The sequence below is a fragment of the Strigops habroptila genome, chromosome W (genome assembly GCF_004027225.2).
Source record: "Strigops habroptila isolate Jane chromosome W, bStrHab1.2.pri, whole genome shotgun sequence".
NCBI classification, from domain to species: domain Eukaryota; kingdom Metazoa; phylum Chordata; class Aves; order Psittaciformes; family Psittacidae; genus Strigops; species Strigops habroptila.
This window is the reverse complement of record NC_044301.2, coordinates 9071966-9199706: the sequence shown is the minus strand read 5'-3', so window position 1 is coordinate 9199706 and position 127741 is coordinate 9071966. Positions and strand designations below refer to the sequence as shown.

General features: G+C 45.8%; 1 protein-coding gene across 1 annotated transcript; it reads left to right on the top strand.

Moving 5' to 3' along the window:
* Positions 1-7981: 7981 nt before the first annotated feature.
* On the top strand, positions 7982-127265 carry LOC115619103 (Wilms tumor protein 1-interacting protein homolog). The gene is made up of 8 exons (XM_030511146.1): positions 7982-9422; positions 63172-63273; positions 99226-99293; positions 114874-114936; positions 117358-117488; positions 118618-118669; positions 123735-123803; positions 126192-127265. The coding sequence occupies exons 1-8, from the start codon at positions 7982-7984 to the stop codon at positions 126342-126344; spliced, it is 2079 nt and encodes a 692-aa protein (XP_030367006.1). The 3' UTR covers positions 126345-127265.
* The last annotated feature ends 476 nt before the right edge of the window (positions 127266-127741 follow it).

Below are 127741 nucleotides of genomic sequence, written 5' to 3'. Positions count from 1 at the left end.
GTACCTCAAGGGGATTTGATTTTGGGGGAAAACAGCCAATGAACTCAATTGTACGCTGTTGCCTGCTCTATAACACTTTTATAGCCCACCAGCTAGATATCTTCAGGTCGCCAGCAACTGACCCTGACTTCCCTCCGATCATCACCTGAACAAAGAATGAATTTTGAGGAAACCAGACGAGCTCAGCAGTGACCAGACGAGTTTGGCGGTATCATCAGCAGGCAACAACCCAACACTACATACCGTCCCTCCTGCCCTGAAAGACTATTACAAGAGATGGAGCCTGACATCATGGACTGGATGAGTTCAGCAATTTTACAGGGATTGGTCCATGGACTAGGGAATGATATCTTTCTCTTTGTGTGTGGGTGTGGATGTATATATATGTGTATATATGGGACAGGGGTGATGGTGTGCTGAGAGATGTGGGATCTGAGCATGACATGAATGGTATGGAATAAGGGGTGGATACTGTCCTGGGTTCAGCTATAGCAGTCATTTTTCTCCTTCTTAGTAGCTGGTGCAGTGCTGTGTTTTTTAACTTTCAGCCTGGGAACAACGCTGATAACACTGATGTTTTTAGTTGTTGCTAAGTAATGTTTATTCCGACCAAGGACTTTCTCAGTCTCATGCTTTGCCAGGGAGGAGGGGAAGCCGGGAGGAAGCAGAGACAGGACACCTGACCCAAACTAGCCAAAGGGGTATTCCATCCCACAGCACGTCATGCCCAGTATATAAACCGGGGGGAGTTACCCGGAAGGCCCAGATCACTGCTCGGGTCGGGCTGGGTGTCGGTCGGCGGGTGGTGAGTAATTGTATCCTCTCCCCTTGTTATTTCACTAATCATTATTATCATTGGTGGTAGCAGTAGTGGTTTGTATTATACCTTAGTTGCGGGTCTGCTCTTATCTCAACCCGTGGGAGTTACATTCTTCCCATTCTCCTCCCCATCCCTCCGGGAGCAGGGGGAGGAAGGTGGGGAGTGAGCGAGCGGCTGTGTGGTTCTGAGTTACCGGCTGGGCTCAAACCACGACAGGTACTTTGCTGGGTCTTTATGCAAGTCCATGTGGGAGTTTGCATCTAACCAGTGATAACTGGAGGTAGCAGGAGAGTGCTGAGAAAAAGGATGGCCAAGAGACCAAATTAGGAGCTTAGGAAGCTGCTAGGAGCTGTGGATATTACAAAGGGGACAGAGAGAAGGTGGTATGTAGGTGGGCCTCGGAGAGAAATAAAGATGTTATAGAGGAGTTCCAGAGATAAAAGAACACTAACAAGTTTAGAGGTGTCAGTGAATATGGTGGAAGGAACCTGGAGGTACTGCTTATAGTGGCTGAGGACTAAAGTAAGTTTGTAGCAGTGGGAGAGCTCTGTGGGACAAAGGGTGCGACAGGACTGCAGCTTTACTGGGGATTTGGAGAGGAGGTTACAAGCTGGAGAATGCAAAGGATGTAGAATACAGACCTGTAGGAGACTAGCTTTCATTAGTTACATCGCTTATGGAACAGCTCTATACTTCTTACAAATGTGTTCATTATTTTCAGTTAACAAGTGTTATCTCTGTAATACCATTTTATATCGAAAATACCATGAAATATAAATGTAATTGGTGTTCTCCATAAACCAATGTCCTCTTTCTTCTGAAATGATCCTTATCATAGCCAAAGTGCATTGTATTGCCAGGTCAGGAGGTCAGTGCTCATAGCCTGCCTCATTTCTTGAATGGCTATGAAGAGATGCATACAGTTAGTCTAATGCTTTTCACCAGTAGAGAATAGGGGGCATGTGTATAGCAGTCTGACCCTCACACAGTGTTTTTGGTTTTTATTAAATGTACTAATGCTATCTGATTTCTTTGCCAGATGATGGTTTGCAGTATCATAATCAAAACTTTCTTATCACGTCAAGATAAATTTTAGCTCTGTAGAGTCCCAAGTTTGTCTTTATATTTCCAAATCTCTGAATTAAGAAGCTGTATAACCTGAGACCTCCTTAAAAGTACTAAGTGGGTGCAGTGCTAATTGAGCTGGCCAGCTAAATTATGTATTTATGCAAATGTAGTGGCTGCTATTAAGCTAACTGTGTTTGAATATACAGGGATTATGTCCTGTGATTGTAAGGAAGCATGACTAAGGCCATGTGCAGTTTCCAAAGTATAAGCCAATGAAGTGCTTTGGCCAGAAGTGTTATTATCTGAAATATGTAAAAGAAGTGGAAGATGAAACTATAAAAGAAATAAGATACATAAATGGTGCATTAATTGTAAGTGCATGGACATATGTTGTTTGTCTAACCTAGCATGTCCACAAAGCGCCTGCTGCAACTAGAATTTCACAGGGGCCTGTCCCAAGTTAAATTTGTGCAGTACAGTGAATAGTTGCATTTGCAATGAATAAGAAGAATGTAAAAAATGTTAAATAGTGTTTTATTGCAGATTGAGAAGTGACCTGTACACCTGCTGAGTAGTTAGTCAAAAATACTTTAAATAGTTGTGCCTTGCAAGGGCAGTCATTCAAATACAATGCGTTCTGCCTACCAGAAGATGGTGCCCTAAACCAGTCAATAATTTCAGTTTTTAAAAGCTGTGATCAACTGCAAATGAGTATTTTTAAAAACATGTCAGAACAAGGTGATTTACAAACAAATCACCTGAGTCCAAATACATATTAATATCCAAACTTTATATTACAAACAGCTTGCTTAGTCTTAAAGTTATTACAACACAAATTAACATACAGGACCCAAACAAGCAAAACAAAGCATTATAAAACATAAGATAGCTATCACTTAAAAGAAAATAAAAACTTCAGTCCCCCCATCCAAAATAAAACCATTCCTCAACATAATTTTTGTATGAATTTCACAAGGTTTTTGGTGTTTTGCCAAAACACCAAAAGGTTTTTTTAATTGGACTTAAAACAGACCAGAGAAAAAGAATAATCATTACATTCCTCACCAAGAAACAAATCAATTTTAAAAATAGAAATCAGAGCAGTAAATCCCTGAGTAATAATAAGTCTTATTTACCTTGTGGCCTGTCAAGGTATAATTTCACCATTTTCTTAATGTTGGAGACAAGGAAGGAAATTGCAAAAAATCAGGTAGCATCCAGTTCAGTAAGCAAATCTGTAGAGAAGCTTCAAATCATTAAATTGATGAAGCGAGACAAAGCACTTCTTCCTGCATTGTGTCAGTAGAACTACATCTGATATAACATACACTGCAACACAAGTCAGTGGGATTTTTGCCATTGTTTTCAATAGGGCTAGAATTTCACCGGTGGATTCTTACATGGATGTATTCTCTGCTTTGTTTGTAATAAACCACTTACAGCTCAGGGAAATAAAATCCCCAGTAGACCATCGGATCTCTCTACCTGCTGGCTTGGGCAGCATTTCTTCAAAAGCACTAGCAATTAGAAGAAACTGGAATGTACTACCTGTGCGGCCCAGCCAGCTGATATTCACAGATCAATAACTCCACCTGACTTTTTTTTTCTCCCTTTGAGTCTCAGGCAAAGGAGTTTATTTAACAGAAGCAGCTAGCTTTCCTTAATATCTGATTTACTGCTATAACTTAAAATCAGGTGTAAGGATTACCACACCAAATTAAGAAATTAAGTTCAGCTTTTATAATGCTGTTGTGGGTTAAGCCCAGCTGGTAACTCAGAACCATGCAGCCACTCACTTGGTGAGTCACTCCCTTTTCCCCCCACCCCTCCAGACAGGATGAGGAGGAGAATCTAAAGAATGTAAACCCCACAGATTGAGATAAGAACAGTCCAATAACTAAAGTATAATGTAAATCTATACTACTACTAATGATGATGATAAGGGAAGTAACAAGGGGAGAGAATATAAAACTAAAAGGGGGGGGGGAATAAACACAAGTGATGCACAATACAATTGCTCGCCACCCACCAACTGTACCTAGCCTGACCTGAGTACCAATCTGGCCTTCTGGGTAACTCCCCCCCATTTATATACTGGGCATGATGTGCTGTGGTATGGAATATCCCTTAGGCTACTTTGTGTCAGGTGTCCTGTCTCTGCTTTCTCCCAGCTTCCTGTGCCCCTCCTCACTGGCAGAGCATGAGACTGAGAAATTCATTGGGGTAAACATTACTTAGCAATAACTAAACCATCAGTGTGTTATCAGCATTGTTCTCAGACTAAAGCCAAAACACAGCACTGCACCAGCTACTAGGAAGGAGAAAAATAACTGTTCCAGCTGAACCCAGGACAAATGCTCTATGACAGCTCTTGTGCTCTTAGTTGTGGAAGTGAGTCTTTTTGCAATATATATATTTTACTGCTGGTTGTTAAAATTAAGCAAACTGTTGTGGTGTAAATTAAAGTGAGGAGAAAACCACATCAGGATTGTCGAGCTGTAACTGCCCAGTACTTTGCGTTTTCTATTATATAACAGTTAGGAGAATGATAGGGGTACTTTATATTTGCATAGCCCGGCACATATGGTCCTCTATGAGAAATGCAGCAGTGCTTGAGTGTGCTATGTACTACTGCAAATGTATTTATTTCACCTATGTGGCCTACATCTGTGGCTATAGTGTGGATAAATGTTATGTTCATTATGTGTATGACAGAAGTACGATTTACTGGTGAAGAGGGGGTCTATAGTATTGCCCCCGGAGCAGGGCTGAGATGGGAACACAGGGATGCTCTGGCCCAGGGCTGCAGCAGGCTCATCTGGGCCTGGCTTTGAGGATTTACTTATTGAGCATAAGCTTTCAACAGTAAAAGTAAGTGATTTTAATAATTTGATCCACATTGCTTACTAAAAAAGGTGTTTCCTTAGATTCTCTTGGTCTCCTGTATGTTTTTCCCGGGAGTTCATCCTCAATATGCTTTAATGACTTACATAGCAAGAGGCTTACCGTAGAAACTTGCTACCTGCTGGTGGCAGCAGCAGTATAGAACTGTGCTGCCTCAAAAGGTGGAAAAAGGGCAGATTTCTGGCTCAGGAGGATAGAGCTCCAGAAGGACAAGCAGCTCCTGCTGTAGCTTACACTTCTGACTTCATGCAGCATCAGCTCTGCAGTTCTTATTGTAAAGACAGCTGCTCAAAATGCTTCCATGCATGAGCACACTGGAGGGGCCTCCCAATATGTCCTACCCACTGCTAGATTAATAGTAAAGTTATCTAAAGTTGTAAAGTTTATTAAAACAAAACAAAAACTTAAATTAATTTTTCTTTACATGTGCTCTGATGGACCAAATTCCCAGGTTGTCCATGACCCTCTCCTAGTTTCTCAGGAAGACAACCTTATAAAAAATTGCAGTAGGTAATTCAAAGTCTGTAATGGGATAGAACATCTTAGTACAGGCCCCAGGAAGGATTGAAGAAGGAGCTCTGAAGCTCCTGCACCTGAAGGCAGCAGCCTGTGAGATACCCGCTGCCCCAAATGAACATTGTGAGGAGTCGCAGGTAGGGTAGATGGAGGGCTCAAGTTAATGGCAATTTCCATGTGCTCTGCAGAAGTGTAGGTAGTTAAGGTATGGCGGCCGGAAGATATCGCGATGTATGGAAAGAGAGAGCCCCTCCCTAGGTACTCTCACAAGCCCCATAGCATGAAGAGGGGAATTGTGGGGCTAGGCTGGACAATACCATAAAAGGTAAAAATTGTTAACCTGCCCTTCTGATTGGGTCAGCACAGGTACTTCCGTGTGGCCGAAAGGTATAAAACACCTGCTGTTGTTTAATAAAACGCTATTTGGTCATCCTCCATATTGGTGTCTGTGATCTTCTAGCCCTAAGCCAGGGGTTGGCTTAGTTCTGCAAGTCTTGGCTGAAGCAACGCAGCAACACAGAAGGAACCTCTCTTTGTTCTTGGTGGGTACGTGTCCATGCCATGTGGCTAACAGTACAGTTTGTGTCTTTGCTGACAGCTTTACCAGAAAGTCCAAGGCTTGAATGAGACAGGGACTTGAACTGCTGCTTTGATCCTGCTCTGTGCCATGGCACATTTGCTGGGAAGCTTTTGCTGCTGATCCACAGGCCTGTGCTGTGTTAGCTGGAGCAGTCATGGCATGTACCAGGACACACAGCTGCAAGAGGTGCTTTCAGGCATCACACACCTGCAGACTACAGGTGAAATGTAACTTGTTCCACTAGTCCTAAGCTGCAGAAGCACACAGTTAACAGCTTGTTTAGGAGATTGGCAAAAAGTGTAATGAAAGATGTGAACACATATTAGAAAAGAGCACTTGGCTCCCAAGACTGGTTGTATTTACACATGGATGTTCACATTCACTGTGACTACCTCTCCCATGTCTAATAGATTTGCTTTTCAGGTCTTGCTCTATGTACTTACATGGTTTGTTGGATTTTCTTTTCTCCTTGCCACCCCTCCACACACAGATTGCCAATCAATTGCCCTCCACAGCTGGGGACATTTTTGAGTACACAGTTGCTTTTAATATTTAATTAGGTATGATAACAAGATAAAATGTTCTTGGCATGGCAAAATGCCTACAGCTCAAACTTGCAATATATTTCTTTCCTCACAGGGTGCTCAGTACTTAGTAGTGTAAGGACATGGCTCAGGTACCCATTGTTAGGGCTTTGTCAGCATTTATGCCATCAACACAAATGATAGGGATTTCAGCTTAGTTGCAAAAAAATTAAGGTTGTGGTTTAATATGGGAGGTCTCAGTTCAGTAGCCATTTTGGGGGCATCATTTTCTGACAGCCTTTTTTGTGCACGTACAGATGTAAATGGCAAGTGGTGCTGGGTCTTGTTACTGGATCAACAGATAAAGCTCTTGCAAAGTTACACAGTAGCATGTTTGCTTAAACTCATGTCAATTTACTTTAGGCCACAATATGTTTATCATATGTCTTAGCGTGGCCTAAAAACCAAAAAAACCCACACAACCCAAAAAACTACCTAATTGCTAACAGTGATCAGCTGCGGTGCTGACCGCGGGTGCTGACAGCAAGTCACCTGCCCGGCTCTAGGGTTACACACACGTGTAGGTCATTGGTAGCACTAGGCTGACCGCAGCACCCGGTCCCGCAGGTATCATCCTGATGCCGGGGGAGGGGCACCCCTTTCCCGCGGCGAGACGAGGGCACGTCTCGCCGGAAAGTTCCAGTCAGGTGCGAGAGTGGCGGAGCTTCCTGGAAGGCGGGAACCCCAGCGCCTGCCTCCCTGACAGGCCCATCCGTGCGCGGCCGCCCTCGGAGTGCTCCGCCGAGCCCCCAGCTTCCTAGTGACAGTCCCATCCGACAGCCAGCCTCGGGCAGGGCTCTCGATGAGCGACCAGCCAAAGAGGAAAGTGGGCGGCGCGAAGAGTGGAGGGGAGGGGAAGGGAAGTCAAGCTAAGCTAAGCTAAGCCAAGCCAAGCCAAGCCGCCGCCGCCGCCGCTTTTTCCCTGACCAACTCGGTGAAAATCATTGTTTGGCTCTGGTATTAACTACATTCCAGCGGGACGCAGCGTCCAGTCTCCTTCCTCGCATTCCTGCCCTACGCAAAGGAGTCCCTATCTCTCCGTGCTCCGTTCGCCGGGCCGCAAAGCCTCTCTGGGCCGGCCGCCGCTTATCGCCCTCCGCCCAGGGGTGAGGGCTGGGCTGCGGCCCCTCCGCAGGGCGGCTGGCCGGGGACGGCGGGGGCAGGAAGCCACCGAGCGTAAGTTCCTCCGCGCAGCGCGCCGTTGGCTTATTTAAGGCTGGAAAGTAAAATTGAGTCGGGGATGTTGTTGAGGTGAGTGTTGTTTCATTTGGTCATCGTTGAGTAGTCCTCTGGCTAAGGAGCCGCATTCCGCCAGGCCCGCAGGAAGTGGTTTTTTTGTGTGGCTTTTTTTTTCTTTGTTTGCTTTCTTTGGGTGTTTTGTTGTTTTGTTTTTTTTTTTGGTTTTTTTTTTTTTTTAGCGTGCTTTTTTTATTTCTTTACTCTGGGCTGTGCTTTTGCAGAGAGTTCGCCGTCCCTGCCCCGCCCCGCGCTGCCGGGCTCCGGCCGAGTATGGAGAAGTGTGAGGAGGACGATGTGGTACTGAAGGCCACTAAGTTCATGGAGGATTTGTCCTTCTACGAGCCCTGCCCGGACGGTTTGTACGGCAGCGGCGGCCGCCGGAATCTGGCGCTGCACCCCGACCTGGAGGAGACCAAACGGGTTACCGCCGTCCACGTGACGACGGAACAGTGGGGTTGGAAGACGAACGGCACTGCCGTGCTGCCCTCCGCCGAAGTCTTCCCCGCCGCCGCTTCCTGCGCTAAAGCCTACCCGCCTGCGGCGCCGGCCGCCCCGCTCCGCGCCGCCAACGGCCGCGCCGCTGAGCCGCCGCCGTGCTGGGAGGAGGGGCTGTGCACCCGCTCCGAGGTGGCGCTGCCCTGCTACAGCGGTTTCGCCGACAAGGGTAAGCGCTACTCGGCCGAGGGTTACCGCTACGCCGCGGGCAGTGCCTATGAGAGCGGCTACGTGGTCAAGGGCAGCGGGCGGGCGCCCGGTGGCGGCCCGGACGGCAAGTATAGTGGAGCCAGCCCGAGGGCCAGCCTGGTCGCTTACTCGCCGGGCCCCGCCGCCGAGCATGGCAAGTTCTCCAGCCCGGGCGGCGCGGCGGCGCTGCCCTACGAGAAGTTCTCTAGCCCGCGCTCCAGCTTGGTGGTACCCAGACAGGAGAAGTATAGCAGCCCCCGTGCCAGCCTGATGCAGTACGACGGCGCCGCCCTCAGCCCCCGCTCCAGCTACACTAGCACGGCCAGCGACACCAGCAAGCACTCTAGCCCCCGCGCCAGCCTCACAAGTTACGATGGCGGTGGCAGCAGCAAGCCCAGCAGCAACCGTACCAGCGGCATCAGCATGGGCTACGACCAGCGCCGCTCCAGCACCGCTAGCCAGTACTCCTGCACCACCAGTCCTCGTTCCAGCTACTCGGACTCCAAGCACGGCCCGCCGGGCAGCAGCGCCGAGCCGGAGAGTGCGGGCGGCGCCGGGCTTGCCCTGGCCAGTCCCCGCTCTAGCCTCTGCGGCCCTGAGGGCCGCGGCGCGGCGGGCGCCGCCGTGGTGAGCCCCCGCTCCAGTATCTCTAGCCAAAGCTCGCGGAGCTCCCGCGGCTCCATGAGTGCCTACCCCGAGCTGCAGCTGTCCTCGCCTCGTTCCTCCCTGCTGGGGCCCGGCCTGCAGGAGGACGGCGCCGCGCCGGAGCTGGGGGACGTCTACTATAAGATCTATGCCCAGTCCCCGCCGCGGCACGACCAGCAGCACCTGGCCGCCGCCCTCGAGGCCGTGTCCCCCTATGCCTACTGCCCGACCAAAGGTTCCGCTTCGGCGCCCAAATTCAAGCTCCCCTACCAGGTGACGCCGTGCCGGGAGAGCGGCCCCAGCCAGGCGGAGAGGCGGCTGGAGGCGCTGACACTGGAGCTGGAGAAGGAACTGGAGATGCACATGAAGAAAGAGTACTTCGGTGAGTGAGCTGCTGGCGAGGGGCGCGGGAGGGGGCGAGCGGCTGAGGGGCGGCAGCGTGCGAGGTCGGGCCGGTTTGGCTGTGGAGAAGGCAAGCGTGTGCTGCCCGGGCTGCTCCGGGCCAGGTACCTGCTGAAGGTCCGTATCGCCGCAATTCTGACTGTCTAGCTGGTGTCGGAAGGACTTCCACCATAGCTCGTTCCTGGTGTGTGATCTATTTTCTGTCTAGTCTGTGCACAGTTTGCTAGGACGTCTGGTGCTTCCCCTTCCACGTGCGGACGGGAGGCTTGTCTGAGGTGTTACAGAAGCTGTTTGTGCTCTTGGGACTTGCAGTGACTCTCGTGTACTGAAGCTTCACCGATAAACTCCAGCACCCCTGACATTGTGGCGTTTGTCATTATTCTCAGCTATTCTGTGATTAAGTCTTAGAGACAACGAGTGTGGCTGGTGAAGCACTTGAAGTGCCTTGTTCAGTAAAATCCGTGTGATGGTCGGAGTACCAGTGGAAACGTGGCTTTGTTGATATCTGTGGGAGCTTGCAAAGCTGTCATGGGTTGGTGTCCTCCCTGGGATGGAAGTTTGGGGTGAGGAGAGGGCTCTGTCCTTGCTGAGGCTAAATCAGCTGTCCTGGGTTCAGCTGCAACAGTTATTTGTCTCCTTCTTAGTAGCTGGTGCAGTGCTCTGTTTTTGACTTTAGTCTGAGAACACTACTGATAACACACCAATGTTTTCAGTTGTAGCTAAGTAATGCTTACTCTGATCAAGGACTTGTAGTCTTGTGCTCTGCCAGTGAGGAGGGGCATGGGAAGGTGGGAGGAAGCAGAGACAGGACACCTGACCCAAACTAGCCAAAGGGGTATTCCATACCACAGCACGTCATGCCCAGTGTATAAACTGGGGGGAGTTACCCAGAAGGGCCAGATGGCTGCTTGGATTGGGCTGGGTATCGGTCGGTGGGTGGTGGGCAATTATATTGTGCATTACTTGAGTTTATTGGTTTGGTGTTTTTCCTTTGCCCTTTTAGTCTTATGTTCTCTTCCCTTGTTATTTCCCTTATCATCATCATCATTATTGGTGGTGGTAGTAGTAGCTTTGTGTTATACTTTAGTTACTGGACTGTTCTTAACTTGTGGGATTTAAATGCTTTCAATCCTCCTCCCCATCCCTCTGGGAGCAGGGGGGGAAAGAAGGGGGGAATGAGCGAGAGGTTGTGTGGTTCTGAGTTACTGGCCATGCTTAAACCATGACAGTTCTTTTTGGTGCCCAATGTGGGGCTCAAAGGGTTGATCATGAAACTGGTCTGGCGTGTGTTCTCGGCATGGTCATCACCTCTATGCTTGGGGAGACATAATGGGAATTTATAGTAATTACACATCTATGATGGAGATATTGCCTCACACCTTCCACTCCCCCACCAGGCTATTTACAGCAGCATTTGAGAATTCTAAAGGCTTTGGGTGGCCTTTAGATACCCTTGAAACCTGTCTGCTGCTTTTGCTGGGAATCAGCATGTTGCCACAAATATAGCATGTGTTTTACCCATGGCCATACCACCTTGAGAACACCCTATTTAATCTGATCTTGAAAGTTAAGCAGGGTTAGGCTTGGGTCTTGTCTAAGGTTAAATGATGATCTAAGAGGACCACCAAGAGACTTTCCCTGAGGCTGGACAGTCATGAGTGGCAGGGTGTGTGGGATAGTATGGGCAAGTATCTAGGCCAGTGGGCCCCTCCAATGCTTTGGAACTTCACCCCTGAACAAATGCAAAATACAGAAAAACTAGTAAAACACTTAGAAAAGGTGTGCTGTTGTCCTGGCAATACCAGAGAGGAACAACTTGGTGCAACATACTGGGGCTTGGCTTATGTCTACAGGTCCCTGCTCAACACTATCTAGCACCTTCAAGGGGAAAAAGATGTCTCTGGATCTAATGGCAAAGCAACACACAATGCAGCTACCCAACCTCCAAGCACAGCAGCTACACCAACCCTGATGACAGACACTGCAGCCATTCCAACCACAGTGATAGACGCTGCAGCTGAACCAAAGAACCAATCTGTGCCAATATTGGTTGCCCCTATAAGCAAGGGGCAAAGCAAATGAGAGCCACAAAGAGCAACTCGTGTAGTGAAGAAAGATGAAGACCCAATGTGCATACTACAGGGGATGGCATCTGAACAAGAGTTAGAAATACAGGAGTTGGGGAGAGGAATAAGAGGTAACTTGTTGATCCCGGACCTTGACCGAGCTGTGGAATACACGGAAAGATTTCGCCCATCTTCCAGAGGAGCACATCGTCATCTGGTTGTTCCGATGCTGGGACAATGGGGCCAATGGTCATGAACTGGAAGGTAGGGAAGCCAAGCAGCTGGGATCCCTTGCTAGGGAAGGAGGAAATAACAAAGCGCTTGCAATAGAAATGAGCCCTCAGCCTTTGGAGGCAGTTCTTGGCAGCTGTGAAGGAAAGGTTTCCCTACAAGGACAATGTTACGTGTCGCTCAGCCAACTGGACCACGATAGAGAGAGGCATCCAGTCCCTGAGTGAGTTGGCCATTCCAGGGATCATAGAATCATAGAATAGTTAGGGTTGGAAAGGACCTTAAGATCATCTAGTTCCAACCACCCTGCTGTGGGCAGGGACACTTCGCACTAAAGCATGTTGCCCAAGGCTCTATCCAACCTGGCCTTGAACACTGCCAGGGATGGAGCATTTGCCACTTCCTTGGGCAACCCATTCCAGTGCTTCACCACCCTCACAGTAAAGAACTTCTTCTTATACCCAACCTGAACTTCCCCGTTTTAGTGTAAACCCATTACCCCTTGTCCTATCGCTACAATCCCTGATTAAGAGCCCCTCCCCAGCATCCTTGTAGGTCCCCTTCAGATACTGGAAGGCTGCTATGAGGTCTCCACGCAGCCTTCTCTTCTCCAGGCTGAACAACCCTGACTTTCTCAGCCTGTCTTCATACAGGAGGTGCTCCAGCCCTCTTATCATCCTCGTGGCCCTCCTCTGGACTCGCTCCAACAGCTCCATGTCCTTTTTATGTTGAAGACACCAGAACTGTACACAATACTCCAAGTGAGGTCTCGTGGGAGCAGGGTAGAGGGTCAGGATCACCTCCTTAGACCTGCTGGTCATGCTTCTTTGGATGCAGCCCAGGATACGGTTGGCTTTCTGGGCTGCAAGCACGCACTGCCAGCTCATGTTAAGCTTCTCATCAACCAACACCCCCAAGTCCTTCTCTGCAGGGCTGCTCTGAATCTCTTCTCCGCCCAACCTGTAGCTGTGCCTGGGATTGCCCCGACCCAGGAGCAGGACCTTCCACTTGGCTTGGTTAAACTTCATGAGGTTGGCATTGGCCCACCTTTCAAGTGTGTCAAGGTCCCTCTGGATGGCATCCCTTCCCTCCAGCGTATCAACCGAACCACACAGCTTGGTGTCATCGGCAAACTTGCTGAGGGCGCACTCAATCCCACTGTCCATGTCACCAACAAAGATGTTGAATACGATCACTCCCAACACCAACCCTTGAGGAACACCACTCATTACTGGTCTCTAATTGGACACTGAGCTGTTGACCACAACTCTCTGGATGTGGCCATCGAGCCAGTTCTTTATCCACCGAGTGGTCCATCTATCAAATTGATGTCTCTCCAATTTAGAGACAAGGATGTTGTGCGGGACAGTGTCAAACGCTTTGCACAAGTCCAGGTAGATGACATCAACTGCTTTGCCCCTATCCATCCAGTTCTGTAGCCCCATTATAGAAGGCCACTAAATTGGTCAGGCAGGATTTCCCCTTAGTGAAGCCATGTTGGCTGTCACCAACCACCTCATCATTTTTCATGTGCCTTAGCATGCTTTCCAGGAGAATCTGCTCCAAGATTTTGCCAGGCACAGAGGTGAGATTGGCTGGTCTGTAGTTCCCTGGGTCTTCCACCTTCCCCTTCTTGAAAATGGGGGTTATATTACCCTTCTTCCAGTCATTGGGAACTTCACCTGACTGCCAGGATTTTTCAAATATGATGGACAGTAGCTTAGCAACTTGATTTGCTAGCTCCTTTAGGACCCGAGGATGGATTTCACCAGGTCCCATGGACTTGTGTACATTCAGGTTCTTAAGATGATCTCGAACCTGATCCTCTCCTACAGTGGGCCCAAGGTTTTCATTCTCACAGTCCCTGTATCAGCCTTCCAAGACTTGGGTGGTGTGGTGTCCTGGGTTCAGCTATAGCAGTCATTTTTTCTCCTCCTTAGTAGCTGGTGCAGTGCTGTGTTTTTTAACTTTCAGCCTGGGAACAATGCTGATAACACTGATGTTTTTAGTTGTTGCTAAGTAATGTTTATTCCAACCAAGGACTTTCTCAGTCTCATGCTTTGCCAGGGAGGAGGGGAAGCCGGGAGGAAGCAGAGACAGGACACCTGACCCAAACTAGCCAAAGGGGTATTCCATCCCACAGCAGGTCATGCCCAGTATATAAACCGGGGGGAGTTACCCGGAAGGCCCAGATCGCTGCTCGGGTTGGGCTGGGTATCGGTCGGTGGGTGGTGAGCAATTGTATCCTCTCCCCTTGTTGTTTCACTAATCATTGTTGTCGTTGGTGGTAGTGGTGGTGGTTTGTGTTGTACCTTAGTTGCGGGTCTGCTCTTATCTCAACCCGTGGGAGTTACATTCTTCCCATTCTCCTCCCCATCCCTCCGGGAGCGGGGGGAGGAAGGGGGGGAGTGAGCGAGCGGCTGTGTGGTTCTGAGTTACCGGCTGGGCTCAAACCACGACATGTGGTCAGAGCATTTGCCAGTGAAGACTGAGGCAAAGAAGTCATTAAGAACCTCAGCCTTTTCCAAATCCAGGGCAGCCAGTTTACGCGATAGCTTCTGGAGAGGGCCCGTGTCCATAGTCGGTCTTTTGTTTGCTACATACCTATAGAAGCCCTTGTTATCTTTCACATTCCTTGCTGGGTTTAATTCTACCTGGGCCTTAGCTTCCTGGATAATATCCCTGTATTCTTCCCAGGCTGTCTGTTCTCGCTTCCAACTTTTATAAGCTGCTGCTTTCACCTCTAAGTTTCCTCAGCAGTTCCTTATCCATCCATGTAGGTCTTCTGGCCCTCCTGCTGCATTTCCTTCTCATGATGTATCAGATGATCTATCAGAGATGATCTCTCATAGGCCAGATGCTGGGAATGCACCTGTAAATGCAGATCAAGTTGAATGTACATGACACATGTAGTGGAAACTTAAAGAGAGTGTGTCATCATCATATGCTCACTCATTGGCATCAGTGAGCTGGAGTGAGGCGGCACCAATAACAGTGGATGAAGTGACTCACCAACTCCGAGAGTTCCAAGGCTATCTCACCACTTCCATCATTTCAGCTGTGGAAAAACTGTCCCAGGAGTTAAAACAGTTGAGAGGTGATCTATCCAGCTCCCCGCGTGTACCAACTCGCATCTCGGCTATTAACAGAAGGCACCCTATTGCCCGCGAGAGAAGATAGAGGAGGTACATGCCATGGGCCATCCTATGGTTTTACCTGCGGGATCATGGAGAAGGCATGAGAAAGTGGGATGGAAAACCTACCTCAATTCTGGAGGGATGGGTGTGTGAATTGGAGAACAACGGTCAAGGATGATCCTCCTAAGTTGCTGCTCCAGTCTTTGGTGAGCAGCCTCCTAGATGGAGGAGAAGAGCTGATTATACTCCACCTCCTGTGATAAGGAATTCTAATCCCTTTCTACAAGACATAAGTGGAGAATCTTATGATGGCTATTAGAGGGTCCCTGCCTCCAGCCAGGTGGAGGAGAGGGACAATCAAGTTTACTGAAATCAACCTAACTGGGAAGGAGTAGCAAAAGCATCCTACTGTGACTGGTCCAGAGCCTCCATGCATCCTTGGCATAGATTATCTCAGGAGAGGGTACTTCAAAGACTCAAAAGGGTATCAATGGGCTTTTGGTATAGCTGCCTTGGAGATGGATGAGATTAAGCAGCTGTCCACCTTGCCTGGTCTCTCAGAGGATCCTTCTGTTGTGGGGTTGCTGAAGGTCAAAGAACAAGTGCCAGTTGTGACCACAACAGTGCACTGGAGGTGATATTGCACCAACCAAGACTCCCTGATTCCCATCCATAAGCTGATGCATCAACTGGAGAGACAAGGAGCGATCATCGGGACCCGCTCACTCCTTAATAGCCCCATATGGCCAGTGCAAAAGTCTAATGGAGAGTGGAGACTAACAGTAGACTATCATGGCCTGAACGAAGTCACACCACCATTGAGTGCTGCCGTACCGGACATGCTAGAACTTCGATATGAACTGGAGTCAAAGGCAGCCAAGTGGGATGCCACAAGTGATATTGCCAATGCATTTTTCTCAATCCCTTTGGCAGCAGAGTGCAGGCCACAGTTTGCTTTCACTTGGAGGGGCACCTAGTACACTTGGAATCAACCGCACTAGGGGTGGAAACACAGCTCTACCATCTGCCATGGATTGATCCAGACTGCACTGGAACAGGAGCAAGCTTCAGAACACCTGCAATACGTTGATGACATTATCGTGTGGGGCGATGCAGTGGAAGAAGTTTTTGAGAAAGGGAGGAAACCAATCCAAACCCTGCTGAAGTCCTGTTTTGCATTAAAACGGAGTAAGGTGAAGGACCTGGACAGGAGATTGAATGTTTGGGAATAAAATGGCAAGATTGACGTCGCCAGATCCCCACAGATGTGATCAACAAGATAACAGCAATGTCTCCACCAACTAACAAGAAACACAAGCTTTCTTAGGTGGTGTGGGGTTCTGGAGAATGCCCATCCCAAATTACAGTCTGATTGTAAGCCCTTTCTATCATATGACCTGAAAGAAGAATGATTTCAATTGGGCCCTGAGCAACAACAAGCCTTCGAACAAATATAAACAAGAGAGAGTTTATACAGTAGCCCTTGGACCAGTCCGGACTGGGCCAGATGTGAAAAATGTGCTTTACACTGCAGCTGGGGTGAATGGTCCTACCTGGAGCCTCTGGCAGAAAGCTCCAGGGGAGATTTGAGTTTGACCCCTCGGTCTTTGATGTTGGGGATACAGAGGATCTGGTCCCAGCTATACTCCAACTGGCAGCCTATGAAGGGGTTTGAGCTGCTTCAGAAGTGATTGGCTCTGAAGCACAGCTCCTCCTGTGGGCTTAAGTTTTAGACTACTGTGTGTGCCTTTAACATAGTAGAATAGACCAAACTTTTCTAACTTGCTGGTATGTAGAGAGAAAGGAATGTTCAGCTGGCAGGGGAAGGAACATCATGGGACCGATAACAACTAAGGAGACAATAAATAAGACCAAGGATGCTAGTCTTCAAGATAGCAGAGTGGCCCCCAATGTTGAATGAGACTGGAACAGAACAGAAGCAAGGACATACCAACTGCTAACTCAGCACTAGGACCTTGCAAGCATGTGCAAGCGCTGAGGTCATTCAATAAACACAGTGAGGAAGACTTTCGGCGACCATAGAGATCCCCACTCAGCAAGAAAGCACATGCTTAATTAGGATGCCAATATAATTAGCTCCCAGAAATATGAATATGTACATCATTTCCTGGAAAAGCTGTAAATGTGTATGAGTATGGTAAATATATAGCTGCTGCTGGCAAGTAAAGGGTGCGCTCACCTTTGCAAAATGATTCGCGTGCGCGCCCAGAGCTGCAATAAAGAATCGCAACTTTTGAAAACTCCAAATTGAGTCTTAGAGAGTTTCTCTGACCGACTTTAATGGTAATACTCCTGGCACCCCGGTTGCCTGTGCTAGGCTTGATGTTCAAAGGCAGGCTCTTCTCTATGCATTATGGAACGGATGCTATGTGCAGTAAGCACTAATTAAATGACAAGCTGGAATAGGAAATCCCAGTCATCCAGGAATTCTGGAAGTCATCATGGACTGGCCAGAGGGCAAAGATTTTGGGATGTCACCAGAAGAGGAGGTGATGCATGCTGAAGATGCCCCACCATATAATGAACTGTCAGAGAGTGAGAAGTAATATGCCTTGTTTACCGATGGGTCCTGCAGTATTGTGGGAAAGCTTCGGAGGTGGAAGGCAGCTGTGTGGAGTCCCCTGTGACAAGTTGCAGAAACTGCTGAAGGAGAGGGTGAATGGAGTCAGTTTGCAGAGGTGAAAGCCATCCAGCTGGCCTTGGACATTGCTGAACGAGAAAAATGGCCAGTCCTTTATACTGACTCATGGATGGTGGCAAATGCCCTGTGGGGGTGGTTGCAGCAATGGAAGCAGGTTTACCTCTGCGTTGCCAGTTGCTATATCTGGGCTGCTGCACTGTGGCAAGATATCGCTGCCCGGGTGCAGAACCTGGTGGTCAAAGTATGCCACGTAGATGCTCATGTACCCCAGAGTCTGGCCACTGAGGAACACCAGAAGAACCAACAGGTGGATAATGTTGCTAAGATGGAAGTGGCTCAGATGGACTTGGATTGGCAACATAAGGGTGAATTATTTTTAGCCCGGTGGGCCCATGACACCTCAGGCCATCAAGGCAGAGATGCAACATATAGATGGGCTCGTGATCGAGGGGTGGACTTAACAATGGACACTATTGCCCAGGTTATTCACGAATGTGAGATGTGCTGCAATTAAGCAAGCCAAGCAGTTCAAGCTTCTCTGGTATGGAGGACAATGGCTGAAGTACAAATATGGGGAGGCCTGGCAGATTGACTATATCACACTCCCACCGACCTGCCAAGGCAAGCGCCATGTGCTTACCATGGTGAAAGCAACCACTGGATGGCTGGAAACATACGCTGTGCCCCACGCCACTGTCCGGAACACTATCCTGGGCCTTGAGAAACAAGTCTTGTGGCCACACAGCACCCCAGAGAGAATTGAATCATACAGTGGGACTCATTTCTGGAACTAGCTTATAGACACTTGGGCCAAAGAGCATGGCATTGAGTGGGTATATCACATCCTCTACCATGCACCAGCCTCTGGGAAAATCGAATGGTACAATGGGCTGTTAAAAACTACACTGAGAGCAATGGGTGGTGGGACTTTCAAACACTGGGATACACATTTACCAAAAGCCACCTGGTTGGTCAACACTAGGGGATCTGCCAACAGGGCTGGCCCAGCCCAGTCAGAACTTTTACGTACTGTAGAGGGGGATAAAGTTCCTGTGGTGCACATAAAGAATTTGTTGGGGAAGACAGTCTGGGTTATTCCTGCTTCTAGTCAAGGCAAACCTGCTCATGGGACTGCTTTTGTTCAGGGTCCTGGATATACTTGGTGGGTAATGCGGGAAGATGGGGAAGTCTGATGTGTACTTCAAGGTGATTTGATTTTGGGGGAGAACAGCCAATGAACTCAATTGTATGCTGTTGCCTGCTCTATAACACTTTTATAGCCCGTCAGCTGGATGTCGCTCTGAACTACTCTGTGCTTTGAAAAGAAGATATGTGTTGTTAGGATCATCAGCAGGGAATAAAGTCATGGGAAAAGCCGGCAGCAGCAGCAGAACTGTCCTCAGGTTGCCATCGACTGACCCTGACTTCCCTTCCATCATCACCCCCACAAAGAATGAACTTTGATGACACCAGATGAGCTCAGTGGTCTCGTCAGCAGGCAACATTTGAACACTGCACACTGTCCCTCCTGCCCTGAAAGACTATTACAAGAGACGGAGCCTGACACCGTGGACTGGATGAGTTCAGCAATTTTATGGGGATTGGTCCATGGACTAAGGAATGATTTTTTTTTTTTTTTTGTGTGTGTGTGTATATATATGAGACAAAAAAAGCAATGGTATTTTGAAAAAAATATGGTATCTGAGCAAGGCTTGAATGGTATGGAATAAGGGGTGGATACTGTCCTGGGTTCAGTAGTAGCAGTCATTTTTCTTCTTCTTAGTAGCTGGTGCAGTGCTGTGTGTTTGATTTTAATCTGAGAACAATGCTGGTAACACACCAATGTTCTTAGTTGTTGCTAAGTAATGTTTACCCCGGTCAAAGAATTTCTCAGTCTCATGCTCTGCCAGGGAGGAGGGGCATGGGAAACTGGGAGGAAGCAGAGACAGGACACCTGACCCAAACTAGCCAAAGGGGTATTCCATACCACAGCACATTGCCCAGTATGTAAACTGGGGGGAGTTACCTGGAAGGCCCGGATTGCTGCTCAGGTCGGGCTGGGTATCGGTTGGCAGGTGGTGGGCAGTTGCATTGTGCATCACTTGTGTTTGGTTGTTTGTTTTTGGTTTTTTGTGGGTTTTTTTTTTTTGTTTATTCTTTTAGTTTTATATTCTCTCCCCTTGTTATTTCCCTTATCATTATTATTATTGGTGGTAGTGGTTTTGTATTATGCTTTAGTTACTGGACTGTTCTTATGTCAACCTGTGGGATTTACTTTCTTTTGATTCTCCTCCCTATCTCTCCAGCAGCAGGGTAGAAGGTGGTGAGAGTGAGTGAGTGACTGCATAGTTCTGAGTTACTGGCTGTGCTTTAAACCATGACATCAGCCCATTGGTCTTCTGAATTGTTGTTGCTTCTTTATATAAGAGAAGTAACTTCTTAAAATGAGTCAACATATTTTGTAGTCACAGTAGTTAGGATTAAGCTCTCTTGTCTGTCTTGCTTTGTACTGGGTGGAAAAGGCAGAAATGCCTTTCAAAGATGATCCTGGAGCATGCAAATGCTGCGCTAGGGGCTGCAGATGAACTGAGTGACTGTTGGACATGGGCAGCCCTTGGGAGCAGGTTGTCCCCCGCTTGAATGCAGGGTTCCTTGCAAGCATCTGTGAGATGCTTGTAGTGAGACAGACCTGGGCTTAGTAACTGGAGGTAGTTAAGATAGTAGTACCCATTCCTACTAGGGAAAAATCTTTCTGTGAACTGCAGTGGCATGATTTCTGCAAACTATTGTGCCCAAAGGAAGCTGAACACAGTGCTTCCTGCCTCCCTCTATCTCTTGTGGGGCTGGTAAGAAAGCTGATGGTCATCCACTGTGTCTTTTGCAGGGTTTGGAACCTGGCATGGTGCTTCTCACCAGCTGAGGATAACAACAGTTCACTTCTGTGTCTGTGCAGAAGCTGGGTGGGAGGGCTCGGTTAACATGCTTACTTGACTGCAGGAAACGCTACCTTCAAAATTTGTGGTACACAGTGAGAGATTGAGAAGTAAGATGTATTCAGAGTAAGAAACAAGCTTATAACTGTCCTGAGGCTCTGAGAGGGGTTTCTGGTGGTCAGGGAAAGCTGCATGTGTGATTGGGAACTCCAGGAGCAGCCCTGGGGAATCTGTTGTTGGTGGTTTTTTTTTCTAATTTATAAGAATTTGCCTGTTACAAGTGTCAGTACTTGCAGGTATATTCTGTAGCAATATGTTGCAGCATGCCCTGAATGTCAGCAGATGTGTCTTGTGTAGGATCAGCAGTAAGCCTGTGCCTTTATGCCTAGAGAGTGTACATACCAGCTACTCTGTGGATATTTGTTGTAGCAGCACAAAGAAGTGCTATTGTGACTTGTACCCTGGAAGCAGCTGAAACTCAGAAAACCGGGGTGCTTTAAAAGAGAAAGTGGATTTGTGTGAGTTGTTGAGGTTTTGATAAACTGTGGTGGGCTTGATCCTACATTTTTAGTTCAGATCACCCATGCAGGTGAATGCTGAGCTTCAGCTGAGCAAGCACATGAGAGTTGACAGGAACAACTGCAGGCTGATGGGTCAGAAACAAGGAAAGCGATAACAGGATAGGGAGAAGTCTGCTATTTAGTTCAACTTATCTGGGAGGGTCTTGCATAATGCTAATAAAAGGAAACAAAGAGAAATGCATTGATTGGTGTAGTGACTCGTACATGCTACAACTGAAGTCTTTGCTTATGTGTTCACCCCCTTGGTGCTGCTGTCTGGCATGCTCTGAAGGTAGTCATGGAGTGTTCTCTGATGCCCATGGAAAACAGAAGTGTTGAGCCTGTAGGCTAAACAAGGTAGAGGGAACAGAGGAGATTAGTTTAATACTCCTTAATTAGATGAGCTCAATTGTCCAGCAAGTAAATGCTTATATGAGGACACTGGTAACTTTAGTGTGTTCCGTCTCCCCCATTTCCTCTGTTGCCCCCTCTCACCCACCCTCAAAAAAAGGGGGAGGGGAGTTGAAAATTAATTGAAAATTTGAGCAGTGTGTATTTGAAACTGATGTCAAATGACTAACCAGTCCTGTTTGGAGGAGGAACAACTCTACCTTGTCTTCATTCTGTTTGTGGGTTAGTTTGAGTGTTCCCTAACCATGTTCATGCTGGCGATCCCTGGCTGCTCTTCCACACCTCACTGTTCTGCTTCAGGAAGAACCTGTAGTCTGGGGCAGATAAATAGGTGATGGAGGGAGGGCATGTACAGGGTCTGAGCATTGAAGAGGCTCTGGGGGGAGCCAAGTAGTGTGCAAGGCAGCAGGTCTAAGGGACTGACAGCTGTCTATGCCCATGCTGGTATGAACAGCTCTGAGCAGTGCTGTGCTGGGTGCTTTGCTTTGCCTCACCTTCTCCATCCTCCCCTTTCTTCCAGCAGGCTTCAGTGCATCTGTAGAGAGGAAGAAAATGCCCTTCTGCAGTTGGTTTAATCTGACTGAAGATTACAGTGCCGCAAAAGGAGCACTCTGAATCTGCCCTACCCTCAGTTGCACAGCTGTGAGGTAGCACCCTGCCACTTCCAAGTGATCTCACTAGCACATTGCAGCCACGTGGGCTCACTGGTCTTACAGAAAACAAAGCCTGCAGAGGAGGAAGGGGAGAGGAAGGGTTGTTCTGGGCTGGATTGGTGAGCTGATCCAATTCATCCCTGTTAATAAGGTGGCTGACCCGAGGCAGAGGGTGCAAAGGTCTCTGGGAGGCTGAGACTGTTCCTTTGGCAGCAGCCTGCAGCTGGATTGGGTAAAGCTGTGAGACTTTGTTCCCTTGTGGCTGCTTCCTGTGCAGCCCCTGCCTGAACTGGTTCATCCTTCATCCTCCGAGACCTCCTGCCTGTCCCCTGTCTAGGTACTGACAGCTTAGTAAATGTGCTTGGTGTAGTGGCAGATGCCGAGAGATAATAAATGAGTATTTTCACTTGCTTTCATAACTCTTCTCAGCTGAGCATTTGTATGTGATGAGGTGAATTGCCAAAGTTGTTTCAGGGATGCTTTAAATTGAATGTGTATCCTGAGGTGTCAGCAGGACATTTGTGGGTGTTAGTCGTCAGCTCAGGTGCTGTCTTGAATCACAGAATAGTTAGGGTGGGAAAGGACCTTAAGATCATCTAGTTCCAATCCCCCTGCCATGGACAGGGACATGTCACACTAAACCCTATTTACACTGCAGAATTCTTCAGTCTGTTTACATGTTGAAAAAGGCAGTTTAAGGAAAAAAAAAAAAAGGTTTTTGCATGACTATCCACATCAAGCAGTCCTTGTGGGACTGACTTTAAACCTACAGCTTGTCATCTGCTGGGCAGGGAAATGTCATCCTGTTGAACAGTCAGGCTGATTTGGCGGCTGTTTTTGAACAAGATCTCTGTATGTCCTGTGGCTGTGCTGGCGTGTTGTCAGAAATTGAAGGAGAGCTGATGAAGGGGCGCAGGCAGCAATCGCGTGCTCCTGGCAGCCCCTGCTGTGCTGTAACCATCGCCCAACAAGGGCTGTCTGTTTATCGTGGTCGGGGTGGGGGGATCCAGTGCAAGAAGTTACTGGATTGTCTTGAAGTAAAGACGAGAAGGAAAAAGCAGTGTGAGAATAGGGAGGCAGAGGGAGCGTGGTTTGTTTCCTGCCTGTGCAAAGTCTAGAGAGACAAGCAAGTTTGCAGTCTTGCTGGCATCCTTCAACACCTCTATGCAGTGCCCTTTGTGAAAGTGTTTTTCCCCACCTCTGCACATCAAGTGTCTTCAGCCCTACCTTGCTGTGTCACTTCACCCTCTTAGCTGTCACATCTGATATGCTGGTTGATATTCTAGGATTGCCTGCTCCAAGCTCAGGAGTGCTGTGTCCTGACTAGAAGGAAATGGGGTAGGAAGGCCAGGAGGCCTCCATGGATAGATAAGGAACTGCTGAGAAAACTTGGGGGGGGAAGAAGCTTATAAAAAGTGGAAGCAGGGACAGGCGGCCTGGGAAGAATACAGGGATATTGTCTGGGAAGCTAGGGGTCAGGTCAGGAAAGCTAAGGCCCAGGTAGAATTAAATCCGGCAAGAGATGTGAAAGATAACAGGAAGGGCTTCTATAGGTATGTAGCAAACAAAAGACAGACGAGGGATAATGTGGGCCCTGTCTAGAAGTAAACGGGAGAACTAGCTACCCTGGATTTGGAGAAGACTGAGGTTCTTCATGACGACTTTGCTTCAGTCTTCACCAGCAAGTGCTCTGACCACACTGACGAAGTCTTGGAAGGCAGATGCAGGGACTGTGAGAATGAAGACCTTAGGCCCACTGTAGGAGAGGATCAGGTTCGAGATCATCTTAAGAACCTGAATGTGCACAAGTCCATGGGACCTGGTGAAATCCATCCTCGGGTCCTGAAGGAGCTGGCGAATGAAGTTGCTAAACCACTGTCCATCATATTTGAAAAATCCTGGCAGTCAGGTGAAGTTCCCAATGACTGGAAGAAGGGTAATATAACCCCCATTTTCAAGAAGGGGAAGGTGGAAGACCCAGGGAACTACAGACCAGCCAGTCTCACCTCTGTGCCTGGCAAAATCTTGGAGCAGATTCTCCTGGAAAGCATGCTAAGGCACATGAAAAATGATGAGGTGGTTGGTGACAGCCAACATGGCTTCACTAAGGGGGAATCCTGCCTGACCAATTTAGTGGCCTTCTATGATGGGGCTACAGAACTGGATGGATAGGGGCAAAGCAGTTGATGTCATCTACCTGGACTTGTGCAAAGCGTTTGACACTGTCCCGCACAACATCCTTGTCTCTAAATTGGAGAGACATCAATTTGATAGATGGACCACTCGGTGGATAAAGAATTAGCTGGATGGCCACATCCAGAGAGTTGTGGTCAACAGCTCAGTGTCCAATTGGAGACCAGTAATGAGTGGTGTTCCTCAAGGGTTGGTGTTGGGAGTGATCGTATTCAACATCTTTGTTGGTGACATGGACAGTGGGATTGAGTGCGCCCTCAGCAAGTTTGCCGACAACACCAAGCTGTGTGGTTCGGTTGATACGCTGGAGGGAAGGGATGCCATCCAGAGGGACCTTGACACGCTTGAGAGGTGGGCCAATGCCAACCTCATGAAGTTTAACCAAGCCAAGTGCAAGGTCCTGCTCCTGGGTCGGGGCAATCCCAGGCACAGCTACAGGTTGGGCGGAGAAGAGATTCAGAGCAGCCCTGCAGAGAAGGACTTGGGGGTGTTGGTTGATGAGAAGCTTAACATGAGCTGGCAGTGTGTGCTTGCAGCCCAGAAAGCCAACCGTATCCTGGGCTGCATCCAAAGAAGCATGACCAGCAGGTCGAAGGAGGTGATCCTGCCCCTCTACTCTGCTCTTGTGAGACCTCACTTGGAGTATTGTGTACAGTTCTGGTGTCCTCAACATAAAAAGGACATGGAGCTGTTGGAGCAAGTCCAGAGGAGGGCCACGAGGACGATAAGAGGGCTGGAGCACCTCCCGTATGAAGACAGGCTGAGAAAGTTGGGGCTGTTCATCCTGGAGAAGAGAAGGCTGCGTGGAGACCTCATAGCAGCCTTCCAGTATCTGAGGGGGGCCTTACAAGGATGCTGGGGTGGGACTCTTCATCAGGGACTGTAGCAATAGGACAAGGGGGTAATGGGTTTAAACTAAAACAGGGGAAGTTCAGGTTACATCTAAGGAAGAAGTTCTTTGCTGTGAGGGTGGTGAGGCACCAGAACAGGTTGCCCAAAGAAGTGGTAAATGCTCCATCCCTTGCATTGTTCAAGGCCAAGTTGGACGGAGCCTTGGATGACATGGTCTAGTGTGAGGCGCCCCTGCCCATGGCAGGGGGGTTGGAACTAGATGATCTTAAGGTCCTTTCCAATCCTAACCATTCTATGAATCTATATACAGGATACAGCAAGTTCAAACCACATGTGGTACTTCGTGAGAAATGAGGTCCTTTTGCAGAGAGCCGTCACCTTTCTTGCCTTCCGCCTTTGACCCTTCTCCACCCTGAGGGAAACAGCCCCTTTCTCAGTGCCATGCCAGTGGTTTACCAAGTGAAGTTGGGGTCAAGTATGTCTTGGAATGAGATTCCAAGTCTGGATTCTGTTGATAACTCTAGTTGTTTGTCTAGCAGAAGTTTACTCTTACCCTAGCAAGTAGACTTGACTTTTGAGACCTCTTGGATGTTTCCAGAAGCCATCCAGTAGTGCCTGCACTGTTTGCTGTTGTTGTGTGGGTTTGGTGGTTTTTTTTTTTTGTTTTTTTGTTTTTTTGTTTTCTTTTTTTGAGCACCACTACGAAATGTCCTCATGAAAAGCCTCTGGCCTGGCAGGTAGCTGAAGGCAAGAAATAGATCCCTAGACCCATTCATGCCCTTTCTGCCTCTATATATCCATGCAAATCTGGATTGGCTTTTGGGCACTGCACTATGCTTGTGAGTTCGGAGTTGTGTGTTCATGGGTTTTTTTGTGTGTACAGGTTGATGTGATAGAAGGATGTATATGCAAGTGAGATCAAAATTAAGACCGATAACAGTGCTAAGTCCCTAGGAGCTGCATTGTTTAAAGATGAAATTTGAAAATCTGAATGGAATCTAGGTCAGCTTGCAGTTGGTGACCAGAACACTTGATATATTTGCTAAAGTGTTGTTTTAAGCTTTCTTTGTGTAATATTGGATCTTTTCCATTTCTATGAAAATAGAGCTAACAGTTGATACATCATACTGGTTTTGGAAATAAGCAGATTTATTGTCTGGTAATTTCTTTGTGTTTATCTGGGACTAGAAATCCATTCAGCTTTGATAAGCAGCTGAGATCCTTCAGCTTTTGCAGTTGAGGCTGTCCCGTGAAAAATTATTTATTTTCCAACAGGTTTGAACCTTTAATAGGCAAACATCTACATAGAAATAAACTTACATGGTGTGGTCTCCTGAAGTGTCATGTACTTCAGAGTTTGGTTTTGCTACTGTCCCAATTACAGTTGAAAAATACGTTGCTGAAACTGACTTGAGAGCGGTGGGGCTTTTTTAGCTGAAATGCAAGAGAACCCTCAAAAATGGGGTCAGACAAGGGAGGTGTGTGTGTTCACTGGGGAAGGTGCAAGAAGAGCAGCAGTGGGAGATGCTGGGGTACATGTGAATCAGCAGCATCCTGTGGTTTGCAGCTACCAGGAGCTACCAGGAGCCTGCCGTCCTGTCACTGATCCTGCACTGGGACAACAGGCAGTGCAGGCTGCATGTGCATGAAGGGGAGAGTGAATGCTGCTGCTGGGTGTGCCTGAGTGCAGGAGAGGAGAGGGGAAGAGAAGAGGGTGTGTGAGGGTCTGAATGAGTCAAGAAAATAATGGTAAATAGCAATAGGGAAAGTCTGTACCTAGAGGGTCATCCAATGGGAAGAAGGAGTAGGAAGGTCAAGGGAGAGAATATAGGAAGAAATCAAGATGACAAGGAGGATGCAAAAAAATAAGTGTGATAACATGTCAGCAGAGCTGGAAAAAATAAGTCTCTTTTTTTTTTTTTTTTTTGTCTGTGGTATGAAATGTCCAATTATGAATGTGGGGGTGATCCTAGATGGTTTCTTGCAGTCCCTGCAGCCATGCACATGCTTGTGAGTCTCTCAAGTTGGGAAGTGATAAACCACATCATAGTAATAACAGGAAGGGTGAGAGGTGTGTGTTTCTATTAAGTACTAGATGCATGTAACATGTATGGTTAACATTAAATAGAGGTTTGGGCAACTATAACTTGCACAGAAGCATGTGTTATGAGTGGGGACATCTGCTTTCTTACTTTCAGTTGCAGAAATGTGACTGCGAATAGGGGTATTATTTGGTGGCAGATGTGTTTTGCTTGCTCTTGGTGTTTGTGCTTTTACTCTTGGGTTCTCCCTGCATTGTTATAAAAGCACTGTGTGCAGAGGGGGACAGTGACTTCCAAAGAACCAAGTATTTTATTATGGCTACCACAGGTAAGGTTTCTGCTACAGAAGTTTGGATGTATAATTCAAGAGTTGGAATAGGCATATGCACTGCCGTGGTATAGTAATTCCTGATTTAATTGTTACCCTTTCCTGCCACATTATGCTTTGGGAAATGTGCTTGTGTGTGTACTCCTGTGAACATTATACCTGGTGGCTTTTGAGCCACAGGGCAGTGGAGCAATGTGCTGAGGGGAGGGATGAGCCATCCAGCTCTGCAGGTCAGAAGTAAAGGGAATTGTTTACATGCAGACTCTGTATGGAGAAGGAAGTTTCACCTGTTTCAAAGAGTCCATATCTTTGTGGAAAGGATACTGGCTTGCAAGGGCTGAGTGGAGCCTGTGTTGCAGTTTGGTTTGGAGTGTGCTGTGCCCCTGGTGATAGCAGACCCAAGGGACCGCTGCATGAAACAGCGATTCATTAGATCTGCTTGAGGTTTTTTTAGGGTTCTGTCACAAGCTCCAAGCCAGGTCTGTATTGCATTCCCCAAGTAAAAGCTCTCAAATTCCCAGAAGTAACATCAGGCTTTTAAACACACCCTTCCCTGTGCCCAAAAAACCCAATCAGGTATGCTGCCTTAGGGTGGTCAGGGAGACATCCTAAGCGAGATTAAAAGTACAAAAATTGTTCTCCAGTAGTTTAACTTGTGTTGTCAGCTGTTTACCTGGCCTCTGTGCCTCATCTTCCATAAAGATTTATGGGTGCGAATGTCCCAGTTTGATGTTAAATCATGCACTGGAAATTCATACATGGAGTGTGAATTTGGAGTAAATAATTTAATGGATTCTGTGGCCGCTGTAGTTTGCGGATTAGAACTGTGATGCTGTTGTGAAGGAACAGGTACCTGTCAAAGTAGCTGTAGTTAAAATGTGATTGAAGTTGATGCTACTTAGTGGAAAATTCCCCTGAAGTTCTAACACTTTTGTATCATTTACACATGTTAAACGTAACTTCGTGTGCTCCTGCTGATGGCTTGGTGGCAGCAGCAAAGATACTGGTCTAGGCTGAAATCCTTAATATCCATGGCTAATAAATTACGATGTAAGTATCTGTTACAGCCATGTGGATATTGGATGCTTAGAAAGCCTTCTCAAAACAAGAGAATTTGCTAAATACTAAAATGATTATTAAAACATGGAGAAAAAAATCTGGCACAGTAATTTTCAGATGTTGCAAAGGGTTGTTCAGCAATGGAAAGAAAAAAAAACCCCACCCAACCACCACCCAGCAGTGATAAGCCAAACAGTTTTACTAAAACCAAAACACTTGCAGAAAAAGGGTAAATTTAGATTAGATATAGAATCATAGAATCATAGAATAGTAAGGGTTGGAAAGGACCTTAAGATCATCTAGTTCCAACCCCCCTGCTATGGGCAGGGACACCTTGCCCTAAACCACATGGTCCAAGGCTCTGTCCAGCCTGGCCTTGAACACTGCCAGGGATGGAGCATTCACAACTTCCTTGGGCAACCCATTCCAGTGCTTCACCACCCTCACTGTAAAGAACTTCTTCCTTATATCTAATCTAAACTTCCCCTGTTTAAGTTTGAACCCATTACCCCTTGTCCTACCACTACAGTCCCTAAGGAAGAGTCCCTCCCCAGCATCCTTATAGACCCCCTTCAGATACTGGAAGGCTGCTATGAGGTCTCCACACAGCCTTCTCTTCTCCAGGCTGAACAGCCCCAACTTTCTCAGCCTGTCTTCATACGGGAGGTGCTCCAGCCCTCTTATCATCCTTGTGGCCCTCCTCTGGACTCACTCCAACAGCTCCTTACACTTGGCTTGGTTAAACTTCATAAGGTTGGCATCAGCCCACCTCACAAGCATGTCAAGGTCCCTCTGGATGGCATCCCTTCCCTCCAGTGTATCAACCGAACCACGCAGCTTGGTGTCGTCGGCAAACTTGCTGAGGGCGCACTCAATCCCACTGTCCATGTCGCCGACAAAGATGTTGAACAGGACCGGTCCCAACACCGATCCCTGGGGGACACCACTCGTTACAGGTTTCCAACTGGACATTGAGCCATTTACCCCAACTCTTTGTGTGCAGCCATCGAGCCAGTTCTTTATCCACCGAGTGGTCCATCTATCAAATTGATGTCTCTCCAATTTAGAGACAAGGATGTCACGCGGGACAGTGTCGAACGCTTTGCACAAGTCCAGGTAGATGACGTCAACTGCTCTGCCCCTGTCCATCAGTTCCGTGGCTCCATCATAGAAGGGAAGGGATATTAGGCAGAAGTTCTTCCCTATGAGAGTGGCGAGGCAGTGGCACAGGTTGCCTAGAGAAGCTGTGACTGGCCCATCCCTGGCAGTGTTCAAGGCTGGGTTGGATGGGGCCTTGAGCAACCTGGTCTCGTGGAAGGTGTCCCTGCCCATGGCAGGGGGCTGGAACTAGATGAGCTTTAAGGTCCCTTGCGACCCAAACTATTCCATGATTCTATGAAATCACTGTTGTTGTTGGGGTGAAGGTGTTGGGATCCTGTGGGACCCTGCTATTTAGGTCCCCTGCCTCTGGTGGAAGAGGAGGTGCAGCTGCCCCTATGGTGTCTTAAATCCGTGCTTTGTCTTGCAGCCTGCCTGAGTGGAGCGGTTCTGCAGTCAGCATTAGTTGTAGCCAAAATAATTTCTTTTTCTGTGTCTGGAGAAACTAGGTGTCAAAGTATAATGTGGTGTTGATTTTTATGTCCATCCTGGACAAAGTGCCTTCTCTCTGACAGAGCTGGGAATGTATGATATAAAGCAAAACTGAAGCAGCAAAAAGGAAGGAATGCAGGGATGTGCGTGGTATCTGTAAACTTTATTATGAGCTTAAAAAGGCTCGTTTTGGAGGGCTACATCTAACTGCATGTAAGGATCAAGTCCTGACAGGATGGAGGTGCCTGGGGCTGTGATGTGACATTGCTTGGAGATGCTCCAGGGGCATGACAGCTCCTGAGGCTGGCAGCAGGATTTGTTGGCTTATTTGGGAGCAGGACCAGCCTTCATATCTTAACAAAATTAGCAGATGTGCTAATGATTGACCAATAAATGCCAGTGTTTGGCTGGATGTTTGTGATTCCCCCCCCCCCCCCCCCCCCCATGCCTGTATGGATGCTGTCTCTGGAAGTAGATTTTGTTCCTTTTTTCTACGTTGGAGCAGATATTTCTGTTGTGTGGTATGTTATCTGTTAGCCTCACTGTGTTAACTCCCTATTAGCATAGCCTTGTTTGTTACTGTGCTGTGAGACAGAGGAGCACAAGAAAACGGCCAAGCAAGTTGTGTGTCTCTTCCAGCTGGAGTATTTCACATAATCTGAAACTTCATTCCTTGGTTTTTTTGGAGCAGTTTTACAAAATCTCTAATGTCACGTTTATGCATTCCAGCAAACTTTTAAGAAAAGGCCTATGACTCATTAAGGAAAAAACCTCAGAACCCCAGAGCACAAACACTCATTTAATGCTCAGCTGAGAGCTACTGCTAGTATAAAACATGTAAGGGCTTACACAGGGGGACTCAGCTGGGGGTCAGAATTTATTGTAAGTGACACCTATTTCCAAATTTGAGATGCTGTAAGAGTTCCTCTTGGCAGGTTTGCACGAAAACCTGTAGGCAGTTGGGTTCAAACCTCTGTTCCTGTGTTGCTGGGGCTGTGGTGCACGTGTGCTGACAAGTGCAGCTTGGCCGTCATCTCGCCCAATGTAGATGCAAGCCCTGACCCTCCCTGCAGCTGAGATTAGGGGCAACAGTGGCAGCTACTGCATGGTTGGAGGAAGGGGTGTATTGGGTTAATTTGGTAGGTGCTGCCCATTGGGGTTGGGCTGGCATGGGGTCTGCTGATGGGTGCTGCATGTGTACTTGAGTTTCCCCAGTGATGAGGTTTTTGGGAGCTGAGGTACCTAACAGAATAGAGTTCCTTCCAGTGCCAGGGGTGAGAAATCAAATGACTTTGAAGGAGGGATTTGAGTGGGTTGGAATAACACCACCAATACTGAAGGCTAGATCTGGGGGAGATGGTTAATTCTGAAGTCTTTAATTGCAGGCAGCAGCAATGAAAATGCATCAAGCTTGCTGTGAGGGTTAATGTGTGTATTTGTGAGTGTCAGGGAAGGCAGCATGTACACATAAAGAATATTAATACCACATATTGTCATGAAATAGCCAGGGAGTGTATGAAATGGACCACAAGGAGGCATTTTATAGGTTATAAAAGGTCATGTCTGGCTGAATAAGGCATGTTTCTGTTCAGAACATGTTTATAGTTTTTGTGAAGAGTAGATAGCTACTGTGTGGAAGAACTGCTGGGGACTCTCGGATGCTTTCCTGGCCATCCAAACATTTATTTAATTGGTGAACTCTTTCACTTGCAACACCACAGAACTTCTGGAAAATTAAAACAAGATGTTTTCTCCCTTTTAATGTGGCCACTTGAAAAAATTGGAAAACTTCAAAGCTAAAATAAAGAGAAAAGAAAAGCCGTTCCTAAATGCAGGTTGACAGTTGTGCATGTTTAGATGCTGCAGCTCACTTGGATCATGTTTCCTGTGGTCTGTGGAGACCCTGGGGCCTCTCCCAGGCATGGGAAATACCCTTTTATTCTGGCAGTGTAATGGATGGGAACCTAGCTGAGAGTTGATTCCCTCTCATGACTGAGACACGTAACAAAGTATGTTTTTGTCACACTGTATTTGGTAGAATATATATGGTTATATTCATCGTGACTCTTTGTCAGAAAGAGGCAGGAAAACATAGGTGTGCAGCTGTTCTATGACCTTCACACTTGGCCACACTGGGGCACCTGGCCAATGCTCTTGGCGTGGACAACAGTGAGATCATGAGAAACTGCACGGCCCCATGAGTTAGCAATTAGAGATCTGGCATAAAGCCAGTTGTTTTTCTAAGGGTATAAAAGGACCCTCTTATGGCCATGAGAGAAGCCTCACCTATGGGTGGATGCACTGTGTAGGAATTTTCCCTATTACCTGAGACTCCTGGCATCGGCTACAATGGGGCTTCCCAGCTGGAAGTGTGGGCCTGGATGATGATTCAGTGGTAACCGGTAATGTATTTCTTCTTAATCTCTGTTCTCTCTGCAGTAATGACTTGATGCATTGCTAACTTTCTTCAGTACTTATATACCTATATCTCTGATTTGCTTTATTGTACTTATTTACTATATATATAGAGATAGAGATTTACCTGATTCTCGTTAGTGTGCTTGTTTGCTTTAGTGTGCTTGCTTAATAAACTGTACATATTATACAACTAGCATGTGGTCATTTTGTGGCATACCCTGCCTGTCAGCAGAACGGGTGGTCATTGCATAAACCTTTCTCTTGTGCTACAAGCTTGTCCCCAAGTGTTATGTGGTACAGGGAACTGGGATCCCATGAGTAAAGCTCCTGGGCAGGAAGTTGAGTGGTTCTGTGCTTTCTCAGTCTCCAGTATTCCCTGTGTGCTGGCAGTACCAGCCCGAGGGGTTTCAGGGAGCATTGGGTAAGGCCAGTCCTGAACGCGGGTCCCTGGTTGGGTCAGTGGGCATGGTGTTGGACTTACAACACGGGGCCAAGGCAACTGTTTGTGGGTGCCACAAATTTAAATGTGAGTAATTTGAGGTTTGCTTTTGTGCGTGGCCTTTGCACGTGCAAAACTGCAGCATGTGTGCAAGATGTAGCTGATTGTAAACCTTTGTTAGGAAGGGATTTCTAACAAGGTGGGGAGAGAAGTATGGTTGGTTGTTACTGTAATACATCAAGTGCTGACCTGACTGAATTGAGATGGCTGAGGTCTCTGCTGCTGTGGCTTGATTCAGTTTCCTGGCCTCGTGGATATGACATTGCCTTCAGTAGTGTTAGAGCAGGATCTTGTTTTTCTGTCTTTGTTCCTGGTATGAAATTCCTACTAAGTCCATTGGTTTGGGCCAGATGTTGAATGACTGGGAAGTAATCACTAGGGAAATGGTTCTGAGCAAGGGGATAATGAATAGATCTTGCCACTACCCATGGTTTCCTCAGCTCAAAAAAGTGTGCTGACCAGGCCATATGCTGCTGTCCACTGCCCTGCCTGTTCTTGTCATCAACATGAAACACAGCAGGATCAGACCCACGGTCTCTGTGGACTGTTTCACTTGGCACTCTTCTTTCTACCTCTCCATAAGTAAGCTAGTTCAAAGAGAATGTTGATTTTTTGGTGGTTGTGTGTTTTGGTTGTTTTTTTGGTTGGGGTTTGTTTTGGTTTTTTGTTTGTTTGAAAAGGTAGAAGCAAAAGATTTTGGAGTCCAGCATCAGCTGAGACAAAACTGTTTATACTAGACAGTGGAAAGAGCTGTAATTGGTAAAATGTTGGTGCTCTTGATGTTTCTCTCTGTGTTGTGGTAGTTGCCATGCTGTTAACCTTGAGCATCTCGGATGTAGATGGGGGGAAATGGGTAATTCCTCAAGGGACAAGGCACAAGCTTTGATGAATGACTAATAACTGTTGCAGCTCGCTCTCTGCCAAGCAGTTATGTGAGAATTCTCTGCAGTTGGTGGGTTGCCCATTTTTAATCAAAGCCATGTTTTCCAGATCTAAACACTCAATAAAAAACAGCTGTGCAACAATGTGTTAGAGTCCAGATTTAGAGCTGGTTTGAGAAATAAGCATGTAATTTTCTGAAGTGTAGGTCTTCTAAGAAAAGCGTGTTGGCTTGTACCTGTTCCTGGCTAGAGCAGGGCTGAGCCTCTGCAGTACAGCCCTGGAAAGCAACAGTGGTTCACAGCAAGTGATGCACTTGCTCCAGTGGAAAACCCCTGCTACTCAGGTGTAGACCTTAGTGGCTTAACTCGGGGGGGGGGGGGGGGGGGATGGACGGACAATGATGATGATAATAAACCCTCAAGACATCTCAAAATAAAATCCATGCAGGGTATTAACTAATTACATTGTTATTTAGAAAATGGAACACTTTATCTGATAAATCCAGACCTCTTATTCATGACAATCCTGGTTAGGTCACGTCAAAACCATGACTTGGTTTTGACAGCTTGTAGTAATCTCTAGTTGTTTTTATTACACCACAGAGACCAAGGAATAAGTAAATTCATGTTTGTGTTTTACCCTTGTTGTGCTGCTCTGCCTGGCCTGCCAAGCTGCCTCTGCACCTCCCAGGATATATCCACTGTGGAGCTATCGGGTATATAGGTGCTTTGAACTGTGGCTACAGGAAGTGACCCTAGGAGCTTAGTACCTTGACAGATAGACACCAAATTCCAGCAGATTATGATGTAAATAACAAAGAGCAGGTGGAGTTAATGGTGTGAAAGAGGACTATAATGATGTTAAGTCCTGTTGACCTCTTTCAGCTTGTACAAAGTCAGCTATCGCCACTGTTCCCAAGTTGCTCTGCTTCCTTGCAGGAGATGGGTTTGTGGAAGATGTGTATGAACCCTAGGAAAGCGGGAGCTGGGATCTCACCATCTTGGGGCATTGAAGTGTCAGTGTGAAGAGACTAGATCTAGAAACTGAACTTGACTTTTCTGTGTGTGTGATTTTACCAGGGTGCAGTAGAGGTAGTGTCCAGAAGTGGAGTTCTGCATCCTCTGCTCTTCCTCTCCTTGTTGTCTTCTGTTCAGAACAGAAGTAATTTAAAAATATCATGACCTAAATCCGGAGAGGATGTATAGAGTTGAGGAACTGGTACCAACATGGGTGATGCATGTGACACCCATTGCCTCTAATTTGCAGGTGGTTATAGAGAAAACCCTGACACTGTGCTGTGAATGAAGTGCTGGGGGCTCCAGGTACTGTTTGCCCCTTTCTTCAGCAAAATAATAGGTCCTGCTTATTGATACTTAATGTTTTTTCCTAACATTTTAGCATCTGTCAGATGTTGTCCCAGATGCTGTGTTACAGTTAATTAGAAGAAAGCTTTCTGTTTTGCTTGGCCTGGAAGGAGAACCTCCCAGTCTTATTTCTCTATGTTAGTTTTGAGGGAGACATTCCTGCATGAGGTTGGTGAGAGTGGCTGTGCTGGGAGGTGTTGCCTGGTCTTAGAGTGGTTCAGGGCTTCCTGACAGCGACACATGCAGCACCTGCAAAGCAGGTAGGTCACTGCCCAATTCAGAGAGAGCAGAAAAACCAAATCCACTGCAGGTTTGGGCTTGGAGCTTTGAATGCAGCACAGGACAGGCACAAGGCAAGGTTTGCCCCTTGCTGTAGTTTCTGGCAGAGTGGAGATGTGGCAATTCACTCACCAAATCCCACATTGCCCTAGAGCTTCAGAGAGCCCTTGTGTGGGGTGGAATGACTCTGGAGTGCTAGACCACGCTCTTTTAAAAAAACAAAACCAAAAAACCTTTTTGACATACTAAGAAAAGGGGAAAAAAGAAAGGGGTAGCTTGCGTTAGGCTGAAACAGCCTTGAATGCTGTGTAAGAGCAAACTGGTGTTACTCTTTTGGGAAAAGTCTTTCTCAGCCCCTACTCTACACCTGGGAGGAATTCAGGCTGGTTGAAGAACCAGCCCAGAAAGAGGTCATCCCTGGAGGCTGATTTGCATTTATTCACAAAGAAAATACTTTGAAGATGCTCCAAGTGCAGACTTGCAAATCAGCTTCCTGGTGTGCCAAGTGTGTGAAGCTCTGCCTTTCCCTGCTGCTGCTGCCTCTGTTTCCCACCTTGCAGGGCTTTGCCTAGCTTCCCCATGGGGTGGTGGGAGTGATGACATGCAGGAGCAGGGGCAGCTTGGACCCATCTGGCTGCAGCAGTGGCCTGGCTCTGGCTGGGTCACTTGCATCTATCTAATTTATTTCTGAGGCTTATGAAAGAAAAAAATTGCCACAAAACACCCTAGCCTCCTGAGCTTAAGGCTAAATCTTGGACTCCCTTGTGGGCAGAACTTCCTTTGAAATTGCTGGGTGTTGTGCTTGGTTAAAGACTGGCAGAATTGGGAAACATGGTCTTTAGATTATTGCAAGGTCTGGGGGAAGCACTCCATGGATAATGAGTATTGGCTTAGAGCTTTTTCATTTCTGAATAGGTTGGTCAGCACAGTGTGCCCATGTGGGGAATTTCTAACCCTGCTCTGCAGGTGGGACGACAAGCTGAGGGGCTGCTGAAGGCCACTGTGCCTGGATCATGGCAAAGTTGGGGACTGGTGGACCTGGCTGCCCTGTCCCCCAGCAGTGCTGTATGTTGTGCCTGGGGGCTTTCAGTATGGAGCTGAATCCCACCCATGGGAACTCTGGAGGTCAGTGGCAGCAGTGCTAGTGGGGCAAGGGTGGGCTCTGGGGTGCTGTTGAGAGCACGCAACATGTGCACAAACATTAGCTGGACCTGAAGCCACAGATGTTAGGGTGTTGTGGTTTAAGCCCAGGCTTAAACCACAACACAGGGTAATAAGTGATAGAAGAATTTTTCTCTTTCATGTCCAAATATCTCTTCCTCCCACTCTCCCAGCCTGTGTGGTTGGGTGAGGATGATGTGCCCACTCACCAGCATGTGCATTTGGGGAGCTTTTAAATTAATGTTCCTAACCAATGTGTAAAACACAAGAGACAACTTTGATTCAGAACAGGAGAGGGGGCTGCTGAGAGTTTTAGCAAATATGTGGCAATATTTGCTTAAATTTGAGAAATGTTATTTCAACTTTATGAAGCTTATGCCCATGAGTTTACACACACACCGCCACCCACCCACCCCCACCCCATTTTCTAGGCTTTTGCCATTTCAAGGCATTGTTTGTTGGTCCAGAACTGCCAGCACTAGGGCTGAGCTGAAAGTGGCTATAAAACCATTTTGAGCACAGAAAAAAATTATAGGGGCAGTTAGGGGGAACGTTAGGTCATAAGCTTTATTTTGCTTATATATGTGTTAAATTGGATTTGGACTGCAACCAAACTGCAGCGAGATGGATGGGAGTCTTCCCTTCTCAAAGGACAAGAACTACACCACCCATGTGGCAATCATCTGTAAAAACATCTCCCTAAACAGTAGACATTGCTGTTTTGAAGAAAGATCAGCATCTGGGGTCTGGGTATGCTGCTGGTGCAGGCTCAGTTCTGCACACATAATTTCCTCCTGTAATGCTGCTGTTCTGGAAGAAAACAAAACAAAACAACAAACCCGCAGCTAGTTGCTAGCCATGAGAGACTGAACTGAAATCAGACTCCACCATCCATTGTCTCCAAGGTTGGTATGAGAAGCTGAGATGGGATTCCACTGTCCATTGTCTGAGAGATGGGCGGGAAGAGCTGAGATAAGACTTCTCCGTCCATTATCTCCAGGATTGGTGTGAGGAATTGCTGCCCATTATCTCAAGGATTGCTACAGGCTTGCAGTTGAAGAGCTGGCTGCAAGGCCAGTGAAACTGGTCCACCAGGAACGTGCAGTACCTGATGTTAAGAACAGAGGTACTCCCCGCAACTCATAATAAAAGGGGGAAAAGGTAATCACCATTGGGACACCCACCTCTGACTACTACATACCCTTGGGGACACTCTCCTCCAATGCTGACTATGGACCCTGGAGGACTCCCACTGCAGATAACAACAACTACGGACCCCTGGGACACCGCTGGATCCATGGTGGTGACTATCTCTCTCTCTGCATCCCAAATTCTTGTTTCATTTCTGTCTTTTTCCCCGATTTGTCCTATTGCTATCTCTCTCTCTTTTTTTTTTTTAATAACAACTTCCTTTTTTAAATGTCTTTTGTAATAAGCCAACTGATCGATTGTGGTACTTGACCTCGTTTGTGTCTTAATTTCACTCTTGGGATCATGGACAAAATAGGTCTGACGCTGGGGTTTTCTCCAGTCAGACCCTGACACTAGCCAGAAAAAAGTATTCAATAAGCCTGTGAGCAAATTGTTGCTTGAATTTTTTGGACCAAGCAGTTGACTTAAGAGAGTAAGCATTGTCTAAATTAGAGTAAGACTGACTCAAAAGTCAAGTGTGACAACTTAAATAGTTATATGTTTTTATCCTGCAGGTCAGGGCATTAACTTTTAAGCCTGGGGTGGGGTGGTGAGTAGGTGACATGAGGTTGTTCTGTGCAGGCTGGAGACTGGAGAACAGTGATCCTAAATAGGAATACAATATTTAGAGTTTTCTTTTCTCAAAGAGCTCCAGGATCAGGTCATTAAGAAACAGTAGCAAGTGCTGTAGTGGGCAGTACTGTACAGGGGAAGAAGAGGCTGGAGGCCTGGGGACACTCAGTGTTTCAGGTCTGAGCTGAAGGTCCTTCTGCTGTCAACAGATGCTTAAATAATATCTGCTTCAGCAGGTAAAGGAGTGAGATACTTGTCAGGATGTAAACCTAGTACTGTAGAGGAACAGAGCTTTAGAGCTTTGCCTTTTTTTTTTCTTTTTTCTTTTTCTTTTTTTGTGTATAAGATGCAAGTTTTCTGACTAACTCTGGAGTGATATCACACATCTTTACAGCATGTCTGTTGGTTCAAGGGAAGATCCTGTGCTTTCCCTGCCAGAGTGTTGCATGAGTGTCCTGAGTTCAGCTGTAACAGTTGTTCTTCTCCTTCCTAGTAGCAGGTGCAGTGCTGTGTTTTTGACTTTAGCCTGAGAACAGTGCTGATAACACACCGATGTTTTTAGTTGTTGCTAAATAAGGCTTACTCCGATCAAGGACTTTCTCAGTCTTGTGCTCTGCCAGGGAGGAGGGGCATGGAAAGCCGGGAGGGAGCAGGGACAGGACATCTGACCCAAACTAGCCAAAGGGGTATTCCATACTACAGCACGTCATGCCCGGCATATAAGCTGGGGGGAGTTAGCCAGAAGGCCCAGATCGCTGCTCGGGTCAGGCTGGGTATCAGTCATCGGGTGGTGAGCAATTGTATTGGGCATCACTTGTGTTTATTGTTTTCTTTTCCTTTTCCCCTTTTAGTTTTATGTTCTCTCCCCTTGTTATTTCCCTTATTATTATTGGTGGTGGTAGTAGTAGTTTTGTATTATACCTTAGTTACTGGACTGTTCTTTTCTCAACCCGTGGGATTTACATTCTTTCGATTCTCCTCTCCATCCCTCCGGGGGTGTGGGGTTGGGAAGAGGGGGAGTGAGTGAGCGAGCTGATGCGTGGTTCTGAGTTACTGGCTTTGCTTAAACCACGACAATGAGCCATTCCCGTCAGCCTGAGTCATTGACACCACTGCAAGATAAAAGCCATGGCTCCCATAAGATAAAGACCAAGGGGGAGCAGCCATCTGTAGTGATCGCTTAGTTTTACTTGCTTTGCCTGAAGAGATATATCTCTTTTTGGCTGTGGTGGAAGACAATTAGAGATGTTTTGTGATTGGTACTAGATTGAAATGGAATCTCTTTTAATTGAGGATAAACAATGATTCCTTCTCTAAAATGGACAAATAGCTCCTCTCCAAAAATGATAAAATCCTTCATCTTTCAAAGACACCAGTGAGAAAAGCAAAGGATGTGTAGGTACCAACTTGTCGTGGTTTGAACCCAGCCGGTAACTCAGAACCACACAGCCGCTCGCTCACTCCCCCCCTTTCCTCCCCCCGCTCCCGGAGGGATGGGGAGGAGAATCGGAAGAATGTAACTCCCACGGGTTGAGATAAGAGCAGTCCCACAACTAAGGTATAATACAAACCACTACTGCTACCACCAATGATAATAATGATTAGTGAAATAACAAGGGGAGAGGATACAATTGCTCACCACCCGCCGACCGATACCCAGCCCGACCTGAGCAGTGATCTGGCACTTCCGGGTAACTCCCCCCGGTTTATATACTGGGCATGACGTGCTGTGGGATGGAATACCCCTTTGGCTAGTTTGGGTCAGGTGTCCTGTCTCTGCTTCCTCCCGGCTTCCCCTCCTCCCTGGCAAAGCATGAGACTGAGAAAGTCCTTGGTTGGAATAAACATTACTTAGCAACAACTAAAAACATCAGTGTTATCAGCGTTGTTCCCAGGCTGAAAGTTAAAAAACACAGCACTGCACCAGCTACTAAGAAGGAGAAAAATGACTGCTATAGCTGAACCCAGGACCGTATCCACCCCTTATTCCATACCATTCATGTCATGCTCAGATCCCACATCTCTCAGCACACCATCACCCCTGTCCCATATATACACATATATATACACCCACACCCCCACACAGAGAAAGATATCATTCCCTAGTCCATGGACCAATCCCTGTAAAATTGCTGAACTCATCCAGTCCATGATGTCAGGCTCCATCTCTTGTAATAGTCTTTCAGGGCAGGAGGGACGGTATGTAGTGTTGGGTTGCTGCCTGCTGATGATACCGCCAAACTCGTCTGGTCACTGCTGAGCTTGTCTGGTTTCCTCCAAATTCATTCTTTGTTGAGGTGATGATCGGAGGGAAGTCAGGGTCAATTGCTGGCGACCTGAAGATATCTAGCTGGTGGGCTATCAAAGTGTTATAGAGCAGGCAACAGCATACAGTTGAGTTCATTGGCTGTTTTCCCCCAAAATCAAATCCCCTTGAGGTACACATCGGACTTCCCCATCTTCCCGCATTACCCACCAAGTATATCCAGGTCCCTGAGCAAAAGCAACCCCACGAGTGGGTTTGCCTTTACCTGAAGCAGGAATAACCCAGACTGTCTTCCCCAACAAATTCTTTATGTGCACCACAGGAACTTTATCCCCCTCTACAGTACGTAAAAGTTCTGATTGGGCTGGGCCAGCCCTGTTGGCAGATCCCCTAGTGTTGACCAACCAGGTGGCTTTTGGTAAATGTGTATCCCAGTGTTTGAAAGTCCCACCACCCATTGCTCTCAGTGTAGTTTTTAACAGCCCATTGTACCGTTCGATTTTCCCAGAGGCTGGTGCATGGTAGGGGATGTGATATACCCACTCAATGCCATGCTCTTTGTCCCAAGTGTCTATAAGGTTGTTCCGGAAATGAGTCCCATTGTCTGACTCAATTCTCTCTGGGGTGCCGTGTCGCCACAAGACTTGCTTCTCAAGGCCCAGGATAGTGTTCCGGGTAGTGGCGTGGGACACAGCGTATGTTTCCAGCCAGCCGGTGGTTGCTTCCACCATGGTAAGCACATAGCGCTTGCCTTGGCGGGTTGGTGGGAGTGTGATATAGTCAATCTGCCAGGCCTCCCCATACTTGTACTTCAGCCATCGTCCTCCATACCAGAGAGGCTTTAACTGCTTGGCTTGCTTAATTGCAGCACATGTTTCACATTCGTGAATAACCTGGGCAATAGTGTCCATTGTTAAGTCCACCCCTCGATCACGAGCCCATCTATATGTTGCATCTCTGCCTTGATGGCCTGAGGTGTCATGGGCCCACCGGGCTAAAAATAATTCACCCTTATGTTGCCAATCCAAGTCCATCTGAGCCACTTTAATCTTAGCAGCTTTATCCACTTGCTGGTTATTCTGGTGTTCCTCAGTGGCCCGACTCTTGGGTACATGAGCATCTACGTGGCGTACTTTCACCACCAGGTTCTGCACCCGGGTAGCGATATCTTGCCACAATGCAGCAGCCCAGATGGGTTTACTTCTGCGTTGCCAGTTGCTCTGCTTCCATTGCTGCAACCACCCCCACAGGGCATTTGCCACCATCCATGAGTCAGTATAGAGATAAAGTACTGGCCGTTTTTCTCGTTCAGCAATGTTCAAGGCCAGCTGGATGGCTTTCACCTCTGCAAACTGACTCCATTCACCCTCTCCCTCAGCAGTTTCTGCAACTTGTCCCAGGGGACTCCACACAGCTGCCTTCCATCTCTGATGCTTTCCCACAATACAGCAGGACCCATCAGTAAACAAGGCATATTGCTTTTCACTCTCTGACAGTTCATTATATGGTGGGGCCTCTTCAGCACGCGTCACCTCCTCTTCTGGTGACATCCCAAAATCTTTGCCCTCTGGCCAGTCCATGATGACTTCTAGAATTCCTGGATGACTGGGATTTCCTATTTGAGCTCGTTGTGTAATTAGTGCGGCCCACTTACTCCATGTAGCATCAGTTGCATGATGTGTAGAGGAGACCCTGCCTTTGAACATCCAGCCCAGCACAGGCAACCTGGGTGCCAGGAGGAGCTGCGCTTCAGTTCCGATCACTTCTGAGGCAGCTCGAACCCCTTCATAGGCTGCCAGTATCTCTTTTTCAGTGGGAGTATAGCTGGCCTCGGATCCTTTATATCCCCGACTCCAAAAGCCAAGGGGTCGACCTCGAGTCTCCCCTGGAGCTTTCTGCCAGAGGCTCCAGGTAGGACCATTCTCCCCAGCTGCGGTATAGAGCACATTTTTCACATCTGGCCCAGCCCGGACTGGTCCAAGGGCTACTGCATGAACTATTTCTCGTTTCATTTGTTCAAAGGCTTGTTGTTGCTCAGGGCCCCATTTGAAATCATTCTTCTTCCGGGTCACGTGGTAGAGAGGGCTTACAATCAGACTGTAATTTGGGATGTGCATTCTCCAGAACCCCACAACACCTAAGAAAGCTTGTGTTTCTTTCTTGCTAGTTGGTGGAGACATTGCTGTTATCTTGTTGATCACGTCTGTGGGGATCTGGCGGCGTCCATCTTGCCATTTTATTCCCAAAAATTGAATCTCCTGTGCAGGTCCCTTGACCTTATTCCGTTTTATGGCAAAACCGGCCTTCAGCAGGATTTGGATTATCTTCCTCCCTTTCTCAAAAACTTCTTCCGCTGTATCACCCCACACGATGATGTCATCAGTGTATTGCAGGTGTTCTGGAGCTTGCTCCTGTTCCAGTGCAGTCTGGATCAATCCATGGCAGATGGTGGGGCTGTGTTTCCACCCCTGGGGCAGTCGGTTCCAAGTGTACTGGACGCCCCTCCAAGTGAAAGCAAACTGTAGCCTGCATTCTGCTGCCAAAGGGATTGAGAAAAATGCATTGGCAATGTCAATTGTGGCATACCACTTGGCTGCCTTTGACTCCAGTTCATATTGAAGTTCTAACATGTCCGGTACGGCAGCACTCAATGGTGGTGTGACTTTGTTCAGGCCACGATAGTCTACTGTTAATCTCCACTCTCCATTAGACTTTTGCACTGGCCATATGGGGCTATTAAAGGGTGAGCGGGTCCTGCTGATCACTCCTTGGCTCTCCAGTCTACGGATCAGCTTATGGATGGGAATCAAGGAGTCTCGGTTGGTGCGATATTGCCGCCGGTGCACTGTTGTGGTCGCAATTGGCACTTGTTGTTCTTCGACCTTCAGCAACCCCACAACAGAAGGATCCTCTGAGAGACCGGGCAAGGTGGACAGCTGCTTAATTTCCTCTGTCTCCAAGGCAGCGATACCAAAAGCCCATCTATACCCTTTTGGGTCTTTGAAGTACCCTCTCCTGAGATAGTCTATGCCAAGGATGCATGGAGCCCCTGGACCAGTTACAATGGGGTGCTTTTGCCACTTCCTCCCAGTCAGTCTGATTTCAGCTTCCAGCATAGTTAATGCTTGGGATCCTCCTGTCACTCCAGAAATATAAATGGGTTTCACCCCTTGATACCTTGATGGCATCAGAGTACACTGTGCACCGGTATCTACTAGAGCCTTATACTTCTGTGGGACTGATGTGCCAGGCCATCTGATCCACACAGTCCAGTAAACCCGATTATCCCTCTCCTCCACCTGGCTGGAGGCAGGGCCCCTCTAATAGTGCTCACAAGATTCTCCACTTCTGTCTTGTAGGAAGGGATTAGTATTCCTTATCACAGGAGCTGGAGTAAAATCAGCTCTTTCGCTCCATCTGGGAAACTGCTCGCCAGAGACTGGAGCAGCAGCTTTCCTGGGAGGATCATCCTTGACCATTGTTCTCCTCTTCAGTTCACGCACCCGTTGCTCCAGAGCTGAAGTAGGTTTTCCATCCCACTTTCTCATGTCTTCTCCGTGATCCTGCAGGTAAAACCATAGGGTGGCCCGTGGTGTGTACCTCCTATATTTTCTTTCTCGAGCAGTAGGGTGCCTTCTGTTAATAGCTGAGACATGGGTTGGTACGCGTGGGGAGCTGGATAGATCGGATAAATCGTCTCTCAATTGTTTGAACTCCTGGGACAGTTTTTCCACAGCTGAAATGATGGAAGGGGTGAGATTGTCTTCAAACTCTTGGAGTTGACGAATCAGGCAATCCACTGTTGGTGATATTCCGTCATTCCAGGTCATTGATGCCAATGTGTGGGCATATGATGATGGCGCACTCCGTGTAAGTTTCCGCCACATGGGTCGTGTACATTCGACTTCATCTGGTTCTACGGATGTGTTCCTGGCATCCAGCCTACGATAGATCATCTCTAGAATGGCTGATTCCCTCAGGGACTGGATGCCTTTCTCTATCGTGGTCCAGTTGGCTGAGCGATTCGTAATATCGTCTTTGTAGGGAAACCTTTCCTTCACAGCTGCCAGGAGCCGCCTCCAAAGACTGAGGGCTCGCTTCTCTCTTGCAATCGCTTTGTCAATTCCTCCTTCCTTAGCAAGTGATCCCAGCTGCTTGGCTTCCCTACCTTCTAGCTAGTGACCGTCGGCCCCATTGTCCCAGCATCGGAGCAACCAGGTGACAATGTGCTCCCCTGGAAGACGGGTGCAATCTTTTCGCATATTCCGCAGTTCGGTTGAGGTCCGGAGTCGAGAAGTGACCTCTTCTTCTTCTTCCTCTTCCTCTGACCCACGTAGTAGTAACTCTTGTTCAGATGCTGTTGCATGTAGTAATGGCATTGGGTCTTCATCTTTCTTTGCTTCACGGGTTGCTCTTTGTGCCTCTCGTCTGCTTTTGCTTACAGGGGCAACAGACATTGTCACAAACTGGACATTTGGTTTAGCTGCAGTGTTTGTCACTGTGGTTGGAGTGGCTGCAGTGTCTGCCACTAGGATTGGAGTGGTTGCAATGTCTATTGCTGGGGTTGGTGCAGCTGTTGTGCTTGGGAGTTGAGTAACACCAACAGCTGCATTGTCTGTTGCTGTCGGGGTTTGAATAGCTACTGTGCATGTCACTGGGGTTGGTGTAGCTGCGGTGCTTGGAGTAGCTATATTGTCTGTTGCTGTCGGGGTTTGAGTAGCTGCTGTGCTTGCCACTGGGGTTGGTGTGGCTGCGGTGCTTGGAGTAGCTATATTGTCTGTTGCTATCGGGGTTTGAGTAGCTTCTGTGCTTGTCAGTGGTGTTGGTGTGGCTGCGGTGTTTGGAGTAGCCACATTGTCTGTTGTTGTCGGGGTTTGAGTAGCTGTTGTGCTTGTCACTGGGGTTGGTGTAGCTGCTGTATTTGGAGTAGCTGTGTTGTCTGTTGTGGTCAGGGTCTGAGTAGCTGCTGTGCTTGTAGTTGGCATAGCTGCGTTGTCTGTTGCTTTGCCATCAGATCCAGAGACATTTTTTTCCCTTTGAAGGTGCTGGATAGTGTTGAGCAGGGCTCTGTAGGCGTAGGCCAAGCCCCAGCACGTTGCCAAGATTTGTCCCTCTCTGGTATAACCAGGACGACAGCACACCTCGTTTAAGTGTTTTACTAGTTTTTCCAGATGTTGCACTTGTTCAGGGGTGAAGTTCCAAAGCACTGGAGGGGCCCACTGGCCTAGATACTTGCCCATACTATCCCACACACCCTGCCACTCATAGCTGTCCAGCCTCAGGGAAAATCTCCTGGTTGTCCTCCTATATCGTCGTCTAACCCTAGACCAGATTCGAACCTGATATTGCTGAATTTTTGAGATTAAACGAAATAGGATGTTCCTACGACGGGATGGCCGTGGGTAAAACACACTCCGTATGTTTGCCAACATGCTGATCCCCAGCACAATCAGCAGGCAGGTTTCAAGGGTACTCAAAGGCCATCTAAAACCTTCAGAACTCTCAACTTCTGTTGCAGATAGGCTGGTGGGGGAACGGGGGGTGAAAGAGAATGCTTCCTTCATAAGTTTACCCCCCGAGGAGAAAAAAAAAGATATGCAATTGCTAAAATATTTCATTATATACCTCTCAAAGTATAGAGGTGATGGCCACGCTGGAAGCACAAACCAGACCAGTTTCATGATCAATGAGTCTATTGTATTACAAGTCATTACCATGAAGTACAGTGAAACAAGAACCTTAGCCCAGGCCCCCCAGCCGATAAATGCTAAAACAGCAAATAGTGGCTGTAAGTAAGGTACAACATGCTGAAACTCTGAGATCAAGCGCAACAAGTCTGAGAGCCAAATAATCACCATTGTGATGAGTAGTAACAATGAATGCTTATCACAAATATGATTAAACACACTCTGGTCAGATCTGTCGTTATCTCAACCTTTTGAGCCCCACGTTGGGCGCCAAAAAGAACTGTCGTGGTTTGAGCCCAGCCGGTAGCTCAGAACCACACAGCCGCTTGCTCACTCCCCCCCTTTCCTCCCCCTGCTCCCGGAGGGATGGGGAGGAGAATCGGAAGAATGTAACTCCCACAGGTTGAGATAAGAGCAGTCCCGCAACTAAGGTATAATACAAACCACTACTGCTACCACCAATGATAATAATGATTAGTGAAATAACAAGGGGAGAGGATACAATTGCTCACCACCCGCCGACCGATACCCAGCCCGACCCGAGCAGTGATCTGGGCCTTCCGGGTAACTCCCCCCGGTTTATATACTGGGCATGACATGCTGTGGTATGGAATACCCCTTTGGCTAGTTTGGGTCAGGTGTCCTGTCTCTGCTTCCTCCCGGCTTCCCCTCCTCCCTGGCAAAGCATGAGACTGAGAAAGTCCTTGGTTGGAATAAACATTACTTAGCAACAACTAAAAACATCAGTGTTATCAGCGTTGTTCCCAGGCTGAAAGTTAAAAAACACAGCACTGCACCAGCTACTAAGAAGGAGAAAAATGACTGCTATAGCTGAACCCAGGACACAACTCTATACTTCACTCTTAACCTTACAGAGACAGCACAGTAGATATTCTTCATTGATATAATAAAAGCTACCCTTATTTTCATAAATATAATTACTGAAGAGGCTACATTCATTTGGAAACAAAGGCTCTAGTAATAAAAGGGTAAAAATAAATACACATAAACCCGTAACAACTACACCAACTCTTTTAGCTAGTTTTCAAGAGAAGTTTTGTGGTTTGTGGGTCTTTTTTAGTGAATATTTACAAAGTTATTTAATAGTGGATATGATGAAAAGAGAGAGGTTCTGGAAGGACTTTGCTGCATTTAAGGGAATGGTTGCATTAGGTTATGCTGCAGTGATTTAGTGTGAGAAAGAAAATCCCAACTGAGTGATTTACATACTGATCCTGAATGTTTTGATTAAAGGTCACTCAGAAATGCACTTATTCTAATTTGGGAAGTCTGAAGAGAATCCACTGGTGAGTTAAATCTTTAAATAGGAGTTGAATGTGTAAATATTCACAGGTAGCTCTTTACTTACCCATGTTATTTCGTTGTGAATTTAGTTAGGGAAAGCTTTACTTGAAAACTTAAGTCCAGTCTCTACTAGTACCTACAACAGGGGAGAGCATTCCTGTACTGTCCTGACTTTGGTTATTGAATATAAAAAATTTTGTACCTTACTAACTGAAAGGAGTTATAAAGTAGCTAGGAAGAAGAGAAAAGGGATCCAGGAGAAATGGTTGATTTTCCCCCTCCCCTTCAAGGATTGCTGTCTCCAAGCCATTCTGATGTGCAGGAAGTCAAGCAAGAGTGGTAGGAGGCCTGCATGGATGAGCAAACAGTTCCAGAAAAAGAAAAGGAAATGTTAATGTATAAGAGGTGGAAGCAGGGACAGGTGATCTGGAAGGAATATAAATATCTGAGCATGCACGGTTTGGGTCAGGAGAGCCAAGGCTAGCCTGGAGCTCAATCTCGTGAAAGATGTGAAGGTCAAGAAGTGCTTCTGCAGATGTATGAGCAAGATGAAGACTAGTGGAAATGTGGAGCAGGGTACTGAGTTTGCCTTCTGTGATAAGAAGCTTGGTGAATAAGGGGAGAGCAGTGGATGCCGTTGATCTTGGCTTTAGCAAAGCTTTTGATACTGTTGCCTGTAACATCCTTCTAGACAAACTGATGAAGTGCAGACTGCATAAGTGGACTGTGAGATGAACTGAAAACTGATTGAGCTGCTGGAGTTAAATCTGTGACCAGCAGAATGAGGTTAAGCTGGAGGCCAGTCACTAGTGGTGCACCTCAGGAGTGCACTGGGGTCAGTACTGTTTAACTTGTTCAGTAATGACCTGGATGATGGGACAGTACACATCTAGCAAGTTTGCAGATTGTGCTATGCTGGGAGTAGTTGACAGGTTAGGTGGATGTGTTGTCATTAAGCAGGACCTTGACAGGCTAACAGGAACTTTGTGAAGTTCAACAAAGGGAAATGCAAAGTCCTGTGCCTGGGGAGCAACAACCTTGTAAAATGGTCTGAGCTGGGGGCACACTGGCTGGAAAGCATCTCTGCAGAAAAGCCCTCTGGTGTCCTATTGGATCTGAGCCAGCAGTGTGCCCTTGTGGTAAAGAAAGCCAACACCATCTTGAGCTGGTGTTCAGACCCGTCTGTCTTGGATCATGGGAATATCGAAGCTGAATGCATGCCCTGGATGTCTGCCTGGAAGCTGGGTGCCCATGTGCTGCAGATCATAGAATGGTTCCTCAATGTCTGGGCAGTTTGCCCACAAGAGCTGTGTCTAAACAGGGGACTGCAGGGCCTGGAGGGTTGGGAGCGGGTTGTGTCAGCTTCTGTCAGGTAGGTCTTGGGTGGGAGAGGTGCTAGCTCCCACTCAGTGCCCAGATGGAAGGTCCCACTGCTGTGATGTGAGCCTGTGGGACAGCTCAGGTCTTAGCCAGTCTTCCCAATAGCAGCCCCTCTGGTGCCCACTTCTCGGGTGGACCCTCTTAAACTTAAAAAGCCACAAAACATGTACTACATAGATCATAATCAGATGTGAATAATCTTTTATTGCTTTTGTCATGATCCTAATCTGAACCACTGCTTTAGTAGCAGGGAAGGTATTTACTACTGACATTGCACATGGGGTTTCCACCAGGCTCTGTAACAGTGGATGAACAGACAGTGCAATTGAGGTGGAAAGGGTTACCTCTCTTTATCGCTCCTCTGCGCTTTGCTGAGTATTTTAATTAAAATCAGGTAGAGGAAAATTTTTCACAAAGTTTCCATTTTTTTAGTGATTTCATCTGCTGTTGAAAATTGCATGAAGATGTAACACTAAAGGGATGATGTCAAGAGGAATGAATGCTCCTTTTAGCTGCTGTGAATAGAGGCTTCTCGTATCAGTTGTGTTGACTTTATAATTAAGAGAAGATTACATGTTTCTGCTATTTTCTAGCCAGTTTCCTAAGACGTAAATTAACTAACATTTCACCACTTTGTGTAACCTTTCAAAATGGAGAAGGGAGGTTTGGCTGATAAATTGTATAAAATCACATTTATTTGGAGATATTTACTGTAACTAATGAAGTGGAAAATCACCTTCCTAACCCTTTGGTCTTTTTTTATCTGCTCACTCTTTCCCTGGTTTTGCAGTTCTTGATTTTTCTTTTTGCTGCCCCTAGAAAGATTTTTTATTTTTTTTTTTTTTTAAACGAATAACTGTCCTGGAGGGGTTTGCTCCACAGCTGTGCTTTAGTTGTATTTTTGTAAGTGTTGCAAAATATTTAGCCACAACTCCTTTGCTGCCTGATGCTTGTGGGCAGTGGAGCTGATGAGTTACTAAATGAGTGATGTCTGAGTGGTGGGATGCTCGAGGGGATGGTGGGGTGTCAGGAGGGGAGAGAAGAGCATCTCGCCTCTGGTTCATCACTTTGACTTGAGTCTGGAATCCAGCTCCAGAAGAAACAGAGTCCATCTTCCAAAATTCAGCTTAAAAAAAGGGTGCCTTGCCATCTTGGCATGGAGACAGTGAGCAGGGTGGGTGTGGAGAAGGCACCCAGTGTTGGTTCTGGGAACAGGCCTCCTGTGATGTGTGGTTGGGTCCCACAGTGCTGAGGGCTGGTTGGCAGCTGCCAGCATCTGTTTTGTGAAGACAAGGCTCATTAGGCACCAGGGTAACAGTGCACAGTAATTGTTTTGAAAGATAAATCCTTTATCCACTCAAGCAAATAGCTTCTGACATTAGCTATTGAGGCCAAAGTATATTTCACTGTTTGCATCTCAATGCCAAGTGCTATAGCAGGGCACTTGTTCTTTAACAGGAGCAGCTTAGCACTTCAGCTAAGCGGTTGCAGGTTTCTCCCTAGAGGTTTTGGGCCAAGGGTTTGGCTGCAGGTGCAGTGGGCAGGTTGTGAAAAGAGCAGATGATGCCAAAACCCCATTATAAGTTGGGTTTTGCCTTTTTTGTCATGTCCTTCCTGAAATAACTCATCTCAGACATTGGTCTGTCTTTGAGAGTATAAGAGGTGTGTGGCAAAACCCCAAGTAGGCATGCAGTCTGTTAACTCTGGATGATGGTTTATCACTAGCTGGGAAACAGTATGTAATTGAGTGCGTAAGCAGAGTCAACACATACTACTTAGTTGAATGCTATGACCATATCTGTTTCCTGCTGTCTTCATCTAAGAAAACTAGCTCTACTCTTTTTCTAATTTTTTGGCCTTTTATACCTACTTTGCTCCCATTTTGTGTCAAGATAAGTGAGACAGGGACAAAGCAGGGGAGAGGGATGGTCCTGAGTGTGATATTCGTGCATTTCTGGATTATTCCTCAATACTAATTGGATATGGATCAAGTGTGTGTTCACATTTGTCAGATTAGCCAGACAGACCATGTACCCTGGAGTTCACGCCAGCTGCTGAGAGCAGACTTTCACCTGATCCGGAATTGACAATGCCTGATCCAGCAAAAAGTAAAATCAGTCCAGACACAATACCTGACCTAGCAGAAATCCTGCCAATATGAAGTTAACCATCAGTACTTTACACTGTATGGCATCTTCTGTACAGTACCAAGAGTTGTAAAGCTGGATTTATTTGGTCATTGGAGCACATCTACTGCAGTGCTGCTGCCCATCTGTCCTGGGTTCAGCTATAGCAGTCATTTTTCTCCTTCTTAGTAGCTGGTGCAGTGCTGTGGAAGGGTTGCTTTGCTATTGAGAAAAATGAGATCTGTTTATTCCTATGGGTCTGAGCAGTGCTGGCTGGCCACAGCTGCCCCGAAGAGCAAGTTACTGAAGGTGAAAATGGAGCTCAAGTCCTTTCATGGTCCTTTCCTCCTGTAAGAATCATTGCAGACAGGAATCTGACTAAAGCCTGGAACAACCAACACTTGCCTGCCTTAGGTGTGCAGTGGAGAGCCACCGAACACATAGGACTGCCCAGGTCTGAGAAGCCTCATTTTGCTGTGGAAGTTGGCAGTGTGTTGATTTTTTTAATTTTTACCTTCCCCTCCAGTTGCATCCATAAGAAGGAAATGAGCCTATTTATGTATATATAGTATTTAGTGTTACTGTTTCTTGGAGGTGGAGGAGGCAAAATTAGAATATCCTGTTTACATGTTGTTAGTGCTGTATTTAACCAGTTGTCCTAAGAGTTTTCAACTTGCTAGATCAGGACAAGCTTTTCTTATAGTCTGAGAGTCTTCCTGTCTTACTGGAGTAGAGGAGTGTGGCTGTTTGCACAAGCACTGAGCACCTCCCTGGACTGAGCCTTGCAGCTGCAGAGACAGGGCTTGTCACTGCAGCTGAGGCAGGGAAAGTGAGGCTTGCCAGGTTAGGTACTTAAGAACTAAAATCTTTCATGAGCTGAAGGTGGGAGAACCCCCTGGCAGTGTTCAAGGCCAGATTGAACAGGGCTTTGAGCAACCTGGTCTAGTGGAAGGTGTCCCTGTCTGTGGTAGGAGGTTGGAACTAGATGAGCTTTAAGGTCCCTTCCAACCCAAACCAGTCTATGATTCCTGCAGGATGTCCTTAGAGGAAGGCATAGCCTAACAATCAAGCAAAAAAACCCAAAAACCAGCGAACCCTCATTCAGAGGGTTGAGGTGACAGGTTTTTAAGGGATTTCTAGCTTTCCTTAAGAGAATAGTTCAGTCTTTCTAAATATCTTGGTATATTACCTAAGTATATGCATGCTTTTGTTCAAGCAAACCTATTTATATTTCTGGAAATGATAAAGAACCTCTATGAGGCAGGTGAGAACTAGTGAGCAAGTGCTGGTGGCACCTTTGCAGGGTAGTGGAAATGTGGGGCTGCTGTGGACATGTAGCACTTGGGTACTGCTTGTGGCAGGAGCTGCTGAATTTATAACCAAACATGGTTACCTAATGCCATGCCTTTTCCAGACTGTCATGCATGTGCTGGAAATAAACGGTTATCTGAGAAAATAGAAAAGTGCACCTGGAAACTTTTAGCCTAGTCTCCTTGTTTAATCATGAACCCATTTTAAATATGTCAAGGAGGGCAGCAGTAATGTTTGACCTTTTCCTGCCATATGTTAGAGTGATGACTCGTGCAATGTCAGGAGAATGTAACGAAAATCTCTCCAACTTGACGTCTATGCAGCTGAAGTTTTCAGATCTGACATGCTGTGGAGTTGTCCTAGGTTCAGCTGTAGCAGTCATTTTTCTCCTTCTTAGTAGCCAGTTCAGTGCTGTGTTTTCGACTTTAGTCTGAGAACAATGCTGGTAATGCACCAATGTTTTTAGTTGTTGCTAAGTAATGTTTACTCCGATCAAGGACTTCCTCAGTCTCATGCTCTGCCAGGGAGGGAGGGGCATGGGAAGCCGGGAGGAAGCAGAGGCAGGACACCTGACCCAAACCAGCCAAAGGGGTATTCCATACCACAGCACGTCATGCCCAGTATAGAAACTGGGGGGAGTTACCCGGAAGGCCCAGATGGCTGCTCGGGTCGGGCTGGGTATCAGTCGGCAGGTGGTGAGCAATTGTATTCTCTCCCCTTGTTACTTCTCTTATTATTATTGGTGGTAGCAGTAGTAGTTTTGTATTATGCCTTAGTTACTGGACTGTTCTTATCTCAACCCATGGGATTTACATTCTTTTGATTCTCCTCCTTATATCTTTGGGAGCAGGGGGAGGAAGAAGACGGGGAGTGAGTGAGCGGCTGTGTGGTTCTGAGTTACCGGCTGGGCTTAAACCATGACACTTGTGCGTACCATTTAGTTTTATGTTGGGTATTCAAGCCTTGGTACATTTGCTAGATGTCTGCCAGGTGACAAATTAAAGTCCTCTAGCAAGAGCCACCTGTGGTGGCAAGGGCCAGGAGAGTTTCCTGCACTGCCTACCTCACTCCTGCCTTGGCTGCTGGGAAGAGGCTCTGCCTGTGTGTAGGTGCCTTGTTTCTTCTATCTGCCTCTGACTGGGAGATGATGTGTGTGTCAGAAGATCCCTCCTCCTGGGGTTGTTGGAAGGAAGGGAGCATTCTTCTCGCCCGAAGTCAGCTCTCTGTACCCGAGCTGCCATAGTCCAGGATGTCTGCACAGTAGCTGCTGTCAGCTTGGGTAGGTGCTGCTGCAGCAGTGGCACAGCTGCCCAGGCTAGGTCAGCTCTGGTGCTTCACTGTTTACCCAGCTTCTTAGCAGAATATTTCTTTAAAGGTAGTAGCAACACTGTGTAAAATCTGGCCGGGCATGAGATCACCGGCTGCAGGCACTGCAGCCTGTGTGGGAGCACCTCCCATGGCCATGGCCCTTCCAAGCTCTCCTGTTCTTGTAGCTGGCCCCTGTTGCTGCAGTTTGATTTCTTGAGCTGCATTAAGGCTTCTCCTTTGTTCTTCCTGTTTCACGGCTGTAGGTTTTCATTTCCTTATCCCTGTGCTTTGGCTAGGCCACAGGTGTGGAAAACCTTGTTGGGGACTTATATAGAGATGGTCTTTTTCAGTCCAAGAGAAGAAAAGGGGATTTTGTAGTCACCCAGTATGATGTTCACCTGCCCTTTTTCCAGCACTGCAGCATGAACAGAACTGCAGAGGCATGGAGGGAGTCATCTGTGCCATGTGTTAATTGTTAAATTTAGCTTTACCATAATTCTTAATGACAGGGTTTGGTGTTTCCTACTGTAGGTAGCATGTAGCAGTTATACTGGAGATAGGTGTGTCTGTAAGACAGCAAAGCTGGAGCTTATCCCTGAGTTGTGGTGCACTGTCAAGCAGTGCAATAGCCGGATTCTCCTTCTGACTCAGCTGCTCTGTACTGGAGTTGAGAGGCCAATGGTACCATATGGTAGCTTTTTTTTTTTTTTTTTTTATGAATTTGTGCTAAACCCTTGACTTGAGGTTAAGTGAGGATGGCATTAGGCACAGGCTGAGTTCCACATGTCTCTGAGAACAAAGCTTGGCCAAAAGATTGTTATATATTAGCCAGACAAGTCTCTCCATCATTATTATATATTGCTATTATAGGTACTTTATTTAACCTTAGTCTACTGCTTTTTCCCTAATTCTGGGTACTTGAAGTCTGTATGAAGTGCCAGCCTGTACTGGCATGGTGTCCTGTCTCCTCCCTGTACAGTTGAGGAGGAGACTGATAAGGGCTGCTTAGGGGGGCACCTGGTGTCTAGCCAGGGTCAACCCACTACATAAGTGTACATAAGAACTGCTGCATAGGAACCGTTTTAGGCAGAGAGTACTAATGTACTGCTTAGACCACTTCATATACTGGTACTGAATAAAAGCAAAACCCATATGTCCTAGCTTCAGCTGTAGCAGTCATTTTTCTCCTTAGTAGCTGGTGCAGTGCTGTGTTTTCAACTTTAGTCTGAGAACAATGCTGACAACACACCGGTGTTTTTAGTTGTTGCTAAGTAATGTTTACTCTGATCAAGGACTTTATCAGTTTCATGCTCTGCCAGTGAGGAGGGGCGCAGGAAGCTGGGAGGAAGCAGAGACAGGACACCTGACCCAAACTAGCCAAAGGGGTATTCCATACCACAGCACATCATGCCCTGTATAGAAACTGGGGGGAGTTACCCGGAAGGCCTAGATGACTGCTCAGATCTGGCTGGGTATTGGATGGCAGGTGGTGAGCAATTGTATTGTGCATCACTTGGGTTTATTATTTTGTTTTCCTTTTCCCCTTTTAGTTTTATATTCTCTCCCCTCGTTATTTTCCTTATCATTATTATTATTGGTGGTAGCAGTAGTAGTTTTTGTATTATATTTAGTTACTGGGCTGTTCTTATCTCAACCTGTGGGAGTTACATTATATCGATTCTCCTCCCCATCCCTCTGCGAGCAGGGAGGGGAATAAGGGGGGAGTGAGTGAGTGGCTGTGTGGTTCTGAGTTGCTGGCTGGGCTTAAACCACGACAGTTCTTTGTGGTGCTCGACGTGGCATGAAGGGTTGAGATAACGACAGATCTGACCAGAGTGTGTCTAATTGTATTTGTGATAAGCATTCATTGTTTCAGATTAATAATCACTCGTTACAATGTTGATTTATTTGCTCTCAGAGTTGTTGCGCTTGGTCTCAGAGTTTCAGCATGCCATACCTTCCTTGCAGACAGTATTTGCTTTTTAGTGTTTATCAGCTGGGGGACCTGGTCTAAGGTTATTGTTTCACTGTACTTCATGGTAATGACTTGTAATACAATAGACTCATTGGTCATGAAACTGGTCTGGCTTGCTTTCCCAGCGTGGTCATCACCTCTATGCTTTGGGAGGCATATAATGGAATTTTTTAGCAATTACACATTTTCTTTTTTCTGCCTTGGGAGGTCAACCTATGAAGGAGACATTGCCTCACACCCCCTGCTCCCCCACCAGGCTATTTACAGCAGCATTTGAGAATTCTAAAGGTTTTGGATGGCCTTTGAATACCCTTGAGACCTGCCTGCTGATTGTGCTGGGGATCAGCATGTTGGCACACATACAGTGTGTGTTTTACCCATGGCCATACCACCTTGAGAACACCCTATTTTGTCTGATCTTTAAAGTTAAGCAGGGTTGGGCTCGGGTCTTGTCTAAGGTTAAACAATGATCTAGAGGACCACCAAGAGATTTTCCCTGAGGCTGGACAGTCATGAGTGGCAGGGTGTGTGGGATCGTATGGGCAAGCACTTGGGCCAGTGGGTCCCTCCAATGCTTTGGAATTTCACCCCTGAACAAGTGCAAAATCTGGAAAAATTAACAGAATGCTTAAATGAGGTGTGCTGTCATTCTGGCAATACCAGAGGACAACTTGGTGCAACGTGCTGGGCCTTGGCGTATGCCTACAGAGCGTCTCTGGAAAAAGGTGTCTCTGGATGTGATAGCAAAGCAACAGACAACGCAGCTGCTTAACCCCCAAGCACAGCAGCCACATGAACCCCGACAACAGACACTGCAGCCACTCCAACCACAGTGATAGATATTGCAGCTAAAGCAAAGGACCAATCTGTGCCAATATCAGTTGCTCCTATAAGCAAGGGGCAAAGCAAGCGAGAGCCACAAAGAGCCACTCCTGCAGTGAAAAAAGACCGAGTACATGTACTACAGGGGACAGTATATGAACAAGAGTTATTAATACATGAATCAGAGGAAGAGGAGGAAGAAGAAGACGACGTAATTTCTCGATCCCAGACCTCGATTGAGGTGCGGAATATGCAAAAAGATTTCAACCATCTTCTTATGATGACTGTTAGAGGGGACCTGCCTCCAGCCAGGTGGAGGAGAGAGACAATCGGGTTTACCAGACTGTGTGGATCAAATGGCCTGGCACATCAGTCCCACAGGAGTATAAGGTTCTAGTAGATACTGGTGCACAGTGTACCCTGATGCCATCAAGCTATGAAGGGGTGGAACCCATTTGTATTTCTGGCCTGACATGAGGATCCCAAGAGTTGACCGTACTGGAGGCTCAAATCAGCCTGACTGGGAAGGAGTGGCAAAAGCACCTTATTGTAACTGGTCCAGAGGTTCCATGCATCCTTGGCATAAATTATCTCAGGAGAGGGTACTTCAAAGACCCAAAAGGGTACCGATGGGCTTTTGGTATAGCTGCTGTGGAGGAAATTCAGCAGCTGTCCACCTTGCCTGGTCTCTCAGAGGATCCTTCTGTTGTGGGGTTGCTGAAGGTCGAAGAACAAGAAGTGCCAATTGCGACCACAACAGTGCACCGGCGGCAATATCGCACCAACCGTCACTCCCTGATTCCCATCCATAAGCTGATCCGTACGCTGGAGAGCCAAAGATTGATCAGCAGGACCTGCTCACCCTTAATTGCCCCATATGGCCAGTACAAAAGTCTAATAGAGTGGACACTAATGGTACACTATTGTGGCCTGAATGAAGTCACACCACCATTGAGTGCTGCTGTACTGGACATGTTAGAACTTCAATATGAGCTGGAGTCAAAGGCAGCCAAGTGGGATGCCACAAGTGATATTGCCAATGCATTTTTCTCAATCCCTTTGGCAGCAGAGTGCAGAACACAATTCACATTTACTTGGAGGGGTGTCCAGTACACTTGGAATTGACTGCCCCAGGGGTGGAAACACAGCCCCACCATCTGCCATGGATTGATCCAGACTGCACTGGAACAGGGGCAAGCTCCAGAACACCTGCAATACATTGATGACATCATCGTGTGGGGTGATACAGCGGAAGAAGTTTTTGAGAAAGGGAGGAAGATAATACAAATCCTGCTGAAGGCCGGTTTTGCCATAAAACGGAGTAAGGTCAAGGGACCTGCACAGGAGATTCAATTTTTGGGAATAAAATGGCAAGATGGACATTGCCAGATCCCCACAGACGTGATGAACAAGATAACAGCAATGTCTCCACCAACTAACAAGAAACAAACACAATCTTTCTTAGGTGTTGTGGGGTTCTGGAGAATGCACATCCCAAATTACAGTCTGATTGTAAGCCCTCTCTATCACATGACCTGGAAGAAGAATGATTTCAAATAGGGCCCTGAGCAACAGCAAGCCTTTGAATGAATTAAACGAGAGAGAGTTCATGAAGTAGCCCTTGGACCAGTCCGGACTGGCTAAGATGTGAAAAACGTGCTCTACACCACAGCTGGGGAGAATGGTCCTACCTGGAGCCTCTGGCAGAAAGCTCCAGGGGAGACTCGAGGTTGACCCCTCGGTTTTTGCAGTCAGGAATACAGAGGATCTGAGGCCAGCTACACTCCCACTGAAAAAGAGATACTGGCAGCCTATGAAGGGGTTCAAGCTGCTTCAGAAGTGATTGGAACTGAAGCACAGCTTCTCCTGGCACCCCGGTTGCCCCGTGCTGGGCTGGATGTTCAAAGGCAGGGTCTCCTCTACACATCATGCAACCGATGCTACATGGAGTAAGTGGGCCGCACTAATTAGATGGCAAGCTAGAGTAGGAAATCCCAGTTGTCCAGGAATTCTGGAAGTCATCATGGACTGGCCAGAGGGCAAAGATTTTGGAATGTCACCAGAGGAGGAGGTGATGCGTGCTGAAGAGGCCTCACCATATAATGAACTGTCAGAAAGTGAGATATAATATGCCTTGTTTACTGATGGGTCCTGCCATATTGTGCAAAAGCATTAGAGATGGAAGGCAGCTGTGTGGAGTCCCCTGCAACAAGTTGCAGAAACTGCTGAAGGAGAGGGTGAATCGAGTCAGTTTGCAGAGGTGAAAGCCATCCAGCTGGTCTTGGACATTGCTGAACAAGAAAAGTGGCCAGTACTTTCTCTCTCTACTGACTCATGGATGGTGGCAAATGCCCTGTGGGGGTGGTTGCAGCAATGGAAGCAGAGCAACTGTCAGTGCAGAAGTAAACCCATCTGGGCTGCTGCATTGTGGCAAGATATTGCTGCCCGGGTGCAGAACCTGGTGGTGAAGGTGCGCCACGTAGATGCTCATGTACCCAAGAGTCGGGCCACTGAGGAACACTGGAATAACCAACAGGTGGATAAAGCTGCAAAGATTGAAGTGGCTCAGATGGGCTTATGTTGGCAACATAAGGGTGAATTATTTTTAGCCTCGTGGGCCCATGACACCTCAGGTCATCAAGGCAGAGATGCAGTGGTCACTCACTCCCCCCCTTCTTCTTTCCTTCGCTCCTGGAGGGATTGGGAGGGGAATCAAAAGAATTTAACTCCGATGGATTGAGATAAGAACAGTCCAGTAACTAAGGTATAATACAAAACTACTAATACTACCACCAGTAATAATAATGATAAGGGAAAATGTCAAGGGGAGAGAATACAATTGCTCACCACCCGCTGACCGATACCCAGCCTGACCCTAGCAGTGATCTGGGCCTTCCAGGTAACTCCACCCAGTTTCTGTACTGGGCATGATGTGCTTTGGTATGGAACGCCCCTTTGGCTAGTTTGCGTCAGGTGTCCTGTCTCCGCTTCCTCCTGGCTTCCCCTCCTCTCTGGCAGAGCATGAGACTGTGTAAGTCCTTGATCGGCATAAGCATTACTTAGCAAGAACTAAAAACATTGGCGTTTCTTCAACACTCTTCCCAGACTCAAGTTGAAAACACAGCACTGTACCATCTTCTAAGAAGGAGAAAAAGGACTGTTACTTTTGAACCCAGGATACTGTTCCAGCTCCTTCAGTACTCTTGGGTGTAACCCATCTGGCCCCATAGACTTGTATATGTCTAAGTGGAGCAGGAGGTCTCTAAGCATTTCTTCCTGAGTTATGGGGACTTTAATCAGTTCCCTATCTCTGCCATTCAAGTCAGGGAACCGAGTACCCTGAGGATGGCTGGTGTGACCATTTAAGAGTGAGGCAAAAGCAGCATTAAGTACTTCAGCCTTTTCCTTATTCTCAGTCACTAGGTTTCTGTAGTATCCAGTAGAGGATGGAGGTTCTCCTTGGTCCTCCTTTTTTTGCTAATATATTTGAAAAAGTACTTTTTTATTACCTTTTATGGCACTGGCCAGATTTAGTTCCATCTGTGCTTTTGCCTTTCTAGCTTTTTCTCTACATAACCTAATAACATCCTTATACCTTTGGTGGGGTAACTGTCCCTTCTTCCACAGGTGATAAATTCTATTTTTTTTTTCCTGAGTTCAGGTAGTATTTCCCTGTTTAGCCAGGCTGGTCTCTTCCCTGCCGGTTTGATTTTTGGCACGTAGGGACCGCCTGCTCTTGCACCTTCAGGATTTCATTCTTGAAGAGTGTCCAGCCTTCCTGGACCCCTTTGTCCTTCAAAAATGTTTCTCAAGGAATTCTGCCAAGCAGTGTCCTAAACAGGCCAAAGTCAGCCCTCTGGAAGTCTAAGGTGGAGGTTTTGCTGACCTTCTTCCTGACTTCACCAAGGGTTGAAAATTCAGTCATTTTGCTATTGCTTTGCCCAAGATGGTCTCCAACCATCACATCACCCACCAGTCCTTCTCTGTTTGGAGCAGCAAATCTAGCCAGGCATCTCCCCTAGTTGGTTCACTAACCAGCTGGGTTAGGAAGTTATCTTCTGCACCCTCCAAGAACCCCCTAGGATTGTTTTTCTCTGCTGTGTTGTACTTCTAGCAGACATCTGGTAGGTTGACGTCCCCCAGAAGAACAAGGGCAAGCGATTGTGAACCTTCTCCCAGTTGTTTGAAGAATACTTCATCTGTAGCTTCATCCTTGCTGGGTGGTCTATAACAGACTCCTACCAGGATGTTAGCTTGATTCGTCTTCCCCCTGATCTTCACCCACAAACATTCAGCCTTCTCACTCACAACATTGAGTTCAAGGCAGTTGATGCACTCCCTGACATACAATGCAACCCCACCACCTCTTTTTCCTTGCTTATCCCTTCTGAAGAGCCTGTAGCCATCCATTGCAGCACTCCAATCATGTGAATCATTCCACCATGTTTCAGTGATGGTGATTATGTCATGATTTCCCTGCTGCACAATGGCTTCCAGCTCCTCCTGTTTGTTGCCCATGCTGCGGGCATTGGCATATATGTATTTAAGTTGCCCTATGAATCTGGACTCCAACAGCGGCATGCTATCCCATGGCTCATGTCTCTAGTGAGCCTGTTTTTATCCCCTTCCCCCTTCAAACCTAGTTTAAAGTCTTCCCTATAAGCCCTGCTAGCTCCTGGGCTAGAATCCTTTTCTCCCTTTGGGACAGGTGTACCCCATCTGCTTCCAGCAGGCTTGGTGCTGTATAAGTGACCCATGGTCAACAAACCCAAAATTCTGGTGCTGACACCAGTCACAGAGCCAGGAATTAATTAATGAGATTCTTCTGATGTAACCATTGACATTGTTTGCGACTGGCAGGAGGGATGAGAACACTGCTTGGGCTCCTTAACCAGTTGCCCCAAGACCCTGAAGTCCTTGAGTCCCCTCAGGCTTCTTGAGATTTCTTCATTGCCCGCCTGGAAGACTAATAAAGGATAGTAGTTGCAGGGCTGTACCAGATGAGTGAGTTTTCTGGTGACGTCCCTTACCCTGGCCCCAGGGAGGCAGCAGACTCCCCTGTGAGTCTGATCAGGCAGGCATATGGGGCTCTCTGTTCCCCTTAGGGTGGAGTCACCAACCACCACCACTCTTTAGTACAGCTGGTTGTAAAATGAGGTGCTCTCTGACTTTTCTGTGGGAACTCTTCTAACTCGGATGATCCCTTATCATTATCTTCCTCACTTTCCTGATCCTGAAGTACCAGGGCTTTGTATCTATTGTAAAGGGGTACTTGGGAAGGTGATGTGAGCTGGGGGGTAATATGCTGTCTACTCTGAGCAGTAACCTTTTCCAACCTCCCTTGTCTCCTAGGTTCCTTCCATTGTTCTTTTGTTTCGGGTGGCTGGCTTGCCGCTCTCAGGGATGGTAGAGTGCAGGTCCACCAGTCAGTCTCCTCCTCGGATTCCCTTATGCTCCTTAGCTGTTCCACCTCTTCCTGTAGCTCTGCCACCATGCAGAGCAAATCATCAACCTGCTGACATCTTACACAACCACCATCTAACATCACCGACAGGCTCTGGCACTCACTACAGCCAGATGCTTAGACAGTTACACGTTTATAAGGAACCTCTGTCTGGGTTGCCACATCCTTCCTGGCCAGCAGAGAGAACTTAGTTTTCTTTGCTTTCTGTCAAGAGGGATGCCATCCTAGAGCACTTTCTTGATGACTGCTGGCTGAGCTTACTTCTGAAGCCTGCCAGGCTACTGCGCCCTGCTCACTCATTTTACCTGTGCAAACTGTTGCACTGTGCTCTCCGGGCGGTGTTTATCCACTCAGGGTGGTGCCGCCCCTCCTGGCACCATCCCCTGTGAGTCAGATGCTCATGTCAGCAGAGCTGCTGGCTCCTGGGCAAGTCCTGATGAGGACTTGAGGCTCCATTGGTGGCTCTTGCCATTCAGGATCAAGACTCCTGGATGCTGTGATTTCCTCATGCTCTGCTGCTGAAGGTGTCCTCTCTGGAGCTACTCACCTTGGCAAATGACCCAATGTTGCACTGCTGGAGAGGGGCAAAGAGTAGTCGTTTGGATTTGGACTGGATTGTTGTTTTATTAGTGATTATTGAATGTAATGTGATGGAGCACCTAGTTGTGAAGGTGTCACTAAATTATTTTTTGGGCAAACAGAGTTATTTCCAGAGAGTGTGTGGTTTTTCTGTCCTCTTTTGTTGTACCTGCCTCCTTTGGATTTCTGTCTTTAGCCAGCCTCAGCCTCCACACCAGCAGAGGCTTCCCTCCCATTTATTTTGGGTTAATTTCCATGCATCTGTTTCACTCAAGCTACTTGCAGCTGTCTTGGGTACTTGAATCTGTTCAGGGTGAGGAGCTTATTGATTTAGGGCCTGATGGGGGGGTATCGTGAGTGATATGAATCAATGGCCTGGAGCAGTGGAGGGTTCTAACTTTAATTCTCTTTTTGCTTTGTAGGTATTTGTATAAAATGTGGAAAAGGTGTGTATGGAGCGAGCCAGGCTTGCCAAGCAATGGGTAACCTCTATCATACCAACTGTTTCACATGCTGCTCTTGTGGTAAGTCAGATCTACCATAGCCTTATTAAGTGGCTTCATTTTGTAATATGTATTCCTTTAGCAACTAGTGTACAGAGTGAGACCTCATCTTGCCTGCTTCCTGAGGCAAAATTCCCACACAAGACTCCAGCTTCAAAAGTTGTTTTTTATTTGCCATCTGTAAGTGTTCAATGGTGTTTTCCTAAGCAACAGCCTAGAAAAGTAGTATTTGGTTGTTTTAATGCCTGCATTTACAAAATGGCTTCAACCTGGCCATTATAAGCACTACATAATTCAAATCACTTGTGTTTATGGAACTATAATGCGCATTTATCATTTTTACAGAAAACCAATAAAATTTGTACAGCCAAAACCATATTTTCCCTCACTTCCTATTTCCAAATGTAACTCTAGTCAAGTACATATATTTGTCATTTCTGTGTACACCTAATGCTCTAAATTGTTCTCTTATATTTGAATGTAATAAGAACAAATAGAAACTGCATGTTGAAATACCATAAACTATTTTATTTTTGTAGGAGAAAACTTGCAGGTAAATCACTGGTTCCTCCTTGCTGTTCTTGGGACCTTTTTAGGTTTCTCTTTAAATCTGAATGCATCTGAAAGTGATCGATTCTGTATGTGATTTGGGGAAGTCATGGCTTTGCCAGGGGAAATAGGACTTGGAAAATTCAGAGCAGCACTTTCAGAAGTGTTCGCCTTAAGCATTGTGAATTTAAGTTGGAAACTTCCTCAGCGTATTGTCTGTAGCTGCTGAGAGCTCACAAATTCCCACCAAGTTCAAGGGAAGTACGAGAGCTCAATTTTCAGGAGTCAGGTAATTTTTCTTGATATGCCCACATATTTATTTAGGTTCCTAATTTCTGAAAATATTTGCCTGGATGTTGAAGATCTTGTTGTGATGCATATACACAGAAAAAGATTTACTCTGAGTAGAATATGCCAAGTGTACATTGTTTATAAAAAGGATTAAGGATTAGAAAAAGAGTAAAATATTATTGGCATAGAACCAAATAAGTTGATAATGAAAAGACCATTGTAAAGTCGACTTGTGAAAGGAGAAGCTTTGTCTTTTCTCCTGAGATTTGTACAGATAAATATTGGTTTAAAGAAACATACAACCTGAACATAGAATTTAGTGACCTTTATAAATGACTCTGGACCATTACCAGGTTCTAGAATAAACTCATCTGAAACCTTCAGGGATCGCTCTTGACTTTGCTCAAGTCTGACAGTGAATGAGTAGTAGCTATTTTGTTGGCTCCCAAAGTGAACAGCATCCTGCTTAGCAGAGGATTACAAAATACGATATTGGATAATATCTATCCACTCATTGCCAACATTAACCTAACCTAATTGCATGGGTGAATTCCAGCTTCTTCTCTGGGACAGACGTGTGGGGTTTTTTGAGTAATCAGGATACAAGCTTGCTGCTACAGAGGTTTGTATACAGGTCACTCTGTTCCTCAGAAGAATGTGTAAGGGCCAAGGAATGTATTTTAACAGCAAAATACAAACCCAACTTCATTATTCAAAAGCGCAACAAGCTTTTCTGACTGTTCTGGCAAGATGTGTGTGGCCAGTGTACATTTACCACAGGGCAACTCAAGACGTCCATTGGGAGCGTAGTTTTGCCCCGCCTTACAGTGCCAGTGGAATTTCATGATTCGCAGCACTTCCCATGAGTCACGCACACACACGAGGAAATGGTGCTCCAGGTTTGTCTTCCAAGCTTCTTGCTGTACTGCTTGTGGGCTGGAGGGCCCGGCTATCATCCATCAGGATGTTTCACAAGTAAGGGCTTGAATTTCCTTCTGTCTGCAACCTCTGGTACAATCCCATTGAAAGGGGAATGTATGGGGACTTTCTTATGTTAGGCACCGAAAAGGTGGGTGTGCTGCTAATGTGGCAGAGTTACATAGATGATTAAAGGCAGGAGACAAACTAGTTTTGGGAGCCCTGTGTATTTTGGGTATCACAAACGATGGGAGGGACATGTGGCTGGAGCTCGTAAACACTTTTACCATAAAACAGCATTAGAAAGTGGTCTCGTGTACTAGATGCAAACATGAGAGATCTTTTCTGGAGGCTGAAATTACACAAGTCAAATAGGAAATCAAAGACAGTTTTTATTCAGTGAGGAGGATTAACTGCTGGAATGAAAAAGCAAAAGAAGTGGTAGATTCTCTATTCTTCTTCATTTTCAAATTAAGACCAAATGTCCCTTTGGAAAGTGTTTTAAGTTGAGCCAAGCTTTTAGATTCAATACATAGGTAACTGGGTGATCATTAATGACCTTTGTCAGGCAAGAGGTCACAGCACACAGACTAATGTTCCTTCTGAGCCTTCGACAGGAGAGTAGAGAAGTATGTTAGTACTCTCTGCCTAAACCAGTTCCTATACGGTTCTTATCTGTGTGGTGACTTGACCCCAGCTGGACACCAGGTCCCCACCAAAGCCACTCTTGTCAAGACCTTGCCGTGCTAAACCAAATACAACTTAGAAATCTGAGATAGAGTAAGAGTGCAAGCTTGCCTTTCTTTTTTCCTCTATTTCCCAAATAACAAAAATGATCCAAACTGTCCTCTAGCAGTTATCAGTCTTACTTTCAATATAACAGATCTAGAAAGTAAAAAGCAGTAACTGAAGAGGAAAAATTCTGTACCTGAAGACATTTGATTTAGATAAGGGCCCAATATTTAACCAGCAAAATTAAAAAAATATTTCAGATCCTTGGGGAAAGTTGTGGTTTGGAGATCACTCAGGCCGAAATGTGATAATGAGTGTTGGAGCTTCCAAGGGCTTCATTTTAGCACTCAGCAGTGAGAATTTTCAGCTCAGCAAAGCCAAGTACAGTTATGTAGAGAAGTGGGAAGAGACCCTCAATAGGAAATTCTGCCTGAGTCAGAGTCCTTTCTTAGGCACTTCTTTAACTTTGGTTTCAGTGCCAAGTGCCATCTGTCAGGGTGCCCTGGTTGAAAAGGGCAGCGTGTGGCAGAATGGGCTACCCTGCACCTTCCGGGGAGCATATAGCACTTGCCCCAATGCTGTCCTTTTCAATTCCCGCCATTGTATATCGCACCATTGCTGGAGGGTTTGTGTTGCTTGTAGTTAAGAGGAAAACCTAAAATATGCTCACAGATGCAGCTACCTCTGTGAGGACTCCAGCCTTGCTAGTGTAGAAGTGTGAGGATGCAAAGGATGGATTCTCAGGGGTCTTCTGCAGTGATGGTGGTTAGCTCTTGAAACATGAATGAAGAAAGATGAGGAAATACTCCAGAGGTACAGTAAATAATCAGGAGATTTCTGTCCCCTTTAGACATTTTGGTAAATGCTCAGATGGTAACTTGTTTTCCTAGGTTCTGACAACTTTGGGATAAAACTCAGTAATATATTGATTCAGAGTTGGACAGGATCTCCTCAAAAAAAGGAAATCTTGCCAGTGAGCTGAGGTCAGAAGACTAACGGAAATGAAAAGTAAATGACCTAGCAGGCGCATTTTATATGCTGCATTTCTGCCTCTTTAATGTGTTCAGCGGGCTTTGGATAGTTGAGCCTTGCTTCCATAACTGAGTGAGTTCAGCATTTCAGAACTTTGTTCTGTCAGTTAATTTTTTGTTACATCCCTGTGTAAACCCCTATTGTCTTCTGCAAAAAGCCATGCTCCTCAGATAGCATTTTTTTTTTTTTTTTTTTTTTTTTTCCAGAGGTCTGATAATTGTCTTCAGGTAATGTAAAAGCCAAAGCAATGTGGTTTCCTAGGATCAAGTAGTTCAATGCAGATCTTTATCCACAGTCTCTTACAGAAAACAAATGAAGCTTGTTAGGATGTTTTTTAAGTGTAGATTCAAATCCTCTCTCAGCCCTAACACCAGTGGAACCTCTTGATTCAGCAAAACACTTAGACATGTGCTTAAATGTTATATTGCTCATATGTAAGAGTGCTTTGTTCAATCTTAAATAACGGAGATTAATTCAGGCAGCAGCATACACTGTCCCTTCTGTTAAGTGTAAAATTTTAGTTTTGGCAGGAGTTCAGTTGCAGATTTTGCTTATGGAAGATAAGAGCTGAAAAATGTCTGCCTATCGTGGTTTAAGCCCAGCCGGTAAATCAGAACCATGCAGCCACTCACTCACTCCCCATCTTCTTCTTCCCCCCGCTCCCGGAGGGATGGGGAGGAGAATCGAAAGAATGTAACTCCCACGGGTTGAGATAAGAACAGTCCAGTAACTAAGGTATAATACAAAACTACTACTGCTACCACCAATAATAATAATGATAAGGGAAATAACAAAGGGAAAAAATACAATTGCTCACCACCTGCCAACCAATACCCAGCCCGACCCGAGCAGTGATCTGGGCCTTCCAGGTAACTCCACCCAGTTTATATACTGGGCATGATGTGCTGTGGTATGGAATACCCCTTTGGCTAGTTTGGGTCAGGTGTCCTGTCTCTGCTTCCTCCCAGCTTCCCCTCCTCCCTGGCAGAGCATGAGACTGGGAAAGTCCTTGATCGGAGTAAACGTTATTTAGCAACAACTAAAAACATCAGTGTTTTATCAGCACTGTTCCCAGACTAAAGTTGAAAACACAGCACTGCACCAGCTACTAAGAAGGAGAAAAATGACTGCTACTGCTGAACCCAGGACACTGCCTGAAAAGCTCATAATCTAATTCCTCTTGGTAGTATTTCAGAGCATGACAAGATTTCTTGAAAAATAATTGCTGTAATGCCAGATTGCTTGTGTGCTATAAATGCAGGTGATCAGTTGCAGGAATTAATGGGCTCTATTTGATACTCATTACAAAGGTAACTTATCATGTGCCTCCAGTTTGCAGACCCTAATGCCAACCACGGCATCTCTTCAGGCTGAAAATTTGAATCCAGTGGCAATGATTGTACAAACTACAGTAAGATAAATCTTTATAATGATGAATATTAGCTTGTTATTTGTTACTCAGGGTGTAGGAAATGGGAAGGGAATGAGCTTTGAGGAGCTAAAGGTTTCAAGCCTCTGTACTCTCAAAGCTGAGATGTATTTGACCATAAAAACCAGAACATGTTCTTGCTCTCTTACATGAAGGCAAATGTTTGAGCATGCCATTTGTCTTTAATTTTCACTTTTGCTGCTCGTTTTAAGGCACAGGAAATCACCACAAGATCAATCAGAAGCCTAAAGCAAACTGTGTAATCCCAAAGGTATGCAGCTCATTTCTTACCTGGTGTAGCTATTGATCAGACTAGAGCACTCATGGGGGTTTCATACAGCAGTTTAAGGGACAACTCATAAAGGTATTGCAGTTCAGCTGTTACTGGCACTGCTGCTGCCTCAGCACTAGCCTTTGTCCAGACTTCACAAGCTCATTGCTACAAGCCTCTAAGAGAAGGATCACAGTGAGGGCTGACAGCACTGCTATTTGAAAAGGCCCATGTTGGACAACTGTAGCAGCATGTATTGTTACCCTGAAGGTATAATGAGCAGCTCTGAATTAGCCCGTGCCCTCCAACTGATGTGAAAGGGGAATTGGTTCATGGTTGTGGACCTAACCTGCCTTTTTTCTCATATTAAGTCTTGGAGACAACAGCTCTCTTCTGCCAGGCCACTTAGTACTGCTGTATGCAGATGTCTGTTAACAGAAGTGTCAAATGTATGAGCTCTACACTGTATGTCCACCAATATTAGAGTTGGTGTTCTGCTGACAGGGTACACTACAAAGTGACCACATATTAGCTGTATGATATGCACAGTTTATTAAACAAGCACACTAAAGACAATAAGCACACTAAATCAAGCACACTAATGTGAATTAGGTAAATATGTATATATAGGGAATAAGTACAATAAAGCAAATCAGAGATATATGCATATAAGTAAAGTACCAAAGAAAGTTAGTAATGCATCAAATCATTACTGCATAGAAAGAACAGAGATTAAGAAGAAATACATCACCAGTCACCACTGAATCATCATCCAGGTCCACACTTCCAGCTGGGAAGCCCCGTTGCAGCTGATGCCAGGAGTCTCAGGTAATTGGGAAAATTCCTATGCAGTGTGTCCACCCATAGGTGAGTCTTCTCCCATGGCCACAAGAGGGTCCCACTTTTATACCCTTAGAAAATCAACCAGCTTTATGCCAGATCTCTAATTGTTTACTCGTGGGACCGTGCAGTTTCTCATGATCTCACCGTTGTCCACTCTGAGAGTGTTGGCCAGGTGCCCAAGTGCAACCAAGTATGAAGGTCATAGAACAGCTGCACACCTCTGTTTTCCTGCCTCTTTCCAACAAACAGGCACGATGAACGTAAACATATATACTCTACCGAATACACTGTGGCAAACAACATCCTTTGTTATGTCTCTCAGTCATGAGAGGGAATCAACTCTCAGCTAGGTTCCCATCCATTACAGTTGGTAATCACAATGATAACAGATATGTGTGTGCATGTCAGCAGCTTTTAACTCTTCAGTGCCTCATGGCTGACTTAGCCAACTCAGGTGCAGGTTTGGTATCTGTTCATCTGAGGGCCACCACTTTATGCAATTCTGAGCACCAAGGAAACACAGAACATTTAAGGGAAAGGAGCTAATGAGTATTGCTGCGAGGGGTACATTGATGTGCAGTGAAAGTCTGCTGGGTAGCTAATGTCCTTGCACGCTTTTCCCTGCTGTTTTCTAACCACATGCTCTCAGACTGGAGCAGACTGGAATTTTGGGATTTTTGGTCTGTAATCCTGCCAGAGCCATTGACTAATACCTGGTGCTCAGGGGAGGACAAGCTGGTGGGCGATTCAGTGCTGTGCATGTGGGAACATTCCTCCCTGACCCCTGTGGCCTGGAGCGTGAAAGCTGGATGCCCTCAACTTGCATAACTGTGATTGTTACTCGTCCCCAGCTCAGATCCTGTGTTTGAATTGAATTCACAGCCACCTGAGTGTTTGGTGGTTTCTAAGCCATAACTGGAGCTGGCAGTAGGTCCTGATGCACCACATATGGGGCAGTTACTTTGAGGCGTGATTCACGGGAAAAGCCAAGCGCTTTGAAGAAGTGGAGTTCTGTTAAGAAAAAGAACCGAAGGATTTGCTGTACATGCTGCTAAGGCTGTGGTTTGTGTAGATGTGTAATTGAGATAACTTGCAGTGCTGCTGCAGGACAACAGAATTTTGCCTGAGCCATTCTGCATCGTCAGGATAAGTTACAGCCTGTGCTTAGACCTGCGCTTTCCATTTTAACACCTATCAAGACAGATAGTTAAAGCTATTTCAAGTATGTCTGTAACTGCAGTCCCAGAGAAACCCATTAATGCAAAACTCATGGAAAGGGAGGTGCTGGCTTTAAAAAGAGTCAGTTGGATGGTAGAGATGACAGCTGGCTTCAGATGGTTCGGGTTCACCTTGTGCAAGGCTGAACCATGAATGAGTCTTGGCAAAGGAATGTAATCGTGTCTTCTGGTAATTGAAAGTTAAACTTGGGTACCAGCCCATGTAAGAGCCCAAGTACTTTTGGGTACCGATTGATAGAAAAATGTTTCCTTTATCTTGATCCATGGTTAGTCTGATAATATTCTAGGCTTTAGAAAAACAAAAAAGGATGGGATGGGAAAAGGGTAATCAGAAATGTTTGAGATGATACTGACAGGAAACTCTCCTTTTTTTAGAATGTATTTAGTTGGGTTTTGTATTTTGGGAGGTATTTAGTAGTTTCTCTGCATTGCTGCCTGTTGTTCCAGCTGGCTCTGGTCCAACAGGGCACCAATCTGTGCGCTTGACTTCAGATAAATAGTCCAGTCCACTAACTGTCCCGCTTCTACAGATGATACTACTAGATGTTATGATGAAAGGTTTTCAATTCTGTGATGTTGTGGTTTAAGCCTAACTGGTAACTCAGAACCACACAGCTGCTCGCTCACTCCCCATCTTCTTCCCTCCCCCTGCTCCCGGAGGGATGGGGAGGAGAATCGAAAGAATGTAACTCCCATGGGTTGAGATAAGAATAGTCCAATAACTGAAGTATAATACAAAACTACTACTACTACCACTACTACTAATAATGATAAGGGAAATAACAAGGGGAGAGAATATAAAACTAAAAGGGGAAAAGGAAAAGAAAACAATAAGTGATGCATAATACAATTGCTCACTACCTGCCAACTGATACCCAGCCTGACCCAAGCAGCGATCTGGGCCTTCCGGGTAACTCCCTCCAGTTTATATACTGGGCATGATGTGCTGTGGTATGGAATACCCCTTTGGCTAGTTTGGGTCAGGTGTCCTGTTTCTGCTTCCTCCTGGATTTCCCTCCTCCCTTGCAGACTATAAGACTGAGAAAGTCCTTGATCGGAGTAAGCATTACTTAGCAACAACTAAAAACATTGGTGTGTTATCAGAGCTCTTCCCAGACTAAAGTTGAAAACACAGCACTGCACCAGCTACTAAGAAGGAAAAAAACGACTGCTACAGCTGAACCCAGGACAGTATCTACCCCTTATTCCATACCATTCATGTCATGCTCAGATCCCACATTTTTTCATATACCATAGCTTTTGTCTCATATATATACACACACACCCACACACAAAGAGAGAGATATCATTCCTTAGTCTATGGACCATCCCTATAGAGTTTCCTGAATTCATTCAGTCCATGATGTCAGGCTCCATCTCTTGTAATAGTCTTTCAGGGCAGGAGAGATGGTGTGTAGGGCTGCATTGTTGCCTGCTGACGAGACTGCTGAACTTGTCTGGTCACTGCTGAGGTCATCTGGTTTCATCAAAGTTCATTCTTTGTTGGGGTGATGATCAGAGGGAAGTCAGGGTGAGTCGATGGTGACTTGAGAACAGTTCTGCTGCTGGCTTTTCCCATGACTTTGTTCTCTGCTGATGATCATGACAGCACATATCATCTTTTCAAAGTCCAGAGTGGTGGAGATGGGCATCTAGCTGATGGGCTATAAAAGTGTTATGTAACAGGCAACAGTATACAATTGAGTTCATTGGCTGTTTTCCCCCAAAATTAAATCCCCTTGAGGTATACATTCGACTTGCCCATCTTCCCATGTTACCCACCAAGTACATCCAGGTCCCAGAACAAAAGCAATCCCACGAGTGGGTTTGCCTTTGCCTGAAGCAGGAATAACCCAGACTGTCTTCCCCAAGAAATTCTTTATGTGCACCACAGGAACTTTATCCCCCTCTACAGTAGGTAAAAGTTCTGATTGGGCTGGGCCAGCCCTGTTGGCAGATCCCCTAGTGTTGACCAACCAGGTGGCTTTTGCTAAATGTGTATCCCAGTGTTTGAAAGTCCCACCACCCATTGCTCTCAGGGTAGTTTTTAACAGCCCATTGTACTGTTTGATTTTCCCAGAGGCTGGTGCATGGTAGGGGATGTGATATACCCACTCGATGCCATGCTCGTTGGCCCAAGTGTCTATAAGGTAGTTCTGGAAATGAGTCCCATTGTCTGACTCAATTCTCTCTGGGGTGCCGTGTGGCCACAAGACTTGTTTCTCAAGGCCAGGATGCTGTTCCGGACAGTGGTGTGGGGCACAGCATATGTTTCCAGCCATCCGGTGGTTGCTTCCACCATGGTAAGCACATGGTGTTTGCCTTGGGAGCGTGATATCGTCAATCTGCCAGGCCTGCCCATATTTGTACTTCGGCCATCATCCTCCATACCAGAGAGGCTTTAACCGCTTGGCTTGCGTGTTTGCAGCACGTGTTTCGCATTGGTGAATAACCTGGGCAATAGTGTCCATTGTTCAGTCCATCCCTCGATCACGAGCCCATCTATATGTTGCATCTCTGCCTTGATGGCCTGAGGTGTCATGGGCCCATGGGGCTAAAAATAATTCACCCTTATGTTGCCAATCCAAGTCCATCTGAGCCACTTCAATCTTAGCAGCTTTATCCACTTGCTGGTTGTTCTGGTGTTCCTCAGTGGCCCGACTCTTGGGTACATGAGCATCTACGTGGCGTACCTTCACCACCAGGTTCTGCACCCGGGCAGCTATATTTTGCCACAATGCAGCACCCCAGATGGGTTTACTTCTGTGTTGCCTGTTGCTCTGCTTCCATTGCTGCAACCACCCCCACAGGGCATTTGCCACCATCCATGAGTCAGTAGAGAGATAAAGTACTGGCCATTTTTCTCGTTCAGCAATGTCCAAGGCCAGCTGGATGGCTTTCACCTCTGCAAACTGACTCCATTCACCCTCTCCCTCAGCAGTTTCTGCAACTTGTCCCAGGGGACTCCACACAGCTGCCTTCCATCTCCGATGCTTTCCCACAATACTGCAGGACCCATCAGTAACAAGGCATATTGCTTTTCACTCTCTGACAGTTCATTATATGGTGGGGCCTCTTCAGCACGCGTCACCTCCTCTTCTGGTGACATTCCAAAATATTTGCCTCTTGGCTAGTCCATGATGACTTCTAGAATTCCTGGATGACTGGGATTTCCTATTCGAGCTTGCCATCTAATTAGTGCGGCCCACTTACTCCATGTAGCATCGGTTGCATGATGTGTAGAGGAGACCTTGCCTTTGAACATCCAGCCCAGCACGGGCAACCGGGGTGCCAGGAGGAGCTGTGCTTCAGTTCCAATCACTTCTGAAGCAGCTCGAACCCCTTCATAGGCTGCCAGTATCTCTTTTTCAGTGGGAGTATAGGTGGCCTTGGATCCTCTATCCCTGACTTCAAAAGCCGAGGGGTCGACCACGAGTCTCCCCTGGAGCTTTCTGCCAGAGGCTCCAGGTAGGACCATTCTCCCCAGCTGTGGTGTAGAGCACGTTTTTCACATCTTAGCCAGTCCGGACTGGTCCAAGGGCTACTTCATGAACTCTCTCTCGTTTAATTCGTTCAAAGGCTTGCTGTTGCTCAGGGCCCTATTTGAAATCATTCTTCTTCCAGGTCATGTGATAGAGAGGGCTTACAATCAGACTGTAATTTGGGATGTGCATTCTCCAGAACCCCACAACACCTAAGAAAGATTGTGTTTGTTTCTTGTTAGTTGGTGGAGACATTGCTGTTATCTTGTTCATCACGTCTGTGGGGATCTGGCAATGTCCATCTTGCCATTTTATTCCCAAAAATTGAATCTCCTGTGCAGGTCCCTTGACCTTACTCCGTTTTATGGCAAAACCGGCCTTCAGCAGGATTTGTATTATCTTCCTCCCTTTCTCAAAAACTTCTTCCGCTGTATCACCCCACACGATGATGTCATCAATGTATTGCAGGTGTTGTGGAGCTTGCCCCTGTTCCAGTGCAGTCTGGATCAATCCATGGCAGATGGTGGGGCTGTGTTTCCACCCCTGGGGCAGTCAATTCCAAGTGTACTGGACGCCCCTCCAAGTAAATGTGAATTGTGTTCTGCACTCTGCTGCCAAAGGGATTGAGAAAAATGCATTGGCAATATCACTTGTGGCATCCCACTTGGCTGCCTTTGACTCCAGCTCATATTGAAGTTCTAACATGTCCAGTACAGCAGCACTCAATGGTGGTGTGACTTCATTCAGGCCACAATAGTGTACCATTAGTGTCCACTCTATTAGACTTTTGTACTGGCCATATGGGGCAATTAAGGGTGAGCAGGTCCTGCTGATCAATCTTTGGCTCTCCAGCGTACGGATCAGCTTATGGATGGGAATCAGGGAGTGACGGTTGGTGCGATATTGCCGCCGGTGCACTGTTGTGGTCGCAATTGGCACTTCTTGTTCTTCGACCTTCAGCAACCCCACAACAGAAGGATCCTCTGAGAGACCAGGCAAGGTGGACAGCTGCTGAATTTCCTCTGTCTCCAAGGCAGCGATACCAAAAGCCCATCTATACCATTTTGGGTCTTTGAAGTACCCTCTCCTGAGATAATCTATGCCAAGGATGCATGGAGCCCCTGGACCAGTCACAATAGGGTGCTTTTGCCACTTCCTCCCAGTCAGGCTGATTTCAGCCTCCAGTACAGTCAACTCTTGGGATCCTCCTGTCACTCCAGAAATACAAATGGGTTCCACCCCTTCATAGCTTGATGGCATCAGGGTACACTGTGCACCGGTATCTACTAGAGCCTTATACTTCTGTGGGACTGATGTGCCAGGCCATCTGATCCACACAGTCCAGTAAACCCGATTGTCCTTCTCCTCCACCTGGATGGAGTCATGGCCCCTCTAATAGACTTCATAAGAATCCCCACTTACATCTCCTGGAAGGGGATTAGTATTCTTCATCACAGGAGTTGGAGTAAAATCAGCTCTTCTACTCTATCTGGGAAGCTGCTCACGAAAGACTGGAACAGCAACTTTCTTGGGATGATCATCCTTGACTGTTGTTCTCTTCTTCAGTTCTCACACCCGTTCCTCCAGAACTGCGGTAGGTTTTCCATCCCACTTTCTCATGTCTTTTCCGTGATCCCAGAGATAAAACCATAGGGTGGCCTGTAGCGTGTACCTCCTATATTTTCTCGGGTAGTAGGGCGCCTTCTGTTATTAGCCGAGATGCAGGTCTCTACACATGGGGCGCCGGATAGATCAGATAAATCTTTTCTCAGTTGTTTGAACTGCTGGGTCAGGAGTTTTTCCATAGCTGAAATTATGGAAGGGGTGAGATTGTCTTTGAACTCATGGAGTTGACAAGTCAGTTCATCCACTGTTGGTGGTGCTACGTCATTCCAGGTCATTGATGCCAATGAGTGGGCATATGATGATGGAGCACTCCGTGTAAGTTTCCGCCACATGGGTCGTGTACATTCAACTTCATCTGGATCTACGAGTACATTCAACTTCATCTGGATCTACGAGTGCATTCCCAGCATCCAGCCTATGATAGATCATCTCTAGAATGGCTGATTCCCTCAGGGACTGGATGCCTCTCTCTATCGTGGTCCAATTGGCTGAGCAACTCATAACATCGTCCTTGTAGGGAAACCTTTCCTTCACAGCTGCCAAGAGCCACTTCCGAAGGCTGAGGCTTCCTTTCTCTTTTGCAATCGCTTTGTCAATTCCTCCTTCCCTAGCAAGTGATCCCAGCTGCTTGGCTTCCCTACCTTCTAGTTCCTGACCATCGGCCCCATAGTCTTGTTTTTCAAAATTTTTCCCTTGAACTCCTCCACATTTTCCCCAAAACCTGTGTTTTCAGAACAGTAAATACAGCAAATACAATCTGATAAAGTTTCTGGCAACGTTTTGGTAGCAGGTGTGTATGCTTATTATCTCTTTATCTTAATTCACAGGGGGTTCCCAGTTGATTGTACATGCTATTGCCCTTCTTCAGATGGGAGTTCCACTGGTCCTTTGATCCTAGTATAGTGTGTCCAACCTTTTTCAGTAGTCCTCACAGTAGTTTAAGTGGTCAACAGTACTTGAAACAGGCCTTTCCAGTCTGGTTGTAATTTCGAGATCTTCCAGGTCTTGATCAGGACCCACTCTCCCGGTCGGATAGTATGAACTGCAAATTCCACCAGTGGAGTTTGGGCAAGAAGTCCTTTGTTTCTGAGAAAAGACAAGGAAGACAACAACCCCAGTATATAATTTTTAGGGAAAATGTCCTTGGATTTGAACTGTGGAACTTCACCAACCTCACCCATGTAAGGTAGTCCAAATAGCATTTCATAAGGGGATATCCCTAGGTCTTTTCTAGGCACAGTTTGAATTCTGAGCAATGCTATAGGTAGACACTTTTTCCAAGGCAATTTGGTTTCCAGCACTAATTTTGACAATTGTTTGTTCTTTATTGTCTGATTCATTCTTTCTACTTTCCCAGAAGAGGGTGGGTGCCAGGAGGTATGGAAGTCCCAGGATATTCCTAATCCTTCCATAATTCCTTGGAGTACATTGGAAGTAAATGACTTCCTTGATCTGAATCTATATTCTCTGTTATTCCATAGCTAGAGATAATTTGTTCCAGAATAAATCTGGCTACACCCGCAGCAGTGGCAGTAGCCATTGGGTAAGCTTCCACCCATCCTGTGAGATGGTCCACCAATACTAAAATGTATTTTAATCTGCCTCTTAATGACAATTCAGTAAAATCATCTTGCACACTTGGAAAAGGTCTTAGGGCAGGTTCTCTTCCTCCTTGAGGTTGCTTTTTAAGGATCTTCTTATTCACCTTTTTACACATCACACACCTTTCACAAATTTGTTTGGCTACTGTATAAATTCCCATGCACCCATATTTCCTAAGTCACACATTGCTCATGTTCCCCAATGGCTTCCCTGATGCAGGATAGCCATTATTTCTCTCATAAGCTGCTTGTTCAGCATTTCCCTTCCATCCGGGAGAATCCATTTTCCTTCCCCTGTTTCAGCTGCCCCTGATTTTCTTAATTCTTCTCTTTTTTTAGAAAAACATGGGATTGCCTTTGGTGCAGGTACTCTTGGGATAAGATTATACATTTTTATGATTTCACATTCTAATCAGCCTCTTTAACTATTTCATCTGCTAGCCAATTTCCCCTGGCTTCCAAAGAATTCCCCTTTTTGGTGTCCGCTTACGTGGACTACTGCCGTTTCCCTTGGGAGGAGTAGGTTTTCCAAGACTTGTCTGACTTAATTCTTCATGTACTAACTCTTTTCCCTTACTATTAATTAATCCTCTCTCATCCCATATTTTGCCAAATGTTTGTACCACTCCAAAGGCATACTTTGAATCAATATATATAGTCCCCTCAATTTCTTCTAATAATTTTAAAGCCCAGTTCAAAGCATATAATTCACATGACCAAGTATTAGGTAGTCATCCTGCTTCTCGTACAACCTGCTTTTCCCCATCTACAGCCGCATAGCCACTGTGCCTTTTTCCTTTTATGACCCGAGAGGAACCATCAATAAATAAATGGAGGCCAGCATATAATGGCGTATCCCTTAAATTGGGGCGCACCTTTGTTTGATATTCAATTATATCCAGACAATTGTGTTCTATGTCCCGACAACCTGTTTCCCCTGTCCACAGAAAGGTGGCGGGGCTGAGGCATGAATCAGTAGTTAGGATCAGGTCACCTTTTCCATTAGAATTGCCTCATATTTTAAGGTTCTAGAATCTGTTAGCCATCTTCCTGCCTTTTGAGTTAAAATAGTTCTCACTTGATGTGGGGTGCTTACTATCAGTGCTTCTCCAAAAGTTAACTTTCTGCTTGCTTCTACCAGGAGGGCAGTAGCTGTGACAGCCTGCATACATTCTGGGCCATCCTCGTGATACCAGGTCTAACAGTTTGGAAAGATAAGCAACTGGTTGACGCTTGCCTCCCCAAGTCTGGGTTAAAACTCTCAAAGCCGTTCCCTTGCTCACTGTAGCAAACAGGTGGAAGGGCTTATCTAGGGAAGGTAGAGCCAACACCGGGGTGGTTATCAAACTTTGTTTCAATTCTTTCACTAATCCTTTTTCTTCCTCAGTCCATTGTAAGATATCAGGTTCCTCTTCCAGTAATTTTAAATATAATCCTTTTGTTTTCTGTGCATACGAATCAATCCACAGGCAATAATAACCTGTTAACCCTAAAAATTTTCTTAGCTCTTTTTTAGTCTTTGGAAGGGGTAACTCAAATATTCCTTCTATCCTTTCCAGGTTTATCTTCTGTTTTCCTTTACTAATTAAGTGTCCCAAGTATTTGACTTCCCTTTCTATGTATTGTAGTTTGGTCTTTGAAACTCTCAGTCTCTGTTCTAGGAAATTCAACAAGGCATTTGTGGCTTCTGCCACTACCTCCCTCTTTTTCCCTGAGATTAGGAGTTCATCTACATGTTGCAATACAGTGACATCAGGGAGCGGTTTAAATTTCTCTAGCACCTGTTCCAATACTTGTCCAAATAGATTTGGTGACTCAGTAAATCCTCATGGTAACACCGTCCATCTAAACTGCTGTTTATGCCCCGTGTAGGGGAAACAGCCTTTGGTTTGATAATTTCAGTCCCTGAGGTATATAATTCAATGAGGTTCTGGCTGCCCCTGTATCTACTAAAAAGGCCACCTCCTCCTGAGGTCCCCACCTTTAAATTTATCAAGGGTTCCTGGTAGGACCTCAGGTTGAGGAACCACTGACTCCCCTATTCGGGGTCTTCGAACATCATCAGTGGGATCACTTTCTCCTCCCTTCTGAATTCAGGACACTCGTGTTTAAAGTGTCTGCTCTTTCTGTGTAGGAAACATCTTGTGGCTGGGGGTGCAGTCAGCAGCGACTGTCAAGATCTCCCCATTCTCCTACTACTACTGCCTCCTCACACCCCTCAGGCCCTGGCCCCTTCCCCTTGTCCAGGCCCTTCAGCCTACTGGAGCCACAGGTTCTATTCTCTTTTCCACTACTTGATTCACTGCGGACATATCATTTTTGCTTTTTGCTTTTGTTTCTCCTCCTCTCACTTTACAAAAACTTTTTGGGCTTCCCTTAGTAATTCCTCTAAGGGTCTTTCACTCCACCCATCTATTTTCTGTATCTTTTTCCTAATGTCTGGCCAAGCCTTAGTTACAAAATGGACTTTCATTAGACCCTGGGCTACAGGGTCTTCAGGATTCATTCCTGAATATTTCCTCATCTGATCCCTCAATCGCTGTAAGTATGCTGAAGGGGTTTAATCTTTCTCTTGCTCAGTCCCAAAAGCTTTTATGAAATTCTGTGATTTTGGAACCGCTTCTTTTTTTCCATAAATTATCAATTCCCTCAAGTCCCCCATATTTGCCCTATGTGCTGGATTATTATTATCCCATTTGGGTCAACATTCGGAAATTTTTGTTCTGCTGGTACAAGTCCTGGGCCTGGCGGATGCCTTCTTTCCCATTCTTGCATAGCTGCTCACCTAATCATTCCCTGTTCTTCCCCTGTAAACAGAATATTCATTATAGACATCATTTCTTGCCAGGAGTAAAAGTTAAGCCCCAAAACCTGATCTAACTGCTCTGCCACTTCTATAGAATCTTCGATTAAAGATTTCATTTCTTTCTTAAAATTTCTAACTTCAGTACTTGTAAGTGGAGCACTTACAAATCCCACTTGCCCTGCTCCTAGGGGAACCTCCCAAAGTGGGTATAAGTTTTCTTTCTTTACCAGACCATTCTTTTCCTGGAGGTATGGGGAAATTTGAAAGATCCTTCTTACAATGTTCTAATTCTTTTTCCAAATTAGGGTAACGGCTCTGGGATGGGGCGCTAGGTGCAGCGTCTTGGTCAGGTCTCTGTCCATCCTCTTGGAAAAGAGGATCAGATAAGTTTCTTAAATTAGGCTCATCAGGATTTTCAGGGGGTGGGTTATGGATTATTTGGGGGGAATCATATAGAGGGGGTAAACTTTTTAGAGGATCCCATGCTTTAGACTTTTCGGTATGTTCCTTAACTTTCTTGTTCGTTGTTTTTAAGGGGAACAAGTGAACTGTGCGGAGGGGCAGAATTTCTCCCTCCTGCTTCACTGTTGAACCCAACCCGAGTCCCCCATGAGACCTCTTGCACCTCTCACTCCCAGCATACCCAACATGTGGCATAATCATAGAATAGAATCATAGAATAGTTAGGGTTGGAAAGGACCTTAAGATCATCCAGTTCCAACCCCTCTGCCATGGGCAGGGGCACCTTGCACTAAACCATGTGGCCCAAGGCTCTGTCCAACCTGGCCTTGAACACCGCCAGGGATGGAGCATCCACAACCTCCCTGGGCAACCCATTCCAGTGCTTCACCACCCTCATGCGGGAGATAAAGGGACAGCAGGACAACCAATATGATTAAATGCTGACACTTTATTAAGCCCAGATAGCTGTTTATATATTCTCTCTGAGTGTCCACGCAGACCTTATACAATCCTAATTGGTTGAGCTTAACGAGACACGCGCATAGATACAGCTTATGATTGGCTAAAGCTTTCAGTTCACACGAAGGCCTTATAAGTCCTTAAGTTTGCCAAGTTTTGCATTCCACATCCGGGAGTTGTTCTTCTTGAGCCAACTTTCTCATTCTGCCCCCCCAAGTGTCCTTTAGATGACCTTGATGCTAGGCTGTGAGGCCTAACTCAAACTCTTGCTATTGACATGAATCCTGGAGCGCTCGTGTCCATTTTGTTCCAAGTAGTCCTCCACACCCTCACTGTAAAGAACTTCTTCCTTATATCTAATCTAAACTTCCCCTGTTTAAGTTTGAACCCATTACCCCTTGTCCTACTGCTACAGTCCCTAAGGAAGAGTCCCTCCCCAGCATTCTTGTAGGCCCCCCTCAGATATTGGAAGGCTGCTATGAGGTCTCCACGCAACCTTCTCTTCTCCAGGCTGAACAGCCCCAACTTTCTCAGCCTGTCTTCATACAGGAGGTGCTCCAGCCCTCTTATCGTCCTCGTGGCCCTCCTCTGGACTTGCTCCAACAGCTCCATGTCCTTTTTATGTTGAGGACACCAGAACTGTACGCAGTACTCCAAGTGAGTTCTCACGAGAGCAGAGTAGAGGGGCAGGATCACCTCCTTCGACCTGCTGGTCACGCTGCTTTTGATGCAGCCCAGGATACAGTTGGCTTTCTGGGCTGCAAGCGCACACTGCCAGCTCATGTTAAGCTTCTCATCAACCAACACCCCCAAGTCCTTCTCTGCAGGGCTGCTCTGAATCTCTTCCCCACCCAACCTGTAGCAGTGCCTGGGATTGCCCCAACTCAGGTGTAGGACCTTACACTTGGCTTGGTTAAACTTCATAAGGTTGGCATTGGCCCACCTCTCAAGCATGTCAAGGTCCCTCTGGATGGCATCCCTTCCCTCCAGCGTATCAACCGAACCACACAGCTTGGTGTCGTCGGCAAACTTGCTGAGGGCGCACTCAATCCCACTTTCCATGTCGCCGACAAAGATGTTGAACAGGACCGGTCCCAACACCGATCCCTGGGGGACACCACTCGTTACAGGTTTCCAACTGGACATCGAGCCATTTACCACAACTCTTTGCGTGCGGCCATCGAGCCAATTCTTTATCCACCGAGTGGTCCATCTATCAAATTGATGTCTCTCCAATTTATTGACAAGGATGTCGTGTGGGACAGTGTCGAACGCTTTGCACAAGTCCAGGTAGATGACGTCAGCAAATCAGACTCTTCCTGTGAGAAAGGTTCCTTACCATTTACATAAAGATTTAAAGCCTGACATACCCATGCTTCCTCAGCCCCATACTTTGGCCAAAAAATGGCCGGTGGCTCAATACTTTCCTTTGTCCATATAAACCAACAATATTGTATCATCTTTTTCTTATCTTTTCCCTTTTTATAAGACATGTCTTTCCAGTTTTTCAACATCCTCCCTAAGGCGCTCTCTGGAGGAATGTTATTCCTGGGATGATTCTTCTCATCCCCTCTCTTTTCCTCTAGGCTTGCTCTTCTTATTCCCCGTTGTGTTTCCCGAGGCTTCCTTTCAGCAAGTCCTTACGCTTCGTCCTTCTCCGGCTGTATCCCTTGCAGAATAACAGAAATGCGGATCCGGACTCCACACTCACTTTGTACTTATTTGTATGTCTCAGACACACACTCAAGTCTCTCAGAATGTCCCAACCACCAAGATAATACTTAAAGTCCAATTTTCTTACCTTGGTCCATGCACGGAGTTGCCTGGTTGCTGCAGTGGTGCCTACTTCCCCCCCCCCCCCCCATCTCTTTTTTCCCCCTCTGGTTCACTGGGTCTACCTTAGAAAAATTGTCTCAGGATTTTGGTCAGTACACTGTGGAACCCCCGTCAAAAACAACGGGACGTGTCTCCCCATCCTTTGGCAGCAGAGGTCCCCTCAACGATGACTTGATCCCGAACAAGCCCCCATCTGTTAGAAACTTAAAAACTTTTCTTGTAAAGGCTCAGATTAGACACAACAGTGAAGCAGCAATTTATTAACGTTTTTGCAAATACAGGTGTCCTAATAAGTAGGCACCCCCCTGGTTACAAGTCTTCTCCTTTTTATTCCTTATTCCTGATTTAAGCACCCCTTCCTCTTATTTACACATTCCCTTTTATCACATAGTTGCTTAACTCATTCCCCCCCCCCCGGGAGCTTGCTTTCAAGTATCAAGCCTTGTTCTAGCCCTTTTATTGCTCTGACTACAATGAGTTTCAGCTGAAACCTCCCACCTATTTGCCAACTGCCTCTTTATCTTTTGTTATCACGCTAGCTATACTTACAAGGCTGTAAAAGCAACACAGTGGTGTTTCTTACAGTAGTAGATGTTTATCATTTATAAGCAAATAAATATACATGTATTGGGGGTGCATGCTCAACCATTTTTTACTGGTAGGGGAGCAAGATCGAAAAAGTTTGGAGACCGCTTGCTGTTCTAGAGGAAGAAAGCCCAAAGAATACACAGCCACCAGGACTTGTTTTACTGTTTCCACAAGTTACTTGGCAGAGGAGAATGTATATGCTTGGGGAAATGAGGGTGAAAATCATCTACTTAACCTCTTAAGAAGGCAAGTAGGTGAGAGCCAGAGATCATGTTTTCTAAGCTTTGTTTTTGAACAGATGTTATTTTTTTATTGACCTGGTTAGATTTTAGTAGCAAATCATCCCTGTTGTTACAACTGTTCTTTTTCAGGCCATACTGAATGAGGTTGGTTCAAGTAAAGTGGCCAGCAGCTAATAATATCTCAGAAGTACTGTGGTGTTTAGATGATGATGGGGAAGATAATTTGGTGTTACACACAGAGATGGCACAGCATGGATGCTGGCAGATGCAGATGTACAGTACCTGCACATGGAAACCTCGGATAGATTCTAGTGAAATATGTGCAAAGGGAAAAGTTGTCTTTTATCAGTGAAGCTCTGCAGCTGATTCTGTGCACTTTGGGGTTGATAGCAGCCAGTGCATTTGGTGTTTGTGGTTTGCTATAGCTGCTTTTCCACCTAGCCCAAATATTGGGCTAGTGAACAGGATACGCAAAAACAGAAAACCAGGGGAAATCAAAAGAAGGAATAACCAACTTTAATGTGAGTATGGCTGAAGGCAGAGGTTTTGTTTGTCTTAGTCACCGCTGGCTGTACTGGTGAGCTGATGTCTCATGCTGGATAGGGAAGAGAGGAAGGAAATTGATTTAGTGGAAAATTGATTGCATCTACTTGAGCTCTTTCCAGCTGAATCCTGAGTTAAGTACATTCATCCTGAACTAATTGTTGGGGAGAATTGGCTGAAATCTCACACACTTCTTAAAAGGAAAGCTAAAGGAACAATATCCTTATTGTACCTGAGTGCCAAAAGAAGCGAGCGTACTATCAGGAATCCTACCTATTCAGCTCTGTGTCTGGAAGCTGCTTGTGGTTTTAGTTCTAATGTGACCTGCTGCAGGAAGCTGTGGTCAGTCCACCACAAAACATCAAGGACAGGCCATTTTGGAGGGCTGATTACACTTGGAATTGGCTGAGCAAGCCCCAGTTCATTTCAGTAATCTGGTACAACTATAATTTTCAGGTTTATTTTATTTACAGAAGAATATACTGGAATATTGTCTAAAATACATATCTAAGGTCCTAGCAAGGTTTTGTTTAAAGTTACACAGAATAAATCTGAAGTAATGTTACTCACATCAGTATAATTGTTCACCAATGTGAGCAAAAGAAGAATTGTCTCTGTGCAATACTGCTAAATAATCTAAACCCAAAAATGTGCTTCAAAACTGGCAGAATGTTTTAATACTTTGCTATCCTGAGACTATTTAGATTTTTTTCCACTGTGTACTAACCTTTCTAAGCTTAGCACTTCTGGTCCCGAGGACCATTCCCCGATACATTCTTCCATTATCACATGAAAAAAAAAGTTATCGCTCCAGATGACATCTCTAGGCATTGTGGATCTCAACAATCTCACTTTATTGTAAAGATTTATCTCAAGGGAATGAGAATTGAGCACTGTGCACTTGATTTCAGAAACACATGGGTGCCATTGGTGTTGGCTGCTGAGCACTTTCTGGATGTGACTCAAATCCAGCATTGCTGGTGTGTTGAGGTTCAGCAGCAGTGCCCTTTGATGCTGCTCACTCTGAGCATACAATGCTATGGGGAGGAAGAAAGTAAACTGTTCCTGTGTAAATCCATTCTTGTTTCTCTGAGACAACGCAGAAGATAGCTTAGGGAAATTGCTCATTTCCCTTGAGGCTCTCTTGCGTGTTGCCACAGGATTAGGCTGTGTCCACTCCTTTTGTTCAACATACTTTTATGTGTAAAGTATTAGGAGCAAAGGTGATGCTGCAGCTCACACTGTGCAGAGATGACATTCAGCAATCTGACTTGTTGTTCCAGGTCTTGATCAGATTTCTGATTATCATCTGCTTCAGAGCCAGGCTAAGCTGTGGTTTTTAGTTGAGGCTGAACTTGAATGAAGAAGAGAATAATGACTTGTGATTCAAAGAAATCACTTCACAGTACACACTGTAAAGTAAAGCACAGACCTTTATTGGCACTGGGAGCATGTGGGGGTTCAAACCTCCATACACGTGTCCCAAGCACAGTAAATTTCAGGGGGTTTTATACTTTACATTTCCATCTTGATGTAATTTTATCTAAAGCATCCACACATACAATTCGGTAAGTTACATAACTGTAGTTCTCTTATCCTACTGCACACTTGGGTTAGGGCTACGATGACAGTCCATTGGTTAGTATTAATCAGGATTCTTACAGGTGTTTACCTTTAGCTTTGGTATTATTGATCAACCACTAATACCTGAGAGCTACATGCTTAGTTCTTCGTTCAAATTATCATATCTTACCATTAGGGATGTTCCTGCTTAGAAGCAATTTACAGAAGCAGATGCAAGCTGTCTACAGGCCCGAATTCTAACGCATTGCTTATCATGCCTCACCAGAAGGGCAGTTCCCCGCCCTCAGAGGGCTCCCTGCTAAGCGAGCAGTCGTGTTTAAGTGCTAAGTCATACTCATGCTAAAAAGTAAAGTTATTTCAGCTAAGGCCTAATGGCTTGGTCTCACTTGCAAGAAAGAACCTAGTGGCAATGGTGAGGGGTCTGCAGTGTGCTCAGCTCAACAAGTTTACCTAACTTTTGCTAGTTAAGTTTGTCAGGTGGAATTTCCAGTGGATTCTTGCCCTGGTCTGAATGTCCAGATGGTAGTCCAGATGGCGTAGGGACCAAATATCATCTTTTGGATATATTCCCACAGAAACTATCTCCCATTGTGTCTTATAGCAGTTCACTTCTCATGAAGGCTGCTCATTGCAGTACAGAACTCGGTGGCTTGGTCATGTCTCCTGCAAGGATTTCATACACAGAGTGTGAACTTCTTGAGCCAGAACTATTAGTTCCACTTACATGTGTCCACCTCTATGTTGTACAAAGAGTACCTGAGCAGAATCTCAAAAAGCTGATAGATAAAAATACCAGTTGTGCCTATGATCTGTATCCCATTCATTTCCAGGTGCAGTTGAAGACTGAAGTTTCAGGCTTTGACTTCCAAAGCTCTTCTCCAGTTTGGTGGTGATGGCTGTAGAAGCTGCTTGTTCTTTAGGATGCAACAGACACTTGAGATCAGCAGAGGTTTAAAACAAGCAAAAGGGAATGCTTCATACAATGCATAATGAAATTGTGGAACCCACTGCCATAGGGACAGCATGGAGGCCAAAAGTATAAATGATCTCATAGAGGAATTAGACAAATTAAAGGATTGGTCCAGTGAGGCTATTAAACATAATAGTTATGATGCAACCTGCAGTGCAGGAAGGCCTTAAGTGCTGGCTGCTGGAAGCTGAAAGGTTATTCTTGGGAACACATCAGCCTGTGCAAGCCCTGTTTCTAATTCTCTTTCCCATTGAGCTTCCACTCTTGGCCATAGCTGGAGGCAGGATACCATGCTAGATGGATCCTTGTTGCTGCCATCATGGTGCTTCTTGTTGGAGCTCAAATGAAAACCACCCACCACGTTGCATGGGTAGCTGCCAGCAGGGCAGCTTGGGAAGGTTGCATCCTGCAAAAGTCAGGAAGACTTGGGCTGGAATAGGCTGCAGTTTGGTGATTCATGGATTTATTTTGCCATAGAATGGGCTGGCCCTGAGACCCTGGGATAGTGTGATAAGACAAGTACTCTTTTAAGTCCTGGCTTAGAGGCAGCAGCTGGGAAAGTGGCATTCTTTGCTGATAACAAGCAAGGTCTGTGATGGAGTGATGAAAGCTTCCCACAGTGGAAGCTACCTTGGGGGAAGAGCTCTACCTGCTCCCCTTACAGCTTGCTGAGTGCTGGGGAGGCCTTTTGTGGTTCTTACCCAGTGGTCTGTGCTGCTTTGCCCTTGTTCTTAACTTTTTTTTGCCTTTGTAAACCCAGCCCCAGGAAAGAAAAAACTTAATTGAAGTACATTTAGAGTTTTATTTTACATTTCCCTATTAGTGTGTCTGTTTGCTAGCTTATTAAGAAATGTATTTTAAGATATATGTTAATCTGTAGGCCTAAAATAGCTATTAGATCAATGCAGGCAGTTGTAGTTCTGTTTTTAAATATATGCTTGGCTTATGTTTTTACAAACTCCTTTTTGACATGAGTTCTTCTGTTGGAGCTCCATGGAAATAATTTATGCCTTAAGCCTGAAATTGATGGGTGATATGGGATAGAATAAATACATAAGTGGGAGAAAAAGGAAACATCTGCCAATTTTAACTTTTGCAAATTATATGGAAGCTTGAAAGTATCTGCTAAGTTTATAATACGGTCTGCACAGGAACGCTTTGCCCAAGTACCAGAGGTCAGAGATCTTCTTGTCCCTGCAGCATTAAGTAACCTTTTGGTTAAATAACCTGACCGAAGAGTAGGAGGAGAGGGAAGGGAAGAGAGAATTCCACACTAGAGTAAACATAGCACAGAGATTATGGATACCCTGCCAAGAAAGGTGGGGTTTTCCAGCAAGGTAACAAAAGATATTAGCTAGCTATCTACATAATCATGCTGGAGAATGACAGTGTAAGTCACACAGCTAGGTTGGGGCAGAAATGTACCCTCCACTTCCTCTCCACCCAGTCTTGGGCTTGCTGGATTTGGTGGCAGCGAATGCTGCAGAGTGGTCAGAGCAAGACACGTTACCTGCCTCAGTGTGAGGTTTTTTGGCAGCAAAGGTGTGCTTTCTGGATAGAAGGGTGCTTCCTTCAGTGCAGTAGCTGACATGAGGCAAAATGCTAGGGAAGATAATGAAGTTTTTCACTTGACATCATGGCAGGTTAAGGTAAACTGCAGAGGAGATGCTGGAGTTTACCCTGCGCTACAGACATGTCAAGATGATAAACTGCCTTGTTTTCATCTGGATTTTACCACATGTTAGTGAGTGCACAGCAAAGACAGACTTTTTTCTTGCAAAGATAGTTCCTTGGGGCAGGTCTGCAGCTTGTATAAATTGTAATGAATTTGGTGATGCTGTCACAATTCCCACCAGCTGCAAATTCAACTTAGCACAGTCGGCAGGGGTGGGAGGGGAGTGGTACTAGCACATCCATGCAGCAGGAGCTGGCATGCTGCTGCCATGCCGGAGAGGTGGCACGGAGCGCAGAGCAGTGCAGAGCCTGGATAGCAGCCCAGAAATGGAAATGATAATTGTGTTATACAAGAGCCTACTTTTGTGAGAGCCCAAGTAAGAGCTGGGCAGAGGTAATCGGGAGGAAAAACAATTAACTGCCATCTGCCTCTCCAGGACAGATCAACTTGAGATGGAGAGCGAGAATGAATACTGACTTTGTAGCCACAGTTAATTTGCTCTGAAAAGCTCTTTTTTAGTGTACAAATATGAATTAATATAGGAACTTAAACTGGAGGAATTTTCAATTATTTTAAATAATTTATTTTAAATTATAATTTAAATTATAATTTTAAACCGTTTTTGTGCTTTCCCTGCATCGATATTTTTAAAAAATAAATCTCCTAATCTCTTAAAAGTGTTCGTTCATATCTTGCTATGTCTGCCTACCTGATGATAATATTTAATTAGAATTTGTTCACAGACTGAATACTTTACATACCTATGTAAAGGGATAAAACAATACACATCCTGTACTCTACCTTCATAGGCCTCTAGCACACGATGCCACCTTTTGTTTGCAAGAGTTTAAATTTCAAATAAAATCCCAGCATTCTTTTGGGGGGGGGGGGGGAATGAAAAAAAGAAAAGGGCCTCTCCCCTGCTTAGATTGTCAAATCCCAGACTGCCAAGTTGGTGACCTCAGGCAGAAAGAATGTTGGTTATTTATATAGGGCTTCTGCTATTTTAGCAGCAAACCTTTTCTTCTGAAAGGACAATGTATACTGTTTTGTGTTTATGGCCAAGTAAAAAGCTTGTACATTTGAGATTTGCATCATAATAGCCTTGTAACTCAATATACAGCATCCTCAAAAATAGCAGGGCAAGGCTCTATTTTGTCTTAGGCAATGCAGGTCTTTTAGAGGCTTTTACAAAAGTTCTCTGAAAAACAGTCCTAAAGATTCAGCTGCTTATATATTTGCTTTGGTGGCTTTTTTTCCCCTGGAGTTTTTCTTTTTTTCCAATCCTAAAATTATGCATGGTTTCTTTATGAGCTATCAGGCCAGTGCTCAAAATATTTTGATGCATCTCAAGCTAATCTGTGCCTGCAGCTTGAAACCAGGAAAATGTGTGAGAGTGTGTGTGTGTGTGTAATTCACACACCGAGCATTTTCCTGAAATAATGGAAGATCTTTACTGGCATTCTGGCCTGGTGGATGAGCCCAAATGGTTTTTAAAGTGTGCCTTTCTCAATAGATCATAACCATGAGGAGCTATTGCTCACATTTAGGATCCAGTCCTAAATTCCTTAAAGTCAATGGGAGTCTGAGCGTGAAAGGAATGCAGGATTGGGTCCAGAAACAGGGGAGAAAAATTGTGTGCCAGATTGCTTTGAAAAGAATACAGCACATCCACAGTAGCCACTTTTCAGTGTTTCAGATTTCAAACGGCTGGAGTCTGTGAAAAGTGGCTTCTGCCACTTCCTTGGGCAACCTGTTCCAGTGCCTCACCACCCTCACAGTAAAGAACTTCTTCCTTATATCTAACCTAAACTTCCCCTGTTTAAGTTTGAACCTGTTACCCCTTGTCCTATCACTACAGTCCCTAAGGAAGAGTCCTTCTAGTAGCGTCAGGCACTGAGACAGTGCAAGCTTCTCACATGAACTTGCTTACATTACAATACTAGTAAATCATGATTATTACCCAACAGTTGTGTGTTTTTAATCATCAAAGTACTTAAAATATTATAATAATGCTTGGCGCTTTTCAACTTCAAAGCACGCTGCGAACAGTAATTAGGTCTAATAACCATGCTGTGACAGTGAGACATTGCTATCTCTTGTCTTACAAAGGCAAGGGAGGTGTTAGCCCCCGACAGGGTTGTGTCATCCCATGCGAGAATGGAGATCTACCACTGAAGGCTGTGACTTGATAAACTCACCTCCCTATAGGCAAATATCCTGCTGCCAGCAGCAGCAGGGAAGGCTTTGGAGATGCTTTTTGGGGAGGGGGCAGGACATTTCAGTGCTCTTTCAGGCACCTCCTCAAGGCCGTAAAACCCGGTCTGATTCACGTTTTGTTCCATGAGGGACTGGAGCAGCTTTTGAAACAGCATTGGAAAAAGTTTTACCCCATCTTGGCTGCCTGGCTGGTGTGTTTTCACCACCCAGCAAAGCACAGCAAAGTGTTGTGGAGACTGGAGAGAATAGTTGTGGACAGCCTGTGTCAACTGTAGGTCATTTTTCCTTTTGCAAGCTGAATCTTTGAGTCCTTTGCTAAAGCAGCAGCTCTCCTGTTCCTTCCTTTTAGTTTGCAACACATAAGAGATAAAATTGTGCAGGAAGTAATTGCTAGACACATTTAAATACCAGAGACTCATGAACTGGTTAAATGTGAAAATTTATATTAAAAATCTAAACTGATTCTGATTTTATATATTTTTTTAAAGTTCAAAAGCTTGCATTCTCTTGGACATTCATGTGTTGGTTGCAAACACCAGTCGTGACCATTCCTTGGGACAGAGTAATTTCCAGCTTGCATTTTATTAACTACTAGATTATCTACAGGAATCTTTGCACTCTTTGCTGGAGCATTTGCAAGGTCTCTGCCTCACACCTGAGATGGTGGAAGCCCCGTATCCTGGTGCTCACAACCCCTCAAAGGTGTAGTGTCAGTCAGGAAAAGAAAAGTTACTTGTGGCAAGCATTTGTTGTCACAAGGCTAAAGAGCACTTGGGGGGAAAAAGGAGCTTCCCTATCAAAGCTGGTGTTACATGCCTGCAGGTGGGCTGCAGGCTGGGCAGTTCTGCCCTGTCCATGGTCCCCCCATGTGTTCCCAGCCGACCTGCTGCTCCCTGGTCAGTGTGAAATGGAGCCTCTCACTGCTGTTGGAAACTGGTCTGACAGGGCGGACATACCAAGGCGGGTATCCAGCAGGAGGAGGAGAGAAGCACAGTGTGTGTGTGTGTGTGTGTGTGTGTGTGTGAGAAACCCCATACTTGAACTCTGTGCTAGGCTGCTCGTTGTAACTGCTCATTATTATTATAATGAGCTATCGGCAAGTTGCATCAAGTTTTGTCAGAAACTCTTGACTTTTTTGTTTCAATATTACGAAAGCAAATAATAACCCAGGCTTGGCTACACTCAACCATTCAAAGGAAGGCCAGGCAGCAGGTTCTGTGGACCAGTGGGCAGAATGGTATTACTTGTCTAGCTGGCCAGGTGCTTGACTCAGCTGGCTAAAGCAGCATTAGGGGTTTTAAATTTGTAATCTTTGCCTGATTGAGAATAATATGTTATTATACAGAGAAGAGGCTGGTGCTGTGCAGGCCCCTGAGTTGCTCCAGGAGGGAGCTCCAAGGGCTGGAGCACCTCTGCTATGAAGACAGGCTGAGAGAGCTGGGCTTGTTCAGCCTGGAGAAGAGAAGGCTCCAGGGAGACCTTATAACATTCATCCAATACCTAAAGGGGCCAACAAGAAATCTGCAGAGGCGCTTTTTACAAGGGCATGTAGTGACAGGACAAGGGGGAAATAGTTTTAAACTGACAGAGAATAGATTTAGATTGGATATTAGGCAGAAGTTCTTCCCTGTGAGGTTGGTGAGGCACTGGCACAGGTTGCCCAGAGAAGCTGTGGCTGCCCCATCCCTGGCACTGTTCAAGGCCAGGTTGGATGGGGCTTGGAGCAACCTGGTCTAGTGGAAGGTGTTCCTGCCCATGGCAGGGGATTGGAACTAGATGAGCTTTAAAGTCCCTTCCAACCCAAATCATTCTATGATTCTATGGTATGACTTGGGAGGTGAAACTGCCTTGTCCAGTACATCGAGCTCGGGGCAGGTACCCTAATGTCAAGGTGTTGCATTCACCCAGCTGCAGGGCTGCCCTGGGCCTGAGAGATACCAATGCTGCTGCATCTCCTCAGGCTTTGTATCTCCCTGGCTGCAACTGCCAGCACTACCCTCTTGATTGCAGTTTTCACATGATACCCGGGCACTTGCAGAGTTTGGTGTTTGACCTTGTTCAGTGCTGTCATTTAGCAAACTCTTCTGGAGGGCAAGTGGAGTGTATATTTTTGCCTTTATTTCTAAAATGCAGTATGTAGAAGCCAGTATGGTGCAGCCACAGTTATTTGTGTGAAAACTTGCTTGTTTCTTGTTTATGAGATACTGTAAGGTCCCTGAATTAAATTCTTCTAAGGTAAAAGGCCTGTCAATCTTATTAATTATTGCTAATAGTAATTATCATGTGAGCATGCTGCTTGCCAGTTTTATGAATTTAGGCAAGTCTGTTCCCTAATGGGTGGCTGTAAAATGGGGAAAATGGTCTTTTTCCTGTGTTGAAAGGTGTTGCTCTGTGAGTACTGCTGTGTGAGACAGAGGGAGGGCAGCAGTCTGTTTGGCATAGCGGGGTGTGAGCATGTCCTGGGTTCAGCTGTAGCAGTCATTTTTCTCCTTCTTAGTAGCTGGTGCAGTGCTGTGTTTTCAACTTTAGCCTGAGAACAGTGCTGATAACACACCAATGTTTTTAGTTGTTGCTAAGTAATGTTTACTCTGATCAAGGACTTTTCAGTCTCTCATGCTCTGCCAGGGAGGAGGGGCATGGGAAGCTGGGAGGAAGCAGAGACAGGACACCTGACCCAAACTAGCCAAAGGGGTATTCCATCCCACAGCACATCATGCCCAGTATAGAAACTGGGGGGAGTTACCTGGAAGGCCCAGATCGCTGCTTGGGTCGGGCTGGGTATTGGTTGGCACGTGGTGAGCAATTATATTCTCTCCCCTTGTTATTTCCCTTATCATTATTATTATTGGTGGTAGTAGTAGTAGTTTTGTATTATACCTTAGTTACTGGACTGTTCTTATCTCAACCCATGGGATTTACATTCTTTCGATTCTCCTCCCCATCCCTCTGGGAGTGGGGGGGGGAGAAGGAGGGGAGTGAGTGAGTGGCTGGGCTTAAACCATGACAGAGCAGAGGCTCACGAGTTATGCACTGGTTGAGGAGGAGGCTTGCAGTGAGGTAAGCTTGCTTCGTGTTGCAGGGCCATCAGCTGCCAAATGCATCTGATAACATAAGTGTCTTTGAGAGCCAGTCCAAAACATCGCTTTTGCCTTGTTTGCTTTGGGTCCTAGGCTTCCCAGTCCGAGAAAGCTCTGACCCCATGGGCTTTTGCCAGTGATGCTGTGCTATGGAAACAAGAAGAACAGAATTTGGGGCATTTCTATCAACCTTGGCACTGCCAGGGTCTGCACACTGGGATACAAAGCAGGATGTACAGGTCTTCATGAACCTACTCCAGCACCTTGGGAGATGCTGACACCTCCCTGAATTAGGGTGTTCCTTTCCTGCAGAGATCCTTCCAGCAATGGAGTTCAGGATTTCATAGAATAGTCATAGAATCATAGAATAGTTAGGGTTGGAAAGGACCTTAAAATCATCTAGTTCCAACCCCCCTAATTATCTCTGCTGCTTCCAACCATAATGGTGTGTGGTGAGGGTGATGGCCAGCACTTCTCCACCTGAAGCAAAAGCTCTGGCTCTACACTGGTGGTGTGTGTGAGCAAGGGAGAAGTGCCGCATCAGTCCAAGGGAAGTCCCTGTTCTGGGTGCAGCCAATTGACTTCATCTAAAGACAAGCTGTGTATAAATTCTGGGTCAGAGCCAACATGTCTTTTAAAAAGCTATTCTGGCCTCTTTCCTTTTCTTCCGTCCCTTCCATTTACCTTTCCTTTACCTTTCACTGGAGAGGTTTAAAACAGCTTGGATAAGCAGGGAGGAAGATCACAGAATCATACAATAGTTAGGGTTGGAAAGGACCTTAAGATCATCTAGTTCCAACCCCCCTGCTATGGGCAGGGACACCTCACACTAAACCATGTCAGCCAAGGCTCCGTCCAACCTGGCCTTGAACACTGCCAGGGATGGAGCATTCACAACTTCCTTGGGCAACCCATTCCAGTGCTTCACCACCCTCACAGTAAAGAACTTTTTCCTTATATCTAATCTAAACTTTCCCTGTTTAAGTTTGAAGCCATTACCCCTTGTCCTATCACTACAGTGCCTAAGGAAGAGTCCCTCCCCAGTATCCTTGTAGACACCCCTCAGATATTGGAAGGCTACATCCATGCAGCCTTCTCTTCTCCAGGCTGAACAGCCCCAACTCTCTCAGCCTGTCTTCATATGGGAGGTGCTCCAGCCCCCTTATCATCCTCGTGGCCCTCCTCTGGACTCGCTCCAACAGCTCCATGTCCTTTTTATGTTGAAGACACCAGAACTGTACACAGTACTCCAAGTGAGGTCTCATGAGAGCAGAGAAGAGGGTCAGGATCACCTCCTTTGACCTGCTGGTCACACTTCTTTTAATGCAGCCCAGGATACAGTTGGCTTTCTGGGCTGCAAGCACACACTACCGACTCATGTTAAGCTTCTCATCAACCAGCACCCCCAAGTCCTTCTCCACAGGGCTGCTCTGAACCACTTCTCTGCCCAACCTGTAGCTGTGCCTGGGATTGTCCTGACCCAGGTGTAGGACCTAGCACTTGGCTTGGTTGAACTTCATGAGGTTGGCAAGGGCCCACCTCTCAAGCGTGTCAAGGTCCCTCTGGATGGCATCCCTTCCCTCCAGCGTATCAACCGAACCACACAGCTTGGTGTCGTCGGCAAACTTGCTGAGGGTGCACTCAATCCCACTGTCCATGTCACCAACAAAGATGTTGAACAAGATCTGTCCCAACACTGATCCCTGAGGGACACCACTCATTACTGGTGACATTGAGCCGTTTACCACAACCCTTTGCATGTGGCCATCGAGCCAATTCTTTATCCACCGAGTGGTCCATCTATCAAATTGATGTCTCTCCAATTTAGAGACAAGGATGTTGTGTGGGACAGTGTCGAATGCTTTGCACAAGTCCAGGTAGATGACGTCAACTGCTCTGCCGCTGTCCATCATTTCCATAGCCCCATCATAGAAGGCCACCGAATTGGTCAGGCAGGATTTCCCCTTAGTGAAGCCAGGTTGGCTGTCACCAACCACCTCATTGTTTTTCATGTGCCTTAGCATGCTTTCCAGGAGAATCTGCTCCAAGATTTTGCCAGGCACAGAGGTGAGATTGGCTGGTCTGTAGTTCCCTGGGTCTTCCACCTTCCCCTTCTTGAAAATGGGGGTTATATTACCCTTCTTCCAGTCATCAGGAACTTCACCTGACTGCCAGGATTTTTCAAATATGATGGACAGTGGCTTAGCAACTTCATCCACCAGCTCCTTCAGGACCCTTGGATGGATTTCATCAGTTCCCATGGACTTGTGCACATTCAGGTTCTTAAGATGATCTCGAACCTGATCCTCTCCTACAGTGGGCCTAAGGTCTTCATTCTCACAGTCCCTGCGTCTGCCTTCCAATCTTGGGTGCTGTGGTCAGAGCACTTGCCAGTGAAGACTGAGGCAAAGAAGTCATTAAGCACCTCAGCCTTCTCCAAATCCAGGGTAGCCAGTTCTTCCGATAGCTTCCGGACAGGGCCCACATTGTCCCTAGTCTGTCTTTTATTTGCTACATACCTATAGAAGCCTTTCCTGTTATCTTTGACATCCCTTGCCAGATTTAATTCTAACTGGGCCTTAGCTTTCCTGACCTGGTCCCTAGCTTCCCGGACAATATCCCTGTATTCTTCCCAGGCTGCCTGTCCTTGCTTCTACCTTCTATAAGCTTCTTTTTTCCCCTCTAAGTTTCCTCAGCAGCTCCTTATCCATCCATGGAGGTCTCCTGGCCCTCCTGCTGCTCTTCCTTCTAGTCGGGACGCAACACTCCTGAGCTTGTAGCAAGTGATCCTTGAATATCGACCAGCAGTCTTGGGCCCCCCCTGCCCTCTAGGACTTTATCCCATGGAACCTTACTGAGCAGGTTCCTGAAGAGGCCAAAGTCTGCTCTCTTGAAGTCCAGGGCAGGGAGCTTGCTGCATGCTCTTCTCACTGTCCTGAGTATCTTGAACTCCACCATCTCATGATTGCTACAGCCAAGGCTTCCCTGGAGCATCACATTTCCAACCAGTCCCTCCCTGTTGGTGAGCATGAGTTCAAGCAGGGCACCTCTCCTTGTCGGCTCCTCTATTACTTGAAAGAGGAAGCTGTCTTCCACACAACTGAGGAACCTCCTGGATTGGTTGTGCCAGGCTGTACTGTCCCTCCAACAGATATCAGGATGGTTGAAGTCCCCCATGAGGACAAGGGCCTGCAAGCGTGAGGCTGCTCCTATCTGTCTGTAGAGCACTTCATCCACAGAGTCCTCTTGATCAGGCAGTCTGTAACAGATCCCCACTGTAATGTCCCCCATTGCTGTTCTCCCTTTGACCCTGACCCACAAGCTCTCTGTTGACTCATCACCTGTCCCCAGACAGAGTTCCATACTCTCCAGCCTATCACTAACGTATCACTAAGCCTAGATCTAGAGGTGATTGCTCCTGCATCAGTTGAGAGAGGCCCTGTGACCCACTAATTGCTGTCGCAGCCTCGTGTCTTGTTTGTGTGACATGTAGAATGGACCAGTTTGACCTAAGAGTCCCGGAGGATATAGGACAGTGTCAGTGCATTGCCCATGCTACCAGGCTCCTGGTCCCCACCTGAGCTACCACACAGCTAGAAAGACAAACAAGAGCTGACTCCACCTTCCAGAAGTATGGAGACAGCAGTCCGTGAGATTGACATCCCAAGAATGTGCACACAAAAGAAGCATTTCCCTTGGCCATGACAGTAAATCCACCAGACAACCACATGCAGCATGTGTTTTCCCAAAAGCATCAACCCAGATCCCAACTTCTTTGTGCCACACAGTGTTTCCCAGGATCAGATCACAGTGGCAGCATGAAAAAGGCACTTTCAAGCACTGAAAATTAATCATGTTTTCCTCAACATTAGAATCATAGAATCATAGAATGGTTTGGGTTGGAAAGGACCTTAAGATCATCTAGTTCCAACCCCCCTGCCATGGGCAGGGACACCTTGCACTAAACCACGTGGTCCAAGGCTCTGTCCAGCCTGGCCTTGAACACCGCCAGGGATGGAGCATCCACAACCTCCCTGGGCAACCCATTCCAGTGCTTCACCACCCTCACTGTAAAGAACTTCTTCCTTATATCTAGCCTAAACTTCCCCTGTTTAAGTTTGAACCCATTACCCCTTGTCCTACCACTACAGTCCCTAAGGAAGAGTCCCTCCCCAGCATCCTTATAGACCCCCTTCAGATACTGGAAGGCTGCTATGAGGTCTCCATGCAGCCTTCTCTTCTCCAGGCTGAACAGCCCCAACTTTGCTTATGGAAACCCTGGAGAGCACTCCTGTCCTCTGCTCAGCCAGCTGGCTCAGCTCGAGGGCCCTTGGAGTCAAACCCTCTGCAAAGACCAGTGGCGTTTATGGTGGATCTACTCACTCTGCCTCAGTAGGAGACATCCAGGCTTAGTCCGTGGAGTAAAAGCTTCGGTAGTGACTGGGGGGCTCATTTGTTGACCTGTACATACAGAGCCTCTTGCCCTCTTCCTCGATCTGTGTCACTGCTAACAGCAGCGGGTACACAGCCCATGGTAGGCACTGCGCCCTCTTGTTTGCCAAGGCTGCAAATGGCTTGTGAGAGCACCCAAACGTTTGGAAGCTTTGGCCAGTGAGACTCTGGCACAGAGTGGAAATAAGGTGAGTCAGGATGAGTGTGGTTTCCCTTTTCCCTCACTGGTTTTCATTTATAAAATAGCGATGCTTTCGGTGGAGCAGTTCTGGTGTAAGACAGATCTGATCTATTCTATTTGAGAACTGTTTGAGCTCAGTGGTTTTTGAATTCCTGGTTTTAATCCTTTTTGTTGTGACTCTCTGGAGTCTGTTGTGCATTCTTAGCTGTAAAGAGAGCCATCAATTAATGATGATCACAGGCTTTGTCAATAGAGTTCCAAAAGTGCTAATAAAATGGCAAATGTTTAAGCTTGAAAATGAAATCTCTTGTTTTCAGTATGATTTTTCTGCCCTTCCCTCCATCATGTGTGCCTTGTACTGCTTTAGTAATGCAGGCAGCTGTGGGTGTAGCTGCTGTGGCATTGCTGAATGTATTAATATTTGTAAAGGGGACAGGAACATCCATTTGCAGTGTCCCTTGTTTGTTCCTTCAGAGACAAACACCTTGCTGATGCTGATTGCAGTGGATGTATGCCTGTTGTGATTTCACATGCTAAGGAAATGGTCTCAATTTACAAATGAGCCTTTGCCCCCCCCAAGTAGTCATTTTTGGGTTTAGATTTCAATTTTTCCAGGAACTGCTATCATCTGGGTTCCATGACCTGCACTTAGAAGCAACATTTAGTTGATAAGGAATTTGTTAAGGCAGGATGGAGCTGAGAGCCAAATGATCACCCATGTCTCTGGATGGACCCTGGAGGAGGAGAGGGGCCAGGAGCTGGCCATGCAGACAGGCACAGCAGGGCATGCTTTCCACTTTGCATTCTGAGTAATGACTGGGTTTGGGCATGGAGCACAAAATCCTGACAGTACTGTATTTTAACAGGGAGAAGACTACGAGGAAAAGCGTTCTACAATGTCAATGGCAAGGTGTACTGTGAAGAAGACTTCCTAGTAAGTAAGATTCAGGCTTTTTTTTTTTTTTTTTTGCTGTTTTGTTTTTAAACCAAATTGTTCTTTTATATTGATTTGTTTGCTTTGAGACACAGTTTAGTCATCTGAGGTCTCCTGCCAGTGCTGGAATTGGGAACCATTTACCACTAACTCATTAACGGCAGGATCAGGCCCTTGGTTTGAAGTGGTGGCTATGAAACCAAGTACATAACTGTCCATAAGCCATCACAAAGTGTAAATTATGAGAATAAACACTGGAGCTGCTCAAGCCTGGGACTTGAATTGCAGCCACAAAGGCTTGCCTGCCAAGCTAGAGCTCAAACATCTGGGGAATACCAATCATAACAAGAGGGAAGACATTTTTGACTGGAGTACATCATCGCCGTGTACAATGTTGCTTTGTTGCAGGCACAGTTTTAATTACTGCCCTGCTCCGAGTGATGTGGAGATGCATTGTGATTAGCTAAAAACTGTTAGCCATGGAGGAGCAACTAATTTTCTCTCCGTGCACACAGAGCTTTCACAAATGCTTTACTTTAATAGGGACTAAGTCATGAAAAGAAAAATTAAACTTGTTGCTGAGCTGTGTTGTTCCAAAAATAAAATATTTGTGCAATTAAGGGTGAGGATTGTGCAGGACACAGGGAATGATTTGATAAGTGGCAGACCATTTATAATTAAGAGGACAGCATGGCTGGGAATTGAAATGAGAGAGGAATGATATATTTTAGCTTGGAGGATGATGAATTGGAGAATCAGTATGTTGAACTTGTACCACCTTTATTTATTAAAATACCAGCTTGGGTCTTCCAGAACGACTTTCCATTTCTAATGAAAATATGGCTGTGCTTTTTGCAAAGGAATTATTCAAAGTATATCTCACAATGAAAATGTTACTGGCACTTCAGAGTGTGCAAATGTATTTCTCATCAGTGCAATCCATAAAAATCATGGAAATTCCCCAAATATAAGCCATATTTGCCTTCATGTGTTACACCTTTACTCTCAGCCTACCACAGCTGGAGCCTGTTGAAAAGAGCAAATTGTATTTTGTGCAGAAAATAAGTTTCTTGTTATAATTTAAATGTGTTCCTGTTTTGCTGGCATTTTGTAGAGAAAATTATTTTTCTCCCTTGCTTTTTTCAGCTTTTTTTTTCCACTGTGTTTATGCAGAAGCACAGGGAGATGGGGAAGAGGTGGTGTGTGAGATGGAGGGGCTCAGACCTTTGAGATTTTTATTTTGAACTGTGTTGGAATGTACTTTCCCCATGGTCAAAAGCTTTCATCCAAACTTAATGACATGATTGTTATTAGCTTGTAATTCCAGCCTAAACATGAGAATTTTAAATCTAAAAATCTCAATCTTTTGGAGAATATTCTGTTTTCAAGGGGTGAGGGAACCTCTTTAGTTCTTAGACATGTTCCGTAGTCAGCTTCTGAAGGGAGATACTTGCAGTGATTTTCCCAAGAAAACTGAGGTTAAGGGCCTGATAGGAATAAACTCTACATGTTAGGGAACTGTTGGGACATTTAAGGCACAGATTTAAAAGACCAAACCTCCCACAGGCGTGTCTTGGCAGATTCCCAGTAGCACAGAGGGATGGGAGAGAAGCAGACCAAGGGACTCGCGGCTGTGTAAGTCAGCAAAAGAAATCAAATTTTGACATTGTCCCTGCCCATGTTAAGCCAGCTGCTTCTCAGAAAGTGATTTCATCTCCTCTCAGCTTCCCCTGAGCAAATGTTATAGCAAGAATACTAGGAATTGTCTTATTTCCCTAATAAAATAAACCAACTTTGCTTATTTTAGAGTTGTGTGGACTGAAAGCTCAAAGCTTTTCTCAAAGTCGGAGGAAAAGGCTGCAAAGTAGCAATTAAAAAGGAAATTATTTAACTCCTTCGTATTCCCAGGTCTTGCTCTTAACCACTTGGAAACCTCAATCCTTTCTAAAAAGAGGTGTTTTCAGTCCAAAGCAGATAGCCAAATGCTTTTTCTGTATAACAGAAATTCAGTCTCTATTGTAACTCCAAATCTTAGTGCAGCTTTATACATGGATTCCCTGCTGACAGTATGGTAGTGCGATGTCAGGGATGTCATTCTTAGGTAAGAGCACAAGAAAAAGATTATTTTAATTTGGGGAGGTAACAGAGGTAGTCTGCCTATGTTATAATTGTATTCCAGCTAAGAAAATATTGTCTCCAGGTGGTGTCCTTGCTCTTCCTTAGCTTTTGTTTGCCTGGGAGCTGATCAGGAAAATTAGATGCTCCTATAGGTATGGGAGCCAGGTCACAGCTCTTTAGAGTTGTGACCCTGCAGCTTGTGACCTGGTTATTTCAAGTATGACACAAAGATAACAGGAATTAGAAAGCAGAGCAGCTTCAGAAAATTGGGCAGGAGGTACTGTGCTGTCAGGCTGGGGTCAGTAGTGAAACCCATGTAGTAACAACTGAATTGGAGGGGCCTGTGTGTACATGGTTAGGCTTGCAACAGCAGGGTGATCTTTCCATGGATTGCCAAGGACAGATGTGAGGAGTCGATGTTTCATTTGTTGTTTGCCGAGGTGAGTAGCTCCAGAGAGGATGACTTCAGCACTGAAGCGTGGAGAAAACTCAGCATCCAGGAGTCTCGATCCTGAACGGCAAGAACCACCAAGAGAGCCTCAAGTCCTCTACAGGACTTGCCCAGGAGCCAGCAGCTCTGCTGACACGAGCAGCTGACTCACAGGGGGCGGTGCCAGGAGGGACAGCACCGCCCTGAGCGGATAAAACACTGCCCGGAGAGCACGGCAAACAGAGCGGGCAAACAGGGTGTGACGTGGCAGTTGGTGCAGGCAGGGTGAGCAGGCAGGTGAGTGAGATGGTGAGCACTTGCCTTAGGGCCAGGGCTCAGTCTGGGAGCTCTGCACTGGCTACCCTGGCTGCAGTGCAGAACTCAGAGTGTAGAAAGTGCCTCGACTTGTCTCTTGAGGCAAGGGTGAATAATGGACAGGGCTGCACTCGGTGTGCCCTGTTGGAGGGCCTCCTGCAGCAGGTGGCTGAGCTGTGGGAGACTGTCAATAGACTAAGGGATATCAGGGAAGCTGAGAGGGAGCTGGACTGCTGGCTCCAAGCCCAAACTGTGCAGGGGTCACAAGCATCCACCATAGCACATAGAGAAAACAAGGAGGGCATTAATCCAGGAGGTTGGGAACTTGTAAACAAAAACAAAAGAAGGAGGAAGACGACAATTAAAATCAAGGGGCTTCCTCCAAAACCTGACATCCCCACCTGGAACCACTTAACAGCTCTGCAAGGGGCTAATGAGGCAACACCCACCACACCAAATGAACAACCAGCTGCCACACCAGTAAAGAGGATCACTACTAGTGCATTCAGAAAAAAGTGGTGGATTGTAGTAGGTGACTCCACTTTGAAAGGCACAGAGGTACCCATCCATCTGCCTAACCCAATCTCAAGGGAGGTGCATTACCTACTGGGGGCTCAGATCAGGGATGTTGCTGAGAGGCTGCCTGGTCTAGTAAGTCCTACTGACTATTACCCACTTTTAGTGGTCCATGTGGGTGCTAGTGATATTGACAGCAGTAGCCTGGAAAGCATAAAGAAGGACTTCAGAGCCCTGGGAAAGGTGGTTAGGGGCTCTGGGGCTCAGTTTTTTCATCAATCCTCCAGGTCAAAGGGGAGGACCTCGAAAAGGCCAGGCAGATTTGGCAGGTTAATAAATGGTTAGAACGGTGGTGCCATAGTCAGGGGTTTGGATATTTAGAACATGGGACTCAATGTGGGAGGCCAGGTCTATTGGAGGCTGGTGGGGCCGGTCTGACAAAAAGGGGAAGAGCTGCTTTGGTAGGAGACTTGCCAGGCTGGTCAAGAAAGCTTTAAACTAGATATGTTGGGGGAGGGGGGCATCAATCCATACCAACACTCCCAGTCAGATGTCAGCACCTGTAATGAATGCTTGGAGCGATGCAGAGCTACTTCAGCCACTCCAGCCAATGAGTCGGCTTTATTTGGAGCTCAGCTCAGATGCCTCTATACAAACACCTGTAGCATGGGGAATAAACAAGAGGAATTAGAGATGTGTGCACGGCTACAGGGATATGATATCATTGGCATCACAGAAACATGGTGGGATGGCTCCTATGGCTGGAGTGTTGGAATGGAAGGTTATAGGCTCTTTAGAAAAGACAGGCCAGGCAGACGGGGAGGGGGTGTAGCTATTTATGTCAGTGATAGGCTGGAAAGTATAGAACTCTGGGGACAGGTGATCAGCCAACAGAGAGCTTGTGGGTTAGCGTCAAAGGGAGAACAGCGATGGGGGACATCACTGTGGGGATCTGTTACAGACCGCCTGATCAAAAGGACTCTGTGGATGTAGCGCTCTACAGACAGATAGGAGCAGCCTCACGCTCGCAGGCCCTTGTCCTCATGGAGGACTTCAACCATCCTGATATCTGTTGGAGGGATGGTACGGCCCGGCACAAGCAATCCAGGAGGTTCCTCGATTGTGTGGAAGACAACTTCCTCTTTCAAGTAATAGAGGAGTGGACAAGGAGAGGTGCCATGCTTGACCTCGTGCTCACCAACAGGGAGGGGTTGGTGGGGAATGTGATGAGACCCTCAAGGCAGTGAGAAGAGCACGCAGCAAGCTCCCTGCCCTGGACTTCAAGAGAGCAGACTTAGTCCACTTCAGGAAACCGCTCAGTAAGGTTCCATGGGATAAGGCCCTAGAGGGCAGGGGGGCCCAAGACTGCTGGTTGATATTCAAGGATCACCTGCTCCAAGCTCAGGAGCGTTGTGTCCCATCAAAAAGGACATGGGGTAAGAAGGGCAGGAGGCCTCTATGGATGAAGAACTGCTGAGAAAACTTAGAATCATAGAATAGTTATGGTTGGAAAGGACCTTAAGATCATCAAGTTCCAACCCCCCTGCCATGGGCAGGGACACCTCACACTAGAAGGAAAAAAGAAGCTTATAGAAGGTAGAAGCAAGGACAGGCAGCCTGGGAAGAATACAGGGATATTGTCCGGGAAGCTAGGGACCAGGTCAGGAAAGCTAAGGCCCAGTTAGAATTGAGTCTGGCCAGGGATGTCAAATATAAAGGAAGGGCTTCTATAGGTATATTGCGAACAAAAGATAGACTAGGGGTAGTGTGGGCCCTGTCCGGAAGGAAACGGGAGAAATGGCTACCCTGGATTTGGAGAAGGCTGAGGTGCTTAATGACTTCTTTGCCTCAGTCTTCACTGGCAAGTGCTCTGACCACAGCACCCAAGATTGGAAGGCAGATGCAGGGACTGTGAGAATGAAGACCTTAGGCCCACTGTAGGAGAGGATCAGGTTCGAGATCATCTTAAGAACCTGAATGTGCACAAGTCCATGGGACCTGATGAAATCCATCCAAGGGTCCCGAATGAGCTTGTGGATGAAGTTGCTAAGCCACTGTCCATCATATTTGAAAAATCCTGGCAGTCAGGTGAAGTTCCTGATGACTGGAAGAAGGGTAATATAACCCCCATTTTCAAGAAGGGGAAGGTGGAAGACCCAGGGAACTACAGACCAGCCAATCTCACCTCTGTGCCTGGCAAAATCTTGGAGCAGATTCTCCTGGAAAGCATGCTAAGGCACATGAAAAACAATGAGGTGGTTGGTGACAGCCAACCTGGCTTCACTAAGGGGAAATCCTGCCTGACCAATTCGGTGGCCTTCTATGATGGGGCTACGGAACTAATGGACAGCGGCAGAGCAGTTGACGTCATCTACCTGGACTTGTGCAAAGCGTTCGACACTGTCCCACACAACATCCTTGTCAATAAATTGGAGAGACATCAATTTGATGGATGGACCACTCAGTGGATAAAGAATTGGCTGGATGGCCACACGCAAAGAGTTGTGGTAAACGGCTCAATGTCCAGTTGGAGACCAGTAATGAGTGGTGTCCCTCAGGGATCGGTGTTGGGACCGGTCCTGTTCAACATCTTTGTCGGCGACATGGACAGTGGGATTGAGTGCACCCTCAGCAAGTTTGCCGATGACACCAAGCTGTGTGGTTCGGTTGATACGCTGGAGGGAAGGGATGCCATCCAGAGGGACCTTGACACGCTTGAGAGGTGGGCCGATGCCAACCTTATGATGTTCAACCAAGCCAAGTGCTAGGTCCTACACCTGGGTCAGGACAATCCCAGGCACAGCTACAGGTTGGGCAGAGAAGTGGTTCAGAGCAGCCCTGTGGAGAAGGACTTGGGGGTGTTGGTTGATGAGAAACTTAACATGAGCCAGCTTCAGTGTGTGCTTGCAGCCCAGAAAGCCAACCATATCCTGGGCTTCATCAAAAGAAGCGTGACCAGCAGGTGGAAGGAGGTGATCCTGCCCTTCTTCTCTGCTCTCGTGAGACCCCACTTGGAGTACTGTGTGCACTTCTGGTGTCCTAAGCTTAAAAAGGACATGGAACTGCTGAAGCAAGTCCAGAGGAGGGCCATGAGGATGATAAGGGGGCTGGAGCACCTCCTGTATGAAGACAAGCAGAGAAAGTTGGGGTTGTTCAGCCTGGAGAAGAGAAGGCTGCATGGAGACCTCATAGCAGCCTTCCAGTATCTGAAGGGGGCCTACAAGGATGCTGGGGAGGGACTCTTCCTTAGGGACTGTAGTGGTAGGACAAGGGGTAATGGGTCCAAACTTAAACAGGGGAAGTTTAGATTAGATATAAGGAAGAAGTTCTTTACAGTGAGGGTGGTGAGGCACTGGAATGGGTTGCCCAATGAAGTTGTGAATGCTCCATCCCTGGCAGTGTTCAAGGCCAGGTTGGACAGAGCCTTGGATGACATGGTTTAGTGCGAGGTGCCCCTGCCCATGGCAGGGGGGTTGGAACTAGATGATCTTAAGGTCCTTTCCAACCCTAACCATTCTCTGATTCTTCTTACTGAAACTGTTAGAAATGTTTAACATTCTATAGATGTCAGTATTTTAACTCTTCTCTAACACTGCTGTTTTCTGTGTCAGAATGCCTTCTGCCAGAGCAGAGTCCCCAGAGCTGTGATTGATGGCTTGCGTGTGATACCTGGTTCTTTAACTCCCACTCAAGACAGATCATCTCTATCAAAGGTGATGCATGGTATTTGCTGCAGCATTGCATATGGTCCATGAAGGCAAGACCTTGAGAAAAGCCATTACCTGATCCTTAGAAGTGTTTGGTGCCTCTTCTAAGAGCAGGGCTCACCCTCTTTGGCTGAGCTGTCCCTATTGAGGTTCAGCACAGCGCTGGTGCCAGCTGCTCCAGCATGGGTCTCTTCCACCCCAGAGGCAGTTGCACTTCAGCAGTGAAATGCTGTGTGGGTCACATTTTTTAAGAGAGCTCAGTTGTCGCTTAAAGCATAGCCAGTGCCAGAGAGCTTTGGCTACCAAGTTGTTTCCAAACAAATTGGTCCATAAAAGTATGACATGAGGAGCTGCTAGCATCAAGTGTTCAAAACTGGGGCCTTTCTTTGAAAAGTACTTTTGATTTCTGGACAAAAGGTTTTAGAGAAATGTAGATGTTATTCATTATGAGCAATTTCCACTGCACAGCCATAAAGCTGTCCAAAGTGCAGATACATCCATCAAAACCTTTGGCAATAGCCACAAGGTACATTCTTCTAGCAAATAGTTTTCCCAAGTTTGCTCTTACTGAGGGCACAGATTATCTTTCTCTGAATCAGGCAGCTTATTTTGCTCATTCTTTCCAGGGAAGAACTGCTAGAAGTTTTTTAGACCTACTTGTGGAGTTGTGGATGGGGAAGGGAAGCTGCATGCCATAGGTTGTCCTCACACATCCTTTGCTTTAGTTCCAGGGAAGATCCAGTCACTCTTTTTCATGCCACCTTAAAGTAGCAAGTCCAGCAATATCCAAGTCTTGCCTCAGCCCTGTTAGGATGGTTATTTCATGAAAGGAAATAAAACAAATGACAGTTTAATCCTTCCCTGAAAGCTGTTAGGACACAGATGGGTAACTAGCCATAACAGGGACACTGTTCCCGTTGCAGTGAACAAAAAATAAATGCCTTGCTTTGTAATAAATAATCCCAGTCAGATGTTCTTGTTCCATTTTGTTGATGAATTGGTGCATAATCATGGGCGATGGAAAAACAGCTCAATAATTCTGTCTTTCCTTTTCAATCCTGTCCTGGGTTCAGCTGTAGCAGTTATTTTTCTCCTTCTCAGTAGCTGGTGCAGTGCTGTGTTTTCGACTTTAGTCTGAGAACAACGCTGATAACGCACCAATGTTTTTAGTTGTTGCTAAGTAATGTTTACTCCCATCAAGGACTTTTCAGTTTCATGCTCTGCCAGTGAGGAGGGGCACGGGAAGCCGGGAGGAAACAGAGACAGGACACCTGACCCAAACTGGCCAAAGGGGTATTCCATCCCACAGCACGTCATGCCCAGTATAGAAACTGGGGGGAGTCACCCGGAAGGCCCAGATCGCTGCTTGGGTCGGGCTGGGTATCGGTCGGTGGGTGGTGAGCAATTGTATTGTGCATCACTTGTGTTTAGTGTTTTCTCCCTTCCCTTTTTAGTTTTATATTCTCTCTCCCCTTATTTTCCTTATCATTATTAGTGGTGGTAGTTTTGTATTATATCTTAGTTACTGGACTGTTCTTATCTCAACCCATGGGATTTCCATTCTTTTGATTCTCCGCTCCATCTCTCTGGGAGTGGGGCGGGGGGGGTGAGCAAGCAGCTGCATGGTTCTGAGTTATCGGCTGGGCTTTGTGAGAGACTGGTCTGAAATGAAGACTCCACTGTCCATTGTCTCAAAGATTGGTATGAGAAGCTGAGATGGAATTCCACCAGTCCATTGTCTCAGAGATGGGTGGGAGGAGTTGAGATAAGACTCCAATGTCCATTGCCTGGGAGAAGGGTGCGAGGAGCTGAAATGGGACTCCACCGTCCATTATGAGTGGGAAAGAGATGAGATAAGACTCTTCCATCCATTATCTTGAGGACTGGTGTGAGGAATTGCTGCCCATTATCCCAAGAATTGCTGCAGACATCTGTGCAGACACTTGCAGTTGAAGAGCTGGCTGCAAGACCAGGGAAACTGGTCCACCAGGAACGTGTAATATGTGACATGAAGATCAGAGGTACTCCCCCCAACTCATTATAAAAGGGGGAAAAGGTAATCACGAAAAGGAGCCATTGCCATGAGGATGTCTCCAGGAGGACACCTCTGTGAGGACACTCTCCACTGATGACTACTATGGACCCTGAGGGACACCCTCCATGAGACATTGCCATGAGGGCAACTCCATCAGGACACCTCCAAGTGTACCTTCAAGGGGACAACTCCAGAAGGACACGTTCACGAGGACACCCATCTCCGACGACTACTACGGACTCTTGGACTCCCACCACGTCCGACGACAATGGATCCCCGGGACACTGCTGGATCCACAGTGGTGACTCTCTCTGCACCCCGAATCCTTGCTTCATTTTGTCGTGGTTTGAGCCCAGCTGGTAACTCGGAACCACACAACCGCTCGCTCACTCCCCCCCTTCTTCCTCCCCCCGCTCCCGGAGGGATGGGGAGGAGAATCGGAAGAATGTAACTCCCATGGGTTGAGATAAGAGCAGTCCAGTAACTAAGGTATAATACAAAACCACTACTGCTACCACCAATAATAATAATGATAAGGGAAATAACAAGGGCAGAGGATACAATTGCTCACCACCCGCCGACCGATACCCAGCCCGACCCGAGCAGTGATCTGGGCCTTCCGGGTAACTCCCCCTGGTTTATATACTGACCATGACGTGCCATGGGATGGAATACCCCTTTGGCTAGTTTGGGTCAGGTGTCCTGTCTCTGCTTCCTCTCGGCTTCCCCTCCTCCCTGGCAAAGCATGAGACTGAGAAAGTCCTTGGTCGGAGTAAACATTACTTAGCAACAACTAAAAACATCAGTGTTATCAGCGTTGTTCCCAGGCTGAAAGTTAAAAAACACAGCATGCACCAGCTACTAAGAAGGAGAAAAATGACTGCTATAGCTGAACCCCGGACAATTTCCATCCTTCTTCCCGTCTGTCCTATCACTATTACAATAATTTCCCTTTTTTATAATAATTGTCCTTTCTTAATAAACCAACTGATTGATTACGGTACTTGACCTTGTTTGCCTCTTAATTTCACTCTTGGGATCACGAACTGAAACAGGGTCCGACACTGGGGTTTTCTCCAATCGGACCCTGATAAGCTTAAACCATGACAACATAATAGATGGTAGCAGTGACAATAAATAACCCCCAGTAAGAGTATAAATTTATGATGTGAATTGAGTTAATAGATTTTTGGGCTGTATATGAGGCAGATTTAAAGTTGTTGCTTCAAGCTTTTTACTTGATCATTGTTACTGCAAAGCTTCCGCAGGAGTTTAAGGAAGTTCTAGGTAAGAAAATCATTATTGTCTCTTAATTAATTGGACAGAAAATAGCCTTGGTGAGTGTACGCATGGGTCTCTGTAGGCTCTCTAGGAATTAAATGGCTATTCCCTTCTCAGAGGCTATGAAATGCCTGACTGCTAAGGCAAGGTTATCTGCCAGCTGAATTCTTTATTTATGGCAGTTTTGTGCATAGCCAGACCAATTGTTACTTCTGTGCAGAACATGAAGTCCCTCCTTGTCCTACCCATGTCCTTCAAACATAACAAAGTAGAAACACAGAAGCAAGAAGATAAGCTGTGGTAGTGTTTCCTCACTGGCAGCAATACAGGGTTAAGCAACAGGGTATATGAAAGGGTTTCAGTAAGATGAAGAGTAAGTTCTGGACTGTTTTCCTTTAATCTCTGCCACCTGACATGAGGCTCCCATATCTTTGAGCCTGAGAAGGCCCCATTTTGTTCAGTTCAGTTTAATCGCTGCATTTAAATATGTGTGTAAAAAAACCAGCAAAACCCCATCTGCATGAAACCAAATTTGATATTTTCTCCCTCTCTTAACATGATCCCATTAATTTCTTGTATTGTTGTGTCCCATGTACTGAGGGTCCCATGCAGAAAGCAAACAATAAAGCAGCGAGAAGACAGATGCTCCTCTAATGGGAAACCAAGGAGAAGAGAGTGTGAGGGATTACAAGCAGCCTGGGATTGGAATACATTATTCAGAAATTAGTTTTCAGAATTAAATGCCTGAGGTGTTTTGGCAAAAAACTCCTGATCATCCCTTTCAGAAGCCCTTAAAGCATAAAAGTGTAGGAATCTCAAGTCTAGACTGAGCAATCACAGTTGGCAAGTTTGCAGTGCTGTAACAGTGAATTGTAGTTTTTACAGTTTTGTACCATTACTGGGGCAGCAACTGCCACACCTACTGAAATGTAACCCTCTCTATCTGCTTGCACAGGCCTTTAGCAGGTTTTGAACATCCTCATCAAAGAAGAAAACGGGCCCGAATGAGATTCCAGGGTCTGTTTCCAGGAGGAAGGTTTTGTTTTGTTGAGTGCATAACAGCAGGGAAGTGCATCAGCCTCTTCTTGGGCACGGTTAAGCATGCGAAGGAGAAGCAGCGACATGTCTTTTCAGAGATCTGACGTTGCCTAAGGTAGAAATTTGGGGTCCTGTAAGCCTTTTTCATGCATACTATTTTCTGAATGTTTTTGCTTTAGAAAATCATGGTGAGAAGGTCAAACTTTAAAAGACCCTGGGTAGACAACCAGGCTTGGTTACAGGACTGAGGGCAGACAGGAGAAATTGTTTCTCATAGTACTTGGTGGGATTATCCTCCATGCATAATTGTTCATTATATGCTCAAAAGTCATTGTTAATGTCTTTTTGGATATATTGCACATTAGACAGAAGAGTTATAAGCCCCAAGATTATCACAGGAGGACAGTAAGAGGCCTAAATATTCAGGACAGAAGGGGACTTGTTTTCCTCTTGCATTGAAACAAAGACTTTTGGACAGAATCATTAGAGAGTTTTTTTGCCTGTTTGATAATCAAAGTATATTTGACAGCAAACAAAAGAAAAGATCAGCCAGCCAAGTCTTATACTTTATTTTTACTCTTCTAACATAATTAACATATTTCTCAAGGTTTATTTAGTTTCCCAGAGTCTTATTTTATATAAGTATCAGTGGGGAGCTTGATTACAAATTCTTGATTCATGCACATAAAGTGAGATTTTGTTATCCTGGGAGAGAAGTCAAGGACAAGGTAAATATGGAGGAAACAGTTGGGACCAAACTATGAAATCAGGAAAAATACTATGCCAGCTTTTCAACATGCACTTGTTTTCTTTGCATCCTGGTAACTAGCATCTTATTTCTAAGTCACAGAAGTGAGAGTAAAGGGTAATAGTTCATTTTCAGCTTTGAATCTCAGAGGTGTTCTTTTTAAAACAACTTCTTTTAATGTTTTTATATATGCTTAATGAGTATCTATAATGAATATTTGGGAAAGTTGAAAATTACGCTTATTTGTCCTAGGTGCAGACTGTCTGTAGATTTCTGAACATTTCCATCTAGTTTGAGACTGGTCTGTATTTACATCATCTTACTGGTCTGCCAGCAAAATTTAAAAAAAAATAAAAAAAAAACCCAAACAAAACCTGTCACATACAAAACTTTATAGAGTAAGTCTAGAACTGAGCCCGGGACTGCTTACATCCCAAATGAAACTGCATGTATAAAATACCCTGTGCACGGGAAGCATAGCTGTGAAGTTGTCTTCTCTACAAGGCTCTTGCCTATCAGCCTGCATTACTTCACTGTTTCGCCTCAATTTTTTTTCATGTCTCCAGGTTGTGAGGGAGGCTGGTGTGTGCAAAAGCTCATTTTCCCCCTCCAACTATGTCAGTAATAAAAGAGGCTACAAGTCTGTAGAACATAATCTCCTCTTCTCTTGCAGTTACCTAGTTTACAAGCTCTGGGGGACCAGTTCTTCTTCCACCCAGCCACACTGGGCACCCACCATCAGGGAGGCTCTTGGGTGTGCTGAGAGATAATAAAGAGGCCATTCTGCCTTGTCTGCAGTCTGGAGCAAGTCACAAGTTCTCTCTCGTTGCACACACAAGTTTTGTGAAGGTTAATAATAAAATGCTTCAAAGACAGAGGTTGCCAATTTTAATTAGTATTTTAAGACTTTGTAAGCTCTGCTTCTAAAATTGAAAAACTTAGCACGAGAGCCCTGTTTGAAGTCTCCAAGTTAAGAACAAACACTACAAAGCAGAAGTTGACAAGTGAGCTACAAAAATGTAGAGAAAATAATTTATTGTTTACCTTTAAACACCAGTGTTCACAGTACTACCATCATGTAGAAAACTGCTGCTGGGATCTGAGGCTGTTATTCTGTTCCAGTCCAAGTAGATTTAAAGCACAAGCAGAGATTAATCCAAAACCCTGATCTCACTGTTTGTCTGGGATTGAGACTGTGATCAGAAGAGAGTGTAGTGGTAAAGGACAGCTCCCCGAACCCATGAAATATGTTATCACTGCTAATTAGACTTACCGCAAGTTTGCAAAGTCGTAATTGGGTAATCCAGTTTTGGATGTGTTTGACAAATAACAATTCTCTTGTTAAAAACAAATCATGGTTTTAGTTTAATAGGGTTAGTCATATAAAGAGTGATTTTGTGTCAGCAAAACCTTTCTTTCTGACAGTGTAATTTATGACAATCTAGTTAGCAATAAATGACAGTATTCTGACCACTATACCATTCTGTTCTTGGGGACTAATGTTCCCTCTTAATCAATAGCTGGGTAAATGCTCCTTTGCATTCCTTATCAAGTGACAGCCAGATGGTGCTGGTAAATTCGTTCCAGCAGGATTTTAGAATTACCTGGGTTTGTACTATTGTTAATCCTTTGCTGTCTGCGCCACTTGGACCTACCCATCTGTTTCCAGTAACCCTCGAGTTTGCAACCTTAGGAAATAGTCTAGCCAGATGGTTACTCAGATACAGTGCAGCCAAGAAGCATCCCAAGCAGTGAGGCCTTCTGTTCTGCATCTATAAGAAAAAGAAAAAAGGCAAAAACTGGTATCTTGTAGAAATAGCCAGCTAGGACTGTTGGACTCTGTATTTGTTCCTCAGCACCCTGGTCTCTTTTGATGAAGTTTCAGTTTCTTAGGATTGCATGAGCTGTGTTCCTCAGTGTGTAGTAAATCTGGAGCTGTGACAGCTGCCACACTGTCACTTACTGACTTTCTGGTCCCGTCAAAGAGTTTGCGAGACCTTTTCCTTCATAATCTGTTGCATAGCAACAATAATTTTGTCTCCAATGTATTGATGGGAAATAATATGTAATCCTTTCACACCAATAAAAAAGAAAACATATGGCAGCTCTAGGCTGGGAAACACTGGCTTGTGAATGTGAGGGGACAGTTAATCCTCACTAAATCAAGGGGGGAATGGAGCAAGCTGTAAACTCTGTTGGGCTGAGGCTCTGAGGATACATTAGATGCCTGAACCAATTAACCTGTGCTCTAGGAGAAGAGTCCAGTTTACACTCATCCTTCCCATTCTCTCTCTTTTATCTTGTGCAACTAAAGTATGTTTCAGGTGAGCTTTGCTACAACCTTAATTGCTGAAATAAGCATCGCTCTGCAATACCATACAAATAACTGGGCACCCCTTTCCTCTGGCAGGAAAGAGTGCACACGCAGCACTTTGCTTATATGGGACTGCAGTGGGTGAGGGTAAAGTTCAGCCACTGCAAATACCAGTTTCAAAATTACATGGCTGGAGTTCCTCAGGCAAATGCCTCTTGCCTGTAGGGTGGTTGTTTGGTATGTCAGTTGTCTGGCCTGATAACCTTGGTATTTTTTGTATACTTCTAAACACAGGGCTAAAGACAGACTTTGGCATCTGAAACAGGATCTGCTTTGGGGATGCAAGTACAAAGTTAAGGTCAAAACAACTCAGGCAGGGAACACAGAGCTTTGGTCCCAAATGGGCAAAGTGCCTCCCTGCTGCCATGCCCCTGGCATTTGAACCTGAGAGGGCTCTGCTGCCAGGCCTGACCAGCCTTCCCATTTCCCACTGCAGGCTGGAGCATAGGCTGGTTGGGGTTTGTATCATCTTTCTGAGGTACCTTACTGTTGTCCACATTGTGCAGGAAGCCCAAGCTCCTATGACTAGACTTTTAGATTCTTCCCTGGATAAAATGCTTGGTATCCATGAGGCAGCTTAAATCCTCCTTGGGCCTGTCTTCATTTTTCTAGCCTGCATATAGAGTGAAATGTAGGTCAAAATCTGAGGTCAGTAAGCATCTGGTCACTAATTTGAATAGGAGTTGGGAGGTAAGTCCTGTGTTATTTACTTACACAACATCAATCAAAAGAGTTAATTCAAGCTATTTCTAACACACCAAACACAAACTTGTCAAATAGGCTTCAGAAATAAAAATCATCTCAATGGAAACTTTGCACTGGATCAGAAGGCCAAGCTGGTATCTGAGCATGCTGCAAGAGCAAAGCAAAGGCTTCTACTATCTCCCAAACCTATTGTATAGTTTGTTATCATATATATAGCACAGGCTGTAAAATAGCACAGCGTTCACTTAAAAGGTATTTCTGCAGCTAGAGGAGTGGCTACTAATAATCCTCTCTTTTTCTGTCATTTGAATAGTATTCAGGTTTTCAGCAAACAGCAGACAAGTGCTTTGTTTGTGGACACCTCATAATGGAAATGGTAAGAGACCTAAATCCCTAACTGTGGGGCAGCTTGCTGTTCATGTACTTTGGGCACTGCACTGTGAGACATTGTGCTTTTCCCTAGTCAGACTATCATTGTGTCCTTACTGCTTTCAATCTAACATTTGAAACTGAGGCAGTAAATAAAAATACCTTCATGCTCTATTACTCTTAAAGTATAGTAAGTTGGGCTTCTTTTCTAGCTGAGATCACGGGAGGCTGTTTGTTCTGCCACATGCCAGTTTAAAAACAGAAAGATAAATAGAATTTTAATACTAAGGGGGAAAAATACAGCACAGCTTTGTATGAGAACATGGTAAAGGAAAATAGGGTGTGCTCTGTAAGACAGTAGAATAGCAAGAGTGAGCTCTGTCAAGTGGATGGAATCTGGGCTAGAGAGGAGAGGGACAGTATCGATAGTCCTGAGGTTTGTTGCCTGCTATGTGACTGACTTTATTTATCTTCTGCCACTTGCTCCATGTCAGTTAAAATGCATTTTGCCACTGGGATTTGTAGGGAGATAGCAGTCAGAATCAAAGAGCTGTGGGTTGGACCAGATACTGCTGGCATCATTTATTTCAGTGGGTAAAAACAGGAAGAATTTAGTCTGTTTGTCCTAATCAGAAATTCCCAAACAAAATGAAGTGGCTTGCGCACTGAAGTAGTGCAGATCATGTAGTATATCTATTTTCCTCTTTCTTTATGTATGTGAACTTCAGTATGCCTAATGGAAGTAACTATTGTGATGCAAACATGGAGGTTCAATACAAGCTGGAACAGAGACTTCACTAACAAAGATTCTGGCTCATATCCTGGCACCACTGGATGGACAAGGATATTGTTTGTTTTAGCCCAAGAGCAAATTTCTAGATTTCTGTCATGGTGGGAGAGGGGTATCCTGACTTGCATGCTTTGCACTGGCCCGTAGTGGCAGAATCCCAGACTAGAGTCCATAATATCTCATTGGTGGAGCTCTGTAGCTGGAAGCTTGGCAGGTGCTTGTCTGCCCTTCTCCCATCAGGAAGTGTGCTCTGACAAAAGGAAACAGCTCTGGGAGCTCCAGGAATTAAGCAGTCTTGGTTGGTTAATTCCTTCATGTTCCTCCCTGGGAGCACAGATACAATAAACATGCCTGCACAGCAGCGGTGCCCATGTGCAGCTAAGGAGCAGGGAGCTGCAGCCCCACAGCCCTGAGCACACCGGAAGCTGTTCAAGGCTGAAAGTGCAGTTGAATTAGGAGTTGCTCTGTGCAAAGGGGTGGCTGCACAACCATGCCAGGCTAACAGTGTGTGTTGCATAGCTGCCTTGATCGCAACACACACAGGCAAGTTGTTTCTGGCTAGGAACAGGCTTGCAAACCAAAACTGAACTATAGGGCTTCATTAGAGGAGGGAAAAAGGTTAAATTCAATTGACTTTGTGCATTTTTCTGATGTGGCACTTCTTATTTCCTGTTGATTCAGTCTTTATTCATAGAATCATCTACAGGGCCATGGAGATTGGCCTGTGGAGATTTTTCATCTCCAGCTTATTAGCAGCTCCAAGCTGAGCACTGCTGCTAGCAGATACTTTTTGAAATTACCTTCCAAAGGTATTTCTTATACCTGAAAATGTATGCAGTTGGTGGTGCCTGAAGATGATACCGTGTTTCACTCTTCCCAGAGGCTTGTTCCAGATGCTTGGTGCATCCTCCTTGATGTCCCAGTGCCACAGCGAGGGTTATAGACAAGGATGCCAGGAGGGTGGGGATTTGTTCTGTAGTGGTGTAGCTGAGACTGACTGCATCAGGCCCTTTCTTGAAACCTTTAAAATGCAATAGAGAAGGTCAGCATGGGAAAAGCCTGGGCAGATGGATGGATCTGTATCCAAACACATGGATACAGATGGAATTTTAACAGAAACTGATGGGCCCCTATGACCAAGCAATAACCAGTCAGTAACTGTGGTGGATTAGGATCCTTAAATAATGAAGGGACACCTATTTATTTGGTTGGTCTGGTATTTTACTTTTCAAGTTTGAGTAATGACTGGTTTGGATTCTGTCTGTCACAGCCTGTTAAGTTTTGTGAATTAACTCTGTATCACAATAACTTGTGTTTGGCTGCAACAGATTTTCCAGTAAGTGGTATCTGAAGCTGGTTTTAATCTCTGTTGGCAGTACTGGCCCTGCAGAGCTACAACTGATGGGTGTTGGACTGATTTTCACAGTTTGCTCTCTTTATTGGGAGCCAACTGAAACCCACTGAAATAAGCAAGTTGATTGTTTTAAAAGGCCTCTTGCTGACAGATCTGCAGAGTGGTAATTTCATCTTGAAGAGCTTTTCTCACTGTCATTATTAAGAATCAGACACAGCAGTATATGGGAGTTGGATCTCATGCAACCATGCATCTGCTTATTTTGCTGTTTGCCTCCTCTTAAGATCTTGCAGGCCCTTGGAAAGTCATACCATCCTGGCTGCTTCCGCTGCATGGTGTGTAACGAGTGTTTGGATGGAGTCCCTTTCACTGTAGATGTGGAGAACAATATTTACTGTGTCAAAGACTACCATACGTAAGTATGCAAATCCATTGATGCTTAGAAAAATTATAGTAGTTAAATTATTGGTATAGTTATAAGCCTATATAAGCCTTATAGTTATAAGCCTTATAATTATAATCCTATGTAAGTTGTACATAAAAAGGGTCATTTCTGTTTGCTCGGACGTCTATCAAGTGCTGCTCTCACATGTTGGCATTTGTAAAGTATTTTAAAGTTATATTAAAGGTCACTTCATGGGCCCAGTGTAGCATACAGTGGCCAAGTGAGATTGAAAATCAAGTTATGTCAGAGGATGTACTTTTCTGGTGGCTGTTTCTCTACTTCTTTCAGGACTTTCAATACTAATTAGATCAGGATAATTCTGCAAGCGATGGTAGGTTTCTGCTGGCTGTTTCTAAGAATTGATGTTCTGGTAGTGCATGACACTGGTGTGTGTAAATTAGGTTAACCTAGACTGGACAGTAGACATGTAATTAGCAGCTAGTGTTAGAATGATTATAGCCTCACCTGACAAAAAAGTTTTGTGGTTTAAGTGATTGCATTTGGACTCCTTTCTGCTCCCACTCAAAGGCAATGTGCTCTTAGCCCCATTCAACCAGTAACTCAGCTTATGCTGCAAGAGTACTCAACCCTATTGGTACCAAGGTGACTGTGTTACAAGGACAGAGTGAGTGTTGGCCCAGTGACTGTCATAAAGTGCAGCTGTAGTTAATAAGACCAGTTGATGTATTTGGTTTAAGTAGATCCTAGCCATGATCAGCCCCTCTCCTATTTAGCATAGTTATGTCTTCCTGATGTCAGTGACAGTCCCCAAGTCAGGAGCCGCTTTGCAGTCAAAGCAGTGAACCTCTGGAAGAATTGGAATGGCTTTATGAGTAAAGGAAGGTAAGAGAAATGGCATATGTGGGAAGAGGGCTGGGTTCACTATGCCTAGTGGTCAGGAAGAGCTAAGCAATAAAGCCGGACTAGATCGGTCTCCTCCAAATCTCCTTTTCCCCAAATATCATCAAACATTTAGAGGAGTTTCAAATCCTGTGGATCTACATTTTGCTAAAAACAAGGCATGATTAGAATAGGTCTTTTGGTTGTACTTTTTGAAGAAGCTTTAAATGTGATTTGAACATTTCTTCTTGCACCCTAGGGTTTTTGCACCAAAATGCGCTTCCTGTAACCAGCCGATACTACCAGCACAGGTACATGTTAACATGCATTGACTCTTTAGAGAAAACAGCTGTTGGCATATGAACACTTTCTAAAAACACATTTGATGCTTTTCCTCCCTCTTCCAGAATCTATACTATGTCAGATACTAAATTAAATACAGTTCAGAGTAACATCACTCCCAAACATTCCCAGAGGTTGTAATAGTCATACTACTTATGCAGCTTAGTACTTTGTATCTTTAGGGTGCTTTCCAGCTCTTAATTATGCTGTTATAAATCTCATTTAATTGAAAGCTCTGACTGGGGCTCCAAGAACAACCTGAAAAGCCCTGTTTATTTTTAGAATCTCCTATTAGCTCAAGTAGCAGTTTTCCTTGTCTGCTACATCTGCATTTCTGATGTGTATCTGTTAAGATGCCCAAACTTGAAAAGACAGCTGAGGGTTACCCTGACCCTGTGAGAGGGCCACATAGTCTCTTGTCCTGGGGTGGCAATGTAATAAAAGTGCTTACAAGGGTGGAGAAGGCAGCAGAAAAGTTGGCTAAGAGGGAAGCCAGGTGAAGATGTACTTGCATCCTCAGCTTATCCTGACAGTACAGTTAGCATGATAAGACTTCTGCATTAAGACATCCTTTTTCTGCCTGCCCGCAGTGGTGCTCCCTCAGACTCTCAGGGTGCAGGACCCTCTGAATTCCCATTGCTGAGGTCACTGACCAGATCATTTGTAAGCAGGGGCCTCAGCACCTCCCTCCTTTTCCTCTTGTCAAGTTTACAGAGCCAGAGCTTGCATGCTGTAAGCTGCTGTGCCTGGGGCTAGAGCCTCTCAGCATGCCTACCTCCATCACTCTGCACGTTCCATTCATAGAATCATAGAATAGTAAGGGTTGGAAAGGACCTTAAGATCATCCAGTTCCAACCCCCCTGCCATGGGCAGGGGCACCTCGCACTAAACCATGTCATCCAAGGCTCCGTCCAACCTGGCCTTGAACACCGCCAGGGATGGAGCATCCACAACTTCCTTGGGCAACCCATTCCAGTGCCTCACCACCCTCACTGTAAAGAACTTCTTCCTTATATCTAATCTAAACTTCCCCTGTTTAAGTTTGAACCCATTACCCCTTGTCCTACCACTACAGTCCCTAAGGAAGAGTCCCTCCCCAGCATCCTTGTAGGCCCCCTTCAGATACTGGAAGGCTGCTATGAGGTCTCCATGCAGCCTTCTCTTCTCCAGGCTGAACAGCCCCAACTTTCTCAGCCTGTCTTTATACGGGAGGTGCTCCAGCCCTCTTATCATCCTCGTGGCCCTCCTCTGGACTTGCTCCAACAGCTCCATGTCCTTTTTATGTTGAGGACACCAGAACTGTCCACAATACTCCAAGTGAGTTCTCACGAGAGCAGAGTAGAGGGGCAGGATCACCTCCTTTGACCTGCTGGTCACGCTGCTTTTGATGCAGCCCAGGATACAGTTGGCTTTCTGGGCTGCAAGCGCACACTGCCAGCTCATGTTAAGCTTCTCATCAACCAACACCCCCAAGACCTTCTCCACAGGGCTGCTCTGAATCTCTTCTCTGCCCAACCTGTAGCTGTGCCTGGGATTGCCCTGACCCAGGTGTAGGACCTTACACTTGGCTTGGTTAAACTTCATAAGGTTGGCATTGGCCCACCTCTCAAGCATGTCAAGGTCCCTCTGGATGGCATCCCTTCCCTCCAGTGTATCAACCGAACCACACAGCTTGTTGTCATCAGCAAACTTGCTGAGGGTGCACTCAATCCCACTGTCCATGTCGCCGACAAAGATGTTGAACAGGACAGGTCCCAATACCGATCCCTGAGGGACACCACTCATTACTGGTCTCCAATTGGACATTGTGCCGTTCACCACAACTCTTTGCGTGAGGCCATCCAGCCAATTCTTTATCCACCGAGTGGTCCATCCATCAAATTGATGTCTATCCAATTTAGAGACAAGGATGTCGTGCGGGACAGTGTCGAACACTTTGCACAAGTCCAGGTAGATGACGTCAACTGCTCTCCCGCTGTCCATCAGTTCCATAGCCCCATCATAGAAGGCCACCAAATTGGTCAGGCAGGATTTCCCCTTAGTAAAACCATGTTGGCTGTCACCAACCACCTCATCATTTTTCATGTGCCTTAGCATGCTTTCCAGGAGAATCTGCTCCAAGATTTTGCCAGGCACAGAGTTGAGACTGACTGGTCTGTAGTTCCCTGGGTCTTCCACCTTCCCCTTCTTGAAAATGGGGGTTATATTACCTTTCTTCCAGTCATCAGGAACTTCACCTGACTGCCAGGATTTTTCAAATATGATGGACAGTGGCTTAGCAACTTCATTCGCCAGCTCCTTCAGGACCCGAGGATGGATTTCATCAGTTCCCATGGACTTGTGCACATTCAGGTTCTTAAGATGATCTCGAACCTGATCCTCTCCTACAGTGGGCCTAAGGTCTTCGTTCTCACAGTTCCTGCATCTGCCTTCCAATCTTGGGTGCTGTGGTCAGAGCACTTGCAAGTAAAGACTGAGGCAAAGAAGTCATTAAGAACCTCAGCCTTCTCCAAATCCAGGGTAGCCAGTTCTCCTGATAGCTTCCAGAGAGGGCCCATGTTGTCCCTAGTCTGTCTTATTTGCTACGTACCTATAGAAGCCTTTCCTGTTATCTTTGACATCCCTTGCCAGATTTAATTCTAGCTGGGCCTTAGCTTTCCTAACCTGGTCCCTAGCTTCCCAGACAACGTTCCTTTGTTCTTCCCAGGCCGCCTGTCCTCGATTCCACCTTCTATAAGCTTCTTTTTTCCCCTCTAAGTTTCCTCAGCAGCTCCTTATCCATCCATGGAGGTCTCCTGGCCCTCCTGCCGCACTTCCTTCTAGTCGGGATGCAACACTCTTGAGCACGTAGCAGGTGATCCTTGAATATCGACCAGCAGTCTTGGGCCCCCCCTGCCCTCTAGGACTATATCCCATGGAACCTTACTAAGCAGGTTCCTGAAGAGGCCAAATTCTGCTCTCTTGAAGTCCAGGGCAGTGAGCTTGCTGCATGCTCTTCTCACTGTCCCGAGGATCTCAAACTCAACCATCTCGTGATCACTAGAGCCAAGGCTGCCCTGGAGCATCACATTTCCAACCAGTCCCTCCCTGTTGGTGAGCATGAGGTCAAGCAGGGCACCTCTCCTTGTTGGCTCCTCTATTGCTTGAAAGAGGAAGCTGTCTTCCACACAACTGAGGAACCTCCTGGATTGGTTGTGCCAGGTTGTACTGTCCCTCCAACGGATATCAGGATGGTTGAAGTCCCCCATGAGGACAAGGGCCTGCAAGCGTGAGGCTGCTCCTATCTGTCTGTAGAGCGCTTCATCCACAGAGTCCTCTTGATCAGGTGGCCTGTAACAGATCCCCACCGTAATGTCCCCCATTGCTGTTCTCCCTTTGACCCTGACCCACAAGCTCTCTGTTGACTCATCACCTGTCCCCAGACAGAGTTCCATACTCTCCAGCCTATCGCTGACATAAACAACGCCCCTTCCCCATCTGCCGGGCCTGTCTTTTGTAAACAGCCTGTAACCTTCCATTCCGACACTCCAGTCATAGGAGCCATCCCACCATGTTTCTGTGATACCAGTGTCATCATATCTCTATAGCTTTGCACACATCTCTAATTCCTCTTGTTTGTTCCCCGTACTACAGGTGTTTGTATAGAGGCATCTGAGCCGAGCTCCAAATGGAGCTGACTCAATGGCTGGAGCAGCTGAAATATCTGTGCATCGCTCCAAGCACTTATTACAGGTGCTGGCAACTGCCCAGGAGTGTTGGGATGGATCGATGTCCCCCTCCCCCAACGCATCTAGTTTAAAGCTTTCTTGACCAGCCTGGCAAGCCTCCTACCAAAACAGCTCTTCCCCTTCTTTGTCAGACCAGCTCCACCACCCTCCAGTAGACCTGGCCTCCCAAATTGAGTCCCGTGTTCTAAATAACCAAACCCCTCACTATGGCTCCACCGTTCTAACCATTTATTAACCTGCCAAATGCACCTAGCTTTTTTAAGGCGCATTTTCATTTGTCATTATTATTTCTGTTACATGGCCAGGTCTCACATAATTAAAAACCTCATAAAGGCTGAGTCAGAACTGCTTGTTCTGGTGATGGGATGTGAAGAGAAAACCCCTATGTAAATTTCACTGGATTTGTGTCTTACAAAATTACTTAAAAAGAAAAACAAAAGGTGGGAAAGAAAAAGCTGTCCTATTGCTGACTCATCTGATGTCTAGCAGGATAGACTCCATGTTCCCATGGAGTTTTCTTAGGTTAGTTCAGGTCTAGCAGCGCAGGTACTAACTTGCCCATAGCTTCTCTCAGACACAGTTTACATTATATCTGATGCTCTAAACCACACCTGGAACTGGAAACAGTGCAAGACAAGAGATCGAGAGATTTAATGAGCTCTGTCTTCAGAGGCTTCAGAGTGGATCAGGAAGTCTGTGAGGTTACAAGAAGGGTATAGGCTGCTCTGCAGGGCCTGGGGCTCGGCCAGGAATTATACAACTTCACTGCATCTACCCTCATGCTGAGGTTTTGGCCTGTGCACATAATTACCTGATGGACTGGTATGTAACCCTCTATGGAGCACATACAGTGACATGTGCATTAGCAAAATAGCTGTGCAGCAGATGGTTTGAGGGGAATACAAGTCCTGGAAAACTCAGGCCAAGATGTCTACAAGGAAAAGTTACCCAATCAGCAGATCATAGTTTTTGGCTGGTAATTCATTCAGAACCTGGGTGCCCTTGGAAAATTATTAGATTTCAAGACAAGTTTGTCCCTTGAGGATAAAGTATTGGCTACACTTCCCAAATTACCTCTACAGCTTAGATATATCAGACACCCATGCTGCTCCTAAACAGCAAAACCAGTGGTGCAGGGCTGTGCACCAGGGACAAGACCCCCAGTGGTCACAGAGCCCTGCTCTGTGGAGGAGGAGGGGATCCCCCAGGGAAACAGCTCTGCAAAGCAATAGGCTGGGCACTGAAAGAAGATTGAGAAAACGCCACTTACAAGCCCACTCTTACCTTCTCTCTGCTTCCCCAACAGGACTCCGAGGAGACCATTCGGGTGGTGTCAATGGACAAAGACTACCATGTGGAGTGCTATCACTGCGAAGTAAGCGTCCAGCCTGCCCCATGGCAAGGCTTTGCTAATATCTAGCAGCCTCTTGGTAGGTGCCTGACTCGTACCCCAAGGTGCACTTGCTGGCTCTTGCACGCCTGGGCAGGTAGGGCTCTGCCCCACGGCTCCTGGAGAGAGGCAGAGGGAGTGATGAGTGCTAGCTGGTCTGCAAGTGCTGCTGCCATCCCCAGTACCAAATCAGTTTGGGTTTTGGTTTAGTAGAAAAGAGATAGGGATACCACTATGTTACTTTTTGGGAAGTAGTTTCTTTTTGTGCAGAAAATTTAAACTTTTATTGGAGCAGATCAAGTTGTGGGATTAATGCTCTTGCTTTGGAGAGGAGAGCTGAGTTCAGTCCTAGCTCTGCATCCAGAGGCATGAGGAGGGAAACAAACTGTTTAATTTGGGATCAACCCAAAACTCCTCTTTTGCAGTAGGCATGGCACTCTGATATAACATGCAAATATCCACACTGATACTAACTGCTACCTGTCTTAGCAGCAGAGGCAGAAATGCAGCAATGCTATCTTCCATGCACTTTTGCAAAAAAGGTTTTACAAAGAGACTTCCAATTGAGAGAGAAAATAACAAAATTCAGGGCATCTTGAAATGTATATGAACCTAAATGTAAGGAAGACCCCATCCACTCAGCTATCTCCTTCCAACAGAGATACCTGATACTCCATCCTTCTCTATTAAATTTTAACGAGAAATTGGCACAGGAAATCGCACAATTTTGGAGAGCTGTACTTCCCTCCTCCTTCTTCCCTCATCTATTGCTTTGTGCAGGCTTCACCTAAGATGACAGCTCCCTCCCCTTCTCTCTCAGGCTATTGACTTTATGTTAGAATGTCCCAATGGGGGGTTATTTTCAGTTCTGTTTCATTATTTGTTTCTCCATTCTCCTTCCAGTTTGAGGCAAATCAAGCCGCCTCCACATCTGCCCAGAATGGCAGAGTGCATTTATGTACAGAAATAATAAGGGGTTAGCCATGTGTCAACAGGGGTCAGTTACTGCCTAATGGTCTCAAATCAGGCTCTCAAACTGTACATGCTGAGTCACTGCTGTCCCAGAATCATGCTAGAAAAGTTAGTGCCAGTATTTTGAGGTATTCACATGGAGACTTTTGCAAAGTCTCTGAAAACTTACTAGCCACTTCTGAAATGCTGTTAGTCATCATCACCTGGTGGCCATGCAAAGGTCAGTGGTCAGTGTTGCTGCTTTTCTACATCATCTCTTTTGTACAACCACTTAACTTCTGCTGAAAAGTTTAAGCAGGTTTATAGATCAATAGACTCCCATTCTAAAACTGAAATCCACTGAGAAGGCAGGCTTTCTCACTGCAGAAAAGGAATCCAATTCTGGAGAGGGGGAAAAAAGGTATGAACAGTTGGTGCATCTGTAGAGTATCTGAAATTGGTAAATTCTAATGAGGAATTGAATTTTAAATATCACATAAAGGACTACAAAGGTATTATAAAATATATAGTAACACACAGAAAACTACCTTGGCAGAAACTGTGATTAAAGACTCCCTAAACTAACACTCCAGTTTTAAAGCTTACTTTAAAACCCATTTTTCATTCTTATTTCAGCATTGTAAACTTTAAGGATTTTACCTTGAGCCATGAAATCTAAAAAATCATACTTTGTGTCCAATTAAAAACTTTGCATCAGTTTTCAATACTGAAGTGACCTATACACCCAAATTATAATGGTGACAACTGAAAACCTGGATTGTCTCTATTGCAGCATACATAATAGCAGGCAGGATCATTGTTTGTTGTTCTTCTTTTTATCTCAGCTCCTCCACTACTGTTCACCCATTTTGTTCCTGTAGTTATGTGCCGGTTCCAGAGGTAAAGATAGACCATTGGCCTTGAAGTTTAATTTTTTTAAATTCCAAATTACAGAAAGTGTAGCCCTGCTTCAGATGTAAAACATGTCTCATCTCCCCTTCTTCCCCACTCACTCTCATTCTCTACTTATGCTACCCCATTTCTTGCCTGCTGCCTTGTTGTAAAATTGGCTCCTTCACTGTCCTAACCTCTTCCAGGTTGTATGCGTCAGGGTCAGTCCTTGGCCTGTTTTTTTTTTGTTTGTTTGATTTGCATCAACATTTATTAGATGAATAAGAGACTAGAATGGAAAACAACAGGAAAAAAAAAAGCTGGGTACTATTATAGACGGTCCTGTTTGATTTCAGCAATATCATTTTGCTTAATATGAGATAGTCAGGGTCCACCTGCCAAAAACTCTTGAGGTTGCTGGCTTCAGAGGCATGGGAGGGAGCTCTCAGACTTATGCTGGGTAGGTCAACATTGTTGTGAGATGACCTACCTGAATCACTCACTAACCTAGGATGTATATGTTTCTTCTAGGATTGTGGCTTGCAGCTCAATGATGAGGAAGGCCGTCGTTGTTACCCATTAGAGGGCCACTTGCTCTGCCATGGCTGTCATATCAGGCGCCTTAATATTGAACTGCCATCACATCCACCTCCAAGCTATCCGATGCATATCACAGAACTCTGAAAGACATTTCCATTACCAATAAGCCATTTGAAAGAGAAGACAAAAATCTAAAAATTACTTTCCTGTTCCTTTAAAGATGAGATTCCAGTAATAACCATCTAAACCAGCTATTTATTTTTTAAAACAGAGGTGAGGGTTCCTTTTCTGATCTTGTACATATGCATTCTTTTATCTAGACGTTTTCACTGAGACACCATCTACTTGAACAAATAATTCACCACTAAACTGTAACTGTAAATGGCAGCATTTCTAAAGCAATGGTACAAAGGGCTGTTCTGCACTCCCTACTCACTTTCCTCCAGTGGAGATTTCACCCAAGTAAGAAGTGTAGAATTACTTTCCAAAAGTTAGCACCTTATCATATTGCAGCAAGCATGATAAGATAAATGCTAGCATTTTAGCTAGTTTTGTTGAATTATGGTCTTAGAGAATACAGGCTCACATTTTTTAAAACTTAGGAAGCAAACAAGTGTTTTTAGTAAGGACATTTTCAGCATGGGTTAAATAATAGCATTCTCTGAAGAAGCATCAGTCCAGCTTTCTATCCTACAAGGTTCCACAGTCATCCAAAGACTATTTAGCTTGTTGAAGAAATATGGCAAGCATCTCTCATAAAAACTACGTTACAGAGGATTATATCCAAAAGGTTAGCACATGCAGGGTCATAACAGTTGAAGAAAGTTACAGACCTCTGTAATTGCTTGCCATGTACAACTGTAGCCATGGTTTCAAAATACATTCATATCAACTTGATGATTTGGCACTTACTAAAGAATTCATCTTTCAAAGCTGTTTTTTGTTTAATAGGGTTAGCTGCCCCTTTCTATGCAAAGGTACACTTGTCTTTATACTACTTGTTTTATACAAGACTTCATTTGGTACCAACTGCTTTATGATTGTATGTTGATACATTATTAAAAAAAGAGGGGACAGTGGTTTTTGTGCTTTTCAGATTTGTGTTCTTATGTAAATGCGAAAGCTTCTCTTAATGATTTTCTTAAGGAGTATTTTTTATGTTAAATCAGTTCAACACAGAGGTAAACTTTCTAGAGTTCGTTTTATGATGTGATTGTTCTTCAGAAGCCTTTACTTTCAGACTATTTCCATACAGTTAAAACAATAATAACTTGTTCTCATTTGCATCAGGACTACACCTTTCCATTTTGATAAGGAATGTTGCAAAGTCCCTACAGCACAAAGCTGTTGTAGGCAATTCAGAGTCCCTCATGCACTGGAGTACGCATTCCAAATAAAGGACCAAAATAATAATGTAAAAACAAAGCAAGAATGCACTCAGATAATTGAGCTTTCAAAGAGGGTTTGTTTGGGTTTCTTTCCTTTTCCTTTCACTTGTGTGCACATGTGTGTATATATTTTGTAAGGTGGAGCTTCAAAAG

Bases quoted from the DNA above. Each gene is read 5' to 3' on its own strand.
- LOC115619103 (XM_030511146.1), top strand. From the start codon at position 7,982: ATGGAGAAGTGTGAGGAGGACGATGTGGTACTGAAGGCCACTAAGTTC. The intron at 9,423-63,171 runs GTGAGTGAGCTG...TTTGCTTTGTAG, and splicing joins CATGAAGAAAGAGTACTTCG to GTATTTGTATAAAATGTGGA. The intron at 123,804-126,191 runs GTAAGCGTCCAG...TGTTTCTTCTAG, and splicing joins TGGAGTGCTATCACTGCGAA to GATTGTGGCTTGCAGCTCAA.